The sequence below is a fragment of the Molothrus ater genome, chromosome 3 (assembly GCF_012460135.2).
Source record: "Molothrus ater isolate BHLD 08-10-18 breed brown headed cowbird chromosome 3, BPBGC_Mater_1.1, whole genome shotgun sequence".
NCBI lineage: Eukaryota > Metazoa > Chordata > Aves > Passeriformes > Icteridae > Molothrus > Molothrus ater.
The window spans coordinates 23213809-23332662 of NC_050480.2; the positions used below are offsets into that span (position 1 = coordinate 23213809).

The window sequence follows — 118854 nt, forward strand, 5'->3', positions numbered from 1 at the left end:
AATGACTGGCAATGGCACATTAACCCCTTTCTTTTCACACATACAAATAGCGATTAATAATACAACACAGCTTCTGATCGGTATCAAATTTTTAAAGGGGGTAGGGAAATAAATAAGTGCTGATTTATGCCTCTAAACGATCCTTAAATACACACAACCAGGTAGGCAGTGTAGAGTGAGATTAACCTGAAATTAAGCTGTGTGCAAGTCAAATGCTAAACACGGGAACCTAAAACCAGCATAGATCACAAGCTCTATCAAATGTATATATATTTTTTATTTTGTTACTTCCTTTGCCACCTAAAATTACAGTCTGCTTTTTACACTAAAACGCCTAAAATATTTACAGAACCATCTTCTAATAAAATAACAGTTAAATATTGAAAATAAGATTTTTCTCATAAAATATGTTTTCTGTATGTACACGTTTTATCAAAGAGGACTAGCTCCAATATTGAATAGTTTTCCATCATCAACCATCATCAAGAAAAAAGTTTTCTGAAACAAAACTATGTTCAACTCATGTACAAATAGGCAGAACAGCACATTTAACATCAGCCAATGCAACACTTAACGATGAAGTCAATGTTTGAGGCCTAAATCATGTACTGCTTAGGAAATGTGCATTTCTTTTTTTTCCTTTATGAATAACTTCTTTGGTTATCATTGTTCTATTCTTGGCTGTACAATAAACCAGCACCCAATTAATGTTACTTAACCAGGCATATGTATGTGTGTATATATATTTATAGGTACTAAGTTTAGCACAGGTCCTGTGTAACTGTTACTAAAAAAGTGTCACTGTAGATTCTTTAATACAGAGCTACTCTTCAGAATCAAGCCCCTAAATTTCTACTGTATTTCACTCAGTTCTTCAAGCAGAACTCTGATTTCACTCATCATTTTGCTTAAACAGTTTCTAATCACCAGGAACCTGAACACCTATCCATTTTCCAGTGTAGAGCCTTTCTCACAAAGATCCATAAAGGTTCAAAATGATACAAGCTTGGGAGAGGAAGAGTAGACTCTGCTGGGCTGTTTCTAACACTGACTCCTGAAAGCCAACACGTTTTAATGCTCACAAAAGCCTCCACCACTTTGCAAACCACGAAGACTTGCAGTATGTATGAGATTTTTTGTCAGTGGGTCTTGCTGGTGGTACAGAGCTGAGCACACAGGCTGCTGAACCTGGGTTGCATATGGCCCCTGTGAAATGGCACAGCATGGACAGGAACTGCTGGGGCATGTGCTGAGTGGCACGTTGGCAAAGAAAAGGCTGCTGCTGCCTGATCTCCTGAAGCTCAAGGGTACAATGACTGAGAACATCACCTCTTATGTGACGGGAGAAATTCCACCCACTGGTCAAACCCCACTGCAAAAACCTCTGGAAAACCCTGCAGAACATGAAAACAACCACGTACCCAGGAACTTCACTAACCGGAAACTGAGAAGTTATTTCCATTCTCCTGAAGGGTTGTTCTTTAGCATCAGAACATTCGACCTTAAGTAGAAACCTGAGGTCATTTGGCTTCACATATTTGGCTTTGACAGAGAAGGCACCTCTCTCTGTCAGTGGGTCCCACTGGTTCTGAACTTGTGTGGTTCAGTAAATCCTATAAAAGTGCTGTGATTTACCCTCCTTTTGCATAGTTAAACAAGGATAACAAGTAGAAAATAAGACCCACCATCCCTCAGATTCTGGTGAAGATATTAGGAATATGGCAAAAAGAACCCAATAAAATAAAACCCAACTTATTAAAAAAAAAAAAAAAAAAAAAACCAAAAAAACAAAAAAACCCAAAAACCAAACAAACCTGAAGCCTGGAAGATCTGAAATAAGTCTTATAGTATTTTAAAAAGTTAACAATACTCCTCTACTGTGCAAAATTCACAAGAAAATCAGTGATGTTGCCTGTGAGAGCTCTGCAATCAGCATTTGTATTCTGTAATTAGAGGTCCACTCAACCTAACTCCATTTCTTCCTTGTTTTATTCTGCAACATACAATTCTTTCATATCCTGTTTCATCAGAGAACCAAATCTAAATTTATATAAACTCAGGTGTCAGGTGTCCAGCACATAGACCTGAACCTAAGGGAGGAGAAATGGTCATTAAACAGCAACATCAACTCACCTCTGCAGCATGTTTATAGTAAATAAACAACAGCTGAATTTGTTGTAATGAAGAGGACTGAAAATGGCACAAGAATAACACATATACCTAGGTGCTGAAAGCACATCAATCTCTTTTCCAATGGCAAGAATGCTTCCCTATGTTTGCCTGGTGAGAGAGCAAGCATTGCTTGAGCACACACTCCCCTAAAACCACAGAGATGGCTATTCCACAGTGTGATTTATTGTCACGGGACAATATTTCCAGTGCAATCTGATTACCAAGGAAGTGTTCCTGATTCAGTGTTCCCATCAGAGGATGTGAACCATAGAACAATCATTTTCCTTCTTCAATCTTGGAAATTAGGTCATTTTCAAATCAGCAGATCAAAACCTTGCTAAAATGGAATGTCTAAAATGTCCTGTGTAACCAAGACAGAACTGAAAATGAACTGTGACATCACTAACTCTTTCACAGTTAAACCAGTTCTTCTCTTCTTCCATCTTGCTTAAAATGGCAGCACAAAGACAAATAATGTAATGGTATCTTTAAGAGAGAGATGACATTTACTCTCTAGAAGATGCTGGAAATGATCCAATATAGACAAAAAAAATGTTTCATCAGAAGTGTGTGAAATTTATTCTTGTAATTGGGGTAAAATGAAACTTGGAAGAGTTAAAGACTAAAGATTCTACCAGGACCATCTGGTAGGAACTGATAGCAGAACCATGAACTTGTGTAATTAGTGGCCTTGGAAGTTGTCAGCAAAAAGAGCTCAGATAAAAACACCTTATAAGAATATTTGTACCAATTATTTATTTCTTCCCCCAAAACACAAATTAATTAAAAAAAAGGGAAAAAAGCAGATTTCTTTTCTAGACCTGGATAAAAGAATTATAATTTTCAACAGGTAGTTTACAATCAGTGGGAATAAACAAGCAGTCCAGGTTTCCTGATTGATCCATCCAGGGTGTGCTCAGTAGCTGTCTATCAAACAATTTTATTTACAACTCAGCATCATCCTGCAGTAGATCTGGATCTTCATCATCCAGTAAGAGGTCAGCATCCATGACTTCATTCTCTTCCATGACATCACCCAGATCCGGAACAACATCATCATCAATGTCACCAACATTTTCAACATGTTTAACCAAGCTCATGTGATCCAGGGGGATCAAACTATGCCCAGCTGGCCCAGTAGTTCTTGCAATAGTGGCTGCCATTTCTGCTGCTACAGCAGCTTTCTGAGCCTTCTGCCTTTGCTGTTCTTCTTGTTGTCTGTGAGTCTTCATATGAGCATTGCGGCTTTTGATTTTGAAAAAGACCCTAAATTTTAAAGGGAAAAAAAAATCAGATTAAAATGCACTACTTTTGATGAAATGAGCCAAAAAAGACTCAACAACTTATCAGTACATTTGCTTCCTTGTCCTGAAATAGAACTCAGTGAAGCCTGCAATGCCATGGTGTGAATTTCAGGGACATATTACCAGATTTATACATCCTGATGGTATCAGAATGGCCTACTCTGATTTTGCCAAAGGTAGTTTGTAGCTCCCACACCTGCTTCAGTATCTATGCACATCATAATTTTCCCTCTCTCACTTTCACAACCATCTTGCACAACAGGAAGAAAGTGAAGGATTACCACAATGGACAAACTCAAGCACAGAAACACAGAAGAAGTTGCCCACTGTCTCAGCCAAGTCAGTGATGAAGCAGGAAGCTGGAATGTCAGATGTAAAAATTCTAGCAGGTAAGTGGAAAATAGGAGTAAATACTGCAGGGGCATCCAAAATGTCATGCAAACGTATCTCTGACAGTTTTGGTAAGAGAACGTATCATCTAGGGGGAAAACTTCTTCCAAGACAATCAGAGCAAAACATGAAGTTTGTTCACAGCACTGCTGATCTGGAATCTAAACAGGCAAAGGCAATGCTGTACTGCAGACAGCCACACTTACTTGCCACACTCCTTGCAAGGAAAAATTGTCGTTGGGTCGGTCTCGCCGCTCGTTGTGCTGTGGGCAGGTGAGCTCTTGATGGAGCAGTATCCGCTCTGCGTACCGGATTTCTGCTTGGTGCCGGGAATGGTGCAGCGCGTTTTCGTCACCTGGTTTGTACCTCCGTGAATGCGAGCATGGCCGTTCAGTGCTTGTCGGGAGCTGAACACCTGCCAGGGAGTGGGGTGGAGGGGAGGGGAAAAAAACAACCCCAAGAAATCACAAGGCAACACTGGAACTGCAGAAAGTAGGATGCTGAATGCATATCACAACAGAACAAGTGGACATGTCTAATATGCACCATCTACTCGCTCAAATGGTGCTTGCTTTCAGCAATATCCCACTATAATTGAAGAGAGTCACAATAAAACAAAGCAGTGAGCTATCCTATTATTAAAGTTGTGTAACCTACACAACTTTAATAATTGTGGAGCTGTTGGAGCTGTTGCCATATAGTATTTCTAAACGGTACATCATCTCAGAATTCAGTTTTCTGTATAGATCAAACTGCTTCTATTTTGTGGGGTGGGAATTAAAAGGAGTCAAAATCACAATTCACTAGTTTACACATATGACCACCACCACCACCCTCTCTCCGTTAAGTATACCAAACTCACGTACAGCGCCACAGTTTGGCATTTCACAGATGAAGGAGGATGAAGACAGTGAAAGACCCTGAACGGCAGGCAGATCTATATGTCCAACAAGAGAGATTGCTGGTGGGTCAGGTGACTTCTGCATTTCCCTTTCTTCCTTTCTGTCTTCTTCGATCTCCTCATCTTCCTCTAACACTTCCTCCTCTCCACTTGTCTGAAACCGACAGCGCATTTAAGGAACACTAGAAATATGGTCAGACAGCACTGGATAGCAGGACATAGACAGTTTGGGAACAGCATGTTGTTTAGTCACATGTGCTTCCCAGTATCACTGTTTCTTTCCATCCTGAATGAACTTCTGGTCTTACTGGAGCTACCACCCCTTAATGCATAAGCTATAGCACATAAAGCTTCTCTGCAGTGCTCAAGACAGCCTCCATGTGTATTATCATCTCCAAAGATCTGCAGATGCCAGGTGCAGTGCTGTCCTCCTGCCACCAGAAAGGCCACGTATGCTGTACTTGTAGTCAAGTTACTTTAACAAAACCCCAAAACGACCAACCAAAAAACCCCAACCCACAAGCCAGCACATCCCAAGTGGTATTTGTATCGGAATGTTAGAGCCTTTAGGAGCACACATGGGCACAAGCATAATTTATAGATGTTTCCCAGGACTACAGTTAGATAATGCACTTAAATCTGGTTGCAGTCCAGCCAAACAAATCTTGGGGTAGTTGAGGTCACAAAATGTTCATACAGAACATAATTTAGTTATGGAATAATTTCTATTGGAAGATACCTATGTCACCTACTTCAACCTCCTCCTCAAAAAAGGACAAACAAAAATTATCAAGTGTTAAACTTTCTCATCTTCCTTTAGACTTACCAAGCATTCATCTCTTTTCTTCTCTAGGCGCGTTCTGTGTTTCCGTCCCAAACGCAAGATTTTCTTCCAGGTATAGTAGTATTCCACACATTGTGCAACTGTCTTGGACTTAACCTGTAGTTAAGGAATTACAGAAATAGTCCCATCTTAATTTTCTGTTTTCATTCAACACAATTTTAATATATTCTGTCAGGAAGGCTTTATTCCTCAAACATTCAAATGGAGAGGAAAAAAAAGGCAGTTTGACTACAACAGGAATACTCTTGTAGAATAATTATTTTTAAATTGTTTTTTCAGTCAAATTTCCGTTGACTTTTTCAACTTCAGAAGATTTCTCTGGAATTCTCTAAACTCCAGACAGAAAATGACTCAGAATGTACTCTTGTAGCTCAGTTGTACAGTACCACTGAGAAATCTAGGAATTAAGACTTGACTCACATAAATCCACATATTTTTCAACATTTGAGCTAACAAGTAGGGTATTGTGCCCTGAGATTTATAACCTTGTCTTTTCTGCTTTGTAGCAGAACATGAAAAGTAAGCCCAAACATGTTTTCTCTTTATTAAGAGGTTTCAACACTTCCTGGCACCAGGCTCAATGCCAGTGACTCTGGTACCTTGTAACAAACTGTCAGAGAACACCAAGATGGTAACAGAAAATCATACTTGTCCCATACATAAAATGCCATGATTTGGACTCCAGGTGTGAAAACTTTCCCATGTAATAACAAGAGGAAAAACTTTTAATTATTTATAACTGTTTTTTACTGGTATCTAATGCACAGCTACAAACAATGAATATACCACTCCTATTGGTGTTCTTGGAACCACTGCTGCCTCTATGCCTGCAACCAGCTGGTCTGGCACTGGAGGGAAAATGAAGAGGAATAGCATAGAGCAAAAGGGAAAAAAAAACCCCCACAAATTGACAGAACAGAAATAACCTTACCATTTTCTGTACAAATATGAAATCTTTGCTGTAGGTGGACAATGCCTCTTTGAACAGTCTCCTTTCTTGATGTGTCCATTTGTCAGAGCCTTAAAAAGAACATGAAATCATTATGAACAATAAAAAGTCACCACCTTTATGCTGATGCCATATCTGAAATGAGAACCAGAAGTCTCAAGCAAATGTGAATGATTGCTGCTACCCAAATACAAGCATGGCTGTACTGACTCAGACCTGAAGTCCATCTAACCAGTACTTGGTCTCCAGCAGTGGTGACAGGCAGTTGCCTAGGAAACAGTAAGATCAGGGCAAGCAAATACAAATGCCTCTCCCTAATTTTTCCTAACCTCTGACCATGTTGGGCACAGGGGATTTCTTGAGTCTGTTGCAATTTGCTTATTTAGTAACTACCCTTGTAAGTGCTGAGCCACTCTTCCTTTCAAACAATTAAACTTCTTGTACCCAAACCATCCTTTGCCAAGGAGTTTCATAGATCAGTGGACCCTCTGCATGAAGAGCCACCTCCCTTTCTTTGTTTCCTGGCTCCCAGTAGCTTCACTGGATGACCCTTCATTCTTCAAGTGGAGAAGAAAGTGAACCCAACCTTGACCATCACCTCCATGCTATTCAGAATTTTGTGCCCTTTCTATCACTCCCAAACCTTTGATCATTACTGCTGTCCCACACCGAACCTTTTCGGTACTAAAACATTCCTATAAAGACAAGAGGTCCAGAAAGGCACACAGAAGTCCACATAAAATCCAGGCTTTCACAGTGGCATCACCATGATTTCTATCCTCTTAACGCTTGACTATTTTTTTAGCTATTGTTAAATACAGTTGATACTTCCTTAGAACTAGCATTACAATCCCAAACTTTTATTCGAATTGAGAAGTACCACCACAGAGCTCCTAATTTCCTATGTAAGGATTGAATTGTTTATTCCCATGTATGCCGCTTTACATTTGATGACACAGAAGTTCATATATCCTTTTCTCCTTTTGTAAGATCCTTTTTTCTAAAATCCTTTTGCAGCTCTTCACTTGCATGGTTTGGAATAAGACATTTAAATCCTCTGTGGCAGAGGTCACAAGGAGGTAGACACTGTAGCAATGTGCAATATGCACAAAGTGTTTTTTATCATTTAATGGAAGCTATATATAAAACTTCTGAATATTGTTATTCTGTGTTTGGTCCCCTGGCCTAACTGCCCATGAAAATGTGAAATCAACATTTAAATTGAACTGAATTTATGCTTTCTCAATATTAGGCAAACAGAAGGAACACAGGATTGCTCTGCTGCATCAAAGCACTGTTCTGTTTGTTAGGAGTGGGCAGCATTACATACATTGAAGGATATGCAAGAAGTCATAAAGTGGATGCCTTTGAAATGACTTATACTATGAGAAGATTCTACTTCATTCTGAGAATTTCTGAAACATCTAAAACTTTTATGAAAAGAAATCCTTTATATTTCTGTCAATGTTACTACTCTCCATAGAAATGCTTGCCTCTGCACTGATTTCAATTAACTTGGGTCTTGGCACCACACATGGTATTGAACTCTACAAGTAACTTTTGTCTTAAAAAATAGCAATATAATTAACTGCAAATTTTTTGTATTTCATCATCAGCTCCCAGGCTTACAAGCTCAGAGCAGGTATCTCACCACTCCTTTATATGATGAAAACTACAAAATTAACTTTTCTGCAACCTGTTTTCTGTAGGCTCTTCCGGTATTGGATATAAGCATGCATTAGTTATTTCCACAGAGATTTACACTTAAAGCTCTCTTAAGCATCAGAGAAAGGCACTGGCTTCAAGCCACGAGTTTTACTTATTCTGTTATCACCCAGAGATCTTTCTGCTGACACATTGCCTTTCCATCTTCTCCCACCCTGAACCAGCATCATTCCCTTCTTATACAAGCTGTCAGTCATTCGCATTTACCCTCCCTTTGTACAGGGGTAAATGCACTCATTCAGTCCAGGAGGCTACTCTATTGTGCCAAAACATAACTTTAAAAGCATGACAACACGGGAGAGATTTTCTTTTTTTCTAGTCATTCTCTCTCTTGCTTCCACCCTACCCTCTGAATAAGACAACACAATAAAAACAATAACATGGAATCACTTCCATGAACTAATTTTGTTGTACACCTATGGAATATTTGAGCCTTGCATACTCTCCCCAATAGCTGTGGTATTAGCAGAGACCCTTATAGGATTATGCGGGTTAATTGGAAGTAACCTAATTAATAGAATAAATCCTGTGTAGGAAAAGAAACAGAAGAAAAGCTGTTTTTAACTCTGGTTGCTGGGAAACCACTTTTGCTCTTGTTAGCTTGAGGGAGATATAGAGAACGTGCATAGAGAGAGATCTGCAATGCAGCAAAAAGAATTTGGGGCTTTAGAATACAGATCAAATTTTAAAGCTGCTCTTTATGTTTAGATATTTATTCTACATTTTGTTTTACCTGCCATACTGTTTTTGCACTGACATTAAACTGACATATTTAACTGATATTAAATATCTTCTAATAATTTGTGTGCTTTGGGCCCAACTTGTGGGTTTCAAGGGGGCTACATGTACACCCAGGGAGCCCCATTGAGAGGTAGCTGAAATCCACTTCGCACAACATATGCTGGGTCTGACCCACAGCCCTGTCACAGCATGTACAAGAAGCTTCCACACTGCCTGAAGTGCCCTATGTCAGAGACCATCTCTCCTGCAGTTCTCACTGCAGAACTTCAGACCTGAGAAACTCCACTGTTCAAAGGAGAACAGTTCAAGTGTTTGCAACAGTGCCCCTCTTGTACCAGGTATGTGCTCCGTCTCTCTTCCTAAACACCATCCTGACAGATGGCAAAGTGTTTGGACAGAGATTAGGGTGTTCTTCCAAGGAGCCCTGGGTCAGCATGTCCAGCTCTCTTGGCACACACCAGAAAATCCTCAAGTGTTACAAGTGGCTTCCTTCACAAGCCAACAAGTTTCAAAGGTGAGCTATTTGCCTGTACCCTCATTCAAAGGCAATGCTAAGGATGAGTTTGGGTGTCTGTTGTTTGTGGTATGCTAATGAGTTAATTCTCATGAGTAAGTGGCATGCTTTGTTTCAATGTATTCCACTTTTAAATGTGGTAAGCCTGAGAGCCTTGATTTCTGAGTATGGAGCAGAAAACATGAAGTTATCCCAAACTGATGCCACTTGAAGTCACATTAAAGCTATTAATGGACTAGATTATGAAAAATTCTCATACGCCTCGAGTGGCTCATTATCAATCAGAAATAAACTGTTATTCAAGAGCTGCTGCACAGTGCTAGAGCAATGCTGTCAATATAAGTTGCAATCACATGTTGCATGCAAAAGCATTAGAAAGCAGGGCTTTGTCTTGTTATTTTATGGCACTTAAATCCAGAATGGTGAGATTTTATTTCATGTTGTGATAAGCACAATCCAACTTTCTTTCCTGCTTAAGAAACAGGGATTCAAAGGTGTCCACAGGTCTCAGTGCTATTTACCAAGGATTAGCATCATGTCATGTGAAAGATCAAACAAAACAGTCTCTTGGCTCCTCCCTGAATCCCAGTGAATTCTTTTTGAAACTACTGTGAAGTTGCTTTAGTAAAGACTGTTCTTCCTCTGCCACACAGGCAGAAATTTCTTATCTGCTCTGCTAATTAGATTGTTTACTGACGAAGAGGCTGTGGGCTATCTCCTCATCTTCCTGCTCTCATGCCCTTGAACTGTCTCACACATATTTGGTGTCATCTCTTCAGGCAAGGGACCCTGATCAAAGTTCTTGGCTGATGTCTGATGTCCTTCTTCCCCATCCATTCCCATGTCCACCCTTTGGACTGCAACAGAGCTGCTATCACAAGCACCAAGCACCTTCCTCAGACAAAACCAAAAACCTGACGTTCACATTTATTCACTGTCATTATCAGCTACTACCAAACACGTTTCTGTTCTTGTTCTCAGGCCAGGGGGTTAAGGAGCTGCTCTACAAAAACTGCTTGTTACTTGGAAGTCTTTCCAGTGGGCTGCTACAGCCAGGATGTAGACTGCTTCTGTACTTACCTTGCACAGTGACTGTAACTGAACTGAGTACATGACCTTGGACACTGTGACTGACTGACCACCAGGAGACTCTTGGCTTGTTTCCTATTGAGCCTGAACTGGAGATGAAGTTCTAAATGTCTTCTGCAAAACCCTATTCTGTGTCTCAGCAGCTGTTAGCCACTACAAAGCATTAAGCAATAGCATGGGGGGCTGCAGAGGTGTGACATTTGCCATCTCTGCTCAGGTGACACAACTGAATCCAAAGGCTTAACACCACATTTGTATTTCACACCAACCCAGACTTTTTTTACTAGATCCCCACACAGAGGCTCTGTAAACAGCACTAAGATCTTAGTGAGAGTTACAGCACTGCCTCTTTGAAAGGATGCTTGTGATTATCATATTCATTTATTGTGCACCACCACCTCGGAAGAAGCAGGCTGGATGGTAGATTGATTATGTGCCAGAAAATTAAGACACTAGTGATACTAAATTATAAATTACAAATAGCAGCAGTTTTAAAAGGAGATGAAATTGTTAAGTTTCAGTTTAAAGAGAAAAATAATCACTCGAGGCAGTTTTAAATCCATAGAATCCTCCACAGCAACATGGATGCAAAGCTTCTGTACATTGTCAGTCATGTATAAAACTGCTGAACTTGCAACAAACGGCTCTGGGAGTACCCTTGGCACTGCCCACATCATCTCTATTAAATGCTGCCATCCCTGCAGCAGACAGCAGAGAGTGCAAGGTGATCCCATGCTCCAGCCTGCATGCCAGGCTTGGACTGTGGAGCAGATAGAAAGATCTCAAGGAAACCTACCGGCATAGTGGTAATTTGACAAAGGATGACACTTCAACCTCACTGGCTTTCTCAACAGCAGCTTTTCAAGAGCAACCTAAATGAAAAAGCAGGGAAAAACAGAATTAGGGAAAGCAATCATCTGTGGCATAAAACTGCATTTAGAAGACTATTTGTTATGAGGATATGAATTAATTTTCTCTCTTTTCTCTTTTCTGTCATATAAAATCACATCAAATTACTCTAAGGCCCATTAACACTGTACCTCACAGAAGAGCACCTAATGTGCACCTGTCCTACCTTAATGAGCACAAATGTGACTATTACTTAGCAACTTCCAGCTCTTTCCCTCCTTTCTGCTTGCCACAAACAAATACATTTATAGTGTTAGACTTGATAGTGTTAATTAATACTAATATTTAATGGTTTGAAGCATTAATATTTATAGCATAAAATATTTTAGAATATCTGTGTAAGTCAACATCTTTCAAGAATGACTGCAAATATAGTTAATCGTCCTTCAAATCAGGAAGACAGAGAATTTATGGATCCCTAAATTTTTTTCCCCTGAAAATGCATACTCTCTGTAAAGCAAATTCCACATCCTGACATTCTCAGACCTCTCAGATACAGCTAACAGAGCCCAAGGAAACTGGGACACAAGCTAAAACCCACTGTATTAGCCAATCCAGTGAGACTCATTCCAGCCCCATGTTTTGTTGCATTTGGTTTTATATTGGTTTTCCAGGAACTGGTGCAAGAGGCCTTGCCTTTCCCTAACACTGGGGAAAATGGATGTTTTGCCTTAGTTAATAACATTCCCATCACTAAACTAATGCAAATATTTGAAATGCATTATTTATATAAGAACTGTGTTCAATTACCTCACAGTTCTGAACAAATAAGTAGATGTGATTGCTGCTCCAAAAAAAGGGGTTTTTTTATAAGGGCTAGAAGAGGACTAAGCTCTCTGTGACCAAATATAAAGCCTGTGAAATATCAGGGTTGGAGCAAGCACTGGGAGATATTCAAAGCCCCAAGGCTATAAACTAAGTAATCTTATCTATATGAAATATACAGTAAGCCTTCAGAGAGGCACTGCTTTGAAATTTAAATTTATTAGAGAATAAAGGGAAAAGTCATTCCCCAAAAATGTTACAGGATGTTTAAAGCATCATTTCAAATCAATCAGAAATCTTTTTTATATAACCATATCTAAATCCATTTAATAAAGCATGCTAATTTATCTGCAGAAGAGGATCATATCTCCCCTTTCAGCTTTTTTATCTTACCATAATATCTCCTTTTGCTTCAAAGAGTGAGTGCAAAGCGTATTCTGAGTTAGTTCCTCCACCAGGTAACACACTGGAACAGCTCATATTTAAAAGGTCTTCCACTGTCAGAAACAAGTCAACATTTTACTGCTAATACAGTAGCCTGTCAGTCAAACATATGGAGCCAAGGATTCTGTAATGCTCCTCAAAGACTACATAGTTCAGGGCAGCAGATTCTTTCACACTTTTTCTCCTCAACATCTCATCTACTTGTTTTAGGATCACTGAGGAGAGGATGTAACGGAGCCCAAGTTGGGGTGGGACAGGCTACTCCAGAGCCAGAGATCTGCCTGTGAGGCAATGACTTGCACACACCAGTGACATTGCTGTGTCAAGGAGGCTCCAGCCAGGGTGGAGAAACAGAATGAACCATGTTGGAAACAGGAAAAAATTCTGCTCAGGGCTGGTAAAACCCACCAAGCCTGACACATTTCCTGTCACTATGGTCACAGGACAGGCCCAGGATGCATCAGTTACGTCTCAGCTGCCTTTACCAGGCAGTTCAGTACCCAACTTCCCAGCAATGACCTTTCCCCCTTGGCTGCCCAAAAACCATTCATTCCCTTTAAATGCCACCATATAATGCTGCTGCTCTGAACCTATACCATGTAGTTCTAGTCTTTTGCTCTGCACTCTCAGCAATTAATATTCTCTTGAACATTTTGTTCAATACAGACACAAGAAATCAATGTGTATTTCTTCAACAGGCACAGGCTGATGTAGGAACTTCCAAAATGGCAAGTCATTATACCTCTTTGTTGGAAGACTTTGTTCTCCAGTTCTGGCCATGGTTTCCAAACCAAAGTAGCCTTGTGCACATCTTTCTCCATTAGCAATCTGTCCTGCAGCTCAGGAATGTCAGCCTGGAACCTGGACCCAATATTGATTCGCCTATAAATAAGAATAAATAAATAAGGATTCAACTATGTGTAGAAAATACAAAAGTCAGATTAGCATTCACTTTATTTCCATCAAAACTTTTATTGCACTGAAGTGGCAGGAAATTGTGTCAGATTGCTTTACACAATGCTTTACTCCCAGTGGGATAAGTATTTTGAATACTAGAGAGAACTGATCTCTTGGGGAAAAACAAAAATTTCAATGTGCAATTTGAGCCATACTGAGACATCATACCTTAGGGACAACCCAAGCTAATTTATATGCATGGCTAGCAAAGAGGCTAGACATCAGAAACAGCAAATTTCTGTTCCACAGAGAATGGTACTCTTCAGCAGAGAGCAAAAAGAGCCATTACTGCTGAGGGACAACCCTGTCTGCACTTTGCCATGGGGAACCTACCAGGTAACACCACCACTCCAAAGCTCCACTCTTATAAAACATATATAAAGCAAGAGTACTGGATTGGCACATTTTCCTCACGGTACTCTTCCCAGCCACCACTAACTTTGAGCCATGACACCTAAATTTCCCACAGCCACTTTGTTCCAAATGTCCTTAGCCATCACCCACAGAAACATTAAATGCATCCTGCCCAACATGATTTCAGGCACTTGAATACTTCCTGCCTGGTTCAAAACACTTCAGACCATGGGCTCTAGGTTGGAGCTAATCTATAAAAGCGGTGACAAAAAATATTGTTTTTCTTACGGTTCAACAGTCTGTTCTCCAGGCCCAGGCGTCACTGGAATGACACTTCCATCAATACTATCTGAAACAGAGATTGGAATTTGAGTATTGCTGTTTTGCTGCTGGTGACCCCCCAGGCTGCACTGCCACCTCCCTACCAACACCAACATTACTCAGTCTATGATGCAAAAATGACCCTTTATCGATACTTAGAAACAGTCTAAATTTTTATAGGTAACAGAAATGTCTGGACTTGCAGAGGTTTCTACTGCCCTGATTCTGAGAGATTACACATCTTTTCTAGTGAAGTACTGAACAACAAATACTTAACATGGACCCCATGTCTCAAACTAGGTCTTTTTCTTCCACTTCAGAAGGCCCAGATGTAATGAGAGGCAAGGTGATCCTTTCTTGAGGCAGACCACATGGAATGATCACAGCCTCAATGGCAGATTAGGCTCCTCTATTCCCTTTATGCCTTAACTTTGCAAAATCCAAGGCAAAACTGCCACTACAATGTACTTTTCCTGTGAAGTAGCAGAACTGGCCATGCCTGTGAGCACACACAAAACCCATCAATGTGGTGACAGGAGAAGAGAGGACAGAGGTGTAAATGCAATACTTACTAGACCGACACAGGAGCACCCGAGGAGTGGGTGTCAGTGGAGTAAGTGGCAGCTGAGCGTGGGATGTGCTGTGGGAAGTGAGAACACTGCTGAAGAGGCCAGAGCCTTGCCGGACGGGGCTGAGCATCGGCGGCGGAGTGTAGGGGGGCAGCTCGTGTGTGCGGTCCAGCAGGTGATCCCCCAGGACGCGGGGAGAGCGGAGCTGGCTCTGGTACAGAGTGGCACCCGAGTGGGACATGCTGAGGTTGAAGGAAGGAGGAGGTATGAAGAGAGGTTCGGGTCTGTGCCGATACTTCTTCTTGTCCTGCAACGGTTTGAAGTTTTCTTCCGATTTTACAGCACTTGGATGAGGTTTTTTGCTAGTTTCCTAAATGAAAACACAGAGAATCTTATCATTCAGGATGCTTAAATGTGGTTTGCACACAATCCTCTACAGCTCTGGGCAATGGCAACAGAAAAGCTGTTCCCACCAGGCAGTTATTCAGGTACCACTATAATAACCCTGGGCAGTACAGTACCTGGCACTACACAGAAAACTCAAGAGAGTGAGAAAAACCAGGACAAATTACCCTTCACCTCCAGCAGCAAGACCTCTGGGTCAAGGTAGGGCTGAGCCACAGAGGCAGACATGGAGAGGCTGCTGTCAACTTATGAAAATGCAGAGAACTCCTCTCCCAGACCACGAGTTCCTCCTCACTACCCAGACACTCTGGGCACTTCTATTTGCACTGAACACACAGGCTGGTGAGAGATACTTCATTACCCAGGCACAGTTTACTAGAAACTTTATATGAGAGGTTTTATAATGCATTTATATTTAGTGAGACCAGAAGGACACATGAGCTCAGTGAAATTACTCCAGTACTCAGCAGCAGGAAAGGAAGAAAAATGTAATAAATTCAAATTCTTTGCCTCTTATCACTACATTCCCATCAGCTTGATTACAGTCCAGCTGCAACAAATCTTGAACTTAACTCTCTCCTCCTTCCTTGGAGAAAAAAGGGTAGAAAATGACCACTTAGGGAAATTCACACACTGTTAACATGCCCAGACTTCTAGAATTTGAATGTTAAAAATAATTTAATAACAAATCTCCAGAGCATACAGAAGCAGAAGGCACGGAATTTATGCAAACTTGGAATCCGGATTTCTTGGGGGAGTGGGGATAAGGCAGGAAGAAAAAGGTCCTCAGGTTGTGCTTTAAGAACACACAGAAGTTGGTAGATGAACACAGTATTATTAAATGTACTGCTTTTAGGTACTTAGCCTGTAGGCCATCTTTGGAATAAATTTGGGAAGCAGAAGAAAATTCTGACAGCGTTACTCCAGAATGTCTGCATCATCTGGTAAATAAATTATAATACTACATAAAGGAAATAACTACAATGTATGTTTAGACAACATACATCTTTATACCATGGGTGGTTCTTGAGAATCACATTCACCCAATAAAAATCATGTTAAACAAGCATTAGCACTGTCACCCTTTATCCCTTATGTTAATAAGTTCCAGCTTGAGGAAATGGTTTTGATTACAGAGGTCCTGTCCTCTTTGTTAGATCATGGCTGCATCCTCTCCAACAGCTGTTGACATTTTTCTCTCTGTAAAAAAAATTACTTTTGGAAGGGTTTTACTTCTGCAGGGAAGAAAATGCAGCTTTGCAGAGGATTTTTTTGATAATGGACATCCAGAACAGTGAAAGCTACCCATAATGACAGATAAAATCCATCAAGATGGTGAACATTTAGTGTTCATACAGGAGAAAGGGGGAAGAACCCTAAACTCAAGGGAAAAAATCCAAACAAACCAAAACTTAAAAAAGAGACCCAGCAGGTCATGTCTTTGATTAAGGGCTCATTCTATTCTGCTCTCCAAGTGCGAAAGAGCTGGTACTCCTTTCTCACAAGTGTAAAGCAAACCAATGCAACACCTTAGAAATCCTTAACACTCCATCTCCTACACTGCTTCACCTAGAGCATACCCATGCCAACACTGCTTTCAGAAAAGGCCACATTGAGCAGTAAAGGAGATAGTGGTGTCCATGGGCTCTCAGTGCACTACCACCCCTGAAGAAGCACTCTACTTTTCTAAAGTTCTAGTAACTGATTCCCATTATCCAAGACAGAATGCATACTTTTGGGCCCTGCTGCTGCACCTTGATAGATCCCCTCTGGACAGATCCTGATGGATGTTATTTGACTGCTAGCCTCAGCTCACCATCCTGTAGCCTTGCTGAATGTTTAGTTCCTTCTCACTGTTTCATTTTACTGGTTGAGTTTTGTGGGAGCTTTTCTGGACAACTCAAAGCACAGTATAAATAAATGCAACACAGCTTCAGATCTTTGGTATTAAAAAAATCCTTCTCCAATGGCACAATCTCTTTACAGAACAGGAAGAAACTGTGGATCTTTTGATCTTTTGATGTTTCCAATGCTACTGCTTATAGAAAAGATAGGGTCCAGAGAGGAACTGTGTGAGTTTGGTTTGCTTGGGCAATAACAAAGACCACAAGCATAATTTTGAAGGAATGAATGTGCATTTTGCCAAACACTGGCAGATTTAATCACAGTCACTTTATATATGTTGCAGAAATACACAAGTCCAAGCCACCTACTCTGGTGTCTCTAGAGAAGATCTCCCACTCAGAACTTGAGGATTCAAAAAAGACTGTCCCTATTCTTTAGAGGAACTAGAAATAGAAATGAAGAATTCTACTGCTGAGTTACTAAATATTGCGAAATGACAGCTTTCACAGTAAAGTGGAAGTTTATATGTAAAACCTCTGTCTTAAAGGAAGAGAGGAAAGATTTTATATATACATGTATATTTTATATATATTTAAAATTAGTAGATATGTCTGAATGAAGAGTCAGGAGTGAATATTGTAAGGAGTCACCCATGCTGGTATAATGTGATTCCTCATTTGTCCATCAGCCTCACATGGAGAAGGAAAATCAAAAATATCACAAGGATATTTCTCTGCATTGTACAGATAATACCATACAGTACTTATACTACCCAGTAATCCCTTATCATGGCGTAGTCTGCCAAAATGGATTTGAAGGAATGAGCAGAATCCATTTCTACACCGGAACACGAAATAAATATTGCTTGCTCCAGGACTCCTTCAGGAAAATAATAATGAGCATTCTCACATCTCATTCAAGCACTCATCAATTCCTCGTGCTGCCTGACCATTTCAGTTTTATAACCAAAATGTAAGCACTAAGCAGAGCTCTTTTTCCTGTATCAGAAATCCCAGTGATTAACCCTTAGAGCTGATGCATGCAGGGAGAAAGGGAAAAATTACTTCACTGCAGATCTCCGAGTTTCATATAGCTTGGAGCACACACTCTAAGCACTGCACTCTCTTTGGCTGAAATGAGAAGCACATATATCTGACTTCAGAAAACAGGAAGAAATAAAACTGCCAGTTTTAAGCAATAACGTAACAATGAAGCAGCCTGAAAAGGAAAAAACAAAACCAGTAAAAAGATAGTAAATCCCTTTGTTCTAGTGGGATGAAAGAATATCACTTTCCAATTTCAAATTATTTGTTTTCAACTGAGATCTTGATTCCTCAGCAAGGGAAAATTAGTATTTTTAGATGATTGAAGAAGAAATGCTCTGATGCTACAGGACTCTTTTTATTTATTAGGAATCATAAAGATTCCAGAAAATATTCTAAAATACAGACATTTTAGAAAGTAGCAGCACTACAAGCAAAGGGATTTAACAAGCACAGGACAGTTAGTGGCAAGAAACACAGCACTCACAGAGGATGAGCAGGGGTTGGCCACTTTTGGACTGCACGGTGGAGAGTAAGTCATCTTCACGAGAACGGGCATCTCGTCATCTGACACAGAGTTGGCAGGCTTGTCTGTGACTGTGGCACTGCTGGCAGAGGGCTGCGTGCTGGGCTCAGGTGACAGAAGCTTTACAGGGACAGACACTGGCATGACGATGGGCGCGAGGCCATCCACCTCTTTAGACAGCAGCTGCTGTGGTGGTTTCTCTCCTTCATCCTGCACAGACAATTAAAGGCTTTCAGCCCAGTGAGCGAGCGCTGCTCTGCATCGATGCACCACGCAAGGTGTGCACCGTGGCTGAAAAGAAGTGGCCAGGGTTACAAACACACAACAGTGTTCCTTCCTGGGACTCCAGCTTTGCCTCCAATGAAGTTGGCAGGTTACTTGTGACTCCTACACAGGATTCAGTCTTGGTGACAAACAATCACCTGCAGCATCTTTGCAAGGTAACTTGCAGGAGGGGAAACAAACATGTCTCTTTTTATTGCTACAAACACAGAATTCTCCATCACCCAACTAAAAACAAAAAGACAAACTCTGGAACTCTGGTAGCTTTTTGCCCTCCTATGGTATTCCCTGTTAGGACAGAATTTCTAAAATATCAGGATAAAGACTGACTGACAGGGCAAGTTATTTTTATGCAGAACAACTCAAACACATTTTTGGTTTGGTATTTGTTGATACCTATTACAACTAAAACACTTTGGAAGAAAGCTGTCAAAGATTCAACAATTCTGCTCCTCCAGTTAAAGCCTGGGAAGGCTTCCAATAAATATTCCTTAGTCATCCAAGTAGTTAAAATGAAAATAAGGAAGACTTGATGTTCCTGGTATTTCTAATATAATAAACAAACATGAGGAGGAAAAAAATTAGACATTCCTGACATGACTTGGTAGGGTGTTCTGTAACGTGCAGAGAAACAGAGAAGGACAAACACTGATCTGTCCTCCACCACTGCCTCTGTCTTCAAAACAAGACTTCTGGCCTACAAACTAACAGAATTACGTGCATTTCTACTTCCATGGGGTATGACATAACAAAACAGTGCTGAGAAGAACAAGTTTTGACAGCAAAGCAAAGCATGGCAAAGCAAGCAAACATCAACACAAAAGGACTGTGCCAAATACTGAAGTCAAATGGACTGCTACCTGTTTGAAGTTAGGAGATGCTCTTACTCCTCCGTGTGACCTCATGTGACCATTTAGAGCAGGCAAACTCTTAAATTCCTTCAAGCATATTGAACACATTAGCTTGTTCTTCGCATCAGCTCTCTCAGGAAGTGTTTCTCTGTTCTGGCCACTATTTTTATTTTCATTTTTTTAAAGCATGGAACAGAAGAAAAAAGATTAGTTTGGCATGTTCCCTTTGTTGCAGAGGGAGCTTTTTTAATCAAGGAAGTTTATAAAATTTTACAGTTAGATGGTAATGAAGTCACAAGTAAGTGCGTGGTGACTGCTGTGGAATACGTGGCCAATAACCTAGATCAGCTGCTCCCAAGATGGGGAAAAGGGAGGTTTTGAGCAGGACATGCTCATCAATACAGAAAATCTGAGACCCATGACATCTACCACGATAGACTTGCATTTCCCCACTTGTGACAGCAATTAACAAGTACTTGGACACAATGCCTCTAATTTATGGTAGGCAACCACTCTGACAGACACCTTGGCCCTTCAGAGGTGTGACCTTAAGAAACAAACAGAAGATCTTTGCTGCCAAAGATACAAATCCAGACCAGACAGCATCCCTTTTCTTATAAATGCAACACTGGAGCTCCCTGCTTCTGTTTTTTTTTTTGTTTCCTTCCTTTTTTTTTAATTAATATAAAGAAAGTATTTGAGTCTATTGCTATGGGTGGGATGCTGAAAATCATACAAACTTAAAAATCAGAAAGCACAAAACTAAAGGTATTTCTAGAAGAGCAACAATTATTACACACCCAGACTGTATGCTTTTCCCTCTAAATAGAGATCTCCTTTGCATTTTTCATATTTTATTAGAAAGACAGAATCTTTTAAAAATACCTTTGTTCTGGGGACAGTGGCTGCAGTCTGCCATCTGACAGTTGCACCTGCTTTCAAAACAGGACAATGGAAAAGAGAGGAAAAAGTTGAGAAAATAATTTTTCAGGAAATAGTGTGTAAACGAAGGTACTCACAGCATTAAGTCTGCACTTTACATACTATTTTACTACTATTAAAAAGCCTCTGAGTTGAGAGCCAGACATCAAATCTGCCCCTGTGAGCACTGCTAGTTCAAGTTTTCTTCACTCACCTGTTTGAAGCCTTTGCTTTGACCCAGGAGCACTACTTTTGGAAACAGAGTTGACTAACTGCTCCTGAACAACTGAGACTGCAGTGTTAAAAAATGAGCAGGCAGGATTTGTTGTAACTGGGTCCCTCCTTCTCAGAAACTGAGGCAGAACTTCCCAAAGCCTCTCACAAGGAAAGCAGCAGCCTCACAGACACAATTCTGTGCTGCTGCCAGCCTGGCCCAAAGCCAACCCTGAGCTGCAGACAGAAGTGTAGTAATGAAGTTTCCCAATAGTTCCCCATCCCAGAGATGCCCACAGCTCACATCCTAACCTCCTGCCTCTGCCGAAACCGCTTAGTTTCCACACTTTGCTACTCTTCTGCAAACAAATTTGGCTGGGCATGGATCTAAAACACCACCTACCTGAGGCCACGTGGTGCTGGGAGAGTCTTGCTGAGAGCTTTTGTTGTTCAGATGAACTCCAAGGGGTGGCAAAAGAGTTCGATGAGGCACAGCATTACCTACAGAATTCATCTCCTGCCGTGCGGGATCCTCGGCGCTCTCGGGTGGAGTGAGGCCAACGTGGGAGTTCAGGGATGGCACTCTGCTCTCACTCAGGTACTGCTTCTGCTGCTCTTGCTGCTGCTGCTGCAGTAAACTCTGGGGGTACAAGTGCCTGTACTGTTCGTGGGGATCCTGGAAGCAATACTGAGGCACTGCTCCCAGCTGGATAAGCTGCACAGGATGACTGGGATCCTGAGAGTACTGGTGTGGCTCATGCATAGTCTTTGGATCGGGTTCCCTGTGATACGGAGGAAGCGGCAACTGCATCTGCTGCTGCTGCTGCTGTAACTGCTGCATGACAGGTTGTGTTTGGTAATACTGAGCGATCTGCACGGGACACTGCCGCTGCTGCCGAGCTGGGGGCTGCTGCTGCATCTCCTGGATCGAGAGCCGCTGGTGTCCCTGCTGGGGCTGGCCGTAGTACTGAGGCTGCTGCAGGTGCTGCATCTGCTGCGGCAGGAGCTGCTGGGACTGCATCTGCGGAACGTGCGCCTGTCCCTGCTGGAACGCAGAATGCATCTGCATCTGCGATAAGTGCTGCTGGTAGTCGTAGTACAGCTGTTGGTGCTGCATGACTTGCATTTGTTGCTTTTGCTGTGTGCTTGCAAAGTTCTGGTGCGTTTGCTGTGGCACTGGTTGGTATCTTTGTATGGTGGAAGCTACGGGCTGTTGCTCGACCGCCGGCTTCTGGGACAGCAGCTGCCTGAGCGCACTGTCACCGGAATTATCCACCATCGAAGACTCGGTGTGCAGAACCTGAGCCATGTTGTTGACTTGAATTCTCAGATTTTGGTTAGCAAATACTTGTGTAAAGGAGTCCAATTTGTGCAGGACCCCACTGGTAATTTTTTGCGACCGGTTTTCGCTGGGTTGTGGGTAAGAATATTGGTATCCGTCATGGGACTCCCCCTGCCCGAGGGGGCTCCACATTGAGCTTTGATTATTCAAACTGTTCCTCGCTGGGACGTGGTTTCCTGAGCCAGAATGTGTCCAACTGGTTTGTCTAGATGTATCCATCGACCCAAGACTTTTTGAACCTACAGGCAAAGCTATACTGTCCCTTGAATCTTGGGGAAATGGAGGGGAGAGGGGGGACGCCTGGGGAGCATCCATAACAGATGTCCCATAGCTATGATTCAGAGATGGAAGGGAGTTCATTTGGTGTTGTTCGTAGTACAAGTTCTCGTTGTTGTTGGCAGTATGATTAGTTTTATACAATTGCTGGTCCCCCATTTTTGGTCACTTCTGTTCCAAACTTACAGGCACACAAACCATTGAAATCTCTATGAACCCTGAGATAGCTGAGTGAGGGGAAGGGAGGGGAGGGGAGAAGAAGCTAGAATTACTTAAAATTCAGCATGTCCATGTGCATCACAAGGACTAAAATTTCCTCCAGTCTGTCAGTAATTCCAATCTCAGACTCGATGTTGTTTCACATCTTCAATGAATGGACCACAGCACAAATCCTACACAGATCAGTAAGTTCAGTGTGCCAAGCACCTGCAGAGTAAGAGAAAGACAAGGTAAGTGCTGGCTCTTTCCATAAACTGTTATTGTTATTGCCTCAAAGGAAACTGTAAAATCTTCTCCTTTGAAATACATAATCAGATGCAAAATTGTAGCAGCTGGGCTATTTCAGAGCAGTTAGATTACTTCATCTCATTCTATTATCCTGCCTCTCCTCTAGTGCTCCGATAAAATCATTCTGCCAAACCAATAAAAGCTTATTTTTCAAAACTGTCTTTTCCCATAAAGAATACAAACATTCAAGCAGTTTTAGTCAGCCATATACTGTGCTCTCATTACTAGTTTTAGTTAGTTGACTATCAAGGCAAGTCATAGACTCACAAAATCACAGAATGGTTGGGGTTGGAAGGGACCTCTGCAGATCATCTCTGCAAACCTCTTCTAAAACTTCATCTCTTCTAAAGCAGGTTCACCTGTGCATATCTCCAGAGAAGACTCCACAGCCTTTGTGCAGCCTGTTCCAGTGCACTGGCACCCTCAGAGTAAGGATGGATAGATCATTTTTAGATGGAACTTCCTGTGTTTCAGTTTGTGCCCATTGCCCCTTGTTCTGTTGCTGGGCACCAATGAAAAGAGCCTGGTTCCATCCCCTTGATACCTGCCCTTAAGATATTTCTATGCATTGCTAAAATCCCATTTTCTCCAGGCTAAACAGCCTCTCCTCATAAGAGATGCTCCAGTCCCCTTATCACCTCTACAACCCTCCACTAAACTCTTTCCAGTAGTTCCTTGCCTTTATTAAACTAGAGAGACCAGAATTGGACACAGCACTTCAGATGAGGCCCCATGAGGGCAAAATAGAGGCAAGATCACCTCTCTGGACCTGCTGGCAATGGTCCTCCTCATGCTCCCCTGGACACCTTTGGCCTCTTGGACCTTAAGGGCACTGCTGGCTCATGGACGGCTTGCTGTCCATCAGGACTCCCAGGTCATTCTTCACAGAGCTGCTTTCCAGCAGCTGAGCCCCCTGGGTTGGTTTAGGGGGTTATTCTTCCACAGGTGCTGCACCCTGCACCTGCCTTCATGGAACTTCATTAAGATCTCTCCACCCAACTCTCCAGCCTGTCCAGCTCTTGCTGAATAGCTACCCAGGCTTCTGGCAAATCTCCCAGCTCTGTATCAGGAACAAATCTGCTGAGAGTATATTCTGTCCCTTCATCCAGACTACTGAGAAATAAATTGCACAGGGCTGGACCCAGTATTGGCCCCTAGGGAACACCACTAGCAATGGGCCTGCAGTCAGACCCTGCACCACTGCCCACAACTCTGGGACCATCCCTTCAGCCACTTCTCAATCCACCTCACTCATCTAACCCACACTTCCTGAGCTCACCTATGAGGATGTTATGGGAGACAGTGTCAAAAGCCTTGCTGAAGTCAAGGTAGGCACTGGTCTCCCCTCATCTGTCCACATAGCCAGACATTCCATCACAGAAGGCTAGCAGATATTACTTCTCCTTGGTGAATCCCTGTTGACTACTCCTGATAACCTTCTTTTCCTCCCCACCCTTAGAGCTAACATCCACGATGAGCTGTTTCATCACTTTTCCAGGGATGCAGGCGAGGCTGACTGACCTGGAATATGTCTGCTAAGATCAAACCAGTCAATTGAAATCTTTTCTGACCAGTCATCTTACATCAAGAATGCTGAACTCCAACTTCTGTTCTACCTTCTCACCCCCCCTTCTTTGTGTTGCATGATTTTAACAGACAAATTTATACTGGATGCAGCCTCTTATAATTTTTAGTGTATAAACTGTAACTCAAATAACATTTTACAGATGTCTGTACTGTTTCTGAAGAATAAAAAAATACATAAGCACATGACAGGATTGTTTTACTACTCCACAATATGAAGCAATCACTGTGTCTACAGTCACACATATGCATGGAGGTACAAAATGCTTATGCACTCATAAATACATTTTAAAATAAAAGCAGACCCTGAACTTGAACAAGAACACAGAAATATTAAACCAAAACCTTAACTCTGCTTCCTTCACATCTGATTTTCTAAATGCAGTGCTCTCCCTCAAAGACTCCTGCACACTGATGTCCTTACCTTTCTAACCTGAGAAGAATCCTCCATTGACGTGGATAAATGTGAAGTCACCGATGGAGAAAATTTTAACCATTGCTGGATGCATATTAAGGAGAGTTTGTGCTAGCAACAGCAAATAAGGGTAATACATAGCTGCAGGCAGAAAAAAACCTTTTCCATTCTAGCATAATGTATAACAGAAAGCCATAGCTTCCAGTGATGAGCCTTTGCAGTGTGTATAGTTTTTGTGTAAACCATCTGCAACCATTAGTATGTAACATCTTCACGTGACAAATAATAGCTGAGAATAATTGCAAGTTTATTTCCCCTTTCCAGAAATATACATTGCTTCACAGTTTCTCTGAACACACTCCCTTCCAGATTTTTATAGATGAACAATTAAAGAAGATAGGAGTCAACAATGAATAGTCAGGTTGCCAACAGGGTTTTTCATCCACGGCCCAACTTCAAAGACTTCCTATTAAAAATTATGAAGGGAAACTAAACAAACCCTCCACAAAACATTAAAAGGGCATAAAAATAAACACTGTATGGTGTTTCACACTGAAAGGCCATCAACATTTAGAGGAAGAGAGGGAACGTGCATCTCCTTTTATGCCTGCCAAGTTAAGGAAGCTCAGTCAAGATGCTCAGAACACATCTTCCCATAAAAATAGTACTACTGGATCTATAGGCACATCATTTGTATAGGAGCTATGTCCCATTTCACCTATTAGCAGAGCTATAATTCACACCAAGTTCCCTGAATTTGGCCCTTCTTTTTAAAGTCTGAAGTGACAAGTATTACTCAAAGGACAAGAAACAATACAAACCAACGAGGGAGAACAGATGTCTCAGCAAACAATTAAAAGACCACAAGAATTCAGGAGTAAGGACAGTAAGAGACTTAAGGCAGCTACCAACCTGATTTCATTACAAAAATGTATCAAGGGGCCAACCAGGCCCCTGAGCCCTTCTCTTCCCGCAGACAGGAGCACCACAGTGGCAGATGCTGTGGACTGTACCAGCAGCCACAGCTAGTGCTGTAGTCACCACAAAAAGTGATGTCCCTTGGGCATGTGCCAAGTTCCACTTACTGCACCCTTTCACCTGGGGGTTACCTGTCACAGGTTACAGAACACTAGAAAGCAGTCAAGAGGTTTCATATCTGTGGCATCAGCACAGACACCTTTCTTCCCCTCTCTCAGAATAATAAAAAAAAAAAATTAAAAATTATTCATTAGAATTTCCTCTTCAGCAGCTCTAGCATCCTCAACTCAGCTCTGGTTTGAGAGGTGGGACATGCTGCTGTCAGGTAGATTTACAGAGTTATCATCACAGTCATAGAGAAACATTTGTAAAAAGCTCTAAAAAATATAAGGGGATATCACATTAAAATACCAATCAAGTCACAAAAGGACTGGAAAGTTTAGTCACTATGAGAATCACATTTGAAGAAAATTGCATTGTTTTCGAACACCCATCTCCCCTCCCCCAAAATAAAAATAAAAGAAAGATGAAAACATTCCTTTCAAAGGCATCACTGATCTGGAGAGAAAAAAATGCAAATGTTTAAAAAGCATTGTTATACTACCTTCAGGTAATAGAAAAAACCCAGATATGCACACTGATAAAAGCATCATCAGTAATCAACCAGTCCCTTAGATACCAAATGTTTTTTTAGTACTCAAACTAAATGCTTAAACTCAAGGGCTTGATGCTGTATACACAGCATTTGCTATCAGCTTTAACAAAATCCTAACAGTATCCATTTCTTGTCAGATTAATCCAAAGACTATCATGACATCATTAAGGCTCAGGGGCAGCAAAGTTAGTCTCTGGCCAACTGAGAAACCATTAGCAGTATACTGAATTATTTCCATTTAAGACAAAGGAAGAAAAGGGTGCTTTTTCCTCTTTGTGTTTAGCACTGGTGCCTAAACACCCATCACTGCCATTTACCACAACAGCTCTGACTACTAAATGGTTAAACTGAACAACTAACCTGGTAGGAGTTAAAAGCAACAACGGTTCTGCAGTTCTGTGTTTCTTCTCTTTCTAACAGTCATTTATGCTACTTAACCTATTACATTTCTGACATTACAGATACATCTCAATTATGCAATCGTTACAAAGAAACATGAAAACAAATGCCAACAGACAGAAACATTTCTGTAGGCTGCCCAGAAAAAGAAATACCCTACTTAAGTTTATGGATGAAATCTGGAGTCACGCTAATGGTAGTTCAATTGATTTCAACAGAGACAAGGGTTTGCTCCAATTCTTTTCTCATCATTTCAACAAGGTCCCCTGCAACTTGCACAGCTCCATTCTCCAGACTGAAAGCCAGGGGCCCACCAAGCTGACTGAAAAGCCTTTACACACTCCAGCTGTCTCCCTCTTCAAACACAAGTAACTGAAAGGCAATACAAATAGGCTCTCCTGGAAGCATGCCATAACTTAATTCTGGTAAACTTGAAGTGGGAAGGAAATACCAGTCTTCAATAAAGGTGATCCAATTTTTCTCCTTTGTAAACTCTATCACCGTAGAGCCAGAAGCAGCTGTGGGGTTCCCAGCACAGGAAGGACATGGACCTGTTGGAGGGAGTCCAGAGGAGGCAACCAAGATGATTAGAGGGATGGAGCACCTCTCCTATGAGGAAATGCTGAGAGAACTGGGATTGTTCAGCCTGGAGAAGAGAAGACCTTGCAGTGATCTAATTGTGGCCTTCCAGTACCTGAAGGGAGCCTCTGAGAACGATGGTGAGGGACTTTTTATGAGAGCCTGCAGTGACAGGACTTGGAGGAATGGCTTCAAACTGAAAGAGAGTAGGTTTAGATTATATACTAGGAAGAAATGCTTTACTGTGAGGGTGATGAGGCACTGGAACAGATTGCCCAGAGAAGTTGTGGATGTCTCATCCCTGGAAGTGTGTAAGACCAGGTTGCATTCTGAGCAGCCTGGTCTAATGGAAGGTGTCCCTGCTGACAGCAGGGGGGCTGAAATTAGATGGCCTTTAAGATCCCTTCCAATCCAGGCCATTCTATAAACTTAGAGAAGACAACAGGCAGTGAAATACTAAGAAGATGATATAAAATGAACACTTCTGGCTCTATCACACACCAGAGAAGCCAAAACCCACAGAATTTTTCAACTCAAGTAAAATTACAGATCAAATGACAGTCACACAATTGAACTGCCTGAATTCACATGAATTTCAGAATGAGACATCCACTACAAATAAGTTGATGCATAAAAGTTGGGCTGGGTGTGTGCTGTAAAAAACCAGGGCTGAATGTCAGCCAGAGCCAGTTTCAGAACTGAGTTAATGGAGAGGGATGACAAAAGACTGTATGAGAGCAAATGCTGAAGGAAGCAGACTCTCTAAAGTCTGTAAAGTTATTACAGCTCCAATCTAACCCATCTCAGTAGGCTGCATGGCTGTGTATCAAAAGGGAATTGGATCCTACAGTTTGTCCAACTTCAGCTGTCCCTTTAAGTTAAAAATCTACATGCTTTTATAGATTAATTACTAGCTAGCCTGAAAAAAAGAAGACTGGATAAGATAGCAAAAAAGCCCACACTCCTCCATGTTCAACCAGCTTTTGCAGGATCAAGTATCTGTAGCTACTCATGAGCAACAGCATCAGCAGATACTCACTTGCTGGGCACCATCCCTCCTTGTGGCCCTCCCTCCCTCTGGTATGGTAAAACGTCTGCTAAAGCAAAGTTAACCACCACCCTTAGCAGCTTAAACTGTGTTTTATAACACCTAAGGCCTGCTTAGAAATGTGTCATTGCTGTGTGTTCTCATGTTTTAATTGTGCATTACCTCCCCTCAGTCACACAAGCTGTCAGGGCTCTCTTGAGTGACTGTCTTTCTGCCACTGCAATACAAGCTTCATTCTTAACTTCAGGTAACATGAAAGCCAAAGTCAAGTTCTCCTTTCCTCTCTTTCATTTAATTTTTTCCCTCTACTTAGCTTCCATAGAAACAAAACAGTGTTTCTCTTATTCATTTTTTAGCCTTTTTTTATGGGAAAGTTTTTATTGACCTGTTTTGTTATTCAGAACTGTCAGATCTCCTGCCAAGATATTCCTAAACCAAGACAGCCATCATTCACATCATCTTGCTCTCTGATTTCCTTTAGGATAGACACAGGAATAAACAGCAGTTCCTTCCCTGACAGCCTGCATTCTGCTCACACCAGTGCCTGACCATAACCCAGCCTTGAAGCTGGGCACAGACAGGCACAGTTTTCAGCTGGCCTCTACGCCACTGTGACCCCACCCAGAGGAGCAGCTTTGAAAAGTAAGGGATCTGCCCAAGATCAGATCCACCTGCACTGCACACACACAGCTCTTGGGTGTGAAGCTGGCACTGTCCCTAAGTCTTCAGACCCGAGTAATGCTGGAAGGCTGAGAAGCACAGAATTAGGAGAGTAAGAGTGGCAAATTTCAGGGACCTCTGTGCTCTTGTGCCCTGTTTAGATACCACATTTGCCCTCATAACTTTTTATGCAACCAGAGTCCAAGCCCCTGCTCCATTATTTTTTTTTTCCTTGGGAAAGAATATAAGCCTGTGAAAAAATCAGCACAGTACTCTGAAGAGAATGAATAATTTCCAATGACAGGCAAGGTGGTTGGCTGAGCCAGCAGAGAAGAAAAGGGAAAGAGAGGTGAGATGATAACTCAAAGACCTACTTTTTAAAAATGTTTTTTTAAGTATCTAAAGAAATCTGAAGACATCTGATATAGCAATAAAGAGAGGCAGAGACTGAAAATAAGGGTCAGAAGATATCAGACTCTGTCTTGGATAGAATAAACATTGAAGTAGCAATATGGATTTCAAGGACCAAAAATTTTCTACCTCAAGGACAAATATTTTTAGGGATGAAAACCTTCTCATCCCAATCCTGGATACAATTGGTTTCTGCTGCAATTCAGTTTTGGCTGGTTTTGAATGGCAGAGATCTCAAACCCACGCCTGTATCTGCATTCAACCCCAGAGGCTGACATTCTTAGGCAAAACCAACAACAAAGAACCCACTTCAGTATATGAGAAAGTATGCAAATAGAGGAATTACAAAAGGGAAGAGGATTGAAAGGAAGCAAAATATTTAGTAGACTGATTTTTATAGCAAGCATAGTAAGAAAGCTATATACTCTTAAAATGGAAAAGGAAAAATGGATAAGCTGCTTTTTAATATTAATGCTGGTAGTTCTTCAACAGTTGCACAAATCCTTCAAAAATTATCATTCTCTTTGCAGCTAAGCTTCTGCAGTGCAGTTGGAAAGGCTGCTGAGTCTCATGTGGCTGCTCATTTAAGCTGTTCCCATTTCCACTCTTAAGAGAGACTAGAATGTCCTAATTCAGTTTAATAAAAAACACATTGGACTTGGGGGAGGGGAGAACAACGATGGCACTGGGAGAGAACCGAGCAATTTCTCTACTTCAATGAAGTTTTAAAAAAAGGCAGCAAAAAAAACCAAGAAAAAACCTCCAAAAACCAAACACCAAACCCAACGAACCCAACAGGAAAAACAGTTGATCATCTCAGGAAAGTCTCTAGAAAAGGAGGAGAAGAAAGGGGGAAGACAAACAGAAACATCTTCCTCTTGTTTTGATCTATGTAAAAAAATGCATTCTAAGGCACTAGTAATTTAATCAAAATATTTCTTCCCCCAGACTAGCAGAATTATTGTGGTTATTCAAAAAGAGAAGGCTGATTTCTAAATAAAGGCATTAACTGAATTTAGTTAAAGGAAGATACAATTTCATGAGTCCCAAAGAAACAAAGAAAGTTGCTTCAACAAATCTGATTATCTTTGCTGTCGGTGAATTGTTTCAAGGTACAGTGAAGGGTTTGGAGAACTGCAACAGAAGCAGGTATCACATTACTTCATAAAAATGGCAAACATAAAATGATGTGATTTCCTCACAATACTGATGAGAAATAAAAACAAAATACAAACCTTGACTTAAGGCCAGAAGGGCACTAGAATTGAATATTCTATGACTAAGCGAGTAAAAAGCATACCAAAGACAGCACTAACTAAAGGTGCTACTGTGACAAACACAGTAGTAGTTTGGTTTTTTTATATTTGCTAATACCTTACTGCATATTAGATCGAGTGATACTTGATTTGAAATCTCTTCAGCTAACCTGGGTTTACTGACTACTTTAGCTGAGACAAATTCCCTTCTGCTGAGTCCTACATCAAGGGCAATACTCTCAAATGCTTCCTGGAAAATAAACATGTCCTATCATCAAAACTGTCTTTGAGTTCATATTTTAATTTACTTCTAGTACTGAACCGACCCACTTGTTATTCCCCAGCAAGATCCTGGTTCTGCAAACATGAAATGAACTTAGGACAGAGAGGTCAGTCCTCATTCAGTTACTGTCTGTGGCTACATACATTACAACCTCTGGTCACTGCTGTTGATTTGGGGGAGAGGGGGAAATTTTCAAACATTAATCCATCAGCTATTGCTGTGACCACAGGCATGATAAACCTGCAAGTTTAGTTTAAGGTGAGCCCCCTTGTAATGCACTTAAGCAGTTTCTTCCTGACCTCTGTAGTGTTTACTCTCTGCAGGGTGCAATACGATTGCCTTTTTCTCTAAGTGGAGATGCTTCGAAACAGGCAAAGAACATATGCTAGAATTTGCAAAAACAGGCAAGGAGGAAACATCCTGAGAGAGATAAACAATCAAAAAAATCAAGCACAAGTAATAGTATGTGGAAAATAGCATATGGCTAAGCTTTCAGTGGGGAAGGAACAGCTAGTTTGAGCCCGGCGTCTCCCCCAAAGGAGAGAGTGTTGAGAAATGCAGCTGCAAGACTCTGAAAAGTCCATCCCTCTAAAATAGGCCATGTTGCTGCCTAGCAATGGAGCCAAGACAAATCCAATGGCTAAAAAACCTGACCACCATGGTTGCTGCTTCTTTTTTTCTTAAGTTAATGTCCTTTTGCTTGTATGAGACAATATAGCCAGAGTAGTCCTTTAAGATATGTGTGTATCTCTTGTGTCACACACATTGTGGAACACAAAATAATATTCTACTAGATACACAGCCAACACACAACTAACCAGATCTGAGAAGTCCATCAATAAACTCACAGGGACTCAGAAGCCCAAATTTTGAAAAATCGTCAAAAGCACTGAACCTCATTAAAGAAGACAGCCTTCGAAAAACTGGACATAGGATGCTCTGACATTACCTGATTTTTGAGGATTTGTGAGATTCTTGTATCTTCTTGTGCTGTCTTTGCCATAACATTTCATGCTGCTTTCATTCTGTGATCTCAAAGTGATGTATCTAAACAAAACAAAAGAATGGGAATTAGATTTTGCCACATGTGACTATCTCCCAGAACCAGCTTTCCCCAAAGCATGAACAGATTTGTGACAATGAGTTTCCTACTGCAACACAACAAAAAAATAACTTCTATTCAATACAGTATCTCCAGGTTACTCTTTTAAGTGACTATGGCAGAGGGCAACTATCAGCACTCCAGCTCCTTTAAAGAGCAACCAAGAACCCCTTCCCCTTACTGATTGTGAGAGACTGCTTCATTGTCAAATCTCTGGGATGGATACAGACCTTCAAATTACAGACTGAAATATAAGTGAGTCTTTTATTCTTACTCAGCTTGGTGCCTACTGAAAAATGAGGAATGGGTTACGCTGATGCAATAAATAAAACAGCATCTTGCCTCTATTGCAGAGACCATAAAGATTTCACAGCAGCTCATGCTGCTTTGACAGAACCCAGAGGCAGGGTGACTGCTCTCCCTGAGAGAAGATTTGCTGGCCCAGAGCTTGCAACCTACATGACATGTATCACACAAACAAGTGCAGGTACAGCAACCAGGAAGGGAGGGATTAATGCAAGTCAAAGATGTGGGAGATACAATCAGGCTGTCACCCAGTGCAGAAGAGGTATCTAGACAAGGCATCTTAAATTACCTAAATGAAAACAACACATATGTTTTTGTCAATGCTGCTGCCTGGATGACTTGCTGAGGGAAGGCCCTCAGCACCTGAGGGTGTTGAGAATGTTGGCTGAAATCACTGTGAGGCCACTCTACGTGTTCCTTGAGAAGTCAAGGGGATTGGGGGACATCCCAAAAGACTGGAAGGTGGCTAATGCCACCCTATCCACAAGAAGAGCTTAAAGAGGGACCTGAGAAATTACAGGCCCATCAGCCATACTTCAGTCCTTGGAGAAAGTTCCAGAACAAATCCTGCAGGAGGTTATCACAAATCAGATGAAGCGAGTGATTGGTAAAAGCCAGCATGGATTCACCAAGGGCAAAGTGACACAAGTATGGACCCCCAACACTGAGCCTACTGCTGTTTAATATGTTCATAAGTGGTCTGGAAGACAGAATTAAATGTACCTGATAAAGTTTGCCAATGATACCAAGCTAAATGGAGCAGCAGACACTTCAGCAGGAAGAGCCACCCTGCAGAATGACCTGAATAGGCTGGAAGAGTGGCTAACAGGAACCTTATGGAGTAAAACAAAAACGTGCAAGGTCTTCTGGACTGGACCAGATGGTCCTTGAGGTGCCTTCCAGCCTGGCATTCTGTGATTCTGTGAAACAGGCCTGGAAACTTGGGGTGCAATTCACAGCTCACTGATATCAGTGGAAAATGCTTCATGTGCATTGAGCTCTGCTGGGTTTTGGGAAGTCATTCCAAGCTTAAGAAGAAAATGTAGAAATTACCACAGATAACCTCAGTGACAGCAACCAACTTCATCTCACTGTCACACTACATTCACTTTTTAAAATTATTCTCTTAAAATCTCTGATAATGGGTCCCAAGCACTGTGATGCTGCCACATACAGGAAGAACCCACTCCCCAAGTCCAGCAGATCCTTGCACAGAACAAGTGCCCTTCCTTAGTTATCCAGCAAGGTGGGGGAGAAGAACCCAAGCAACTCCCTTGTCCTGCCCAGTGCCAGTCTCTGCTTTCCCTCCATCCTCCCCTCCCAAAAGCCCACAGAAAACAGGACAGCACAACCCAGACATCAACCCATCCAAGCATGCAGCATGAGAGAGAGCCCCTCACAAAGCATGACCTGCCTAAAACGTCTTTCTTTAACGGAACACCTCAGCTGATGATCAATGCTGGTAGAACCACATGGATTTTCTTGGATCTAAGTGAGTTTTTGATTACAACATTATGTTGAGCCCCAGTAACTAAAACCTGTGTGCACCCATGTCTTGCAAGAAACGTGAGCCGAAATTCATAAATTCATCACCCACTTGCATCCTGTCTGTGCACAGTTTTTCTAGGCAAGTCCATGAATCTTTGTTGGAATAAGGTTTTAATAAACTCACATCTACTTATCCTTCATCTGACTTGGTTTTCACACTGCTATTTAAACACCTCTAGGTTTATAAAAGGCATATTGAATATTATAGCTGACCAGAAGTTGAGCACCATTTGTTTGTAAGAAAAAATATTCAGACACATGGAGAAAACCTGAGATTAACATCAGTGGAGCCAAGAGGGAAAATGTCAGGTTTTTTTGCCTCAGTTTAACACAGCTATTTAGAACCTGACAGTATGTTTAAATTTAAAAAATATCTGCTATATCATGAGCCATGACCGAAGTCACAATATATAGTTTTGCTTTCTTTGTCATTTATCCATCTGCTCTGAACAAATGTTGCTACTATTAAGCCTAAAAATGCCAAAATATTGTGCAGACAAACCATTCCTGGTAGTTTCCTACAGAGGCTGGGCTGATGGACACTAGGAAAAACAACAACTGAAATACCCAGAAAAGCCCTTTCCTGTTTTTCATATTTGTTCTGGCTGCTTTTCCCACTGTATCACTTTCATCATTAGAGCAACAATACCACCCCTATGCAGGGTTACAGAAATTATCAGACATGTGCAAATGTCTCATACATAATAACACAGATAAAAAGTAAAACTTTGGACATTTCAGAGTCAGAGGTAGAGAACTGATGGCAGGTAAATACTGAAAGCAGTCCCAACATAATTAATACAGGAACAAACAGTACAGATGTACATCACATTTACAAATGAGATTTTAATTCTTTCCATCAAATTTTAACCACCATCTCATTTCTGAGGTTTAGATTAGAAAGCAATCTAACTTTATACTCCTTTGCCATATTCTTCAGTTTTGCTTCCATCCCAGCCCTTAGATTTTGCATACAAACAAAGCACAATAAGGAGAAGCTGAGAAGTGAAGCCTACAGCAACATTTACAAATTAAGAGCTAAGTCAGAGATCAGCTATCCCATATACACAATATAAATTTTCAGTCTTCTCTCTTCATTAGGATTGATGACGCTGCTGGAAAATAAGGAGCACGCAATACCTTTTATGGGAATGTAAAGCACAGATGAATTAGCAGAAAGAAAATGCAGTTGAATCAATTTCTCATCTCAAGATAGTAATGGAGGCAATTTCTTGAACTTTACTATGCTTGTAACATATTGATCAGCAAAGCTTCACACTGCAAGTTAAAGTAGGTATTTTCCCAGGAATAAAATGGAGCATGGCAGTAGAACTCAAGGTATCACACCACAAAGACAGGGATTTTTTCCAGTCATGTTACACTAAAGAAAAATCAAAGTTCCCACTTGCTTGGATGTTATTGTAACACATGAGAGGAAGATTTATAGATGAGAGCTGAATTAGGTCTGCAGGAGCTTTCACAAAGCAAATTTAGTGACAGGACAGGGGGAATGGTTTCTAACTGAAAGCAAGTGGGTTTAGATGGGATATGGGGAAGAAACTCTTTTCTGTGAGGGTGGTGAGGCACCAGAACAGGCTGCCCAGATAATCTGTAGCTTCCCCACCCCTGGAAGTGTTCAAAGCCAGGCTGGATAGAGCTCTGAGTAACCTGGTTTAATGGAGGTGTCCTGCTGAAAAGCAGAGATGGACTCCCTCTATCCGTGCTAGACAACACAGCACAGAGAACCCCCCGGAGTCTGAGCACTGCACGCCAACTGTGTGCTGAGGAATTCCCCCAGCTCCCCCCACTGGGAGCTTAAAGGACTCATGTCTGGCCCCAGAGCAGACAACAGGGGATGCAGTATCATAAAGTCACCCCAAGACACCATGGCAGGCGGGTTGGAACTGGATGATCTTCAAAGTCCCTTCCAACCCAAACCATTCTAGGATTCTGTGATCGTATGATTTATTTAAATGGCATTAACTTCAGTATTATTTGACATTATTATTTTAAGAACTTAACCAAGGTGTAACAATTAGGAACCCAGACTTCCTGCAGATGACCATAGCATCCAAAACATGATTCTGAGAATATACCAAAGGAGAAAAAAGAGCCATAGTATTGAAGAGCGTAAATTGCTTGGTTATGATCAAACAGTGTTTAATTAGTTTTGGAGCAGGAAAGGGAAAAGTTACCCATTGTAAGATAGGAAACATAAGAACAACAACAGAGTATGTGTATTAAACAAGCAATATCAACAAAGACTGTAATATCAACTGGCTAAATCAGCAACAAAATAATTACCAGTATCAAAATTATCATCATCAATCATATACCATTACTTCCATTAACACAATTATATCAGAGCAGAGTCTCTCCTCACATGCTGGAAGTGCTCCCTTAATCACCAGCCTCATGAATTTGTTCCCTTTCCCTGGTCCATGTGCAGCTTCTTGCTTGCATCTTCCTAGAAAAACTTAAATTTTCTTCTAAGGACAAGATTCTCCATGCATGCATAATTATTTTTATGTGCTCATTTCTGCATCTTTGAAATGCTTCAGGAATATTGCATGACATTTATTTCCAGAGAAAATGGCTTAGACAAACAAAGCATCTTACAGATGAGACAGTATTCCACAGATAGACTACAAATTCCATATTTTATAGGTTTTTCACATGTAGAGTCCAAGGCTTCAGGTAACATATACAGTACAACGTGAGATCATGTTTAAAGCGTCTTTGACTTGGGGTACTGGTCAGCTTCATCCCCACCACACAAAGCAAATGCTCCCATGAAAGGAGACAGTTACACCACAGGCATAGCCCATCTGCACCAAGCGCCTGCTCTCTGGCACTGGCCAGACAGCAGGGCTCAGCTTGGCCCATCCAGGAGAAAATTCCCCTGTACCTCCTACCACATAACCACTTCTTGTCCTCTCTTTATTGAATCCAGAGAGCAACATGGCTGGCAGCACAGGAGCCCCAGAGCTGCTGCAGAACCCAACATCTTCCCCCTCTCAGCTCTCCTGTGCTCATCTCCTGCTCACCTCCTTGGAAGGACAGCGGATGCTCACACCCCATCTCTTTTTTTCGGGACATTCATCATTTTTGCAGATCTCCTTCCAGATCAGGGACTTCTAGTGGTTTTTTGTCACCCCATACCTTGGATTTCTCTTCTCTTTTACAACACTTTGTGGACTGGGGGAGGTGAAATGGGAGGCAGGGAGGACCAGAGCCGCATATGGTATCGAAGACAGAGGAGCACCACACATTTACACAGCAGCACTTTCATACTTTCTGTTTTGTTTTCTGTTATTTCACTATCAAGTACTGACACCTGTTTTGTCTATCATTTCACTGCCATTTTTACAGGACAACAACAGAGTCTCTTCCAGAGCAGTTAACACCTGGTGAAGCATCCATCAGGCATGAACCGTATTGTGACTGCCCTCCTCCTCCTCCTCCTCCTCCTCCTCCTCCATGCATGGCTTTCGTTTATCTACAAGCAATTTCCTCCAGCATTTTATCATCCAATCATTCAGTACAGGGAGTTCTACAACATATTTCAGCCAGTCCTTCTTTTCATTATTCTTAATACCTCAAACCCACACTCTTGCAAAATTTCAGTTTCTTACTTAAAACTATGAGGCGACTAAAACTGTTCAAACAAAATCATTGCCAAAAATGACATCAATAAACAACACCGTTTCCTTGAAAAAACCTCAAACTATCATTTTCCTTTGCAAAATTACTGCAAACCAGCCACTCTCCTAAAAGAAATTCCCCAATCACTCAAAAAAAAAACCAAAAAAAAAAACTAAGTGGGCACTCCCCATAATGAGCTTTAGCCCTAATTGTTCCAATTTGGCAGCGTTGGGAACACGTCACAGCAAGATCTTGTCAACAGTCTGATAACCTGACATTTGGACCTCTCACTAATATGCCAACCCTGCCCTAAGAAGATGGAGCAGGAGCTCCACAGCTCAGGAGCAGCACTATGAGACCAAAAAAAACACCCAACCTCAAACAAATAAGCTGACAAACCTGAAAGTCTAACAGCTACTTCTTGGCTCCAGATCTTCCCTGCAGAAGGTGGGTGGGAAAAAAAAACCCCAACCCATCCCACTCCTCTGCAGACTGACTCCTATGCACTGCCAAGAATATTTTGAAAGACATAAAATGTATAATAACTTTTCAACTGAATATTAATTTCTGAATTGAAGGGAAACATCTTAAGGGCGAGTGGGTGTAAGGAATGATTCCTCCTTGGCACTGCCGTGCTATTTATTAAAGGCTGCAAATACCCACAAGAATTCAGCTTTGGCCTTTGCACTGTACACTAACAAGCTTAGTTTACTGACATTCACAAAGCATATGAAGCTCTGCTTCAAATGATCCCTTTGAAAGAGACAATTACCAGACAACTGGAGACTGGATGACCATCAGAGCTAATTAAATTCTTAAATCCTGTTTGTATTTTTATCCATATCTTTCTCACCATTCTTGCTGAGCAGGGGAATGGGTTGGCTTGGGAGGCTGAGGGAACAAAAATATGCCTTTCCCACACCCCCATTCCCTTCCAGTTACAGATCTGTTTGGAACAAAACTTGAGACATTAAATCAATGCAGCCAGTGGTGGAATTCATCTTACTGTGACAGAAATATTCCATTTTCCCTAGCTTATATTTTAAATTGCTTTCTGATATACCAGGTTATTATTTTTTTTAGCCTCTTTCGTTCCTTACATAATTAAATGCCATGCCATTCAGCTTTTACAATTACTTTTACCATTTTCAGAAGAACATTTCTCAACTTTCTATGAAGAATTTATTCCCCACAAGTATTAGCTCCACTGACTATTTTCTTCTTCAGTACATTAAAAGCTCTTAGCCATCCCTGTAGTAATCTTCTCCTTAACACAGACTTTCCTGTAGGGTGGGTACTATTTGCCAATCCTCAATTTCCTTTCTGAGAATTCCAAATAACCAGAGGCAGCACAGAAGAGGGGAAAGGGCAGTGCTTTTTAATACCTCAGTGCCTTCAGCTGGCAAGCAAGGAAGAAGGGCCAGGCACAATTTATGGATACTTTTTTGTAACAAATTGAGATTTTGCACTTAATACTTTCAAAAATAACAACAAAGCTCCCAGAAAGGTCTCCTAGCTAAGCTAGGACCATTTCACCCATTTACCCTCCAGGTACAGACAGGCAGCCTCCGAAGCTTTGAGTTCTGGCTTCTGTGATTCTTCTTCAAAGACGACCTGAGTTTTGGAGCAGGTGTGTTCCCAGCCCTGTAACTTCACCTTCAAGGTACTGCCCACACTAAATGCAGGTCCAGCTGCACAACTCTCTCTACAGCTTGCCAACTCTTAACAAAGCACGCAGAAAACCCTCAAGAGGCGCTTTATTGATACAGAAGTGACAAAGTAAACATGGATCATTCTGCAAGAAGCAAGTTCATCCTGCTTAATGCTTCTTTGAGAGAAATATAAACAACCCCCCACAGATTAGAGTAATGCCTTCCTGGAAGGCTAAAGATAATTATTTGGTTAGAGGGGGTTTATTTGTTTCGGGGTTTCATTGGTTTGTTTTTATTTTCTGAACAACTGGGGGGGGAGGTGAGATGAAGAACAGAAGAGCAAGGAAGAAAAGGGTCTTTTAAATAATTTAACAGCTAAAGCTTTATTTCTGACCAAAATGCCATCTTGATTCTTAGTAGAACAGGAGGAAGGAGTTTTCAGTGACTGCCTAACAAGCACCAGGGAAGAAACCTTCTCTGTGGTAGGCACAGTACACTACCGCAGCACCTTGTCTTGTGAATTATGAGGAAACACTGTGAAGATGATGATAAACGTGCTTGTCATCTCTGTCTCACCAACTGACCAAGAAATCTTTCAGGATTACTGAAATATTACCAAGCATCACACCTCCAACTGAACGCAATGTATGCCTGACCTGCTCATACTGTTTTCAGCTCTATCACAGACAGAGCTTGAATTATTGTCCCAGACAATTCAAGAGCCAAGAGGCTCTGCCCACATTTCCCCATGATCCCACTGGCACCCTGGCACAGTGTTTTGCATGAAGGTGGAGGAACTGGGGGCTCCACAAGAGGAGCCAGAGGATAACGTCTCATTCCATGTCCCAGTTTTGTCTGAGGTCACAATGACCTGAATCTAGCATGAATTACACATAATTGTCCTCCAAGCAAGTGGATCTGCGCCAATTGAACCTCCTAAGTTTTGGTTGCTAGGAGGTAGCAGTGGATATATTCTCAAGTCCTGTTTACTTAAGCCATTGAGGTTTCCTCTCTGGAATAACCTTCCACAGGCTGCCCACTGGTTTATCTCTCCTTGAGACATCAGACTAGAGCTAAATTCTGTGATTTCCCATCTGCTGTCATTTAGAGAAGCCTCTATGAATTATCTCTCCAAATAGTCTGCAAAAGACCTCCAACACCTCCAGAGCAAGCTCATATCTCTAAACAAACCAGATAAAATGATTAGCACAAATCCTGTTCAGAGAAGTCTTGCATTCAGACATGCTGTTGTTCAGATGGCCATGCACCGAGTTCTGCATCTCCAACCCTACAAGCCAGCACAGCAGACAGAACCTCAGTGCCACTTCACAGAGCTTGCCTTAAATTTTCAGTCTGTTCTCTGTCCCTAAAAGACTTATCTCAATGGACATACAATATCTGTACATCAACATTTATTATCAACTGTTTTACATGGATATTAAATTTCAGAGTGTGCTATCTGGAAATCTTGGCTGCTCCGGATCATGCTTTTAAAGACTTGCTCTATAATTCTCCTATCAGTTTGTAGGAGATGCATTTCTGTCTTCTGATTTAGGAACATATAAACAGATTTTTCATGGTTATCTTAGCTAAGACTGGACTTGGACTATTTATTTATTGCATTGTTTACATGTACTGTGAGCCACCCGATGAGGAAATGGAGAAATAAAACCAACCTCCTCCTTTAGACCACATCATTTCTGACACCATTTCTACTCAGAGATCAGCTCAAGTTTTGTTTGTTTTATGGAGAAAGAAAGTAAGCAAACACAGACTTCAGTTTTTCATAATTTACTGAACCTATGGCATACCAGACTCATTTTTCATCAGGCCTTAGACTCAAGCTGAAATGCTAATTACAGACACAAAGAAAAGGTAATGCTTTTCCAATAATTAGTAGGCAAGCAATTCTCAGAACAGTGTTATCAGATTTATCACAGGATTCTGGAAAGAAGATGGTGATGCTGACACACATGGTCGTGGTTTCCCTTCTCTTCACTTTTCATTTACAGCAGATACAAACCTCTGGATTATCTACTCACGACATCTGACTGGTAAACTAATTTGTGACTCTGAGCAGCATGGATGTTCCCCACTGAAGCACCCCTGGGAACTGCCCAAGCAACAGTGGCTACAAGCAGTACAACCAGAGGATGGAGATGTAATGCCATGGACCTCAGGCATTTTTAGTTCTGACTGTGGACTTCATGACTGAAAAATGCAACCAAAAATGCCATTTCTAACAACCCTCATCACTGCAAACACTAGATAACATAACCAGGAGCTGTAGAATGGGGATGGATTGTGAGCTGATGTTAAAAAAGCTAAAGGAGGAGGTAAAACACCTTCAGTAGAGATGAAAGGTGAGAGACATTGAAGTGTGCTGATGAAATTAGAAACAAAGGCAGCTCAGGCAACAGCAGCCAGACCTCAGCAGGCAGTGCTTCAGCTTCTCCCACCCAGAGTAAGCAGCTTTGGGATCTCCCCAAAGCATCAACGCAGCCAGACACAAGGGCAGGTAAGGCAGGGGCGCAAGGCTCCCGAGAATCCCTGCCACGGTGACAGCACTCCCACTCTGAAAGCACGGGGGCACACGGTGAGAGGGAAGGCTGGTGCTACCACTGTGTGGCTGCAGGTCCTGCAGAGATGCTGAGCCTTGTCCTGCTCTGCCTGCACTTAGCTCCAATGGCACACCCTGCACTCCTGCTAGGGAAACACCATTATTCCTCCTGGCCAAACCTCATGGCAAAACTTGCACAGCACCAGGGCATCCAAACAGCCTTCCCCCAAAACTGCATCCCAAGGAGGAAAGCACCAACTTGCATGAGTGCCATTTATTCATCTGATAAAGACTCCAAGCAGAGACCTCCCAGGTAGGGTTACAAGGCTATTAAAATATTCTCTCCTATGTATGAACAACCTTACATTTGTTCCTTTATCTTGCAATGGAGAATTCTTATTACTGTTCTTCAGTTAAAAGACAATAAGAATGGATAACATATAATGAAGGCACTGCACATATGATTTAAAGTTGCCTCTGAATACCTAATGCACAAAGATTTGTTTTCCTTCAGATGCCAAGAATCAGCCTAGAACAACAGTAATATGATTTTGGCTTGTACAAAACAATGTTTTATTTTTTTAATAGGCAATGGTCCTACATTAAAAAAAAAAATTAAATCCAATTGTCCTTATGGGAGATTTGAAGACAAGCCTTCTGGAAAAGCAGTAACTGCACAAGACAAAAGATAATCAAGAGTACTGTTTCTGTCATATTCTTAGCATTTCTGGACTGCAAATTCAGGCTACGAGAAAAGTCTGTATCAGATGCTGTACCAGATAACAACAGCATGAAAATCTATATCTTTGAAAAGAGCTGAGAGTTTCAGTAAGCCTAATTTTAAATTTTTTAATTTTTTTTTTTTTTTAATATTGAGAACCCCAGTATAGATTTGATTTTCATTTTAGGTTTTTACAGGACCTTGCCTTGGAGGAAGACCATTTCACAGGAAAATCTTAAGACATTCTTTGCCTCATCTCTCCCTGTATTAATGTCTCTGGTAATGCAGGACCCAGATCAGTTTATGCAGTCTCATGTGACCCTACTGATGTATTTTCCAGCAATGCCTTGCTATGTCAAATGCTGCATATCTCTCCACTTTCTACATTAGTTTAGCCAGTGGCCTGATTTCCACTGGGATAGAGGTAATTTTCTTTCTGGTAGCTGGTACAGTGCTGTGTTTTGGATTTAGGATGAGAGGGAATATCATCCCTCACATTTTAGTTGTTGCTAAGTAGTGTTCACTCTCAGACAAGGACTTTTCAGTTTTTACATGCTTTGCCAGTGCAGAGGTGCACAAGAAGCTGGCAGGGAGCACAGCCAGGACAGCTGACCTGAAGTGGCCAAAGGGATATTCCATACCACAGAACATCATGCCTGGTATACACCCTGGGGGGAGGATCACTGCTCAGGGACTGGCTGGGCATGGGTAAGTGGGTGGGGAGCAGCTGTGCTGTGCTACTCTTGTCCTTCTCTCTCTTTTTGTAACCTCCCTTTTCCTTACAGCTATTTTTATTTTATTTTATTTTATTTTATTTTATTTTATTTTATTTTATTTTATTTTATTTTAATTATTAAACTGTTCTTATCCCAAACCATGGGTTTTACCTTTTCTGATTCTCCTCCCCATCCCACTGCAGTGTGGCTGTGTAGTACTTAGCTGCTGCCTGAGGTTAAGCCATGCCACCACGTCTAGATTCAAGAATGGACTGACATTCCTCTGCCCACTGAAAGCTTCATTAAGTCCAGAGTTCTCTCTTGCAGAATCCTCCCTGAGTTCTGCAAGGCTAAAATGGTCTTAACAGACCAATTGCAATGCCCTGTTCCTTTGAGATCTCCTGCCCTTTTCCAGAAGAGAGATGGCATAGTCATCTTCCTTCACAAAGAGACCTTGAATTATCAGATTTTTCTGACACTTTCTGAAGCCCTGCAAGTGTGAGCAATCACTCCCCAGTGCCCTTCTGACACACAGATAATGTTTTCTTCTCAAAAACTATTACAGTGGTTTTGCACAATACAAACACCTGTTGAAAACAGGAGTGCTGGTCTGGTGTGCCTTCCACAGCCAGCTCCAGCCTCCTGTTTTTGCCCCTGGTGTACCAGGAGAAACCACAACCAGGAGTGCTCTCCTTCCCCACAAAGACACCAAGAACTGATGAAGAAGATGATGAATGGAGAAAATCTTTTTGTGTTTGGTCAAGAAGAAAACACCTCTCTGGTACTCTGTGCACAGGCAGTGCTGAGGCAGCTAGTCATGCTCTCTACATTGATCAGCAAACCACAGTACAAGTACACAGCAGAGTCTTGAGATCCATTTGATAAATGATTATGTCCTTATTTCCAATAGATACACCTGTTCTTGTCAGAAAAACCTGACCATGAGTTTCAGATGATTTATTCACTTGTGTGAGCTATGTCCTGAACTGAAAAATATTTCTTACAGTAAAACATACAGGACTAGTAATTTTCTCTGGACAACACAGGACTACTTAAGACATGAAATCCTGAGATGGACAGATCTTAGACATCTCTAATTCAAGGTTTCTGGTGAATCTGGTGAGAAAGAGGTGATTTGGCAATCCCCATAGATGTCCATCCTTTTCAAAGCACAAATATCCAGTGCAGTCTGTACAACTTCTCCAGTGGTAAAAGACATGCAGTTTCACTCTACTGCACATGCAGTCTGTGGCTGATGACTATTTTTACATCTTTATGGGGTTGCACAGTCCATTCAACCCAAGACAAAAATGGAACTGTCACTCTGCGGACATGACTTCACTGGTCTGCTGTCCCAGGCACAGACCTTTCACACAAGCACAAGAATGGTGTATTTTATATGCCCACAATAATAGAACACTGAGCCACTGAGAAGTTTCTGGTTTGTGTTACCTGAACAATTTCGTATATTTTAAATCACCATCACCTACTTCTTCCAGATCTCACTTCTATTTCTCAGCTTCAGTAAGCTCTTAACAACAAGATGATGCTCAATGAAAATAGGATCTTTGGCAAGACTTTGGCAAGTAGGTTAATTTCCATTTCAATTTTAGCCATATCCTCAAATGGATAAATTGTCTCAGTTATTATCAGAAGGAAGTTGCCCTGGACTTGAGAATGCCACAATTTCCAGGGAGTTCCTAACTTTAGGAAGGTCCTAAACTGAAAGACTTTAGCTAAGATGGGAAATCCTAACATAATTCAGGATTTTGACTCCATCCCAATGCCTGAAGGACCACCATAGACAACCAGTTCTAGGCTCACAGGGCTGTTATCATCTGCTTTGTTTCTAATAAGCAAGGTAAGCAAAGACCCTCACAGCTCCCACTCCTAAATCTGGTGAAGGAGCAAGAAAAGAGTTCTTGCCATCCTCACCAGGTGCTTAAAAAAAAAAAATCAACATCCATGTGAATCAAGTAACTTGCCGAATGATTCATGGCTGTCATAGCTGAACAAAAAATTACCCTGTCAATATGCAGAATAACAAAAAATATAAAAATTACGCTGCAGATGATTAGAGCAAAATGCATGAGTATTATGGATTCTGAACCTTAATAGATGACAGACTTGCTGCATCTCCTTAACATTGGGAGGAAAAAAAATATCTTTTTGGTGGCATAGCACCAGCCTTTGCAAAGAGGGTAAAAATAACATGCAGCACAAGAGACAGGAATCCAACACATTAGGTAATCTGTGATGAGAACTCTACAAATAAAGCAGATAATATGAAACTAGTTAACTAAAAAATCCCCAATGAAACAGCCATTTACAGATCAAAAGAATACCTGTCTATATGTTTCAAATTAAAAACCAACTGGAATGACAAGTATTTGCCATTTCAAAATAAGCAAAGAACCACATACACAAGATGATCTGGATTTGCCCACCCTCTTAGACACATTGGGTTTTAACATTTGCAGAGTGCTGAAGCAAACACCCCACTGCTTTTATCTGGATTTGATGTTGCATTTGGCACAAAACTTTCATGTTCAAAAAGAGACTTGGCTTGACAGCAGATGGAGTATTCCATTAAAACATGAGTGGCAACATGTGCCCACCCTCCCAGTCAAAAGCAGAAAACCACTTCTCAGGAATATCTGCCCATAGATCATAACATGCTCACACCAAGCTTACTCACGAAATATTTTTTTCCTTACTCTTGTCCAAAACTAGTATTCTTGATAAGTAAGTTTGGTAACTAAATTTTTTTTTTAAATAAAGAAAAAAATTAAGTAACTAAACAAAACAAAAAAATCCCCAGCCTCAAGAATTCATTTATCCAGAAAAGTGTATGGAAACACTAAAAGCAAGAAGTGATTTCAAGTGAAGGGTAGCTAGGAAGAAGAGAAGCTTCGTTCACTTTATAAAAAAAGATATGTGGTAATATTAAAAAAAGAGAGAGAAAGACAGAGGGTATATTAATTATGATGGTTCTGTGGTTCTCCTGGATTTCAATTAGAAACCACTTTATTTACAGCTCTTGGCTCAGCAGCAGGCAACCCAATGAGAATATTTTTTATGGTGCAGTTTCTAATGCAAATAAAAGTAAAGGCAACCCTAGAGTGGTTTGCTAACTTATATAATGAGACAGGAAACAAATGGTGCAAGTGAATAACGATCATGTCAAATGCATTTAGAAAGACCACAGGACTAAAATAATAAATTCTCCGACAAGTACATTTACCTCAAAGAACTATCTAACAAAGTTCTTCTTCCCCCTATAAATATATAAACACTTTCTCCTAAGATCTCATTTTAATAATAATTTAAATCTACATTCCACAAAAATACTAAGTTGAACCCATTCTCTCCACTCCCAAAACAAGAAGCGACCACTAGACATAAAAATGTGTCTTTTCTGCTCAGAAAAATCACATTTACTGACTTCAACCAGACTGAAGCACAGTTCTAAAAGGCAAAGCTGGGACCTGCTCAGGCACCCCTTTTGCACTGTTTGCAGCAGCAGCAGCAGCATACAGGGAGGTGAAAGGAATTGTAGGGAAACCCCTGTGGTTTCTCCCACAAAATCCATATGTGGGAGAAACTAGTGCACACAAGCAGGCAACATGCAACTGAATTCTCCCCAAAAATGGCTGAAATGTCTCCCTGAAACCAGGGCAGGTTCACCAAGGACTGACCTCACGTGTTCCAGCCACCAACTCAACTTTGTCACCACAACCCTTTTGGTGACAGGGCTGAGGTGCAGCCCCTCACAGATGGCACTGCTCCCTCCTCAGATGCCAGCAGCCCAGGCTGGAGTGACACCACCCTCACCCTTCCACCCCTCAGTTCACAATTTACAGCCAGAAACAACCAACCCCAGTAATGAACAGCAGATCTGCCTGCTCAAAGGGCTCACACAGGCTCAGACCACATTATTTCTCCCACAGTTTCCCCTTCCCAGAGGACCTCATCCAACAGCCTTGTCCAACTTGTTATGCTTTTATTCAACATGGAACATCAGAGAGGGAAATTCCTACAGTCATTTCTAATTTAATTTTTAAAGTGGAAACAAAATAAATTTTGCCTGGTTTAACAGCACTTTTCCAAATTGTGCCAGATAAAGAATTTTCCATCTTTTCAAACTCACAAGGTTGTGTCAAACATTTGCATGCTCTGTCAAAAGATACTCCCCTCCCTGGCTTTTTGGTTCATTTAGGAAAGAACCACCTACATTTTGGGGTACCATTTGACAGAACACTTCGAAGGAGTTTCTAATACATAGAAAATGCCTGTCTGCAGCACAGGAGGGATCTACCTGTATATGTATAGATACTCATATGCTAGTGAGCACTTCACTGAAAGCAGTAAGAGATATGTGTTAATTTCTGCAACCCATCTGACTAGAGGACTACAGTTTCAATCTGTTCTTTGCTCTTATCAGAGAGAAGATTCTAGAAACCATCTTGTATTGCTGTCATTTACAAAGGCCTGCATTTAGAAGAGCAAGAAATGCAGATCTTTATTTCTTTATGATGTAGCATTCCTTTAAGTGTGTAAAAAACACTTTACACTGGGCAAACTATTTAAACAGGTCTTCCAACCAATGCCTTCATGTCACCCTCCAAAGATGCCCTACCTGATAACTGTGGGTACAATTGTGCAACTTATACCACCAACACCCTGGCTGGCTCATGGCTCCAGGTTTCCTCTACAGCCAGTATAAAAAGGGAGAAAACAAAAAAAAGAAAATGCAAGGAAACATTTCTAGAAGAGAATGTGACCAGAGCACTGAAATTCAGTTTCCGCTGAGCTGCCCTAAAGAAAAGACCCTTTGTCTCTACTGATTGCAAGGACAAATCAGTTGCCTAAGGAAATTAGCTGGTCCAATCAGAAGTGTAAACTTAGGACAACTCAGAACATTCCATTATTGATACTTCTGTCTTTTGAAATAAACTCCAACAGAAGGAAGTTCAGTTAAGCCTTTTTTACAGCTATCCATTATCAGCATCTTAGGGACATCATCTTGTTTGTAGAGGGTCTACAGCATGTTGTTAATGAAGACAAGGTTGGAGGAAAGCAGGCTGTGATGAGGCAGATGCAAGTGGTACAAAACAGAGGAGGGAGAACTCTCTGCCAGGCAAACATCAAAGCTCCAATACTTTACTGTTGTTATGCTAGAGATGGATCACAAGAGAGCCACCTCTGGAATTGTATTTAACACTGAAACACCCCAAGCCCACCCAGCTGAAAGCCCCCAGACACACAGAGCTGCCCACCCAGAGCAGACCACCTCAAGAAGCGCCTCCATCGGTGACAGAACGTGCCAAAGCGCCGCGCGTGCCGCCGGGCCAGAGAACCCCTGTGCACCACAGAGCCCTGCTCACTGGGCAGCATCATCAGGAAAACAATTCACCAGGATCTCAGCAGCCCTTAAAGCTGCTGTCGTGGTTGAAAAAAAGAATCCTAATGCACAGTACCACTCCCACAAAAAAAGGGATTGAGCTTGTTCTTATATAAGTATGTACATTATTTAACACTCAAAACCAACAGTTCCATCACATCTATGCAGAACCAGACGCGGTGAAGAGCTGAGAGTGGGAAAAAAACAAAGCAATTTCTACTCTATTGTATCCATCCATTTTGTTTGTTTGTCTCAGGGCAAGTCAAGGGCCCTCAACACAGTACAGAACAAGGACCGCTATCTGTTTTCTTTCCCTTCCTTTGTTGTCACACAGGGCGACTGATGCAAGTAGGTGTAAGTATAATTCACACAGTATTTGCATCTATTAGCTGTTATCTCCTAGGACATTATCTTTTGGATCTGGGAAAAAGTGATTACAAAACACCTTAAAGGTGAGATAAATGCACACCATGATCTCGAGGCAAACAATTGTTTCTGCTTTTGTGGCCACCTGAACAAGTTTTGCTCTTCCTCAGATTAAACAAACACACGCCGCCAAGATGCAAGCGTTGCTTCTGAGGTAGATGTGAAAGGGAAGGCCTAGGTGACAAAAATAACTTTCAAATAGATGTTAGTATATTCACATTGCAAAGAACATAAAAAGAGGCAGGAAGCAGGGGAGGGAAGTGTCTCTCTCATATCATGTTTAAGTGACAGTACAAGTAGCAGTGACTTTTTTTCCCTGAACTGCTCACAGATATGGGACCATTGCGTAATCTTCAATAATCTTGTAAATTCTATTCACATCTTTTCTGAACATTACAGGAATTCAGAGAATTAAGAGCAAAAATCATTATTTTTTTCCCCTGACTTATCACTCAAAAGAAACAGATGCAAAATAGAGCAAGTTTTCCTGTTAAAACAGCTTCGTCCTACTTTATGGACTAGTTATTCCAAACTCTAACCACCTCCCCTCACACAGAATATTATGTAGTGCTAAGAAGCTCCTCCAGTCACCAGCCATGTTTTCACAGTAGGCATAAACAAGCTGGTTTATTGCAAACAGAAATCCATACACATGCAGAGGAGTGTTAGAGCTGCCTCATGGAAGTAGGTATGCCTGTGTATCCCAAGCTTAAACTCACCTGGGTAAGTAGCACTGGGAAAGGACACCCAAAAGAAAGGAGAAGAGGCACAACTTGGTGTAGAACTGGAAAAAAGAGGGTGAAGGAAATGAATGCATACATTTTTGAAATTTTGCCCTGGTAAAATCTTGGAGGAAGAAGAATTTCAAATGACATTTCTGCAGATACAGGGATAAAAATCTCTAGAGATGTAATGTGAAAAGTTATTTAAAACAAGAACAAATTTAATTTGATAGTCAGCCTTTCAGTCAACCTATTTTCTGCACTCCAGTGAGGGCAACAGGGGAAAAATATTTAAATCTTATAAAGTAATATGGAGAAAGGCATTTTTTGTTTCAGAATGTATTATAATTAAAACCACATAGAAAATATCCTTCAAGGTTACCAACCCTCAGTGGCATCTTAGATGGTCTGCCTGACAAGCATGTATCCAATAAGCAAGTAATTCAGTGTCAACAATATAAAGACAAAAGCAAGTCAGATTCAATTTTACTTGAAGATGTGGCTTTTTAAATACCACAGAGAAAAGAAAAGCATTCCTGCAGTGAAGAGACAGTTGGGGCTTTGCATGGCATACTTCAAGAGCAGCAACATATAGCCTTTGTTGTATCAAAAACCTTGAACCTTTTCCAAACCGTCCTCGTTCTCCGACGTTTTTTTTTTTTATCTGATGTCTCCCCTAGCTTTTCATTATATTTCTGATGGTTCTTCAGTTTCACAACATCATCCTGGAGGACTTTTTAAAAATAAACCCAGAATTTGAATCAACATACTCCTTAGTCCATGTCCAGGCCCCTTTGCTATTTTTCATACCAGTACTGCCTTACCCCAAGCAGTCCCTGAGCAGATGCAACCTCTGCTCTCCACCCAGCTTCACTACTCAGTTTGTATTCCTGTAAACATCCAGCTCAAGAGAAATAATGATTGCCATTTGAATTTAACTTCCTCTGAAGTGCCTGATGTGTCCTTCACAATCAGTTTTCTTTACCTGGTCAACAGTAATCTACCATAATCTATTGTGCAACTTTCTGAACATAAATTTAAGAAACCTGAGAGGCCATTAAATGCACCAATCACACTGATGTGTTTTCTTGATTCAAGTTATAGACAGGAACAAAATGCCTAGAAATGCTTTAGCTCACTCTCCTGCAGAGTTTGGAAGAAACTTCCTTGCAATTTTGTAGAAAAGCACACTGCAACTTTTCTGCACAAGTAATTAGTAATTTAGAAATAACATGTACTGGAAAAATATTTTTGAACACATAAGTACATGGTAAAAGCATGATACTTCCATGGTTTCTAAAATGAAATTCAGTATTAGACAGTTTCCAGTCAGATCAGCTTACTGTGCCTCCTCCACAGTCTTACCCCCTCACACCACAGGCTTCCAGGGCACAGAGCTCACGGTGCTGGTTGGGTGTACAGATGTGAGTGTGCATCCCTGCACATCTGTCTAGCATCATTTTCAAAGTGTCGCTGAGGGGGCATATTTACTTCTTCCTCAGGGGAAAGCCATGGACTGGAAAGAATAAGCTCTTGCAGTATTAAGTTATTTAATACTTCAATGGTGTTTTGGATTAAAAAAACCAAACATAAACTGAAACTTACACAAAGACCTTTTCTTGCAGTGGTTTTAAGGCAGAACCAAAATTCATTTACGTCAATGAAGCCCTGAAAGTGAAATCTACATAACTGGGTCAAAACTGTGTCCTAGGGAGAAGAGCTGTTATTCCTTAACTCCTGAGCTTCAGAGAAACTTTAGGAAAGTTTCTTTGTAATGTTTCCTTCAACAGATGTCAAATCATCCTCAGATATTGCCATCTTACCCTAACCCAAACAGAACAGGCAAAAGGGAACCAAACCCCTGCTCACAACCACAGAAGCTGGGAGATCAGTGATGTGAGTTACAAAGGCTCCCCACCACTTGCCTTTGTAGTGTCACCTTGAAAAAGATAAACTGGCATTACTGGGTAAACTTAGTTCTAGTCAAAAGCCTGGCAAACCCCACATGACAGGCAGGACAGAAACACACATTTGCAAGCCAGGGCAAAACAGCATCTGTGTTAAACACAGCAGGGACTGAGGTCTCTACCTTGACAGCAGAGTAACAGAACTCGCTGGGCTGGTGGCAAAATGGAAGAAGTGTGACATTTCTTGAGGGTTCCAATATTTTTATAAGACATTTAAAACACAGAGAGATGTCATGGCTTTGAGTGATATGTATGGAACAAGGCAGGGGAGGAAAAGCTGGGGGACTTGGTGCAAAAACCAAACAGCCCTCTCCCTGTCCCAACACCCAAAAAACCCTAACCCACAGTTTTCCTTCAGGTAGAAAATAATAAAGAAGGACCATTTCAAACTATTTCAAGTGACAGTAAGACAGAAAGAGTTCTCTGCATTCAAAACAAAATGCAAAGATTTAGGATGTAACAAAAACCAAGAGAAAGGCTGGAGCAAGAGTGTCCTGAGGGTGGAAGAGCTACAGACTAGGTGCACACAGCTCTAATATTTCTGACAAAATAAAATTTTCCAAGCCTAGTTTCTCCAACAGATAAACACTTCCATACATTTCTCTTTGCTGTTAATGGGTACTTTTGGCTTGTTAACGTAAGTATGGATTCAAAGAGGCTGGGAATTGCATTTGAAAATATATTTGAAAAAATCCTTTTATGCTACTAAGAAAATTGAGGTTTATTAGGGAGAGCATGCATGTAGATTTGAAAGCAGTAGAGAGACACAGAAAATGCATGAGAACAAAACAAACAGCTTTCAAAAAAAAAAAAGGTCAAGGGAGGGATGTCCTCAGCTCTAAAGCAGGATAGCAGTGTATCATATACTCCTGAATGAACTGAAAAACAGGAAGGCAACACCTTCTCTCCCCTCCTCACCAAAAATCTGAACAGCTAAAATCCCACAGATGACAAAATGTACAGTTGTTCAAAACCAGAGAAGACTGGAAAGAATTCTAGATGAACCATGCAAGGCCAGACCAAGGGGCAAATTAAATCCACTGCAGATCAATAAAAAGCAAAGTGCATTTAAATGAAAAATGTGAAGCACTCAAAACTGATTGTTGGGTTTAACAGTTCTGGAGTAACTCAATATTTGAATCAAGTGTTTAGCAAATAAAGGAAACACACTGCTAGATATACAAGGATACAACTTAGAAACATCATTTTTTTTCCATTTTCAAGACGAAAGCATTCACATGATTATCTAAAGGATAAGACGTACAAAACTGTTGTGCCACAGCATAAATCAGAAGCATGTTCTCCATCAGAGTGCTGTGTTCAGCTCTTATCATCTGATCTCTTCTTGAGATAGCAGATGTAGTAAAAGCCTCAGAAAATGGGGACAAGAATAATTTGGAACAAAGACATATTTCTGTAGAGAAGGAAATGGAGAAGCTTGAAGCAACCACACTAATGGGAAATGAATAAACTATTGAGGATGCAAAAAAAGAGGAATTGTGGTAAAGGCAACAGTGCTCTTATACACTCTTGTCATGCAGAAGCAAAGGCATTTTTTTAACCAGCAATACATTTAGAGGTGCTAAAAGGAAACATATGTTTTTTTTAGTTGGTTTGGTTCCGTGGCAGTGCTCTGTTGATATAGTTTTATTTTGTTTAGATTCAACAATATTTTGCCACAAGCTATGATGAAGATCTCCAAAAGATTCAGAGAAAGACTAGAATTTTATGAAAACTAGTAATCTACTTTAGGTAGGGAAAAGATCAGAAATACCAATCTGTCCTCTGTATTTGCAGGAATTAAGATTTTTATGGTGCAGGACCAAGCTGACAGAAAATACACAGCATTTCCCCTTTGGGCCTTGAACATAATCAGCTACCTTAGAACAAGGGACATGTTAAGAGTGTTGGATACAGCCCTGGCAAGCAGCAGGCAAAGGAAACGCACACAGGTTGCAGAACTGGTCTATTAAGACACCCAATCCTCTGCAGAGTGGTATGTCCACACAGTAAGGCAGAGGAATCTGGGAGCAGGAGAACATGTAAAGCTTTTCCACAAGGCTTTCATCCGAGGAATGCTACATGCAGGGTACTCGTGTGCTCTGCTCAGAAGTGGCCCTTGCAACGTTTGGAACAAGAAACTGCTCTGATTTCTAACCACAGGAGACTGACACACTGAAGAAGCTGCTGGGCTGCTCCAGGGCAGTGCCATCACAGTGGTCTTGCACAAACCATGTCGTTCAGCCCCCATCCCTCGGCAGAGTTCAGGGAAGTGCTCATACATAAGGTATTTACAACAGGAGCAACGTATGTTTGTCCTTAGTACTACTGTGTACACTCCTCACCAACTTATTCCTGAGTGTACGAGCCCTGTGCTATGCATGACAGCATGAGATTTTATTTTTAATATCTAGAAACCACCCCAGAACTAGGTTAGCCTGGCAGGCTTGCAGCACTTCATTTACATATGAGTCAATCCTTCTGCAATACAAACATTAGTGATGCATTCCCCACTGTCCTTCTATTTATACTCGCTATTTCACCTGCAGGCATCCCGAGTTAATTAAACAAATCAATCCCATTGAGATAATTGTGTCTCAAGCAAATTAACACAATTAGCCTTATAAAAAGAAAATCCAAGCACTACTATATTTCTTCATATAAATCATGTGCTTGTTCCTCCAACTCTAGGTTTGTGGCTATCTAGGAATCTGCATTAAAATGAAAAGTATGACACACCAAACTGGCTGATGTGTGAGTGTTACAGCCAACAGCCGCTCTGTTTGCATCATTCACATCTCTGAAATCTGAGATGCCCATCAGAAATAAATGTTCCTTAAGAAGAAATAAGCAAGGAAGGATCTCACTACAGTGGACACTTCACAGCTTTTGAGACAGCCTCTGCTCCAAAACAGTACATTACCTTGACATTTACAACCAGGGCAAGATATGCAGTGAGCTGGTTAATTGGATGTATCAGGGGTTTGAGGCATTCTTCTTTCTTCTCTGGTCAAAGAACAAAGCTGAAGTTCTACAAATGACATCTTGGTACCCATACTTTTTCAAAGACCTGTGCCTCCAGCCCTAAAGTGTAACAAAACTGCCATGGCAGTTGAACAGACACCATCATTTTTGGCCACCTGCTGTGTTTTCAGGGATTTTTTTCCCCTGAGGCAATCTCAGAGTAATCCAGCACACCTCAGCCTCCCCAGTCACAGCCCATCTTCTATCGAAGACCTCGACCACCGTGCAGCAGTGTGGCCAAGGCAGGGGCTGGTGTCCTTCACTACCACTCCTGGTAACAGAAGAGGCCACAACTTTTGGCTGAAAGCTGGAGATTTCTCCAAGGTAAGGCAGGAACATTGACCAGAACTCTGTCAGAGCCCACAAGAAAGAGCAATGAGAAGTGATGAGCAACCTCCAACTAAAAATGGAAAACTTAAGAGGTTAGTGTGCAAAACCACGACCTTGTGAGCTGAAGCACCTAACCAAGGCCACTCTACCAAGAGATGGTAAAACATCCTCACAGCACATTCACCATGCTCTGGACCAAGGCCTGGGATGGTTTTGCTGCCTCTTTCCGTGTGAGCCTGCAAGCAGTGAGGCTTGCTTGAATGCAGGAGACTCCTGCATTCCCAGATTTCCCAGCTGGTGAGAAGCTGCTGAGCAGAGGCAGGTGAGGCAGAAAGCAAGATGCTAACAGAGCTCCCCACTGATAACTGTGCTCTCCTGTGTCCCTGCAGATGATGCACGGAGGCCCAGCAGCTCCTCCCCTGTGCCTCCCGTGGCTGCTAAGCAACTGCAGCAGCACACGGGGCCAGGCAGGCACCAGAGATAACTTCTCCTTTTGAGAGGATTCAAAAGGCTTACAAGACTACATGAGCTGCAAATCTGGTCACTGGTACTGAGTTCCTGAAAGGAATTATGGGACAGAGGGAAGAGAGGGAAGAGAAGTGATGGGGGGATGAGGAGAGGACAGCAGAGGACCAGGCTCACACAGAAAGAGGGTATGCAGAAGATCATTTAATGGAAGACTCCCCATCCTTTTTGGAAGTTGAAAATACAGCATTCCTTCATTTTTTTAAGCATCCCAAAACTAAAGGATTTTTCCCTCTTGGCACATTTCTCATCCATGTGGCACTGTAACCAACAAATCACACTGGCTCAGCAGATGTGGGTAAGATGGTCATGGAGCTGCTCCATTTGCAGTCACTCCAAACATGCAACATGCTTCATCCATCATGTTGACCATGCACAGCCATCCTCCCACTGGCCCAGGGCCCTGCTGCACGTCTGTCCTGCACAGCTCCCAGCCTTGACCCCAGGCAGCTGCCCCTTCACTGAGATAGCCCAATCCAACTGTGCACCACAGAAAACCAGGTTACTGAAATGGGCTGCTGACAAACCGGCCTTTCCCTTGTGGAAAATTTCTTTTCCAACTGGGATCTTTCCACTGGCTTGGTTCACCAGAGATCTGCACAAGTCAGTTGGTCAGCACAGGCAATGCCAACCCCTTCAGCCACACACTGGTGATGAATCTCAAGTCCCCCAATGTGGCAGCACAGAAAAGCAAGGGAAAATGTTATCCCCAAAGTCACGTACTGGGCCAAACAGTTATTCATCCCACATTTCTTTTTTCAACATTCTGAACTGTACACTGCATTTAGCATTGTCATTACCCCCACAAACTACTAGCATAACCAGAAAGTAGTTCTTATTCTGAAAAAAGTAATAACTTTTCAAAATGAGTACTGTCTTACAAAATAAGTTCTCTTCAGGAAAGTTAGAAGAAGCAAACTTAATTTATGAGGTACAAAAGTCTTTCACTAACTCCATTTTACAGAACACAAAAATCAGACTGTTTACTTATAAAGGTGCCTTCTAAATACAAAGTGAGCTTAACACCATATCAACTCATAAGAACCAGTACAATCTTCTACATATATATATATATATATATATATATATATCATTGAGGAGTCAGAATAGATAACATACAGCAGGGATACAAAGATACTTTATTACAGGACACCCTGGGAAAAGGGATAGATATCATAAAGTGTATTTAGAAAAGTAGTTCCATGACACAGGATCCATGGGCAGAGATGTCCTTTCATAAAGAATTCATTATTTACAAATATACTACAGAACATTCCATTTGCAATGAAGTACCATAAATAATTCACACATAATACTTGTCAGAAGTGAAGGCAGTGGCATTTTCTCCACCATCCTCAGGGAGCTTCCCATATAAAGTGAAACAGAGCTCTGCTGTAACATCACAAATGCAATCAGAACACTGGATTGTCATTAAAACACAAAACTTCTTTCTCCATCAAAGGCTTCTCCACCAACATAATATAGGATATATTAATATATCTTACACCTCCAGGTAGTTTTCTATACAAGCATTGGTACTGTTGGGTCAAGCAAGATGTGCAATTCCTTTGCTTTTAAATTGTGTCCCCTACTCCATGGGGAGTGTCCCTTACTCCAACCTAAAGAGGCACATCTAGAGGCAGGCAGGCAACTCAACTAGCATTGACCTCCCTCTCCCTGTGAAACACATGGCAACACACTGTAAAAAGTGTGCCAGAAGTCTGACACAGAGATAGAAACCCCCCTCTGTTTGAAATTAGATTAACACAGATTTTATTTTATATGGATGAACAAAAAGTCACCAGGAAGAGAAAAATAATCTGTTGTTACTGATACGGAGTGAATCTGGAAAACCAGCCTAATGATGGAAGCTCTCTCCTGTGCAAATTGCCCTATTTCCCATAAGATCAAACAAAAATTGAATAAAACCCTTGATAGTAAGTTCATTTTCCCCTCTATTCTGCTTGTCCCATTCTTTTCTCCAGCAGGACACCTGCACCCATGCAAAATTTGACTTACCAGACTCCTTAAATCTTCCTCAAAGAAACAAACAAAAAAACCCCACACCCTCAACTATTAAATAAAAAATCCCAAAGCCCCTCAAGACTCCCTGTAATCTAGCTACAGAAGCCACTCTCCACATGGATGGGTGGGTAGGACTTAAAAATCAAAACCCAGTAGATTTGCCAAAGAAAGGAAAGAAACAGCAAACCAAGAAAACCTTACCAGCCTCCTAGAGATGACACTGGATGATGTGGAAAACAGAAGAGAGCACTGCAATCACCAGTCTGAGCTTCCACCCAAGGTGTGCCACAGACCTACAAGCAGATACATGGCTTGCTAAACATACACACAGCAATACTCTCCCTTGCTAAAAACACGTAGCCTAATTCCCAGGCAAGTGATTAGGAATCTGTCACGTCCAAAGGGAGCTGTTTTAGCGAATAATTTATTCTGTTTAATAATTTGTGTGTTACAAGTAGCCCAGATTCTTCTGGTTTCAACTTTCAGCTATTCAATCTCATTACACCGCCTCCTACTAAACTGAAGAGTTTTGTACTTTTTTTCCTCTATAGATATTTGCAAAATACAACTCATCCACTTCACTTGACGCAAGCATGCAAAGCTTTTTATTTAGAAAAGTCTAACAGTAAAACAGGTTTTCCAACTGTAATCAATCTCTCAGCTTTCTGCAGGCACATAAGAATTGGACTCTGTATTGCAGTAATGATCCTGTGCCATCACACACTGGTAAAACATTATATGCTCCTAGAAGACACGCTTGGCTTTTGCATCCAAGAAACATATCCACTCTTTCAGCAGAGCTTTAAGGCCTCTGTGTTTTGTTAGCTTCTTCCCACCACCCCAGCTCCCTTCCAATGTAAACTCTCTCCTGAATGCAGCAAGCCCTACCCTCTGCAGAATGTACAGAGCTGGACTGACCTGTGCTAACATTCAGACTACTCAAATAAGCCCACACCACAAGGAAATTAACTCCCTGTGTGACAGAGGACATATTTGCTGTATCCCTGATTTTTGGTGGCATTTTCAAATTTAGAAAGAAATAGCTTTGTTCAGTGTAATTACCAGTACCAGGCTGTTACTTCTCCCTTTCCTTTCCAAGTAATCACATTGCCTCATCACCCGTTCATACTCACTACATTAATTCTCTATTTGCTGCATATATGTGGACATACATAAATGTGATGGAAGTCCCAGCATGCAGTCTGTTCTTCTCTGCAGAAAAGCACTGAACAGCACTGGGTGCATATTTGATGTCCTCTCAAGCAACAGTACACAACTGTCCAGCATAGTGTTGTGTGCTGGTTCATTCTGAGCATTGGATGCAGCATTTTTAGATGTGACCTCCACTTTCCCCCTACAAAAAAACTTAACAAGTTAAAACATACCCTGGTTAAGTCAGTGCAGGATTCCAGTTTGTTGTTTTGCTGTTGTTTTGGTGTTTGGTTGGGTTTTTTTTTTCTTTATGTAGTATCTAATAAAGCATCAGCAACATGAACATTAGGGTTATTGGTTTACTTAATATTATGATGTTCCATTAGACAAGGCATAATACAATTGTAGGCTGGAAATTAACTATGGAAACATGTTGATATGGTTATATGAAGTCATGAAACTTTTTCAAATGCAGAAGCACTGCTTCTACAATACAGTTTAAACATTTTAACTTATTTCAACTGTATATGCATAATAAACTTTTGCTCTGTGCTGTCATATCAGATACTCATTCTTCCAAAACAAAAATATTTGTTTTGGTTTTTTAAATACAATAAGGCATTTAATGACTATTAAAAAAAACCCTGTGGTTGAACTTGACTCAGAACATAGTGCTGCTTCTGCTTTCAGCCCAAAAAAGAGAATTCCTATCATCATTATTAAGTAGCAGTAATATTTATAGACAAAAGTAGCAATTCAGCTGTACTACTTTTGCTTTTTTAGAGTAAGAGCACTTTATCTTTTAGACAAATGGCACCAGCATTGCAGTGGTGTGCTGGAAAAGCAGCAGAAAGGGGAGCACGGGCAAAAGAATCAGAACCTATCATGACAGCAGACTCAGAGGTGGTGAGGTCAGCTGATGTTACAGTGTGTATGAGAAGATTCCCTTTAAAAGAAGGATCTAGATGCCAGACCAAAGTGCTCAGTGCTGTTTTTCCTGTATGGATTTATTCCTAGGACAGGAGTATAATGTAGACCTAAAGGTGTTCTCCCAGGCTAAACTTTAATAGGGCTTTAACTTTTTAACAAAGGTCAAAGAAATTTCAACACAACTCCTCAGGTTACTGTTGCCTAAGTAAAACCTATGCAAACCTTTGATGAACCCTAGCCTAACAGCAGAATTAATTACCAGAATTAATTACTAGCCACAAAGCCTTCCCTGGGATATTAGAATATATCTACCACAGCTCATTTAAAAATGAAATGTTTCATTTGCCATACCTAACAAAGGATGGCCAACTTGTCCATCAGGAGAACACACCCTGACCATCACATAGTTGTTCCTAAATAATCAAGCTGAGGCCTCACTTCTCTGAATAAGTGGGTTTGGGGCTTTTTTAAGTGTTTTGGCCTCCATCACAAAGTTAAAGCTATTTCCTCATTTCTGAGCATGCCAGTATCCAAGCAAGGGAGAGGCAGAACTTTCACTTCTCACCTGCTCACAGAAAGGTCACACCTCACTGTTAACAACCCAACTGGAACACAGCAACAGGCTCCAGCCATCTGAGACAATAGGAATCCTTCCCATTCTCTGTGAGCTGGTTTCAAGCAAACCACACCATTTTTGTAAGCCCACATCAAGCCTGTGGCCGAGGAGAACTGGAGCATGGGCAGGACAGAGACACCCTGAAGCAGGGGACAGGGCTGCAATGATCCCCCCACTATGGAGAGTCCCTTCATCTCAGTGACACCAAGCAGCATGGATAAAGGCATTGCTGTAATTCTGGAATAAATTCTTCCCTGTGAGGGTGGTGAGGCACTGGCACAGGTTGCCCAGAGAAGCTGTGGATGTCCCATCCCTGGAAGTGCTCAAGGCCAGGTTGGATGGAGCACTGAGCAGCCTGGTCTAGTGGGAGGTGTCCACGCCCATGGCAGGGAGGTTGCAATGAGATGATCCCTAAGGTCCAACCCAAAACATTCTGTGATTCCATGAAAGCACAATCATTCTGTGGATATGCAGGTTAAAATGCTGCCAATTCTTATTCTGCAGGCAGGTTGGACACTGGCCTTTTTTCAGTTTTTGAACCATTATCCCAACACCAAAGTAGGCTGAAAGACTACTTCTTGCAACTTCATATTTCTAGCACAGGCTCTAGCCAGTCACTTTTCTTTTGTGGCTGCATGTATTTCCTATTTAAGAAAAGGACTACAGCAGTTCCTGGTTTGCCACATCTTCAAAGAGAGAGTTTGCGCAGCAGCTTCCTCTGCCCTGCATTACTCCGCACTGGTGAACACCCTCTTCCCTCCCAGCCTGCTCAGAAATATGCTCAGCCACCTACAAAGCCAATTGGCAGACACAAGGTAACAAAATGAAGGATTTCCAAGCCACATCCATGATGACAGCCCAAAGGACTTTTTGCTCCAAACCTAGGTTTCAATCCTCCCTTCTCCATCTGCACTTTCTATCTCTTTCAAAATAATGAGCAAACATTTCTCCAGCTTCACAAATCTGGCACATTTCACCTTCCTTGTCATTTAAGAGATACTATTAATACCAAATAGTTTGTGTGTAAGAACACTGTGCACTTTTGTAAAGCTTTATTCAAAGCATCCTCTGATCTTCCACTGAAAGGAGTAATTTAGTACTTTCACAGTACTTCTGAGGCTTGTATTATAAATTGTCTCACACAGGTGGAAACTCAGAGGCTAAAGTGACTTGCTGTTGGGCTAACCACCAGAAATCCTCATGTCCTGCCTCCCCAAAATCTGTATTTCAGCATTTCTGGCCAACCCTTGATCCAGTGCTTCCTGCCCTGCATCCAATTTCAGATGTCATCGTCCCTTTCTCTACTGCCACACCTATGTAGGTGTCTGGCAGAGCTTCCCAGACATTTTCTTCCCCGAAAGATTTCCCCAAATTAAGTAATTAAATGATTAAGGAAAAAGTTCATCACCTGCTAAGAAAACTGCTTATACAAACCACATTCCTACCTACAGCAATCTGTATACTTGTGTTTCTATGTCCCAGCCACAATGCCTGAACATGAAAAGCTCATGTTAACCTGTTCCAAATGAAAAAAATACTCTCAGGACCTGGTCTTTAAAGATTATTTCTCTGGATCAGCAAGAGACTGCTAGTAAATATCAGGTATCAATTTGTTTCAAACAGGAGAAAAGTAACACAGAAGGCCTATCTCTCACCTTCAACTATTCCTGAGGTGCTATTCTACAATTAAATAAAAGTGTGTTTCTTTAATAAGAAGAAAATATACCCATATATGAAAGAGGACAAGCAATCAGAAAAAGAGTAACACTTTAGTATTACATCAGCAGCTAAAAACATAAGGAAATAATTTAAAATTTAATCATTGGAGACACCAAAGCCATGCATGGAAAAAAGGCAGCCTATGCAATGTGAATTGGTCTTGCATGACAGACAGCACAGGATCTCCAAATTGTATGTGACTCACTAGTCCCTAAAGAGTATTGCTTGCTTTGATTCTTGCACCAGGATCCATCAACATCTGGCCATACAGTCATCTTCCTTGTTTAAATAAAAGCACTTAAATAATGTAAGAGAATAGCTTGTATTAACCATTTCACCTATGGCTTTGCTGAACAGTGGCCATTGCTACTTTCACTCAAACCTCATGTAATACCAGGTCTCACCAGAAACCAATGTCAGAACTCCAGACCATCCATGCTCGAGATGATCCTCAACTACTGATCTTGCTGAAGGCTGCATTAAACAAGAGTTTTCACCTCCTTTTGTGTGTTAAGTAATCAGAGCTACAAATAATTTCAAGACTCACTCTTCATCAGGGTTATTCAGAGCATGCCATCTTATTCCTTTCATTCCCTCACACCACATCTGAAAACTGGAGAAGCAAGAACACACCCTCATCTGGCTCTGACCCTAAATCAGAACTGAGGAACAACAGCTGCTCCCTGAGTCAGTGACACATGGAGCACACATTTAACAATTGCTAGAGATCACGCAGACATCCCTGGAGAGTTCTCTAACAATCTCTCTTGGTAGAAATGCCAAGTTTTCTAAGCAGCATGGGCCATCCAAAAGATCATAAAAGGAAAAAGTTACACAGCAAGCTGCAGAGGTATATCCCAGGCATGTTTTTCAATCAGTAAAAGCTTGTTGAATATCCTACAAAAAAAGCTCTACTTCCACTGAGCTTTGTTAGTGGGATTGATGGTGTAACTATTTCAACTTCAGAGAATACTCTGAATGAAGACTTCATCATCTACCTCTCTTAAGGCTACTAAAGGGGATGATGTTTTAAGCTGCAAGTCAGGAGAAAAAAGCAGAGAGAAAAATGACAGAGATAATTTGTTCTTCCAAGTTGTCTACTCAAGAACTCCAGAGGAAGTTTAAGTGGTACCCAGTCAGGCCTACTCATTTCCCTGTCTTTTAACAGCACAGACAGCTAAGGGCCAGAGTGTGCACACTTCTCCTTGGCAGAAGAAATAGCATGCCATCATTAGAATAACACCCAGCAATGCACAGGATCAAAGTGACAACACTAGCATATATTAGAGGTAAAATTCATCTGAGCCTGTAACAGACAGAGCAGACAGAGCATTCCCTGACCAGCAGAAGATGGCTTTGGTACCATCACTCAAATCCCCACAGCTTCCCACACTGCCCCAAGGCCACTGAGTCACTCCACAGCGAGATGCCCAAAATGAGGCTGTGTACAACATGTCTATGGAAGTAAATGTCCTGACCTTTTTAATCTCCATGAGGTGTGTTCAAATATTACAGTCACAGGCAACTGTTGAAATAAATCATGAAAGCAGTATACTGTTAAGGCTCACCATTTGAAAGCAAAAGGCCAATAAAGTACAAAAGCAATGAGCCTACTTTCCTCCTGATAAAATGGAGGAGGAAAAACAGACCCAACCCTGCTGGCACACATTGCAGTCAAATTCCTTTTGACAATTTATGAACTTTTTTTCTTCCTCCTGTTTAACAAAATTACTTCAGCAGTATAAAAGTTGGCAGCATAGCTATCTCAGAAGAAAGTTGCTCCATTCCTTATTGGTAAGCAGTGCACACACACACACAAAACCCCACACCCACAGGAAATTGAGAGCTATTCATTTAGTTTTAGCCAGGTCTTTGTGAGACTGTACCTTTTGACTATTAGCTGATGGTAAACGTGCAACTGTCTGGTACTTAATCTCATATAAAAACTAGACAAAAAACCCTATCAATATTAAATTTAACCTTCAAAAAAGAACACAAGTGGTATGAATGCAATTGTCTGGAGAAATGCTACTTAGCAAAAACAAAACAACTACTCCCCCACATACATGCAATATTTAAAAGAAAGAATTCAAAGCTGTAATTATGTTCACACAAACCTAAACTGCACAGTACAAGAAGTTCAATGATACAAAATCCTGTGTTATTTGTAATGACACCGTGTACCTCTTCTTGTATTTTTTCTTGGTATTTTGGGGGCCTGATGGGATGCTGTCCATTGCCATTACCAGGGATCAGAAGGAAAATATAAAACCAATTCTTATCATCTGTACAGAACATGAAACCTGGAGCAGTGGGAAGCTAAACACTAGTAAGGTTACTTTGTGGTAAAGTATACTTTTAGCTAGATATAGTTTGTCAGAGCAGCAGCTGGTTTTAATACAGCCATGACACAAAATGACAAACTTCTAGGAATTAAAAAAAAATAATTAAGAACTTCGAGAGATACCCTTGGGGAACTGCATTTGGGAAGGCAGCAATCCTGTAAAAAATGACTGGGGGTTACAGCAGACACCATCTAGACACTAAATTTCCTGCACAAATCTGCAGCTAAGGGAAGAAGCGTAACCTCTGGATGGAGAAAAGCATTATTTTGTATAAGGCAAGGCAGGGAGGGAGAGTGTTATCTAAAAAACAGTAACAACAAGAGCAACATGCATTTCTGGTCTATTCACTTTGGAAAAGAAAATACCACAAGAACAGTGAAAGATTCAGAGAATACATCTGAATACATAAAGAGTTTAAACAGTCTGCATATTTGGCTTATCCAAGAGGATAATGGTTATCAGTGACTTACCAACAAAAAGGCTAAATGTCTCTACCAAAATTTACTCAGAAGATAAAGAACACATTAGCCAAAGCTAGGCCCCCAAAAGATGCTTCTGGTCAGATGAAATGGTTTTGAAGAATTCAGAATTAATCTTCTCTGCCTGACTGTACATAATTACAGTTGATTGATATGATGCGTAGTATGCTCAGAAACTCATTGACAGCAAGCTTGCTAAATGCAGTTTCTCCAAGAAGCACTTTCTGTCTTATCCAGCTGACTAAAATCTTGTGCAATTCCTTTTTTACATCTTTCCCACTGCAGCAGTGCTATCCATTCACAAGCACAGACCTCTGCATTCGGTTAATTCTAACAAGCATGGCTCCTGGAGCACAACTCTTCAGAAGCACCTGCTGCTCCCTACACACCCTTAGAATATTCAAATCAAGGTTCATTTGTCTTCAAAGTGCTCCAAGGCCTTAGTTCAGGGTATTCAAGGCTTTTGCCAGAGCTCCAGGACAGACAGCAATCTACTGTTCTGCTGCTCTACCTGACATTAATTGGTGCTGGAGATTCAAATTTTTGTGTAGATAAATGAGGCACGTGAAGTGATTTCCAAGTATGGAAATGGCAGGTTTGAGAAACAAAGTTTATGATATCCATCTGTGTCTCTCTCCACTTTTTAACTGATAGCAACTTGTATTTAACAAAAGCAGTATGCATTATACTACATCCAGGTACTATATTACATCTCTCCATGAATAAAGAGAAACAAAAATGGGACAGGCCTCCTACTGTCATTTACAGTCAGGAAAGGACATCTCTGTAAGGTAACACCAGAAGTTATGGACTCACTAAAAAAATCACTGAGTGAGAGTTCATGATCCGCTCTAGCAGGACAAAATGAACAGACACCAGATGCTCATTCTGGGGACAGAAGCCTTTGAATGTACTTCAAAGACTTTGTTTTCTAGAACTAAAGCCCATTCCTTGGGCTTTATGAAGTCCACAAATCACCAGAGCCCTGGCTACTGTCTGAGCACCAGCAGGGCCACCAGAGAGTAAACAGAGTCCCACCCTGTGTGCTTGGCTGCCTGAGCTGCAGCAGGCACCCAGCAGGAGCACTGGGAGCTGCCTGCTCCTTACACCCCAATGTGTGGAACAGGGACAACTCTCAGCCCCTTCAACACAACCTCTCTTCCACCTGGAGCAGAAGTTACCACCTGCAGCTGGAGGTCACTCATGAACCCATGAGTGGGTTTTTTTCTTCTGGGAGATTAACAGCAAACTAGCTTTTGGTGTTCTCTGAGCTCTGTCTGGGTACTTTAACTAAGACTTTCATTTAAATATCTAGGGGATGGTTAAGTTAAATTTAATTTCATATGTGAATTTTGCAATTCTTCACCCAGCCACTCCCCCAAATATTATTTTTAGATTTGTTTATTTTATATAATTTTTAAAAGCCAGCAAGTTACTAGCATGTCTGAAGTTGGCAGCCAACTCTGAGCTTGGAAACTACTCAACCTTCACACGGAATGGGTTTCAGAGAAAAAAGCAGAACATTTCTGTATCTCACTACACCAGTAGCAAACCCTTAACCTCACTGCTAGGAGCCTCAACTGAAATTTTCCTTTTAACTCTATCTGGCACCCTGTCTTTAATTCAGGAAAGATTTGATATGAATAATAGACAGTCAAGAGAGAGATGCAGAGATAAAGGAAAAGAGGAAGAGGGGGGCCAAGATTCAAAAGACTGGTAGTGGTGGTTGGCACTTTGGTCATCTTCCTGGAGCCAGGCTTAACAAAAGCAGAGAAGGTTCTCCATACCAAGGGTAAGAATACATGGCAGGACTTCAGCACCTGAAGAACCATAATTAATCACTTCAACAGTAAGTATCATCCTCTTTTTACTGAAAGGGGAGCTGACTCAAAGACAACCAAGGGAGTTGCCCAAAACCACACCACCAGTCATTAGCAGAGCTGCAGTTGGAAGTTTCTGGCTGGCAGAGCTATTTTCAATCACTGAAGTTGGCAGCCAGTCCCAGCTGCAGAGCTGGTACCCTGTGTGTCACCAGGGGAGGGTCACCTGCTCCCACTCCCCGTCTCCCAGCTCCATCACACCAACACCAAGGAAGGAAGAAATGAGGGTGTGTCCAGCCAGGATGGGGGGCTCAGGGATTAGCATCAGCACTGGTGCTCCCATCACCCTACAGTCCTGCTGGAGTGAGTGCCCGCCCTGAAGGGACAACTGCAGCCCCCAGGAGCTGCCCTGGCACCCCCTCCTGTAGCCCAGAGCACCTGGGTCAGCAAGATAACCTAGGGAGAAGTCTAAGCCAGTGGTTCTGGCAAGGTTTAGTACCCTGCCCTGGCTCACTGGGTGGAGAGAAAGACAGGCAACAAGCGCCCCAGAGACCACACACCTCACCTACCCCTCCCCTTTGTGCTTACACACTCCAAGGGGAACTTCAGATCAGTTCACTTCTCAAGCAGAAGCTGAAATGGCTCTTTCCATCTCATCCCTATAGCTTTAATGTGCATTTTACGGTACCAATTTCAGTTTCTTTTAATTGCTTAGTCAAGAGTGCAAAGTTACTTATTTCTTAGAGAGCCAGCCAGCTCACAACATGGATATTACAAAGCCAAATGTAGTCCTTTTTGTAAGGGTAGTTGGAAAAGTATTAAATAGGTAAATTTTCATTCTTATTTTTTACAGAAGCAACACAATTCTTGTAACAAGCAGTTTGGGAAACCCAGTGTGACAGAGATGTGGAGGGGGAAGTGAGTACCCTACATTTACACTAAAAGCAGAACCACAGAAATCTTTTTGTAGCATAATTAGTCTTAATTCATACATAAAACTACATCTAGGTCTCTGTTATATTAGCTGTACTCCCCTCATTTCTATATTCTGCATGATACCTGCCTATACTGAGCTCTCCAGACATTCCTTCCAACTTACTTGATCCTTTGAAGCTGACAGTTATCTACAAATTCAGGCACTGAAGTAATTTATTCTTTTAGAAGTGTTAAGCATTTAAAACTTGCAACATCAGATTGTGCAAATATTCAAATTTTCTGGAAGAAAAAGAAAAGAAAAAAGCATTTACCTTGATGTCTACATTTATGTATATATTCTCCCCCTACACACTCTTATCTAGATGCTTTTCCTCATGCATGAGATTTCCCATTTTTCTCCTTGTGCTTTCCAGGTACTTTCCACATATTGTGACATAACAGCTAAGTAGCACAAGAAAAGAAACTCAAATTACCTGTTACCGTTTTATTCAAATTACCTTCTTACTGTGAAATTTTTCTTCTGTAGAGACAAAAGTATTCACTGGCAATGTCAAGGGAAATTATTAAAATTCATCTAGCAGTGATGCAAGAGTTTTGTGCTGACCTGCACTAACACAAGGAGAAACCACAATTTACAAGTTTGGACAGAAATAATTCCTGGACTTTGCCTCTATTTGGTCTCATCAAAATCAAGCGTTACTCCCAGTAAACAAGACAAACACACCCAAAATGAAAAAAAAAACACCAAAACCCACACAAACACTTCAACGAATTACTGTGGTTCTGCATATGTAAAATCAGGGGTTTCACTGCCAAGACTTGTTAGAAAAGAACAACCAGAAAATGTTTGCAAAACAGATTACTAATATGAAGGGCATTAACAGCTATTATTAATAGAATATACATCAACCTACTGATTTTTAGACAGTCAATATTAATTGGCAACCTTATTTGGAACTGTTAAGAGACCTTGCAGACACCATTTGTCAGGTCTAAGCTAACAGTGGGTGAAAATAGGCCTGATAACAGTTACTTCCTTGTCATTTCCTTTCAAAAGTGACACAATGCTGTTTCAGCGATCAAAGTAATTTTTATCTCACAAGTGTAACTCCAAAAATAGATGAGGCCTTATAGAATGATTTTATATTTATGATGTGAGCTATCGGGCAGACCTCATGTGAAACTGGACTTGCAATTCACAAGGGCTCCGGATTGCTCGGAAGGAAGCAAGATAAAGGCACAGGGAAATATGGGGGAAGGAAAAGAAAATATTGGGCGAGAGGTCTGGCACCTATCAACATCACTGCAAGCTTGCCAAGTCTCATAATTTCATCACTAGGCTTCAGGAATATCAAGAGAGCTATTATTCATTTTTTTAATTCTACCCTGTCATGTAATCAGGAGAAGAGATGTCAAAAGCCAGCCATTACAAGGAAGTCACCATGGCTAGCATTAAAACAAGATTATTTCTGCACAGAGTGGACCATCTATTGTTGCTTTAAATGGTATCTAAACCCCTTTAATTGCAATGGCAACATGAAATGTGGGAGTGCATCAGACTGACTCGTCCTGAAGAAGAAACAGAAGGGAATGGGTCAGGAAACATCCATGAAAACTAAGTAACCAAGGAAAAACATTGATAGGAGGCACAATCAAAACCTGAGGTCATGTTTGGGACAAAATCCAGATAACTGTATGGAAGGATGACAACCTAAATGTAAATGAGGAGAGGGAATGCATAAAGGGAGCAGGAGGTTAAAAAAATGAAATAAATGAAGTAACACTGGTGACATCTTTAGTAGCTAGGGATGGTTCAAAGAATGAGTGACACCTGCAGCCTTGAGAAGGAACATGATCAGGACAGACACTTCTTGAAACACAGGAGGACCAGGAGTGGGACAGTAGCACTTCTCCAGCCCAGGCTGCTGGGGAAAGGATAAATAAAGACCTCTTGGAGAAAAGGGAGCAAAATACACCCATTCCTAGCTCAGAACTGGATTTTACACTGAGAAGGTATCACACCAAATGAGGACAGAATATTCCCTTTTAGAGGTGAAAGATGACAGCCAATGGAAGTGCTACTTCTTCATCACAGAATCTCATTTTAATGCCAGACCAGTTGCTGGGATCTACCTCACAGTTTGCATGTGCTCAGGGCTGGCAATAAAGCAGTGGTGAAAGGAGGTGTCATGGAGGTGTCATGGCCTCAAGTTGAAGAGCTTTCTAGAAACAGAGCCTCCTCAGTGGTTGTTTTACAAGACAAGGGGAGAGTGAACTTGCACTGGGAGAGACAGTACAGTAGCAATCAGCTGCTGTGCTACAAGAGCTGCCCATGCTACAACACACAGATTTGTCAATATTTACTCCACAGAAGAGAGCAGTACACAAAATTACACAGTGTAATATATGTACACTATATAATACATATATAATACATGAGAATAATGTCTTCAGGAAACACCAGCAGCTGAATGACTGAATTGTCGTCTCACCAAATTGTCCCGTCCCCATTGCTGACACACACCCAATTCCCCAGCACTGCTTTGACACTGGACAAACAGACTTCTCAGTGAACTGAATCTGAACAAAGCAGCCTGAACATAAGCACTTCTACCTGTCCCATGCTAGCTATGTTTCTTTTCAACAAGAGCACACACACATCAGTGGCAGTGCCACTCCAGGCACAGCAGTGCTGTTGGCACCGTGCAAACAGGGGTGGTGCGTAGGGGTGCCAGTGCAGTTGGGCTGGAAACTCTAAAAGGTCCTGAAAACAATTTTAATTACCCATTCTTGGAGGATAGAAGGACTGGTTGGAACACGTGCAAGTGAAGCAAGCAGCTTGTTTACATAACAAATGAGGTATTCGAGGTGCTTTGTGTAACAGTGCTGCACACTGCAAGCTCTCTCACCTGGAGGAGCTGTGTTTCACCAACTATACACACACAAGACCACCGTCGTGTAGAGAATAAGCCTTTAGATAAAATATTCATAACAAGAGCCCACAGTGGCATGAAAGAGGGTGGTTTGAATGGACAAAATGTCTAATACTTGCAAAAAAAAAAGAAAAAACAGGCAGCCACCAAGTCTTTGATTCTTGCATATACTACACAGTGCCAAGAGTCATTCAAAGTTTTCAGTTCTTGCTTGAGCAGTCACCCTCCAAAAATAAATCCACCCTTCTTGGAAAACAAAACTTATTTGAAAAAAGAACAAAAAAACCCCTGACAAACCAAAAAAACTCAAGAGTGTCTACAAGAGCTAAATGTCTGAATCCAAGGAAAAAGTCATTTAGTCCTGATCCTCATACAATGGCATCATGCATTTAGCTGTTTCCATGACATTTTCCAACCAAAAGCCAAAAAGAACAATAGGGATTTTTGAGGCCTGTAAATTGTACAGAACTCAGGAAGAAGGGGGAGACAAAAATGAAACAAACAAGTGATAGAGCTGGATAGCTGCAGCGTGTATTGTACATTGAAAGACAGTGACAATCTCTAGGCAATACTACTTTTGTGCTTGGCTCTTTGTTGTTTAAATATGGTTCTCCCAACACCTAAGAGTTTTACAGACATCTACTCCTCTCTAACAGTGGAGACCTCTGAAGTAGAAACCATAAGGAAAAAAGTATCCACCTAAACACTACCTTTTAAAAATGCTATTAGAAGATAAATTTTAAAAGATCAGCAAACTTGCAGTTTCCTTCAGCACATTAGGGACAGCAAATATTAATTTAAACTCAAATCTAGAGCATTTCTACACATATATACTCTGTTCTAATAAAAACCCGTCCAAATTTGAGAATACTTCAACAAGAAAAACAAGTTTTAAGGTGTAGAACTTAAAACAGCTCAAAGATCTTTTGAACTTTTGAATATCTTGGGGTGGGGATGTGGGGGGAGGCAATATCTCAAAACGAAAGAAAAACTTCTCTACATCCTCTGTTACTTAAAAAAAAAAAAGCTCTAAAATAATAGCGTGGCTATCTTGCTAACCCCTGGGTCTGCAAGGGCTTCGCTTTTTGTCTTCTGGCCTTTGTACATCAGTTCACCAGGAGAAAGAACTGGTCAGAAGCTGTATAGAAACGAGATGGTTTCTGCTCAGAAGCTTAGAGGCAGATTTAATTTTAAAAAGATTATCACAATTATTTGCATAGCTCTGCCAGGAAAAAAAAAATTATCCTCAATCCAAAAAACCATCCAGTGAGACAGCTTTGTATAAGAACATGTTTATCTTACCCTCTCTCTTACCTTATCAGACACATCTCCTCGTCCTATTCAAAATACAGCAAGTCATGAAATTCCATCTGCAACAAAAGGAAAAGCCCATTAATACCTCCTGATAACCTTACAACAGAAGACTAATAAGCAGTTCAAGAAAAAAAAAAAAGGTTAAAGTTCTCCTGCCATTCCAGTATAATCTACACCCCAGGCAAGTCGCCTTCCCATTTGCAGCAATCTGGGAAGCATGGATAATAAAGGTATTAAAGATGTTGTAACATGTCCTGTAAGAAACATGCTCTTCCTCCTTTGGCAGGGCTAACAGAGGTGGCCAAAGCATCCAGGTTGTCCTGCAGAGTCATAAGTAAGTCTGCAGCATCCTCTCATTAAATTAAATGAGCATCAAATTACATAATGTGAACAGTTGTAAAATGAGACCAACGGTAATGGCTAGAAATAATCCCAGTGGTGTTATACATTGTGGAGACAATTTTCCATCAGACTATCAAACCTGGGTAAGCAGCACTTTTTATCTCCAGGCCAAGAAACTGTCAGCATGCAGCCTCTCTTAAGTAACAGTAAAACATGCAAGAAATGGATGGAACAAAACTCTCATGCTCAAGTTTAAATGATGCCTACCCGAACAAGTGCGTTTAATTTCCTAACTCCTTTACAGACCAAGCTTTCAAAGCAACCGAGGTGTTTTCATAATATAAGTAAACATAACACAGTCTGGCATACTTGGGGTCAGATGAAAGAATACCACACACCTAACCAAAAAAATTTGCAGCCTTAAAATTGTCAATAAAATTTACAGTCTGGATAGACTCAGGCTTGAACAAACACTGTGCCACAGCACTATGAAGAAGAGATGACATGACCTGCAATCCAGCCAGTCCATGACTCACTAGGGCAGAAGAGAGACCTCCCATCTGGCAACCTGAAAAACTCTAAGGGTTTGCCTAGAGTGAGAAGTGTGAATCAAGGACCTAAAAAACCAAACAAAGCAATTCCTTCACACTCTTTTAGCCTTTCCAGTGTCCTGCCCACGAATTCCAGAAACCTGTTACTCCAGTGCCAGAGTGGAAAAGGCCTGAGATGTGCAATGGTGAAATGGCACATAAGAGAATACTATTAAAAAATCTAACAAACAATGCTTAGTTTTTCAATCCAGTTATCTGGGGGAAGATACTGTGGGAATTAAAGCATTTGAAGCAAAGAGCTTTCATGTTTGCCTACCTCTTCTGTTATGATAATACTAAAGGTATCCCTGTGCCTAAAGTAAAAAAGTGAAAAAATAGGTGCACCCTCACTTGTTTTTTTTTCAACACCGAGCAGCTGCAGCCATGATGTCAACAAACCCCAGCAGGAACCCACAGGGGCTCAGTGCCACAGAGAGGTGACATCCTTCACCACACTACACTGCCATTTCCCCACCAGCAAAATGGGGATGGTAGCATGTGGTCCCCAGCCAGTGTCCAAATTGCCAGCTCTGGGGTGCTTCCTTTTTCCCCTAAGTGCTAAAAAATAATCCTGTAAATACCGTTTTCTCAGATTATACTGATAATCATTAATTTTTTTGGCATTACCAGAATAATATGACAACTCATGACACCACTATAGGGTTTGTTTTTTTGAAAGAAAAATTTGTTTGGTTTTTTTGGTTTTTTTTTGTTTTTTTTCCTTAGGAAGAAGAGATCTTCTGTCCACATTACAGAAAGATTGAACAAAGAGAGCCACTGACCAAGAGCCCACTTCAGTATCCCTACCCTCCTATTCCCCTGCCAACCCAGTAAAATTCCTCAGAGCACAACCTCTTCCTGGCTATTTTCAGAGCAACTGTAGCAATCATACAAGAACAATGGGGAAGTTTGTTTTACTCAAAGAGTAAATGTTTTGCAGCTTCCAATGTAAATATTTTAATTAATGGATTTTTTTTAACTCTCTACTGCCCTTACTTGTGTTCACACTCACACAGAGCCACCGGGGCAGAAGCAGCACTCAACTGCTGTAATACAGGGGAGAAGAGAATACAACATAGAAACATGAGACACTGACTTCAGAAAAAGCACCTTCATAACCAAATCAAAATTCAGTGGGCATTTGCTGGGGAAGACTTGTTATAAGAATTTAAGAGAAGCAAGTCTGTTCTTGCTCTGTGTCCAGCCAAGGGCCCATATTAGTTCCCACTGAGACTGTGGGCCTATTTTCATAGGCAGCTTGTAGAAAACCACAACCCAATGTATTTCTGAAACAACATTATGCCCAATGACCAGACTACAAGGAAAAAGTGACTTATCCTTTTGTGTCAAACATCAATATGGTGGCTTTTAACCACTCATCACTGAGTATCCACTTCACAGAAATGCTCAAATCTCCTCTTAATAATCCATAAACCAAGTGTTGCAGACTGTCAACAGGATGGGACTCGGATTCACTCTCTCTAGGCCAGACTGTTTTGGTACTACAGAAAGTGGCTGCACTGAGATGCCAAGCCATCCTGCACATGCTCCCCTGATGGTTTCTGGATCCAGGAGCACCCCAGCTACAGGCAGCTCTTTCTCTTTCAACAGTGCCTCTCCCCTAAGAAACTCTCCTCCTCCTCTGTCCCAGACCAGGATAAAGTTTGGATGCACTATCAGCAGATGGCTGGCATTCAAGATTTTTTTAAAGTTTCTTTTTCAAATGAAGTAGGACACAGATGGTGACGTTCCTGCTTTCCCAAAGCCTGGAACATGAGCATAGACCTGTCTGAGCTGGGGAGCTCAAACCCATAGTACGTTTCTGGAGAGCTGCACAAATTACTGCACAGACCAGTTTAGCCTAAAGCAGTCCCACACGTGGCAGTATTTCCTTCCCTGCTTTTATCTGAATGGGAGGTTTTGTTCTTCTTGTACTGACCTCACCACACTTGACGCCTGTTAGCAACATCCTTTCAGAAGTTTAAACAAGCTCTATAGAAATTCCCTGCCACTGTAAGTAACAGACATGCATACCCCAGGTAAAATCCTCAATGTACCTTTCAAAAAATTACCACAACTGTACTCTTCCACCACCTCATGCAAGGTGCTGGCTGCCCACTCATAAGGCTCCTACATTCTGCAATTCTTTTAACTGCTGTCCACACTGGCAGATCCATCACCTCCAAGCCAGTGGCGGTGGCACTTGGCTCATCACATCCCACTAGGCAGTGGCTAGCACTGGAAATGATGGGAAGAGGCCTACTGCCCTCTCTCCTGCAGGAACTACTAACTGAGGAAGGAGCAGGACCTCCCAACTCCATTTCATCAAGGACAAACTTTCCAGAGTGCTAAATCAGCAAATGCTGACTTATCAACCACTCCCCATTGAGGATGGGGAGCAGCAGGAGAAGGAATATCTGGCTTTTACTTAAGAGTGACCCCCTAATTTGGCAGCAGCAGGACAACAAGGCCACTGCTGCTCCTCACAGGCAGGCTGGTGTCATGCAGAAGGAAGCAGGAGCAAGCAGATACACCACTCCTCATGGTGTGCACCCACCGCAGTACCTGGCTCCTAGGTAGGGTAAATGGGCACCAAAGGACAATGGCAGAGAGAGCTGTCCTTGCAGCAGGGTCATTCAGAAAGATGTGTTTGCAAAACCCTTCCTTGTCCCTCACAATGCCACAAAGTGAAAGTAAAACTCCTTATCTTACATTTGAGTGTAATATCATTGCTATGTACTGATTCTATAGACGTTTATACAGTATCAACTTCAGCTTCTACATCAGAAAAAACTTTCCTTAAAAAAATCCCCAAAATAAACAAAACCCTCCCATAATTTCTTTCCCCATATTCCCCATCAGATTTTCTGGCTATACATGCAAAACTAAAACAGAGAGTAAAGATCAAAGAAAAAAGTATCTCTGCTTGGAATGGACTTCTCAAAGTGTGTCTAAACACACTTTTCATGGAAGACCAAAGTGAGGAGGCAGACTTTCCATGAAGCCCTCAAAGTGCACAGACTCTGGAAAAGGAGATCTCTGAGCAAGCGAGCAACCTAAGGCTTATGCCAGTCCTTCCATCTTCCTCTCTGACCTCTTCTAGGGAAACGCTGCATTTGACTTCCTCATATGCCTACTTAATCAGCAATGTGAAACTTGCACAACCTTACTGGTGTCTCTGTGGTCTTCCCATCAGGGCAGTGAGTAGAAACACACCCCAAAGGAGCAGAACATTCATAAGTCTCCCATGCCCACGGGATGGAAAAGCGAGTGGGGAGAGAACAGATGAATGTTAATCTCTCCTCCTTGCCGCCAGCAGCAGTCTGTACTCTCCCACGCAGACAAGAGGGAGGCTGTACAATTTGTTGAGGCCAAACTGTCTGGAAAAATGCAAGGAGAGAAAACTGATGGCAAATTCTCTTCTCTATCTCTTCATGTACTGTAGGGAAAGTGAAAGTCAGTCACAGAGTTGCTGATAGAACATGAGACCACAGGGTCTTTAAGGGGCTGCTTTTATGCAAACCGCAGCGCTGGGCTATGCAGGACTATCAGTTCAACATATTCACTGCCTAAAATATTCCTCTCACACACGGCTTGCACTCTGACTTCTTATGGGAAATACTTTCATTGGCAGAAATGTCTGATCATAAGAACACAAAAAGGACCTGATATCACTCCATTACGGCTGTTAATTCACAAATGTAGGACTTTACTCTAGCCTACATGACTCCAAATATCTACTTCCTAACCACCAGTAGGTAGCCAATAAGCACATGAAATACTGAGCTTGGAGCAGTTGCCACCACAGACACTTCTTTAACTGATCTGTGCCTCAAAGGTGGCTGTCAGCACACAGGGCTGTACATGTGCCAAACGAGAGCATGGGGGAGAAGCTCCAAGCAGGAAACAGAAGCTTGTCTTAGATTAGCACAGCTCACTCAAGTGTAATGCTATGCTCAGATTTGGTTTTGATTTGCAAACCTTGCTGTCATTGGCTAAGAGAATGTTTCAAATTTGGTTAAAATAGGCAAAAAACAAAAACCAGAAAGCTGAAACAAACCTACAAATGAAATTAGCCTGACAGCAGTAGGTACCTTTAAAAACTATGCAAGATGCACGTTTCTCAAATGCTGTTTTACTGCTTGCTTCTCCATCTCCCCTTCCAGCTGAAGGCAGCATCTTGGATGGGCACCTCCCAGGTTTCCAGCAAAACATATTCAAAAAGCAGAGAGAGCAAAAGGAGAGTGTCTCTGCTGCAGCAGTTTGAGACATCATCAGTCACCTCTGATCTTATATTGAGAATCCCTCCTCACCATCCCCAAATCCATACTACAAATCTGTTGCCTGTTGAGATATCTTAGAAATAAGCCAAGCCCAAGGCAAACTTGGCTCCAAGGAAATTTCGAATGGTACTCTGTTGAGCTGGTGGCATATTTCCAGTTCTCACTGGTAATTCCAGAATTTAGAATCCTGGAGTCACCATACTGCCTGAAGACAGTAGATCCTACCCTCAAACACACGTGCCAGCATTGTAGACGTGGTTTTGATGAATACCTGTCCAGCAGGAACCACTCCAGAGAAACCACTCGCTTACTCTAGCTCACAATAATCACAGTAGCAGAGACATAATACAACCAGTATCTTGATCAAGGGCAAGGGGAAATTTCTTTGGTAATCTAGAGAAGGAATCTGAACCTTAAAGGGAAAAATTCAGCAAAGAACGAGGGGGGAAAAAAACACTATTTAATGTTAGCATTTATTAATGTTTAGCCTTCAACTGTGGATAAACAGAGAAAAATCTCTCTGCTTGTGCACGTATTTAAAAGACTGTTTACACATGAAGTCCAAAAGGATGTCCTCATTTTATAAATAATTTGATCTGATGACTACATCAGAAAAAAAGTGCAACTTAAGGCTACATACAGAGGCAAAATACTTGGCTATTAATGTCTAAACATGGGCGGGAGGGGACAAAGACTAAACATCAGAGTCACTAAAACTCAGCAAATGGTTTATAGTTGAAGCTAAGTGCATAACATAGTGCACATTCAACATACACCAAACTGCGACTCTCCTTAAACGTGCTTGTCAGTAGGTCATTTAGGTATTCAATATGAGAGTCTCCTAAATGCACACACTTCCTCTGCTACTCATACCTGACCACATAAGCCATCCAGCAATGCCTTACTCCTCCTGTGGAGCAGGCAAAACACCTCATACAGCACACTTGTGGAGCCACAGGGTCAGGTAACAGCACCGGGAGCAGCTGAAACTTCTCTCCCACAGAAATGAGGAGAAAAGGTCCTCAAAAGATTTACTGCCTGACCTCAAGCTGGCTTTGTTTTCCATTGTCACATGCTCTTGCATGTGCATACAGATGTAGTTACATGTGTGTGCACCTTGCTTAAGATCAATCACTCTGCATGTCAGTTCAGTGGGGGAACAATGCACAAGGAACTCTGTATTACCCTAGGAAGAAATACTATTTCTACGTAAAATTTCCTCTTCAGTTTAGCTGAATGCCCAAACTTGGTTTCCAAGTTTTTTTCTCAACTGAGAACCTGTAAACAGCACTGTACGAATATTATCAGCAGTCTCCAAAGAGGATCAAAGTATTTGCTACCCCAAAATTTTTATACACTTCCTAAACTGAAAAAAAATGGGATTTTTTTTAATGTTCTCTCTGTACTGCTGCAAGCCATAATGCCAGGTCATACTCCACATAAATTGCCTCTTTGAGCTCAAAGCATGCCCTTGTGCAATCAAGAGGCTCATATGCAGAAGAAAGGAAAAGAGGATTAAAAAAAAGGCAGTACACATGTAATTTTGGTGGAGCTAAATTTTCTATAACTACTGATACTGTATATATAGATAGCTGATATTCATTATCAGTAAGGAGTATCTCACAATGAAGTACAAATCTGTGATTATAAGAAAAACTACATTTCTGACCAAGGAGCAATGAGGACTGCAAGCATTTAACTTGAAATCAGCAACCACACGTGGTAAGAAAGGCCTGCCAGGATGTGATCCTTAATTATGACTTCATCCTGCACAGCTCCCTTGAAAAAGGATCAGCTGAGACATCTTGCCCAACGCAGCTTCTACAGAGCACAGCTCAACCAAAGAGAAGACCAGGGTGCCAAAAATAACAATAAAAGAAGTTTTCCCCACAAGTAATGAGGTATCCCTCATAATTCAACCCTATAAAACCAGATTTGTCAAGTTCTAAATTAGGTTGCAGCAATATTTCATTGCACCATAAATCTTCCTACCACCCTAGTAAAGATGCCTAATAATTTAATATGCCATAATTTTATTTTTTTTTAATCTACAACTCATCAAAAATTGCCTGAAATAGGCATCTCTCTTACAGTCCATTTTCCACATGCATACAGATTCCAAAAAGTAACTGGTTTGTATTTTTTGCAAGGAAAATAGTTTGCAAAATGCAGTTACATGTAGACTACCAAAGGTTGTAATTATCTCTCTTGGGCTTTTTAGGTAGGTCAGTGAACATCCTACAAAGCTTCTATATTATCCATGATATTCATTCAGCATCAATTTTTTTCAAAAGCAGTACAACCTACTTAAAGAATTACACCAACAAGTAAAATTTTCAGAGGAAAAAGTGGGTTTCCAGAGTCAGAAACTTTCAGAACTTCTTCTCTTTACTTTTTATTAAAAGTTTCACAGCCTTTTTTTTGCTGAAACAGATTACTTCACAAGAATGCTGAATTCCAACTGCCTCATGTACTTCTATTTCAGTGGCTAACATGCACCTCACAAAATGACTACAAATAAAAAAAATTAAAGCGGAAGATATTTAAAGGGGGGGCGTGAGATACTGCCAGTACTTGTTATAAAAATTTCTAATTCCCATTCCCTCCCAACTAATCAGATCTGTAATAAAAGAAACACTATTTCAAAGCAGTTGCCATGTCTGTAAATGCCAGCACTGTAAAGTTAAAAATATGATCACATCAAGTGCTATGAAAAATACACATTTTTCCTCATTAAATAGATATGATGAAAACACCTCTAGAACTTTAAGATTGCTCAAAGTTTGAAAAAACAGTGATGTCATTATTTTCCTTCTGCTTCTGAGAAGTTTACATCCTTGCTTCCTGCTGCCTCGCTTTACTTTTCTTAACCCAAGAAACACAGGACAGGCAGCGCTGGGATCACTGGAGGCAGCCAGGACAAGTCCATTTTACATCTCACCAAGCCTCCCCTAACAGCAACTCAATAAAAGTTGCACTTCCAGAAGCTACAATAAGAGGTGAACTGTCCTCTTATTTGCAGTGTCTCTATGAGTACACAGTCCATCTTTTCTTTCCTTTACCCTGCTCAGTCAAGGGTCACAAGCAGTGTATGGAGAAGCTAATTTGTGGTCCTGATCCTGCCAAAGCCCATGAGGAAAAAGGGCAGAAAGCAGCTAAATGCAGCAATGAAGATGTGTTTCACTACTCTGCTTATCGCATGACTGCACTCCCTGCCGTGGAGTCTCCATACAGGGCTTAAGTCAAGATAGTGACTGTCACAACCATTTCACAGCTTGCTGGCAGATCATAGAGACAATTTTAAAGACAGAAGAAATACAGGAAAAAAAAGTGGGTTTGTTTTTTTTTTTAACTTCAAATGCTTTACACTGGGGCAAGGCATTAGCAAAAATGTTATTTTAGGTAACTGACTGAATCATTTTTTGCTAAAATTAAAATTTATCAACCAATTCCTAAAGAGCCAGGCAATCTAAAAGCAGTTCCCTGCAAAAAAATGCTGAGTTCATACTATTCAAGGAACTTCCTAACCTTGATTTTTAGGCTAACATACAGCCAACCTTGATATTTCTCTCTTGATTTCCACATTGAAACATCAAGAATTTTATTTTCTCCTTTACTTCATTTACCAAACTGCTGAGTTTTCTGTGTTGCACGTTTCCCTCAGGGGTGCTCAGGCTGGGGTGCCCCTGGAGAGGGAAGGCTGTCTGTCTGGTGGGCTTCTCAGAGGCTGGGGCAGGGGGGAGGTTGTATTTTGCTTTTTCAAAAGCTGGGACTAAGACTGGTAATGGGAAACTGCTCAGTTAACTGATTCTCCCAGCATTCCCAGGAAACTGTCTGTCTGAAAAAGATATCTTTTAAGTAAAAACAAAACAAAAAAAAAGCCCCTCATTAACCAATTTGTGCAAGATTAATGCTTAGCTAGTTTTGCCACAGTTTTTAAGAACTGGCTCTTCCAGCCAAGGAGAAAGTGAGGCCAGATTCTGAGAGCGGTTGGGCTGATACTGATCTGCAAGAACTCCATGGAGCCCAGCAAAATTATTCTGCATTTATTTATAGCTCCACCAATAAATGCAAAATCTGGTAAAAACGGTTTTCAGATATTGAAACTGTACAAGCCATAAAAATTTCCTTCTAAGACTATTTCTGACATTTGAATTGCTCAAATAAAGAAAGGAGCCATCTCAATACCTGTTTTTCTAAATCTGCCTCCCCAGCCATCTCAGTTAATTCTGTGCATCTACATTTAAACCTTACCTCTGTTATTCTACTCTGTGCTTTGTATTTTACAACATCTGTAGTTGTTTATATACATGAAATGCATATTAGAATTTGTTTATTTTTAAACTAGTGGCTGTATAAGTAACACAAAGATCTGACCTTGCATTACCAACTCACCAATACTCCAAGCATGAATTTTTATTCACTGAGCACTCTTTAAAACACACACACATATCCCAAAGGAAAAACACATAAGAAAATAAAAAAATTTATCCTTAAGAGTAATATTTACTTACTAAGTTATTTCCCTTAACTAGAACATTTTTATAGCTAGGAAAACAAAACAATTCATAAAGAATTCACTACATTCACATGCTTGTACATCTATTAGTTAAAATATTTCCCAAGCAAGTTTAACTAACAGTTATGTCTAACATGCATGGTCATTAAATACTGCAGTCCACAAAATACTACAAACAAAACTATTTGTATAAACAACAGAAGAAAGATAACCTGTTTATCACACAGGTTGATTATCTCACCAATCATATTCAGCTTTTATAGCATTAGAAGTGACAGTACAAATCTTTAACAATCACAGCTTTGATTAGTCTTTGTACCTTACAGACTTTGCATCTACTACTTCCAATGCACTAAGTCTTGATTTTAAAATCAAGGTGCACCAATTAAATTAGTCAAATCCTCAACACTTACTAATCCCCTTCCTGTCTTCCAATGACCAGAAATACCCCAAACCAACCGATATCCAACACCTCTTCCCAGAAGTATGCTTTCTAGGTTTTCAGATACAACAAAAGCTGGAACTTGGCACAACTTTGATAACTTCATTTTCAAATTAGAAGCCAGGAAATTAGTCACAGAAGGGCAGCATCTCTAGGGGACAGTTTGGGTGGCCACCAGCAGCAAGATGCGTGTGGAAAGCTGTGTGAGAGGGCAAGATTGGTATCTACCACTTCCTCCCTTCTGCCATAAGCATTAGAAAAGCTGAGAGAGTCCTCCCTCACTTACTGTGGGCTCAACCCCAAGCACAGAGGAGGGCCAGTGCAGGTACCGCAGCATCTTGAGAAAGGGTAAGATCAACAGAGCTGGTGGGCAAAACTCCTTGAAGTCAAATACATGTGGTTTTGCCAGTTTGGTTAAATAGCGACTTAAGTGTCTCAAGAGAGCCACACTTACAACAATCAGACCTTAAACTTATAAAATATCACACTTGCAGGAGGACAATTCTTTCCAGTCACCAGCAGCCACACAATAGCTGTTTGACTCAGCAAAGCTATCACAACATCCTAAAACACACCACCTCCTCAGTATGGCAAACCCACAAAAATGGCTTCACACCAACCCCCTCCTCCGCCCCCAATGGGCAAAGTAGGGCACCACCATGCCCCAAATAGGAAATAGAATAGGAAATATAACAGGAAAATCTCGCTAGATGGACTGGGGGCTTTCTTTAGGAGCTGGCTGATGCCCCAAGCCCAGCACAAAGACCATGACCCAGATGCCAGTGTATGACCAGACTCACCCCAACAGCAGCTGGCTAAAAGCACTGCTCTTCCCAAGGACATTTTAGAAGCAGAAGCAATGCAATCCAACAGATTTAACCTGTTACACCAAGTGTGTGCCAGCTGCTCACAGCCAGCTCAGCCTCACCTAGCAGCCCTTTCTCCTCAAGGACAGCACCAACAAGCACCAACACTCCGCCAAGATTTTTTTACTACAATCTGCAAAAAGTCCACGGTGCAAGCAAGGAGACAAACATCTGCTAGACTGAGGACATGTCCACCACTTGGAGGAAGGGGAAGAAATGGAAACTAGTGGCCTGAACTACAGGATGTTCAAAGCACAATGACAGCTGCTCTGCCTACAGGGACACAGTCAGGGAGTCAGAGCCACAACAGCTCTGTAAGCATGGCACAGTGAGAGGAGAACCTCATTTCTCTTCAAGGACATCATACTTCCTAAATGATCTCAGGCAGCCTCCACACTGCTGCAGCACCCTGACCTCACAAATGCCTTCCAAAGGCTGCAGATTAACACTTTGGGCTGAGCTGCCTTCTCACACTTGCCTCTTCCCACACCTCTCACTAGACTCTCCTCCTTACATCAGTGTTTGGCACAGGTCTGAGCACAGCAGCACTGCCCAGCACCAAGAGGTGAGGGAGACAACGTGCCTGAGCAAGCCCAGGGGGAGGGAGAGGAAGAAGGAGGAACCCCCCCAACAGAAGAGCAGAGTTGAGATGCCAACCTTAGCTGGCAGCAAACACAGTTTGGCCAAACCTAACTACCCCACCTGCAATCACAGTTTCAGTGGGCTGCTGACATCAGACTTCATAGGAAACTAATTTTTGCGAATGATGCTGTTCTGCTTTATCTTCATTAACATTACTTGCTTATTTTTTCAAAAGTAGAGATGCTAACTATCACTTCTGCTCAGGGCTCTGTAACACAACTAGAGGCTTTCCTTTTCCACTCTGAGAAGCACCTTACAGAAAGATTTCAGCTGTCTGTGCTTAGACAAGTAGGGTTTAGTACTTTCCCTTTAGCATCTCCACCACACAAAAACTACACGGGTTAGAGTCCTTCTTCTGAAACTTCATATGTTAATTAACAGTGAAAGGGCAGTGTTAATAGCTTTGCTGTTTTTAAGCTTGCTGGGATCATTACTTTAATCCACATAGCAAGGAAAGAGGAAAATGTTCACAATCAACAGCAAGAAGTAAGCTAGAACTGTCTGTGGATCAGTAAGAAAAGCAAAAATTGATGAACAAAGCAGGAATGTTGAATTGGGTTATTGAGTTGTATGTACAGACATGACTGTGTGACAGGGTGCAGATTTTTACCACACACAAATGTGTGGTGAGTTGGAGTTTCTCATTTGCCTTCTGCCATGTTCATTTATGTAGTCTGCTCCCACAGCCCCTAGCAAGAGCCACGCTCTCCAACAGCCTGCACTGTCTCCTGGGGAAGGAGAAGCCCACCTTTGGCCCAAAAAAGAGTTCACCATTTTTTAATGGGTATTTTTGGAAGTAAATAAAGGGCATTTCCACTAGAAACAATTTTATCCCAGGATAGAAGATGGTACAACACAAAACTATACAGCGCCATTTGCATTTTAAACTCAACAGTTTCAAGATCAATCTTCTTCAGATATTAAAAAAAGATTCAAAAACATGCTGAGTGAAGGCAAAGCTTAGACTTCAGACACACTACTTCTGATATTTGAGAGGTTCAGCACAGACACTATCCCATAAACTTTCCAGCATCATATTTATGAGCACACAGACACATTTATTTCTTTGGATAGAAAACATGGAATAGATGACCATCACATCACTGGTGAAAACTGCTATGTCATAAAATAACCCACAGCTACTGGAATTTATAAGTTCCTGTAACTGAGTAGCATGTGCCAAGCCAGGCAATCCTGATGAATTACATTAGAAGTCTTTAGACTTCTCAGAAATAATTAATTTGCTCAGAGTTGCATCTGCACAAAGACATACATACACTCACATTTCTGAAGGAAAATAAATTCTGACTTCTTACATTCATGTTTTTCCCCTTGAGGATAAACATGTAAGATTATAAACTGTAATAAAACTCTAAAATGGATGCTAAAATGGTATTTGAGGGCAGCATCCATCAGACACTCCAAAAACATATATAAGCTAAATTCTAGTGCACTATATAAAGGCAAGTTTCAGCTAGAAAGCTTTACTGTGATTTGTGGCACTTTAAAAGCACTCTTGTAACAATTTTAATAGTTTAAAATATTGGAGTTTAGTCCCAAAGAGATGTAGCTAGTGCTAAACTGCCATTTTAATGGAATTTTTGCACCCTCTCTCTATGCTCTACTTTATAAATAAACCTCTAGACTTTTTATTGATTTCTTTTAACATGATAGATTGAACCTCTCTGGGAGAGAGGGCGAAAGAACAGCACACAAAAAATTACAGGTTCACGGTTCGTGAAAGGGACAACAATAACAAAACCCCCAAGGGGAAACAATTACAACACAATGCATATATGCCTGTGTTCACTGCTTTCAGATCTGCCTTGTGCATGTGTGTATATATATATGTATCTGCCTCATTAAATTCACCATGAGAAACAAGTAAAACACTCATGTACAGTTGATGATGTGCTGTACATCCTTTCAGTTACAAAGCCTCAACTTGACTTCAGCGTGTCTGACTTGAGTAGCTCGTGCTCAGTGGTGTAGGACATGCCATCAAAATTACTTCAAAGGTTTCATAGCAGTCCAAGGTCGACATTCTGCAGATGCAGAGGTAAAAACACCCAAGAAAATTTTTTCTATTGTATAAACAGCATGAATTAGGGTAAATTAATACAGCTAGTTGGTCCTAGAGGGTCCTGTGCCAGACAGCTCACCAGGATACTGTCCCGCTGACCCAAATTCTGCAACCAGCTCTGCCCCTGTGAGCATTGCCAAGTGCACTTGTGGTCAAGCTGTGAGATCACTCCTCCTCCCACGATCCAGCTCAGAAACATACTACAGAAACACACCATGGCAGAATAAAAGCTTACTACCCCTGTGCATGGATGTCCACCCACAGGAAGGAGAAACTGTTAGTTTTCTGACACAGAGACAGACCTACTTTGAAATCGTGTGATTCAATTCTCAGTTGCCAACATTATGCAAGGCATAAGCAGAACAGCTCATACCACAGGTTTCTTTCTTACATAGGAAGAACGTGAAGGACAACCAAACAAAAAGAAATGGAATACTGGCAGCAAGCTAAACTAGGTAAGTACAGTCAAAAATATTTAGCAGCCTTTTGTCTTTATCGTGTTTGGTTTACCTCTCCTTACTGCAATCTATTTTTTAAAATCTGGATCCGTTCACTATATATGTGACTAGATTAAAAAGATTCCTTGAACACATGACTGTGCAATATGATTTAAATTCTTTGCAAGATCTCACAAACTCCTGTGTGCTTAATTTTAGAAACAAGGACAACAAAAAAAAATCAAAAACCCAACAACGTCTGCCATTTCCATATGTGCTCTATATTTCACTAGTTCTTTACCAGAAATGAAGAAAAAAACCCAAACCAAACCCCCCCACAAAAGAACGTTAGGGGTGTTATGTCTTTCCTGACACTTTGAAATACAAGATACTTCTGACTTGTTGGTCACCTAGACATCTGTTACACCCAGTTCCCCCCAACTGAAACACAGAAGGAGTGGTAATTCAGAGAGCTATTTGTGGAGATATGATGATGATGTGATAGCAGGATCATGGATAATGGGGGATTCTGGTCATGCAATGCCCCAAAATGATTTTCATTGGACACAGCTGAATCATTCCAAGTCCAGAGTGAGTACAAATCTCCCCAGATCCTCCTCTTGGTGGTTGTTTCTCAGATGATGGAAGGAGATGCAACATCAGCAATTACTATCACAGCAATGATCCATGGGACCCAATGCACAAACGTGCAATGTAACAGCAGCCAGTTATGCAACCTGAACAGCTCGGGATGCCTGGCAAACACAGGGGGAAAGGCAGGTTCAAAGAGTGGGAGTCTGCCAGACTTGAGATTTCATGTCACATCTCCAACCAGCCCTGTACCACCCAAGTCACCAAGAAGGGATGCAACACATATCCAATTCTGTTCCTGGGGGCTGGTACGCACCTCAGAAGGGACTTTGTGTTTTCCCTGATTTAGCCAAACCACATATAAAGACCCAAAACTAGACCTCTTGACTACTTCTTGAAGGTCACATGAAGGTCTACAAGTGGATGGTGGAACTGAAAGACCGGCACTGCTACCAACCGTGTTGCTGCTCTGCGAGGAACACAACCGCCAGAGGCCAATGCTTTCAACCTGGTCTTTTTGCTGGTGCTTAACTCGCACAATTCTTTAATCCCATTAAGCATCTGATTTTTAAATACTGCTCCGCCTTGGCTCACAGGCACCTGCTACTGACAATTATCAGAGAACATATGTAAGAAAAAAAAATAGCATATGGCCACACAAGTAACTGCAGCAATGAAGTGCTCCTTGCAAGCTCTAAAAGAGACAAGTAATTGCAGCACTCCGTGGCGTGTGTGAGCACTGACCGCTCAAACGCGCAGGGTTACACCCACAAGTGCCCTCCCAGCACATCCCTCAGCCCTTCCCCCTGCATCCCCTCACTCCTGGCTAGGGCAGAAAAAGATGTGTAAAAAAACACAAAGTATGTGAATGGATATCAGTAACTTTTGCATGTCATGAGCCCAATCCAAAGCTGTTCGTACAAGTCTTCCTGCTGGAAGTCCCTGGAGGCCTCCTTGCCTTTCTCCCAGGGCAGAGAGGGCTGACTGAGACACACAAGAAGGGAAATCTCTCCATATCCACTAAAGTGTCAGATGAGTTTGTTTTGCTGTGGTTTAGGGGTTTTTTTAAACTTATTGGGATGAATCCCATCCCCATGGCCTCAGCCCTCACAAAATACTAAAGATAATTAAAATGCTCTACATATAGGGCATTATGGCTGGAAATTCAGCAGAAGAGTTAGAACAATGGTTGTCCTTTTGTCTCTGTGCACACTGGTACCACCATCAGCTCGCTGCCAAGTCTGCTGCACTCAAATGCACAAATCAACATTTCTTACTTTTCTTAATGTTTTAATTTTTCCTCTGGGAAGTGACTTACTTTAAAAATTGCTTTATGATTAAAAAACACAGCAATCAAATTTTCAAAATGTCAACTTTAATTTGATTTTTGTTTCCCTCCTCCCAGGTCCTCAGGCTCTCACAGGAAACCCCTATGCCTCCATTTTACACTTTGCCACAGCTGTAGCCCTACATCAACCCCAGAAGAGCAGCTCCCAAACCTGGAGATTTCTGGTAGAGATGAGGAGCTCTCAACTCCCTGACAGCTTTGCACATGGGACATTCAGCAACAACATAAGAGCTTTACTTCAAAACTTACTCAGTCCCACAAGGGCAGGTTTTGCCTGCAGGGCTATGGGGACATAACCTACCCAACAATGTGCCACAGCAAACTCCTGACCTGGTCACCAGAAGTGCCAAAAGGCACAGTGCCGTCCTTTGGATGTTTCCGCTGCAGCAGGGACTCTGGGAACAGCGCGGCATTAGGGGGCCACCCAGTCTGGAGGCACAAACAGCAAGGAAACGAGCCACATTCCCACCAGTTTCAAAAGGCTTTACACCAGATCTTCCTTTCTCCTCACTGCACAAAATTCAGAGCCTTTACGATGAAGTTATTGATGTGCCACAGTCAGCAAAGCAAGACTTGCAGCACAGAGCTAATGCTCAGTTAATAACCCAACAGGGAGGAGAAAAAACCTCTGAATTTAGCATGGCTGATGTAAGCTGTGATGTCATTTCCACACATAGGCTAGTGAAAAAAAGTCTTTTTTTTTTTCAGATCCAAGATACAGAGATATGTAAATTGCTTGGCTTCCATTTCAAATAAACAGGGTGAGATAACCCCAAAATTTAATAATGCTTTCAGCCTTCACTGCTGCTCTTCAGAAGACTCAAAGCCTTCGACAGGATCAGCTCACTGGGACAGCAGTGAGCCAAACCACTTGTACAGGCATGCACCCTCAGCACCGTCTCACCCAGCAGTGCCAGCACAGTCTGGTTCTCCCTCTTCAACAAGATGTTTGGTTTGGGTTTTTCTTTTATTTTGGAGGAAGTAATTTTAAACAAAGAATAGGAAAAAAAAAAATCTTGCTCTAACAGCTGTAAAGGATTTTTTGGTCGGATTATGGCCAAAATTAACTATTCTCTAAGGACAGATTAAACAAGCCAAGCAAAACAGGTCAGAAGATCAGAGAGAAAGGGCATCTTAGAATTATGAAAGATGCTCAGCTAAATTAACCAAAAAAAGAGAAAAAACAAACAAACAAAAAACTTCAGTCAAACAGAAGAAACTGCTGAAAGAACAATCTGAAAGTACAAAAAAACTAAACTTGGTAACTCAGAAAATGCTGCAGAAAAATTTTACCATTTTAAAAAAATAATAACTTTCTTCAAATTAAACCCCCCTCTTTTTCCCTTCAAAGAAGTAACTTCTTAATAGGAACTCTGCTGTAAGTGCCGTGCTTACCTATTCTGCCAGTAAATAATTTCAGAACTTGAGAACATTTATAAGAAAATTCAACCTGGAGGGTAATTTTCCTGAAATTTCTGTTTGGCAAATGAAAATAGTGTTTTCAACAGATGAATATCCTTCTCTGTAATTGTTATTCTGTTGCCATACTCTAAATTGGTGTTTTACACAAATGCAGCTTGAAACCTACCTACTGAAAGAAAAACAACCCGAGATAAAACCAACCCAGCAGAGAACAGGGTAGAACAGTACTAATAACATGTAAGCACAGGTTTCTAAATAGTAAAAAAGAGGTCGTTGCATAATTTATTCATTTTCCTACCGGTTTCACAGATGAAGATAGCAGCACCATGAGATAGCCAAAAGATTTTTTTTGCCTTTAGCTTAGTAATTTACAAGCCTTTGAATTTCACTGCGTTTTGTTGTTGTTGTTCACTGGGAAAATACTGTGGAAATAACATTTACCTGCATTCTCAGTCTACAAGGCTCGCTGAGTGCAGCTCCATAGAGACGCATCCCCAGCAAGCACCACAGAGATTTACCGTAAATTGGTGACTAATCCTTACGGCGTACCCTGTACGTGTATCACTGAGTCAGCCTGAAAGTTTGTTCATTCACTCAAACACCACTTCTTCCATTCTCCTCTCTCTCTGATCGGCAGGCAGGTGTGAAATCTGCCTTTCCTCCATTCGAGGAGAGCTTCTTAGTGCCCGAACAGGCAAAAGGTGCAGGTACGAAAACTTGCTGCTCTTGTAGAGGAGTGCCCTAAGAAAATGCACGCTTGCCTACAACAGCATAAAAACAAACATACCACAAAAAGAGAGCCCTACATTTGCTTTCAGCAAGAAACTTCTGTGTATGCAAGGAAGGAGCCCTGCAGGGAGGGACTCTCCAGGGGGCACAAGCTGACCCTGCTACTGGAAAAACTTCCCGGTTCCCACATTTGGCAATGTAACGTACAAAGCCTGCAAGAAATGCCCAGTTTGAGTTTTACTGGTAACAAAAGCAGTAGCAGAACAATGCAGGTACATATTCCAGATAGCTGTAATGGCCACGTATGACTTTGCATTTGCTGAAGCCTAAAATAAGATGCCCCACTCTTTTGTTCTCTTTTTTAGTTTCTTGCAATTTACATAATTAGCAGTTCGGATTTTCCAGAAATAACCTGAAAGTAAAAGTTCTACCTGAAAAAAAAAAAAAAAGAAAAGAAAAAGAGCTGTTTATGCAAAGGATAGCGTGGGGCTTAAATGTAAGGATTTTCCTTACATAACTGAAGGCCATCATCCACTTTGTAATTATGATACTTCAACTAGAAGAATACAATTATTACAGAGTAAAATAATTACAATAAGGAGCTGCAGTCAGTCATACGCAGACCCAACCTTGCACCTTCTTTGAAACAGTCACACAGGTAGTTCAACCAACTATAATAAGAGCAGGCATTGCTACAGAAGACTAAAAATTGAAAAATCCGGTCCAATACTGAGCACACAACCTGACAGAAGCCTTCCCATCAGGCAGCTTTATGTAGCAATCTATGTGCCATTGCCCTACAATGTCTGCACTGCAACCTTACTCATTTTGGACCGTCGCCTACTGGCTGAGAGGTGGCCTTTAAAACCAGATGAGCCCATGTTATTTTAATGAACCCCTACTTTAACTAACGATCAAGCAGTTAGCCTAGGGATTGTATGCTGACAGACTTTCAGCATCAAAGTACAGCTCCTTTCAAAAATTAGAGAAATTCTGTGGTATTAGTCTATCGTTTAAGTATGTGCATGCAACGTCCAGATTAAAACTTCTGAAAGTTGGAAATCGTTGAAATAAAAGTGTGCTAAGACTTTATTTTATCATTCCCACTCATGTTAAGCAGTACCTTACTATGCAGGCAACCACATTTGGCTTAACTTACATTCTTTTCATTAACAAAACAGTACTTAATCCAATGACTTTTTTCTGTGAACCTCCCTTTTCAGGTGTATTATTTCTTTAAATCTAAAGCTGTTTTCAACTTCAAAGACCAACTTTTTACTACAAGCAATATAGAAGCAGTAAAATTCATCCTCTGCAATGCATCTTTGGTTTTCAAGTATATAAACGGTGAAATCTTTTTTCATTTTACCTGCAAGGCATATTCTCTTATTCATGCTCTTTCATTATAATGGCAGCAACTTTAGAAATGTATTAAAGTTAATTATAAACCATCTCTTACAAAATTTCATAGTCCTAAAAAAACCTTTTCCTCACTTTAAAAAAGAATTGCCTCTCATTTTCTAATGTTATCAAACTCATACAGATAGTAGCAATACTTTTTCATTGTGATCCATGCTGCTCACGTACCAATTTACTGAACTCTGACAACATAAGACAAGCTTAACTGACAAAAAAAATTACAGAGAATCACTGTTCACCATCACAACTGAGAAACCTCTTCAAGTCTTGGAAACACAGCATCAATGGAAGAATGAGAGAGAACTTGCCTGACCATACTTCTGCAAATATTTTGGCTAAGAGGAATTACTGCCACCTTAAATGGAGATATGCCCCTGCCATATTCAGAAATATGTGTTCAATGTAGTTATGAATATGAATCTCACTTCTCCAGACATAAATTGCCTGCTAATTTAGAAACCTCCCTCCACTACCCCGCTCGGTACCTGATGCTTTTTAATGCAGACCTACTGGAACACATGGCAATGGTTTGCAGGGCATTCCTGTGGATGGGCACAGAAAGGTCATCAGTGCTTCACTGCTTCTGACAAAGAAGAGACACCTTCTAACAAAGCAGGCACTTGGTTCCTACAACATGTCTCACCTTGGCATGATCAGAGGGGTGAAAGCCCTTCCAGAGAGAGGCAAGAATGCCATTTCTGACACAAATGCCTCCATGAAAAGACTGCATCTTGCCCCGTTTGGCATGCTCCTGCTCATGGCAAGTGTGTTGCCAGGGAGAGTTAGAACTTCAAACAGCTTTACTCAACCCTTTCAAATAAAGTATCCTGGTTCAGCATCTCATCAGTAAAGCATGTCAGTCATTGAGATGGTTTTCCGCCTTATTTTTGCCAGAAACTCATTAGAATATCACTGCAAGTACTTGTTTATTATCATTGCTCTGATGCTGAATTCACGTTTTTACAATGATCAATAAAAACTAAATCAGCTCACTACACACTCAGCCCACACATGAAGAAAATTAATTTAACAAGATCAAAGTTGTCTACCTTCTACTGCTGTAAAATCACAACCAGCTTCATGTTTTTTGCCAGTTATCTTTGAAGAATGATTGGAAATGAATAAAAAAATAATTCTGGAAGCATATACTGAAATTGCAGATACAAAACAGAGATAGGAGGACACATGCAAGCAACCACATGGGAGACCTTTGCTTGAATTTGAACTGCGTGGCAGGCCAAGCATTAGATCTCTTGCAAAGCTGCACCACTCAGTGTGGCTGAACATGAAGCATTTCTTCTGTTTCACCAAGATACATAAGGGTTCCTCTGCAACACTAAATATAAGCTTTTGAAAGGCAACCAAAAAACCCCCAAAATCATGCCAGTGAGTTAACATCTGAACTGCTTCCACACATTTCCCTCCCCTCCAAATATACTAGGGGCACAAGCAGCAACAAAACTCCTGCGTTCAGCATTGAGCCATACGTGGCGTGTACTTGTGGTTCAGGTGACTACAGGCTCCAGCTCAGCTTTGGTAATGGCCACAGAGCTCAGGGCTACTTCAAGGCCCACTGTGGCCTAGGAGTCATTGAAGATGCTTTCAGTCTCCCAAAAGAGTGCAACGTGCAGCCCTCTCCTTGCTGAAAGCAGCAAGGGGCCAACTCAAACACCACCATCTCTCTGCAAGGTAAGCCCAGCTTCCACGCTCACGATAAAACAAAATATAAAAGAGGCAGACCAAAAAAGAAGCAATTGAGATGATGTTTACAAAACTTTAAGTCAATATCCTAAATATTTCAGGGCTTTGGCAGCCTACATTTTAGGGAAAAGAAAGCTCCGTTTAGCTATGCAGGGTCTTCCAAGTATTCCTACTTGTGAACCAGATAAAGTCTGCTCAGCATCCATTATTTTATTTAATACACTGCTACTGTTGCTAACAATGCTAATTTTAACATCACAAAAAGAGAAAATAGGTAGCAAATCTGCTTACAAAATAACAACAGCTCCATTTACTAGTCAGGGTTGTTTTTTTCTGGTACAAACAAGATCTTCCACTCGGACATCTCCAGCAGTGGAAAGAGACAGCAAGGTAGCAGCAGAATGAAGCACTGGTGGTACAAGTTCAGGAGGCAGCACTGCCAGCTGCACTCCTGCTCCAACACCCAGCACCTACAGGCATTTGCCAAAGAAACTCCATCTACCTCCTCCTTCTTCATGAACTGCTGCACTGTCCAAAAGAGTACATAACTTCTAGTCTCTGATCAAAATGTGTATTAAAATCACCTCATCTTATGTCTCCAAACTTTCACAGATTTGCAATGCAGTACTTCCTAACCTACAGTACTTAAAATTGTATTCAGAATTAAAGTACATGAGATCTCTTTTGAGGAAAAAAATATTATTACATATGAACAACATACTTCATAATGTATTTCCTGCTCGCCAATAAACTGTATTAAATTCTGCCTGGAGAACAGAGGGCTATTTCAAGTTATTGAAAGCTCTAGCAGCATTGATTTCACGAGAACCCACTTAAGATCATATCCTTGCAAGAGGACCCATATGCATTAGAGCCACAGGACAGCAGGTTTACCTTACTGACATTCCAGGATTGTAGTGGGTGCTGTTTAAGAAAATGAAAGAGGCTACTATGTAGGTCAAGTGTGGAATTAAATTTTTTTTAAAAAGCCTAATGTAGCTGTAATTGGCATAACCCTCCAAGTGTAAATAGAGATCCTTCCAGGAAAATGCAGTTCTAGTTCTGATTTGGCATGTGAAACATGACAGTACTGGGAAAAACACTTTCCTGCTAGTACAGCTAGAACTCAGACAGGACCCTCATCCACACAGAAGTGTTGCGAACCCCCTCAATGCCCTAATAATATTCACTATTCACCAGCAGAATTTTTGGTTTACTGGGGAAAATGTATTTAAAGTCATTTCTAAACACATCAGTATTATCTATTTTTTATTTTTAAATATAAAAACTAGAACACAGACTTCCTTCCTATCCACCCTCATGCCCCCCCAAACACACATACACTAAAAATATATAAATAAAGGAAATGAAACTTCCCCATCAATGAAAATTGGGGGGTGGGGGGAAGGAGGAGAAGAAGAGAGGAGGGAGTGGAGAACAAAGACAAAAATTACTTTTTTTTTTAAGACAGAGGACTTCAGTCATTCTCAAGTTTCAAACTTGCTTTGCAGCGTTGGGTACTTTTTTTGCACAGTCTGATGCTGAAATTATTTAGGATTTGACATTCACTTAAAAAGAAAGTACCTGATATAAATTCTGCACCTCAAATGGCCCCTGTCCTTTAAGAGTCCTGGTAAGCCTTGTTCTAGCCAGATGGCGTGAACAAAAACCTCACCATCAGGGATCCTTTAAAAAGGAGGTGCTGATAATTTAACATTTAACTTACACCTACCTACTTTGCTGGGGCAATCCTTCCCAATCTCTATTTTTGCAGTCTTTATACTCTAGAGTTAGCTGGAGTAAGTTTTAGTACCTGAGTTTTTGCTTTTTACTGAACATGAGATTTTTGACACATGGCGGGGGGGGGGGGCGGGGGGAGGAGCGGGAAAGAAGGACTCAAAAAAGACCATCTACAACAATCTTGCTTTGCTATAGCTGCAATGAACTTTAAACATGAAGAGAAAAAATGGCAAATGAAAACAAAACCTTGCAGCTCTGCACTTCAAGGACATATCACAATGCGGGTTCTATAAAAAAATCTTACCATGAGCAGTTGATGAGGGGAGGGAGGGGAAAGACAGAAACCATTTTCTTGCTGAACTAAACAGACAGGAGAAAATTTGTGACAAGACCCAGGATGGCTACTTTAGACATTGGTGGCGTGTGGAAACTTGGCACTTGTCCCCGTATGCCTGGGAAGTGACAAGAGCCCACCTGAGCAGCGGATGGGAAGCCAAAGAGAAGCAATTGGTCTGAAAGTCTAACAAAATTTAAATTGTAAACTGGAGAATGACAAACTAAAATGATTTTTTTTAAAAAAATCAACTACCTTTTGACTTTGCCTCATATCAGGATTTTGGGTCTTTCCAGAGCAAATCATCAGTCAATGATGAAAACTTAGGTGGGCTGTTTGTGTGCGACACATTACTCTTTGTTACAGAGTGAGCTGAAATCACAAGACTCATTTCACTCAGAACCTCAAAATATACCTAACGCTCCAGGACTACTCCAAAACCCTGCAACACCTCCACTCTAACGCAAAGAGTTTAAACTTCTTTTTTAAAAATCACACATTATTACACAGTAATAGGGCATATATTTAAGAGCATGTCCTGGGTTCCCCAAACCATTATCCTCTCAAGAAGAAAGTAACATAAATTATGTATTTTCCTTCAAGTTTCTGTGGCAGCAGGTTGTAGTCTGAGCACATTTTCCAGTTTTTCCCCACACAAAACAATGGTTTGGGGTTTTTTTCTGCTGCTGTTTTGAGCAGGTCCAGGTGAGCCCACATCCCCACCATCACGGAATGACACAGGCAAGCGAGAAAGAGAGAAAAGAAACTGCTATCAAAACACTATTCCTTCTGCCCACAGAAACCAACAAGAACCAGGGCAATATGAGCTGCTGGCAGACTGTGTCACCCACTTTGTCCTCCTGGCCAGCCTGGACATACAGTGGGAGCAGCAAGGAGATGATGGTGCAAGAGCCCATTCTCGACATTTCAGATCGAACAGGAGATACTCCCACAAGCTCCATAGGTTAACTTGTGCCTAAATGCATAGGTGCCTAATGCATGCTGCTCAAAAGTAATTTCAGTGAATCTCTTAAATCTGCTTGGTTTCAAGCAAAGAGTTGGTAAAGACAAAAATAACCCAATAAAATTGTTGCTACTGTTCTTTGAGCCAGGTTCAGACCTACTCTTTGAAGGAAGAGTCGCCTTTCTTAAAATATATTTGAATGTGCTATTTTAGTCTTTATCTTAGAAGGCCCGATTTCCCCTCACAGCCCTGCAACTGATTACAGTAATAGATTTCTCAGAGATGGACAAGTTAAGAAGAGGTTTTGTAACTTCACATACAGCAAAGAGTAAGGAATTTGCTGCCTTCCTTTTTCTTTAGTTTTGAATGCAACCCCCCCAGTCCCTCCCCACTTACACACATGGTAACTCTACCCTTGTAAGCAGTGCCATGGAAGTCAGTGCGGCCACTTGTGCTCCTCATCTTACCTAAATAACCATGGGTGTGGCAGCTACTCCAGGCAGAATTCACATGTGCACATGAAGATGCTTTTGCCTACTTCTCTCAGGTGGAGAGCAGGCAAAAGGATCCGTTAATTTCAGAGACAGGAAAAATTGTAATTCTGATGACAATTTTTTATTGGGACTATTCAGCTCTCAAAAGAATGCAAGGGGAGGAAACAAATTGTTTCCACACCAACCATTATTTTGTGTTTGTCAAACGCTGCTTGCTTTTTTTTAAAAAACAAAAAAAACAAATACATATTTCTAAGGAAGCTGAAATGAAACTGCCTTATCTCACAGTTATTATGACACATACTAAGGAGGTGCAACGCAGGGCCCTTCTTTTTTACACTCTCCCATTATAGTATTGGCAAAGGGAGAGAAGGGCCTTCTCAAACACTTGGCTGAGTAAGTTTTCAGGTGACATATCCCCCCCCTTGATTAGAACAAACAACAACAACAAAAAAGATGAAAATATTCACAGCAAAATACTAACTTACTGTTTTAGGAAACAGTACTTTACAGAACTGCTCTTATATTCTTCTCACCCTCCCTGCCAGATGCCAATTTATGAGCCCAATTTATAATAGCAAGCCTCACTGTATCACTTCAAGAATTAAAATGGCCAGAAGAAGAGAAGCAACAGAGTTTCGAGTTTAAAATCTAGGAATTCCTTTTTTCTATCTAGGCTAGTTGTGCACTACCCAGAGCAAAAAAAACCTGAAACAAGGACTTGCTTTATGGTCTTAATGAATACTGGAGGACTCTGAATAGGCAGGTCATCATTACAGGCTGAGAAAATGAAAATGGCTTAGGGATGGAGACTTTTTCAGTCTATCGAAATACATCATGAGTCAATGTTAGGTAGAGAGGTTAGTCATGCTGTGGTTTATTTATGCTCATGTTGGCCCGTGATACTAAATGCTGGAGAGGCAGGATGCCTGCCTAGCTACCTGTGGCCTCATCCCTCTTCCCCTGGAAGGGATGCCAACAGCAGGACATACATTGACACTGTGATTAAGCTCCAGTGTTATCCTATCACCAAAAGGCCAGTCCTCCAGTTCGCACTCAGGCCAAGTTTCACAGTGAAGTGCATTACTTGTATTTGAGTTGTTTTGGCTTTTCAAGATACACAGGTTTGACCACCACACCACAGTGCTGTTCAGGTCCTCACTGAGGTCTCCAACTTCAGAAACACAAGCTGCTAATCAATGGTAGAACAGATTGTTCTAGAGTGTTCATTTGCATCTAAACTTTTTGTATAGGCTATACTTAAGCCTTTAACTTTTCCAAAGATTATCAGAGTATCCTCTACATAAGAAAGAAAAATGCATACAACACATTTTCCTCATATGGAAAAAAAATCACTTATCTAAATTCTAGGAAAAAGTCTATTTTATGCAAAGCTGCATAGTATGTATACATAGAGCACGTATGCAGCAGCCCTTCTATTGTTATATGTGCCTTGGACAACACTTAGGAAAAAGATAAGGTACCAACCAGGGCATATTAAATTCTGTCACTTCGGTGGGCAATGAAGTGAAATGGGTTATTTCTAGATAGATGCACCTTATTAATGCAATGACTCCATTCTGATCCAACTGAACGTCCAAGACCACGAAGCAGATAAGCGATGACAGCAATCAGCTGCATGTACCGCATGCAGGAACAACTCATGCACACGCTGGCACTGTAATGATGGGTCACTTCACTGTGACACTGTACCCTGAGTGAGGGCAGCAGACAAATCCCTGGTCCCCAGGGCAGCTCTGCAGGCCAGAGGCCCAAGCAGGACAGGTACAGGCAGCAGAGTGGCCCTGCCGAGCAGCCAGGCCAATCCTGCCAGGTGAACTCTCTCCTCTTCCCATAGCCACAGTAAAATTGTACCTACCAACGGCATAAAACTCCCTCCTCAGTGATTACATGCTTAAAACATTAATCATGCATTTATACACAATATTTTCCATAAATATTTGAGCTATGGGTCATCATATGTATTTTGCTGCCATCATGTCAGTCAGTAAGAATGTATGAACCTCACCTGTAACTATCTGAATGACGACCAGCACTGATGCGCAAGGACAGCAAGTGCAGGTCAGATTTTACTGGATGAAGGCAATAACCCGGCTAGGTTTACATCTCGATCAGTCAAGCCTGGTTAGTTGACAGGCAGACGTGAAAACCACTCTGTAAAGTCAGCAGAAGGATGAATAGGCATTATCCATTTATTAACTGGTTAACTGCCGATTAATTTCACTTGCAAATCGCCTCTCCAGTATTTAAACACCTGGCTAAGAGTTTTTGTTCCTTACCACCCCGTAATTTTGACGGGCCAGAAAGCCGGAGCGCCCCGCCAGCGCCCAGCCCGCCGCGCGCTCCTCTCCCGCAGGAATGGAGGGAGAAATCCCCATTCCTCCGAAACGAGCTCGCCCCACGCGGTGCCGCCCGGGAAAGGCTCCACAGCCGAGCCCCGGGACCGCTCCGCTCCCAGCACAGATACCGAGACGGCACCGAGCGCGCTGAGGGACGAAGGACGGGAGGAGCGGCGCGTGGGTCGCCTACTCGTGTCAGGGGCCGTGAGGGGCAGCGCGGCTCGGGGAACTTCCGCGGCGAGCCCCGCCGAGCCGCCCTTCCCCGCCTCTGCTCCCGGCACGGCGCGGCGGCGCCCGGGACTCGCAGCAGCGCCGCGGCGGGGGCGCCCCGCGCCGGCCCCGCCGCCCGCCCGGCCCAGGCAGGTACCGGGCAGCGCCCCCCGCCCGCCCGCGCCCGGACGGGCAGGAGGCGGCGGCAGCCGGCAGGGCCTCGGCGCTGCAGACCGAAAGTCAACTGCGAGCTGCAAACTTTTTTCTCCCTCCTCCCCCACCCCCCCTTTTTTTTTTTCCCTCCTCTCCTTCCAGCGCAGCCCCGGCTCCTGCAAAAACGAAACTTGCGAAGCGTTGCCCCTACCTGGCGCGAAGTCTGCAACAAGTGCAGGCGGGCGGGGGAGGGGGGCGGGCGCGGGGCTCGTGGCGGTGTCGGCGAGGCGGGAGCAGATCGCGATATTAATTTATTACGGAGCTGCCCCGGGCTCGGTCCTACTTCACTTACAGTACGGCGCCCATCCTGTAAACAAATATCGCTCCGCCAGGAAACGCACTCCCCCGGCCCGGCCCGGCGCGGCCCCGCTGCCCGGCACCCACCCCGGCGGCGGCGGCACATGGAGCGAAGCGGGGCGGGGGCCCCGCGCCGGGGGAGGCTCCGGGCACCGGCACTTACCTCCGGCACGGCCTCCCCCGCCCGCCGAGCTGCCGAGTCCGTGATGCAAAAAGAAAGAAAGAAAAAAAAAAAAAAAGAAAAAAAAAAGAAAAAGAAAAAAATCCCCGGTGTCAGCAAATCGCTGTCAAATAATTTCCTTGCAGAGCAGGGAGCCGGGAAAAGCAGAAGCAGGAGGGGGAGGAGGCTGCGGGAGGCGGCGGGATCCCTCCGCCGCGATGGGTCTGGCCCCGGGTAGCGAAGCAGGAAGTAAGGTGTCGGTGGCGCCGCGGCCGCCCGGCCCCGCGGCGGGGCGAGGGGCGCCCGCCGCCCCCGGGGGCCCGCCCGCCGCCGGCCGTGCGCCGCCGCCGCCGCCTCCCTCCCTCTCTCCCTCCCTCCCGCTCCGCCGCGCCGCGGTCTGGCCGGCAGCCCCTCCTCTCAGGGCGGTGAGCGCAGCGCAGGTGCCGGGGCCACTGGCGGCGACCTGTCAGCGGCTCCCGCCGGGTCGGCGGGGTGCGGGCGAGGGGCTGCCGCGGGATCCCGCCGCATGCCGCAGGGCGCCGGGGCCGGGCACCGCTCCCGCTCCCGCTCCCGCCCCGGCGGCGGCGCCGGGGGACGACACCGCGCCAGCCCTGGGGCCGAGGGGGTCCCGCGCCGAGGGGCCGGGATGCAGGGGTGCTCCCCCGGCGCCGCGGTGTCATCCGGAGCGGGGCAGCCGCGTCGGGGCCGGGGGCTGCGGGCGCTGTGGCCCGGCCTCCCCCAGCCCCGGGGCGCCGGAGGGGGAAAGTGGCCGCGGTAAAGGCGGGCTCGCTCTCACCCGGGAGCTCTCCTGCCCTGAGCAGGGAAGGGCTGCTGCGCCTGCCGGGGCCGCCTCCGGCTCCAGGGCGGCTCCTCCGCCTTGGGTTAATTTAGAAGTTAATTCTCTAATACAGCGAGCGATGTAGGAACTTGCTCCTGTGGTCACTGATCTTTGCCATTGGTCGTCCTAAATGATTTTTTTTTTAAGTCTGCAGAAACATTTTGGTGAAATACCTCATCGGTCCTTCTTCCCTTGGGCTCGGCATTTGCATTAGATTGCACCAAAATGTTCCCTCGCAGGGAAGGATTTTACATCTTAGGGACAGATATGTGATGCATACAGCTTATGCAGTGCTCTGTTTAAGCTCACGGACAATGACAGACTGTAAGAAACCGTAGCTGGGAAGAGAGAAACTGAAACGGGGATGGTTATAGGCCTACTTCTGCCTTCAAAGAGGGAAAAAACCCCAACAGACAAAACTCTCAAGGGTTATAACTGGAACAGAAAAAGGTCTTTGGTGTTAGCATTTGTGATTCAGCCTTACATTATAATGGTTACCAGCAGCCTCATTTTCTTTTTATGGTCATCCTGGTTTCCTGGTTGCATGACACTTCCATTGGCCCCCTGTTCTTAATAATTTAACCTTTTATGAAATTGTTTTGATTTACAGTGTAGATTAGAGCAAGAGTGAAAAAGTATGATATCACCCCTTGGCTATTAAATTTCTTTGAAGTATGCACAAATGTGAGAAAGTCTTGTTTTCTTCCTCGCCAGCTACTAATTTTCTAATTTTATTTTTACTTAACTGAAGAATACCATTCCAATATTGTAAGTTCTCTGTGCTGAGCTATGCTAAATCTATGCTGAGTTTTGGATTCAATGGTTGGCTTGTTTGCTTGCTGGAGTCCTAAGTCATATAAACTATGATGAAAATAGAATTAAAACCACAACTCAAAATGTGCTTTGCCTCTGTTTGTTTTTTGTGTCTAGTCTGGAACCCAGAATAGACCATATTACTTGTGATTTCCAAAATGACCTCTGAAAATAAGCAATGGAATTTAACAGTCTTTCTAGGTTTGTCTAGTGCATCTCTACTTGTCCAGTTAATCAATACAAGCAAATCTCTGTTGAATCAGCTAGGTGGTATTTGATTTGCCTGAAACACAAGGGTTAGTGGTATAACTCAAAATAGAAGCAAATGTCTAATTTAAATTTCAACAAAGAATCATTAGCTCAGTTTGTTAGAGCATGGTGCTAGTAAGGCCAAGATTGTGTCTTTGCCTCCAGTATGGGCCATTCACTTAAGAGCTGGACTTGATGATCCTTGTGGGTCCCTTCCAACCCAGAATATTCTGTGATTATCAAACAGCCTTCTGACATGCTATAAATTGCACCCATCTTACTCTGCCATAACAAGTTTAGCTATACAAAACTCTTAGCTCAGGACAACATTTCCATTAAATTGTGTGGGCTGGCTATAGCCAGACTGCATTCTTTGTGTTTATCCTGTCAGTTATGAGTTGGTCTCCATCAAAAGCACAAAACCTTAATTTGTGTTCTCAGTTTTCCTGATCCTTCTTCTAATCTTTTAAGGATTTGAGTATCAAGCTTCCCACTTTTGAATAAAAAAAATCAGACTGTGGTTTACAGTATTCAACCTCAGAATAATTCTATGGGCTTGTCGTGATGCTGTTCAACAAGGCTTTGGCAGGGATACCTGGTGAGTTGGTGAGCTGGGAGCCCTGAAGCCGGGGCGATGTCCTGGCCGGCCCAGCCGCCCGCTTGCTGCTGTCAGAAGAGGGAGACCTTGCCCTCTCTTCCCTGCCCGCCGAGCTGGCTCAGCTGGCCAAGCCAGAGCACTATTCCCTGTCTGGGCTAAGTTCCTGCCATTTTGGGGAGCTCCCTGGGAGATCCGCCCGGGGAGCTGGGGGGCCGCGGGGCGGGGAGGGCCAGGGGAGCCCTGCAGCCGGTGGGCACGGTGGCTCCGCTGCCTCCAAAGCCCCCAGCGCTTCCGAACAACACGAAAGCAGCGAATGTCTTACAGTAACTGCCGTCCCTCTGTCAGAGTCTTGTCAGCAAATAATGCATTTTAATTTTTTTCTAAGCGGGGCTGTTTCAGAAATAAAAGCATTACAGAAGTTTAGAAGTGACAGAGGTCTCTGATCATCCTCCTGGTTCATTCCTTTCTGGCACAGAATTGCTGTGTCATTATTTTCCCAAATGCCTTAGTTTTTATTAGAAGGCTTCACCTTGAATTTGTAGGCTTTCCAAGAAAGACAATGCTGAAGAAAACATACTATGGCTGCGGTAGGCGGTAACATACCTTTGTTAAACAACTGGACTCATTAAAATAAAACAAGACACAATCACATTTATGCAAGTATGTTACTGGTCAGAGTCGCAGCAGCCAAAATACAGATGTTCATCCAGTTTCTTGGTTTTAGATGCCTGTTCCCAGGTGGAATTTTGAATTGTGGATGATATCCTTAAAAAAAAAAAAATCAGACTGTAATTATCTGATTTCATTGAACAAGACTAATGACAGGCTTATATTTGTTTCAAGGGGGAGCTTTTGAGCCATAAATTGTACAATGGATTTAGGTTTAAAAGCAAGTTCAGTTTCAGAACATGGCATTCGACATAATGTGGACTTTATATTTGTAATTGAGATTATGGCCTTATTTTCCAGAAAAATAGAAGCCATTATGGAAATTTCAAGAGATGACAAATCTGCCCTTTGGTACCTGTTCTTTTGGTGTAATTACTGATCCACCCTGTTGTTAAATGCTTGACCTTGATTTTTCTTTTCAATTTGTGGGTTTCCCAGCATGAAGTTACTGGTTCTTTCCCTTCTAAATCAGTTTAGTATCATGTGAATCTCTTGGATTTAGTCAGTCATTTGTCTCTTTCCTTTTAGATTTATAAGACACACTGGGGTCCTACAAGAGTGGCACTGGTAGAATAGTTTGAAAAAGCCAAATGTGTTTATTGTGAAGACATTCCCTGTTGCAGCGAAAGGGAAGTAGACACAGCTTCCACAACCTAAACACACACAAAAAAATACATTATTATTGGCAATGGGCTTGTCCAGAGAACAAATGCATAATTCCAGGTTGTCTCTGGAAACATTACTTCTGCTTTGTTTCAAGGTAATGCTAACAACCCTGCTCTTGCCTTGGTGCTCTTTTCTTTCATGTACGTTGGGGTGTGTGTAGTGTTTCTCCCTCTTAGGTCCTGTCACCAGGAAGCTCAGGACATGGAGAGCTTCCAGGATAAAATAGCTTACCCTCTTCAGGGTCGCTTCTGACTGCATTCATTGCAAGTTAAAAAAAAATGGCCAAGGGTTGAAATGGAGCTAAATATTTTTAGTAGAAATTAATAATTTCTATGAAATGAAATTATTAATTCTAGAAAATGAATAATTTTTAGTAGAAATGCATCAGGACCCCAGCTACTGCAAACTACCATGTACTTTGTCCACTTCCACTACCCAGGTGAGGAGCAGGCCTGTGTCAAAAGAACAACATCCCAGCCTTGGTGGTCCAAGTTGGCTCTTGTCCAATGAAGTGGCTGCTCTGATTCCAGATATGAGGCAAAGTCATGGATTTCACTGGCAGCCTTATATGATCTCAGACCATGCTGCTGCCATTTGAAAACTAATCCTGGAAGTAAGAGTTTTTAATTTTATTTTTTCTTTCAGCCAGATTGGTTTGCTGATTGCAGAGCATAAGGAATGGTGCAGGAAATGTGCCAAGGAGGGGAGAGGATGAAAGCATGCTGCTTTCATTCAGACTGCTGGTGAAAGCCCTGCTCACAGGGCCCCCTCACTACAAGAAAAAAAATTGAGGTGCTGGAGCATGTCCAGAGAAGGGCAACAGAGCTGGTGAAGAGTCTGGATCACAAGTGTTATGAGCAGTAACTGAGGGAACGGGGTCATTTAGCCTGGAGAAAAGGAGTCTCAAGGGAGACCTCACTTCTGTCCACAGCTAGTGGAAAGGAGGCTGTAGCAGGGTGGGGGTTGGTCTCTTCACTCAATTAACAAGCAATGGAACTGGAAGAAACAGCCCCTAGTTGCACCAAGAGAAGTTTAGAATGGGTATTAGGAAAAATTTCTTTATGGAAAATGTAGTCAAGCATTGGAACAGGTTGCTCAGGGAAGTGGTGGAGTTACCATCCCTGGAGGGATTTAAAAGATGTGCAAGATGTGGTGCTAAGGGAGAGTGGTGGATTTAGTAGTATTAGGTTAATGGTTGGACTCAATCATCCTAAAGGTCTTTTACAACCTGAATGATGCTATGAATCTTCTCATGAACGCTAAAACAAAAGTGAATTGTGACGGCTAAGGTCCTGCTAGCCCCTATGCAACTTACTGCCTCCAGCTCCATGGGTTTGCCTCCTGTTTGCACCCAACGCTGACACTACTTCCCTGGTGAGCCAGATCACCTGCCAGTGCTGGCAGAAATGCCCTGTCATGTTTCCCATAGATAGCTTCACTGAGTCAGCCAGACAAGCAATAGAAAAGGAGGCTGTGTGCTCAAAAATGGGGTTTACAGCCACACCACTTTAAATTGCCTCTAATTGTCTCAAAGCCACTGCTGCTATCTCATCTGACAGTTAAGATGCTCTCTAAGAAGGTTGGTTCAGGTAGTGGACAAAAGCAAAAGGAAAACTGAAGCTGCTCAGATGTTTGCACTGCAGTCAGCTCTGGAAATCCACAAGCACTGGTTTTCTCTCAATGTCAACCTCAGGAACGTTTTAGCAAAGCTTAGAGTTGCTCATCTCTGAGTCAGACACTGAGCTGTTGAGCTGCTCCTTCAGCACAACCTGCAGGAGCTGCTCAGCCCTGGGGCTCTGGCCCAGTGCTGGTGGAGCTGGGTGCTGCTGGATGAGGGAGCCTCCTGGCAGCTCTTGGTAGGACATGGCTTTGACCTTTCTGCATCCCCTACAGCTGGGCACATGGGAGATACAATGCCACTGCACACGGATGTCCTGAAGCAAATTAAACCATGTAAAGTGTTTAGGAATATTTTGGTAAAGAAATTACAGATAGGCAAGTGAGAAATAGTGATGACTTCAAGACTTTTTTTCAGTAAGATTATTAGTGTTTTGCAACAAAAAACTATTAGTGTTTTGCAACTGTATGTGAGCCCTAGAGAGGAGAAAGAGCTACAGACATTCTTGCTTCATTTGGTTTGTGCCAGTTCCCATTCCTCTTGGAAGAGTTGCTTATACTGTTGTGCTGTCAGGAATAATCTGTGGGCATACACGTGCACATAAGAGACATAGTGACATGGGCCATCTTGCAGGATCTTGTCCTAGTAAGCAATGCTCCAGTTAGTGTGGCTTTTTCACATGCCAGAAAAGAGGAAATATTTTATTTTATACAATACACTGACATATGTATTTGTAAATTTACAAATTTGTTTAATATATACACATTACATAAATTACATTACATATGTTTGTAAATTATGAATGCATAAACATAGAAAACTGAATAATCTTTATAAAACTAACATAAGTGAAAATATTTTTTTTAATAATTTCCAGATTTTAAGTTGATGGCGTGGTTTGAGCTACTCGGCACTTTAAAACCATTGACTGTGGATCTGAGTTGGGAATACAATCAGAGGCCAGCAATACTGTCTCCATTTTACAGATGGTTAAAGCAGGGAACAGAGGTGGTCCAGTGTCATCCAGGAATGTAGCTGCAGAGGAAAAGGATGAAAAAAAAAATCTTATGCCCAATTTGAAATGGTTGGAGCTTTGGCTGACATGCAAGAAGCTTTATCCCACTGGCTTTGTATGCGCTCCCAGTGGTAACAGCTGAAAACTGCTCTGTGAAGAAACACACCTTACTCTAAATTTGCTGCTGTTGTACTGTTGGAAAGAAATACCTAGTCCTGTTTGCAGACAAAGATTCAATTAAATTACACTATTTAATGAAAACTGCCTTTACAGAGGCACCATAAACTTGAAATCCAGTGAAATCCAGTGAATGACAGATTTAAGGTGCTGTTTCCTACTACTTTTGTTGAATGCTCCCACCAATCTTTCTGAATTGTTTTATCTTGGCTTTAAAAATCTGTTATGTGGTAAAATTGATATATTAAAAAGAGGCTTTAGGATGGCTTGCTACAGAGAGCTGTATTAAATTCTAATGTGTTTGTAGAAGAAGAGAAATCCTACTTTTGAGTACAGAAGGAAAAATAAGGCTGATTACAATCAAATGTTTTCTAAAGATAAAAGGTTATAGAAAAGATGCATGATGAGAGTAGAAGGAAGCCTGGCATATTTACTTTAAGTTACAGTTAATCTAAATAACTTTCTGTAACAGAAGGATAATATCTAAATACAAATATGATTAAGTCACTGTGGTTCTCTATCGCAACATGCAATGTGTCTGAGTCCACACTGACAACTGATATCAAAATTAAAGTTTTATTCCTTTTTCAGAATTTTGTCTGTTGGAAGTGGATGCAATATTGGCAATAGCACACTGCATATTGAGTGGAAGAGCACAGACAGTCACCTGTGATCAGAACTATCCCTGTCATCCCATCACCCTACTTTCAGCCATTTCTGTTTTCTATTTCATATTCCTCAGACAGAAGCAAATGATTTTGCTGATTTAATTCAAAATTGAGTGTATCCTGTGTAGATTTTGTTGAAGGAGTTTAAAACAGCCATCCACATCTTCTGCTCTGAACTTTCCCATTCAGAACTGTACCCTGAACTTTTATACAAGTCTTTTATAGTCATATATACCAGTTACTTCAAGGTCTCACTGTGTCTCTCTTATTTGTTTCTTACATATGTGACAGTGGGCAGATATGCATTTAAACTGTATGGATACAGCTGTCAAGATTTAAAAATGCTATTAACTCACATGGCTAGACTCATACTGTATACCCAATATTTATACAGTATATTCTGTTTATAGTGATGTAGGGCACTTTACATCATCAGATAGAAATAGGCTGTACTGTTTCACAATTTTACAGTGATGGGAATGCACTTACAGTAGAAGACAAGCTCCTTTACATTTTTGTGTCACTGTTTTCCTTTGGTGGCCCCAAAACACTTGAAGAGGTGAGAGCTGCACAGAAGAACAGAAAGCAGAAAATGCAGTGAAGTTATTGTTCATCTGCAGTGACACAGGGAACTACAAGGAACCCCTATAAAGCAGGTTAACAAAATTAATAGTAGACGAAAACCAATTTGTTGAATAGCTGAGAGAGTTTTTCCAGCAGCAGCTGAAGGGCAGCAGATGACAAATCCAGGCATATGTAAACATGTGAAGTCTTTCTGATGGACCAATTTTGCTTCTACAGACTCCATCACATTCAAATGGCCTGTGAATCTCCAAATTAGTATGTAAGTTGGGAAATTAAACAGGGGATCCCCAAAACAATCTCCTGTAGTGCTCCTGGTGCAAGCTTAGGTCTGTGAGACTAAAGTTCTCAGACTTCTGGGTCTGTTCTGTTGAGGAAAGAGGCAGTGGTGCAAATTAGGCATGAGATCTTTTTCACAGGTGAAAAAGAAGAGACCTTCTTTTGGGTCACAAAGGTGTGGAATTTTCCTATAAAAGTCTCCAAAGTTTTCTTCTAGACAAGGGTAGTATGAGCTGGTCCTCCCATATCTCAGAGCTCCCTGGGAACGCACTAACAATGACTGGATAACCTAGGGACCAGAAGGCTCATCTTTTAAGTCTGCAGTACCTGCAGCATTGCCAGCTTGCTAGAAAAGCTTGAAGAAATATGGGGAGGAAAAAGAGGTTTCTCAAATCAACTTTTGCTTTAGTTGATGTGTTGGTCTGCAGAATCCATTTCACTTTATTCAGAAATTTTAACAATAACAAGGCATTGCTTACATTTGTGTTTCTCTGGGTATATATTTTACAGCTTATGTATCCTCTTATCATGCCAACACATCCTGTAAACCCCCTTGGGAGGACAAGTACAGCTCTGTGGATGAGTCCCATGCCAGTTGACTGGCTACTCTAGCAGCTACCAATAGCTGAAGATTGAGGCACTGATAATTCCTCTGCACCTCAGACAGGGGCAAAGGAGCTAATTATACTCTGATTGTCTATCAGTTGAGAAAATCCCCAGATGAGGAGTTGTGGGTGTATTTCACTTTTCATACACTACTTGAGTGATGCGCTGGAACAGAGGAGGGCAAAAAATAAACTCAGCCCTAATTACTCATATTGAACTTGTGGCCTTCTTAAACTATGTTCAACTCAAGAAGCAAACCTAGGGTTGAGAGAGACTTCTTCCAGACTTGTTTTAAGACTGCGCCATTAGAGGCTGTGCTCACTGAAGTGTCTGCCAAAAACCTCTTGAGTCTGTGTTTAAGGAGCAGTCCTGCGTGGAGGTCCTTCCCTGGTGGTGTGCCAGTGTTTTTCCCTTCCTATTAGAAGACTATCTGAAGATCTTGGACTTGTTCCACTCTTAAACTCCAAGCATCTTTATTGTCTATCTGTCCTTGCAATATGATAGGCCAGAAACTTTTACTGTCTGGCCTTTGTAAGCCTTGTTGCACAATCTGGGTAATATAGATCTCTCAGTTTCCCATTTCCACTTCTGTAATGTTTGTTATATTCAATTGTATGTCTTGGGGTTCATTTCTTCAGCTCCTGCCTACGCTTTGTGCAGTTTTTCATCTGATCTGCAATTGCTATCTATACTGTCAATCAACTCATCTCTCTTTATTAGTAATAGATCCAGTCAGTTCTTATGTTTGCATACACTCTAGGATGGTAATGTTTTGTCTTGCCAGCAGATAGAGATTTTAAAGTTGTGATAATCTATATGCTTGTCTGAGGGATGTGAAAATAGTGTTATGAATGTTGTTTATGAAAACTGGGGTTTGCAACCTTCAGTTGTTTTCACATACTGTAGCTGACTGTCCTCAAAGAAGTGACAAGCAGAACAGACAGTGTTGGCAAGCCCATCGTTCACATCTGATCCTAACTAACTAACCATGAAAATCCTCAGTATTTTCCCCCAGTTACCTCTATGTAGATACCACTTTGAGGACAGTTTTAGTTAAATCATTCTACACTTTCTTTGCTCCAATTTAAACTCTGATTAGACCTTATTTCCTCTTCCTAATTTTTTCTTCTACTGACCTTGCACTGTGCATAAACATTCTTCATAGGGAAATTAGTGAGCTATTTGTTGTTAATTTTTTATGTCTTAGTTTTTGTGCCCAGTACATAATGATCCACTTACATCTCAACTTGCATGCTGTAACCTCCACTTTCGACTTCTTCTTCTTTCCTGCCAACAAAGCAAGTTTATTTTCTAATAACTTAAAATACCTCCATTTATCCTTAACTCTCTAAAGATGCTTTCCTCCTTCTTTGTTAATTAATCCTCTCTGTTTCCAAGGATCCTCTGCCTTGGATTGTGCCTCTCTCCTTCTGTGCCATGTTCTGCTCTGAGCTGGAGAGAGACAGGTAGGCGCTTCTGTCCCTCTCCCATTCCTGAGCATCGCAGTACAAGGATGCCAGCTTGCCCAAAAGGGGCTCTTGGCCACTTTTTGAGTGAGCGTTTTGAAAAGTAGTTAGGCAGTTTTCCCACTGTAGACAGGCTCGTGGAAGGACCATTAATTACTCACTGCAGGCTTAACTATGGGCAGAAAAAGGGGGCTTTTGTGCAATTGTCAAACCCTCACCATTATTTCTAGATGTTGGTTTTGTATTTAATAGGATTACATGACTTGTTTGCTCTATATGCCAAAATGGATGGTTCCTTTCAATAATAAAACAAAGCCAATAACCTGAAAGGAACCACATCTCAAAAGCACAAACTTGACCTCTGAGTGACCTTGACATTTACAGACTAAAAAGAACTTTTCTTTGAACAGACAGAAGTCAGGGAGCCAGCAAGAACCAGGAGAAAATGGTTTTGTTGCTTTCTGATTACATTGTTTAAACCAACATACTACATGGTTTACAATACTTCATTACAATGTATTAGGGCCTGGAGGTGATTTAATGTCTGTTTATAACTGAGACTAATCTTGAAATAAACAAATGAATGTTTGGAAAATGGATGAAGCTGTTCTGCCGGAGACAGCGTTAAATGCATCTCTGAAGAGTAAATCATGACTGTAGAGCACTTAAATGCTTTTTATTTCTACCTTCAGCTGTATTTCAGTAGTTTTATCTAACAAAATTAATCATGGTGCAGTAAAAAATTTCTAATTGGTTAAGACTGCCTAGCAGCCATACATTCTATAACAAATCCACAATTTAAAAGCTGTTTAGCCCTTTAAAATCAGGGAAAAAGATAAATTAGAATATGCTGTAGCATTATACTAGGCACCATGGTGATCTAAATTAAATCTGTTACAACCTGTTCTAATTTGAAATTGCTCTGTTGTGTGAATGAAGGGGAAAAGAAGAAGAGTTAGTTCACTTGTTCAGAGCATTTTCATATTCCCAGATAAATCTTTCATCCACCCTGCTTTTGCTTGTGGGCTGTATGTTCCCATTTCCTTTGTGCATCCCCTGCATAACTGCACATAAATGTGGCTTCAGACAGAGTCAAGAACTCTTTCTCCAGAGGTTCAGCATCAGCTCTGGTCTCCATCAGCCAAGAACAAGCACTGTCACCGAGTGTCACCATCGAATACCCAGCTGCTCCCGACACTCAGAAGCTCCTCTGCAGTGCTGAGGCAGAGACCTTGCTACAGGAGGTTGCTCCAGTTTCTTCTCCCAAAGGATAACTGCAGCACTCATCCTGCCATCCATCTCTGCAGGCAACTCCTTGGCCACTTCGGCTTTCTCCCTGTCCTGCCTCTCCTACCACCCATTCATGGCCCCCAGGCACTGCACAGCACATTTCTCTTCTTCTAACATCTGACTCATTTCAAAAATGCCTTGAATTTCCCGAAGTAACAGCCGCTAAGCAGTTAACGCTTGATTTGAGAGGGGGGAAATAAAAAAGTGAAGTCTCGTGGCTGCTCCAGCCCCAGCACCCACCCACACCCTTCCGGTTGCTGGCTGGAGCGAGCGGGAGCCGGGAGCGCAGGCTGGAGCGGCGGGAGCGGGGCGCTCCTGCAGCGCCGTGCCCGCGCCGCCTGCCGGCACCTGGCGCCGGCACCGGCAAGGGCAGGGAGAGCCGGGCTCTTCCCTCGCCTCCCCTGCAGGGAGCCACCACGGCCGGCATGGCTCAGCAGGACCGCTTAACCTGCCTACCCCACCACATCCTACTCCCGCTGGAACAGCTCTGGGGCCCCGAGCTTTGACAGTGCACTTGCTTGTGCTGCAGTGGATGCTAAATACCGTGACTGCTCTTCCTAGTGCAAGGGTTCTAAAGGTCTGGTCCTACGGTAGCACAGCATCAACACTTGCACTTCATACACTTCATATGGCTGACTGCCTCTCTGTATACCTTCCTTCCTGCCACTTTGTTTGCCACGCAAACACAAGTGGCAGAAGTCTCGAGAATATTTCAATTCGTTCAAACTTGAAAAGTAGTCAACCACGTGAAAAAAAGTCCGCGAAGGGGAGGCTTGCAACATAAGCCTGTACATTCATTGGCATCAGTAAGCGCAGGGAAAGGACGTTAGCTATACAGAACAAATTTCAAGTGGTTCTTGCACATTACTAGGTGTTAAAGCTGACCACCTCTGAGCCACAAACATAGACTTTCTTATTACCAGCTCACAGACCTCTTTGTATCCTAAAAACATAGAATGGTTGAGGTTGGAAGACACCTTAGAGATCATCTAGTTTGAAACCCCCTGCTGTTATTAGGGACACCTTCCTCTAGACCAGGTTGCTTAGATCTCCATCCAACCTGGCCTTAAACACTTCCAGGGATGGAACATCCACACCTTCTCTGGGCAATCTGTTCCAGTGCCTCACTACCCTCACAATAAATCATTTCTTCCTAATATATAATCTAAACCTACTCTCTTTAGTTTGAATCCATTTCCCCATGTCCTGTCACTACAGGCTCTTGTAAAAAGTCCCTTTCCATTTCTCTTGTAGTCTCTCTTCAGGAACTGGAAGGCCACAATTAGAGCACTCTGAAGCCTTCTCTTCTCCAGGCTGAACAATCCCTGTTCTCTCAGCATTTCCTCACAGGAGAGGTGCTCCATCCCTTTAACCATCTCAGTTGCCTCCTCTGGACTCCCTCCAACAGGTCCGTGTCCTTCCTGTGCTGGGGACCCCAGAGCTGGGCACAGCACTGCAGGATGGGGTCTCACCAGAGGGGAGCAGAGAGGCAGAATCCCCTTCCTTGGCCTACTGCCCAGGCTCCTTTTGATGCAGCCCAAAACACATTTGGCTCTCTGGGCTGCCAGTGAACACTGCTGGGTCATGTCCAGCTTTTCATCCACCAGCACCTCCAAGTCCTCAGCAGGGCTGCTCTTGATCTATTCATCCCCCAGCCTGTATTAACTGCTATGTCTAAATACACACTAGCAGTGTTCTGAATTTACAGTGAAAACAGATGAGATCAGGCATATATTTGCATGTGCAGGTTTTTTTCCCCTTTGCTCCCATGTTAGTTTTTTCCCCTGTGCAATTCATTAGAGACTATTATCTTAGCGGCTGTTAAATCTCTTTTAGAGGTTGATGTTTTAACTCACCAGTTTGAGCTCTAGACTGCTGGCACGTTACGCTGCAGAAAGCAGTGAAATTATCATGGACTGAATTGGCACTGTATTTTTTCCAAGGCACTGCGTGATGAAAATAAATCATGTTGTCCCCTTGACATGATCCACTAATGAAGATGCACATCCTCTTGCCCTTCCTCCTTACTGGATGTAAGTGAGAGCCCTTCCTCCGGCTTTTTTCTTCATTTCCACTGTGGAAGAAGCTTTCTAATTCTGCACATTGGTTTGCTTAGCAATATTACTGTTGCCTAATGCAATAAAAATCAGTTATGTAACTGCCTTTGCTAGACTTGCAGAGAGCGTTCACCAGACGGGAACATGGCCACAGTATCTTTATGCTTTCACTATGCCTCCTATATTTGCTGTTATTATGCAATCTGCTCTGCTTTCAGTATATTTTTAAAAATAATTTTCCTTAACATCATGTTTAGAACATTATACACTTATAATCTAAGCTCATGCAAAGACAGAGCGGGGAAAAGAAATAAGCTTATTTGGATTTATTGCTAAAAGGGCTGATATTATAGCCCTAGTGCCTCCAAGGAACAAAGAATCGCCTACAGGTTGTCAGATAGTATTTTTAATACTGTAATTCTGAACCAAATTCCTAAAATAACCTGTGTTTGCAGATTACCGTGTGCTCTTTTGTTCTGAATAATGTATTGCTTAGTGAACTATGTCTTATCAATCCACCAAGTACTGGGTGTCATTGTTCACCTCATTCACAATTCATCTTTTAATTAACATTATCACAGGAAAAATTCTATTTTGGTCAGCATAATTTGTCTTTGGAATTGGCAGTACAGAGATAAAAGAATTACCATCTGAATTTATCTGAAGACTATGAAGGAGATGGTGACTACAAACCTACCTCATCTGGCACTGAAGAGGAAGGGAGGGAAACCATGTAAATGATAATGGCTTTAAAAATTGTATTTGCTATGTAAAAATCACTACTTTGGTCATTCAGTATCTACTAAGCAAACAGTTTCATCAAAATTACTGTTACTGAAAATACAAACCGGAATTCTGCATTTAGACACATGCTTTTTTTTTAGTGGAAAGGGTTGCTGACTTAGGGAAGATTTAAGAGATACAAATGTCTTTTCAAAGTGTTGTTTTTAGATATAGGTATGCAATATCAACTTCATGCAGCAAAATGCTGATCATTTGCTTTAATAGTTAAACCTCAAATTAAGTTGCAAGTGGATCACTGTTTTAGTGAACAGCCACAGAGTGCCTTTAAAATGTTTTTTAACTGTACCAGGAAACATGTGACAGAGAATTGAAACATTTCTGAATCTTTCTCACAAGACTCACCTTTCATAATGATTTCCAGAAAACTCCATTAAATAGCATGTTGTTTTTCTCAGTCTTCTTTATAGACATTTATCCCTGCAGTCTAGATATGCAGTATTTTTCTATTTACATTCAAATTAATACAGTGATGTCAAATAGACTGCATCTAAGGTACAGTGAACACAACAGCAAACCAGCTGCCTAAAAATTCCCTCCAACATCCCCTTACCTCTTGATTTCATCCATTTCTAGTTGCAAATGCAACAGGCCCTGAAGATGGTCATGTTCAAGCAGTATTCAGCCAGGATAACAAGAATTACTGTATGCTGAGTCCTCTAGAGCATCCTCTGCTGGAAGTCCTTTCTCTTTCAAATCTGCTGGACTTCAGCTTGGCTGCCATGGGTGAGTTCTGGGGCATCGAGAAGCAGTCTTCTAATGGGTGTTTCATTAGTACCTTCTAAAACAGATTTAAGAAAGGAACCATCAGTCTCCCCTGTGACAATTAATATTCCCTCAATTATACCTATTGTGCTGGTTTAGGATGGGGTAGAGTTATTTTTCTTCCCAGTGGTTCTCTGGTATGGGGCTCTATTTTGGATTTGTGCTCAACACAGGATTGCTAATGGGGAGGTTTTTTTGTTATTGCTTAGAGGGGCTTACACAGCTTTCTGCTTTTTGTGCTGCCATGCTGGTAAGTTGGGAGTGCATGGGATGTTGGGAGGAGACACAGCTGGGACAGGTGACCCCAGCTGACCAAAGGGATATTCCAGACCATAGGATGTCATGCTCAGTGTATAAAATGAGGAACAGAAGGAAAAGGGAGGAAATTTTTGAGTGATGATGTTTGTCTTTCCAAATTAATGCTACACGTGATCCAGCCTTGCTTTCCTGGAGATGGTTGAACAGCTGCCTGCCCTTGGGAAGCAGTGCATTGATTCCTTGTTATTATTTGTTTGTGAATGCAGCTTTTGCTTTACCCATTAAATTGTTTTTATCTCAAGTCACAAGTTTTCTACCTTTTACCCTCCCAATTCTTTCCCCAGTCCTACTGGTTGGGGGGTAAGCAAGTGGCTCTGTGGTGCTTGGTTGCTGGCTGAGGTTTAACCAGGGCACCTTTTTACATTGTGTTCTTAACGGACACAGCATTGATTAAAAATACTCATTGAAGTTAATTGATCCCCACTCCAACTAGCATTTAGGTTTCCTTTTTTTTTTCCTTTTTATTTTTAATGGCAGAGGCAAACAGTGCTTGAACAGACAGGCCGGGAGATGAAAGAGGTATAGAGGACATCTGCATCTTTTATAACCATGGTCTGTAGCATTCTATGGGCTATCTTGTGTGTTGAAAGCATGGTGAGGCCCAGAAACATCTCAGCTAGAGCAGAGAAATGCCATGAAGGTTTACTATTAACCCTGCTTTAACATTAAAATTGCCTCTATTTCTCTTTTTCAGTTTCTATCTGATAATAGACTAGGTAAGATGTGGGCTTTTTGGCAGAGGATAAAGGCAATCTCCTCAACCTTAATTATTACTCTTGAATTTGAGTAGTGTCTTTGCTTATGAAGTAAATGGCACAGGCCATTTTTTATGGAAAATTCTTCCCAAAACTGTAAAAAATAATACTCAGGAAGTTGTTATGTTCATATTGAAATAATTGCTTTGTAGGGTAATTTGTGCTCGGGTTGCCCACTTTGCTAAGTAAAATAAGATGCTTTTCAATTACTAAACTCCAGGATTTTTCTAACATTTTCTTCATACAGCCCAGAAAAGGAAACAGTTAAGTCATACAGCTTTCCTTCACCGTGTGCTATTTTCCAAAGAAGATTCATGTTCTGTATTCCTTAGGCATTCACAGTGCATGAATGAGAAATAGTGTGGGCTTTACTGATCTTCTAAGGAATATATAATTATTTTCTCTGTTCTAAGAAGTGGCAAAGGAGATAAAAATAAATACAGTAAAATATGTACCCTGCATATAGGAAAGGTGCATACAAAAGGAATTTATGCATATTCTTGGGAAATTCGATATGTAAATCATTAATTGAGGGAAGAATGAGGAGAAGGGAGAGAAAATGAGTTAAAAAAAAGGAAGAAGCAACCATGCATACTCACTATGAGAATGGTTACAAAGTTTTAAGGAATATAAGATGTGAAGCGGAACTCACTCTCAATGCACAGCTTTGCTGTAACTTAGCACTGTTTGGCAAAGGCAACCTTTTACAGTGCCTTCAGCTAGTACTGCAGGCAGTTATGACTTGGTCTGCCTTTCCTACCTGCTTATTCTCCTCCCATGAGAGGAGAATAAACAGGTAGGAAAGCTTTGGAAGTGTAGTCTAGCTTTGGAAGTATAAATTCTCCAGAGCAGAGATTTCCTCAGCAGGATTTGCTAGGCTAGGGTCCTGCTGGGTGGGTCCTTATCTCAGCCAAGAAGGCTGATAGGAGGTGCGAGGTAGAAATAGTACTCAGTTTGTGCATGATGCTTATGTCCATGCAAAAGTTGCCAGCAAGTGAAGGAAGGTGTGTTTTTAAACCTCAGCACGCTCAGGTGCCCTGTGGCTGCCCGCACAGTCAGACACGTCTGCTTGGTTTGGGCCCAGCTGTAATTACAGAGGTGCAAGGCAAGCCCGTGGGTACAGCAGCGGTACAACAGGTTTTCAGAAAGGCCTTGCAAGATGCTGAGCCTGTGTGTGCTGAAAAGGAGTTATGGAGGATGATTGTTTGCTGGGTTTCGTGGTGGTGGCTTGTTTTTTGAGAGGCAGACTGGCCTCGCCACTTGAGTGAGCAAGCCACACCTCAGTTTGGGTCGCCCCCTGGAAGCTGAGCGACAGAATTTATAGCTTCTGCTATTTAGTTACACTTGTCTTAAAGCCACAGATGCCGCATTCATATAATTTACTGGTTTATTTGCTTTCCACCTGCATGGAATGTCAGAGGCTTCCAGGGAGCCCTCACTGCCCACTGGCAGTGCTGAGAAAGGCATTTCAGCTGAGGGGGGCACCCAGCTTTGCCAGCCACACTGGAGATGTCCCCAGTCTCCAGTCACTTGGTACTGGGGGAGACTGGTGAACAACAAGCTGGTGGTGCTGCTGTTCAACAAGCTATCCATGAGCCAGGAGTGTCCTTGTGGCCAAGGCAGCTAACAAAATCATGGGGTGCTTTAGGAAAAGCATTGCCAGCAGGGCAGGGGAGGTGACCCTGCCCCTCTAATCAGCTCTGGTGAAGCCTCATCTGGGGTGCTGTGTCCAGTTCTGGGCTCCTCAGTACAAAAGAGATGTGGAACTTCTGCAGCACGTCCAGCGGAGGGCAGTGAGGATGACTGAGAGACTGGGGGATCTCTTCTACAAGGAAAAGCTGAGGGAGCTGGGCCTGTTCAGCCTCAAGAAGAGACGACTGAGAGGTGACCTCATCAATGTCTACCAGGATGTGAAGGGAGGGTGTCAAGAGGATGGAGCTGGGCTCTTCTCAGTGCTGCTGAGCAATAGGACAAGAGGCAAGGGGTAGAAAGTGATGTACAGAACTTCCACCTGAACTTGAGAAAGAACTTCTTTACAGTGCAGTGATTGAGCACTGGAATGGACTGCTCAGAGAGACTGTGGAGTCTCCCTCA

At 41.9% G+C, this 118854-nt stretch overlaps 1 protein-coding gene and 1 long non-coding RNA gene across 10 annotated transcripts; both read right to left on the reverse strand.

Moving 5' to 3' along the window:
• Nucleotides 1-2913: 2913 nt before the first annotated feature.
• On the reverse strand, nt 2914-100609 carry TRERF1 (transcriptional regulating factor 1). 9 transcript variants are annotated; one of them, XM_036380281.2, is made up of 19 exons: nt 100225-100521; nt 99320-99465; nt 72345-72400; nt 68261-68376; nt 32377-32474; nt 21438-23078; nt 20786-20835; nt 19910-20060; nt 18729-18977; nt 14952-15318; nt 14347-14407; nt 13490-13629; nt 12697-12800; nt 11426-11501; nt 6543-6631; nt 5594-5707; nt 4733-4921; nt 4073-4281; nt 2914-3438 (listed from the first exon to the last, which is right to left on the reverse strand). In XM_036380281.2, exons 6-19 carry the CDS (start codon nt 22809-22811, stop codon nt 3117-3119), a joined length of 3495 nt encoding a protein of 1164 aa, XP_036236174.1. In that variant the 5' UTR covers nt 22812-23078; nt 32377-32474; nt 68261-68376; nt 72345-72400; nt 99320-99465; nt 100225-100521; the 3' UTR covers nt 2914-3116. The 9 variants fall into 9 exon arrangements, with proteins under 9 accessions (XP_036236174.1, XP_054370191.1, XP_036236178.1 ...); XM_054514216.1 differs by lacking the exon at nt 99320-99465; XM_036380285.2 differs by lacking the exon at nt 68261-68376 and having other exon boundaries at nt 20786-20832.
• A 6235-nt stretch (nt 100610-106844) lies between these two features.
• On the reverse strand, nt 106845-114157 carry LOC118685630 (uncharacterized). Its single transcript, XR_004980004.1, has 3 exons — nt 113921-114157; nt 108331-108407; nt 106845-107016 (listed from the first exon to the last, which is right to left on the reverse strand). It is a non-coding gene; the product is annotated as an uncharacterized LOC118685630 (long non-coding RNA).
• Between the last annotated feature and the right edge of the window lie 4697 nt (nt 114158-118854).

Coding starts and splice junctions, on each gene's coding strand:
- TRERF1 (XM_036380284.2), bottom strand. CDS start 22,811: ATGGGGGACCAGCAATTGTATAAAACTAATCATACTGCCAACAACAAC. Junction 15,319..18,728: donor CCAACCCCTGCTCATCCTCT/GTGAGTGCTGTG, acceptor GTTTTCATTTAG/GAAACTAGCAAAAAACCTCA. Junction 3,439..4,072: donor CCTTGCAAGGAGTGTGGCAA/GTAAGTGTGGCT, acceptor TTTAAAATTTAG/GGTCTTTTTCAAAATCAAAA.